This window comes from Hemitrygon akajei, chromosome 16, assembly GCF_048418815.1.
Source record: "Hemitrygon akajei chromosome 16, sHemAka1.3, whole genome shotgun sequence".
Lineage (NCBI taxonomy): Eukaryota > Metazoa > Chordata > Chondrichthyes > Myliobatiformes > Dasyatidae > Hemitrygon > Hemitrygon akajei.
In genome coordinates this window covers 38406554-38545733 of record NC_133139.1, presented here as the reverse complement: position 1 = coordinate 38545733, position 139180 = coordinate 38406554, and the positions used below count along the sequence as shown (strand labels likewise).

The following is a 139180-nucleotide window of genomic DNA, read 5'->3' as shown; positions in this document are numbered from 1 at the left end:
TATGACCATGAGACATTCTGATATGCATCAGCCAAACATTAGACAATGGGTTTATGTTTTTGGCCTGCATCAAACCAAGTAACAATGGACTTACTTGAACTATTGTAAGCAATTTCAAGGAAGCTTGCTGACCAGACTGACATTACCACTGTGCACATCAAACATGGTCACAGGCATAGCTGATCTATCAATAGTCGGGAGATTTGTGTTCTCAAAGAGTCAACCTTCACGACACTAATCCTGGGTGTCTGCCTCTCTCTCCTCAGAAACTTTTAGACCATCTGTGTGAATTAGTTTGTCCCAGCAAAGGTGTTTGACCTTCAGAGGTGTGTGCTCAATAACCATTTTGCTTCCACTGTAAATATGTACTTCAAAAGAACCATTTGGTCAGACACAAATCATAAAAGTAAATGATGCCTTTGATATTAAGCATATAAGAATGTGATGTCCTTTGAGTTTGGGAGACACTGCCAAGAGGATCTCCAAGAGAATATCTGTTTGTCATGCTGAATAAAGACTTACATATCCATCAATTTCTCAAGTTTCTGAAGAGACTTGGTGGCAGTCACACATTCCTGACAGTTTAGGAAAATGCAAGAACAGTGCAAGGAACCAGAAGAATCCTACTCCTTCTGTGTAAGGAAAGCTCATTCAGTCTACTCAACCCAAGCATCAGAGGATGAACCCAAGTCTCCATCTTTGCACCAAGAATCGTGATGCCCCTCGTGCAGTGGTGGGCTGTATCTATGAGAAACGTTGCTCATTTCCTCCACGACAGCCTTGGAACAGCTCAGCAAAACCTGAGTTACTTGATAACCACAGACAAGTCTTTGAGGTTTAGTTGCGGCTGCAGTGTTTGGTAGATTTTATTCATGACTCCTTTAGTGAGATAAGGACAAGTTTTGGACCACACTGAGCTTCCCTTGAGCGGATGTGGCTTCCTACAGAGAGTGCTCTTTATTTCCTTCCCAGCTTCTCTTTCTCGATGAGACCACCCCCCCACCCCCTTCATTCTCACAGTTGTCACCAGCCCTCCGTAATAAATTGTTCCAGCCATTGGATGGACAAGAAAGTTCCAGGGAACCAACCAGTCCAGTACTTAAAACTAGGCATGAATAAGAGAAATCCATCCATAAATATGCAGAGAGTAGATGAAACAATCCGATTTCTCACCAATAGGTAGATCATGATCCCATGAGGCAGAGCTAAATAAGATATAATTTAACTTTGTGTTAAAATAAGAAGTATGGCTTTCATAAACTGAGTTGCTGGGGTTAAATCAATGTTACACCCTAAGTGACATCACCATTCTTGGGGTGGCATAGGGGTGAAGCCAATAGAACAGCTCCCTGATTGCTCTGGTGATCCGGTTTCAATCTGAATTCCAGTGCTGTCTGTGTTCTTTCCATACCCATGTGGGTTTCACCTGGGTACTCTTGTTTCCTTGCACTTCCCAAAGATGAGCAGATTGGTAGAGGAATTGGCCACTATACATTGTCAATAGTGTGTGAGTGGTAGAATCTGGGAGAAAGTGAAGGGAATGTGGAGAATATTAAACAGGAGGAATATAAACACAAGAAATTCTGCAAGTGCTGGAAATCCAAAGCAACAAACACAAAATGCTGGAGGAACTCAGCAGATCAGGCAGCATCCATGGAAATCAATTAACGGTCGATGTTTTGGGCTGAGACTCTTCTTCAGCATTGGAAAGGAAGGGGGAAGACACCAGAGTAAAAAGATGGGGTGGGGATAAAGATAGCTAGAAGGTGACAGGTGAAACCAAGAGGGTGGGAAAGGTAAAGAGCTGGAGATAAAGGAGCATGATAGGAGAGAAGAATGGACCACAGGAGAAAGGGAAGGAGGAGGGGCACCAGGGGGAAATGAGAAGAAGTAAGAGTCCAGGGTGGGGAATAGAAGTAGTGGTGAGGGGGAGGGAATCTTTTTTTTTACCAAAAGGAGAAATCACTATTCATGCCATCAGGTTGGAGGCTACCCAGATGGAGTATAAGGTGTTGCTCCTGCACCCTGAGGGGGTCCTCATTGTGGCACAGAAGGAGGCCATGGAGGATAAATATAGGATTAGAATAAATGGATGTTTGATGATCAGCACAAAATTAATGGGCTGAAGGTCATGTATCTTTGCTATATCTCTCCATGGCTCTATAACTGTCCGTGTTGACCTGCAAACTATCATTTACATAGCAACACACACAAAAGGCTGCAGGAACTCAGCAGGTCAGGCAGCATCTATGGAAATGGATAAACTGTCAGTGTTTTGGGCCGAGACCCTTCTTCTGGACTCATGTAAAAGGGTCAACTCATTTACATAGTTGACTCCTAGGTGCCTGAGCAAATTGGTAACCAGAGCACCACCCACCTGACGTGTGTATGTTCAACTTGGCGAAATTTAAGAACAGTAAGTAGGAGAATAATGCGCATTGGGTGCCAATTTATTTTAACAAATTGCTGACTGTCAGCTGTCAGTTTGAAGGCTGTGAATTCAAGTCTCTCTTAATTGTTCAATGTAGTCCTGAGAGAATGTGAAATTGTTGGACATACGGTCTTTCACATGTTATATGAAAATAAGACCCATTGCCCTCTCAGGATGAACATTTAAAAGAAATCACATGATGTAGTTTCAGAGAAACAGGGAACTATCCTAGGTACCTAGGCCTATTTTTATCCTCCAACAACATCACCACAACCTGCTTCTTTTATGACTAACCTGCCGATATTACTTGGAACTGACTGCCGCATTTCTTTTCATTGTAATAGTGCCGGCACGTCAGTAAGTTCTGTATTTCTTTAAGTGCGAAATGTAAGCAAGAATACTCAGCTGGTCAGGCAGCATCTGTAGAGAGGGAAACAAATTCAGTGATTTTCTGTCTCACCTGGGAAATGTTGGACAGCTGGTCGCAGTAAAGGGTGAGGAATGGAAGGAGCAAAGGGGAATCAAGACAGAACTGTTGCTGGTGACAGAGAGAGGGTGGTGAAGGTTTCTTAATCACAGCTGCTGCAGCTGGAGGGGTATAAATAGAGCGAAGTGGGGAAAGGCTAGAGAGTACAATCAATGCTGAACTGTGAGCCACAGCTGCTGAGAATCTGACATAAAAGAGAATGCAGGAAATGCAGGTTGAAATTCTACAAAGAGAGAAAAAAAATACCTAAGTTAGTATAACTTTGTCAACTTGTTTTACCTCCTTTTTGTTAAAGTATGTCACTGTCTGTAAAGAATTTGTATGTTCTTCCCATGACCCCATGGGTTTCCTCCGGGTACTCTCATTTGCTCCCGCATTGCAAAGACATATGGTTAGGTTTAGTGTGTAGTGGGCATTCTACGTTGGCACCAGAAGCACGGGGACACCTGCGAGCTGCTCAGCACAATCCTCGCTCTTTTGATTTAACGCAAATAATGCATTTTGCCATGTTTTTTACGTAAGTGTGACAAATAAAGCTAATCTTTAATCTTTACTTTTAATGCAGACAACAATCAGTAAAGCATGCGTAGCTGAACAAATGGATGAGAACATCATTATGTAGCAAATGGCATCTGTTACTTAAAGGAGAATATCCATTCCCCTCCTCTTTCCCTCATCCATTTTCTCTCAACCTTGCCTGAGTGCAGCTCAAAGTTTAGTTATTATTGCATGAGCAGATATACCATGTATGCAATTATGGGCAAACTATTCGACAGTGTTGTTTTTCAGCTGAGTTTGATTGAGTTAACCCCAAAATCCAATCATGCCTCTTTGTAGCAAAGAGTCAGTGGACCACAGATCTGGAGATGGGGCTTAGATTATTATTCCACTTCTTCTCTCTCACTAAGCCTTTTTCCTTCCAGAGGGAAACAAATAAGGAATAAGGATAGTTTTTTATTGCCTGGATATTGATGTTAAACATAGACATCGATGACAAAGTAAACAAATATTTCCTTTTCCTAAGTACCCTTGGGAGAGTAACGGTGCACTGCTGCCTTGAACCACTGCAATCCTTCAGGTGATGCTACTCCCAGTGTTGGTGAATAGAAGATTCCAGAAATTGGAAACAGCGATGATGCAGAAACATTCAAACCTGGTTAATCTGATGTATCTCAAAGTCAATATAATAATAGTTATCCCCATCCCTCTCCCAGCTCATCATCTGTCCATATTTTAACTCTATCATCTGAAATCCATGAACTCTGTACAATCATATGTTGCATGATGCAGTTGGCATAACCAGTTAAATTACATTTATCATTTATCACTGATATAATTAATAAACAGTGATCACTTTTCAAAATTGATGAAAAACTTGTTCAGTGTATATCTTTTACAACCCTTTTCTTTCACCTGCTTTGTATTTTTCTTTGTTATTTCAGAGATGCTTTGCTTACTCTTTTATTCACTGTTATGTTGGATCTCAGTGTGTCCTATTGAGGTTCTCTAATATATAAAGTCTGAGTTCAGCAGATCATTCAACTCTTGGAGCCTGTTCTGTTGTGCATTTAGTTCATGAGTGATCTGCATCTTAAATGCCTGTCTCTATAATTCATAAATACCTTATACAAGAAAAATTATCACACCCCTGAAGAGATCTAAGTGAAGCCATTACAGAGGCAATATCTTGCTGCAAAATTCACATTTCACAGGTCAGGGAAAGTCTGTTGTTAGGTCACTATACTAGCATGAATGGAGCATTGGCTGATCAGCAGGAAGCAAGAAGTGGGAATAAAGGGAGCCTTTTCGGGTTGGCCACCTGTAACTAGTGGTATTCCACAGGGATTGGTGTTGGGGTCACTTAATTTTTCATTATATGTCAATGATTTGGATGATAGAATTGATGGCTTTGTGGCCAAGTTTGCAGCTGAGATGAAGTTGAGGGGCAGGTAGTTTTGAGGAAGTAGAGAGGCTACAGAAGGACTTAGACAGATTAGGAGAATGGGCAAAGAAGTGGCAGATGGAATAGTGTTGGGTAGTATATGGTCATGCACATTGGTAGATGAAATAAAAGTGTAAACTATTTTCTAGATCAAAAATCAAAAATCTGAGGTGCAAAGAGATTTGGGAATCCTGGTGCAGGATTCCCTAAAGTTTAATTTGCAAGTTGAGTCAGTAGTGAGGAAGGCAAATACAATATTACCATTTATTTCGAGGGATTAGAATAGGAAAGCAAGGATGTAACGTTGAGGCTTTATAAAACACTTGTGAAGCATTACTTGGAGAATTGTGAGCAGTTCTGCAGTTTAATCCATCCACCCACCATAATTCCACATCCCTTAATGCCCTAATATAATAATGATTCCAACTTCAAATTAATTCAAATAAACTTTTTTTTAAAAGAGTGGGTGAATTGCAAATTACCATAACACTTTATAGGAACAAATACTTCCTAATGTCAAACCTAAACAGATTCACTTTAAATTCAGTGCTGGAGTACAAGAAAGGTGGGAATATAAGAACTCTCATGTGGGGCAAACAGATACATGCCCTCTCCAAATTATTTATAATCCCATTAAGCATAAGTGTATCTATGTGCTTTACACACTTATCATCCCCCCACACACAAAAAAAAACATTCTTCTCTCCAGTTACTTACAGTAAATACAAGTGAGCGCCATTGCTGCTGTCGTAGCACAACAAATTCCAGGTCATCTAAGTCAGTGATAATAAATCTGATTCTGATTTTGATTTCCACTTTATCTTCAATATTCAGGAAAGCACAAGCCATGACTGTAAAACCCTCTTATCCCAGATATATTTCAGTGAATCTGCTTCCAAGACTAAATGATCTTTTTTTCTGGGATGATTCCCAAAATAGCATAGTTGCAGGCATGTTCTAACCAGAAATTGATTTAATACGACATCCACCCAGGGATGTAGTAGAATTTTAATTTGTTCAAAGTTCATAGTAACTTTATTATCATATAGTACCCATATCATACGTCACCATATAGTACCCTGAGATTCATTTCTTGGGGCCATTTATAGTAGATACAAAGAAACACAATAGAATCAATGAAAAATTACGCAAAAACAAACAACCAATGTGCAAAAGACAACAAATCATGCAAATACAAACAGATGATAATAATAGATAAAAAAGTAATAAATAATATTGAGAATATGAATTGTAGAGTCCTTAAAAGTGAGTCCATAGGTTATCGAATCACTTGCGACCTCAATGTAGCGGTGAGTGAAGTTATACACTCTGGTTCAGGAGCCTGATGATTGAGAGGTAATAATGGTCCTTAAATCTGATGGTGCGGCAACTAAGGCTTCTATACTACTTCCTGTTGATAGCAGCAAGAAGAGAGTACGGCCCCAATGGTGGGAGTCCTTGATGATAAATGCTGCTTTCCTGTGACAGCGCAATGATGGAGAGGGCTTTATCTGCGATGGAATCAGTTGTGCCCACTACCGTCTGTAAGCTTTATGTTCAAAGGCATTGGTGTTTCCATACCAGACTGTGATGCAACCAGTCAATATACTCTCCAGCACACATCTATAGAAGTTTTAGATAACATGCCATATCTTCGCAAACTTCTAAGAACGTAGAGTCAGTGTCATGCTTTCTTTGACATGGCACAAATGTGCTTGACCTGGGACAGATGCTCTGAAATGATAAAACTGAGTAATTTAAAGTTACAAACCCTCTCTACCTCCAATCCCCTGAAGAGGGCTGGCTCATGGACCTCTGGTTTCCTCCTCCTAAGTCAATAATCAGCTCTTTTGTGTTTTGTTAAATTTATATTATGCAGATATGCATGTATCTTCAGCTGATTTATCGATATTTGGGGTGGGGGGACATGTTTGTACTTGTCCCATCCCTGAGCATGCTCCTATTCCCACCATTTTGTGTTCCAGTCTCTTTACAATGAATGCTATCATTTCAATATCCACTTAATATGTGACTTCTACCATGCTCTATAAATTTCTCTCCAAAATTACTTGCTTCTTCTCACCTGTAATGAGGCAGAAATAGAGAGGCAGAGTTCCTTTCCCTGCATGGAAATTTAGAGCAAAGAGGTTTAAATTGAGGGAAGGGAGAAGTTTAAAGGAGATGTGTGAGGCAAATTCTCTTTTATAAACAAGAGAGTGGTAAGTACTGGAACACATTGTCAGGGATAGAGGTAGAGGTCAACGTAATAGAACCATTAGACCATACGACATAGGAGTGGAGTTAGGCCATTCGGCCCATTAATTCTGCTCCACATTCTATCATGGCTGATTTATTCAACCCCATTCTCCTGCCTTCTTCCCACAGCCTTTGACACCCTTACTAATCCAGAACCTATCAACCTCTACTTTAAATATATTCAATGACTTGGCCTCACAGGTTCATCACCCTGTGGCTAAAAATATTCCTCCTCATCTCTGTTCTAAAGGTATGTCCTTGTATTCTGGAACTGTTACCTCTGGTCCTAGACTCCCCCACTATAGAAAACATCCTTTCCATATCCACTCTACCTAGGCCTTTCAATATTCTATAGATTTCAATGAGATCCCTCCTCATTCTTCTCAAATCTAGCCAGTACAGGCCCAGAGCAATCAAATACTCCTCATACATTAACCGGGATATTTAAGACTTTTAGATAGGACGTAAGAAAAATGTAGGGTTATGGGCTGTGTAGGAGGGAAGGATTAGATAGATTGTAGAGTAGGTTTATATAGTTCACCATTGCATTGTGGCACAGACTGTGCTGTACAACTGTTGCACGTTCTCTGTATGATTATCCTAATCTCTCACCATTTAACTAGAAAGCTACCATCTCCTGGTTTTGAGATAGGTGAATAAAAATTAAGATTAGACATCTTATCACAACCACAAGTATCAAGTAGTAATACCTAAATCATCAACTTTAGTTTTGGTTGTGCCTATTTTCAGAGATACATATCGAAAAAGAAGGCAGCACACTTTTCGTTACATAAGGCTATTGGACAGAGACGGCCTTAGCTTACCTCTCATCTGAAGGATAGCACAACAATGCAGCATACCAGCAACAAAATACCAGACTATAAAGTGTGTTTGAGACCCAGAGAGAGTCTTGGATTGACTCAGTGCCAAGAGTGTTACAAGCAAAGAAAAAGATTTCCATCTTTTGATTATGATCGGCCCACCCCACTGTGAAAATAAAAGTACGGAAAACCTTTTGCGGGCTTTTAGTGAGACCACAGCTGAAGTACTGAGTACAGTTCTATTCTACTTGCATTAGTAAAGATCTTCTTGCGAGTTCATGAAGGTTCACAAAGCAGACTCCTGGGTTGGAAGGTTGTCGTATAAAGAAATATGAAATCAATCCAGGCAAATTTGCTATAAATTTTTAGAAGGAGCTGGATAAATAACTAGACGTGACAGACACAAGGGGTATGGAGCAAGAACAGGAATATGGTATTGAGGTGGTTGATCTGCCACAATCATAGTGAATAGCAGAGCCATCTCAGAGGAATGCATGGCTTATTTTTCCTCTGACTTTCCATGCCCCTACAGTCACAATGTAACGTGAACATTAATTGCAAAGATACTGGTGGTCAATAACAGGAAACACTGCGACTAAAAAAAGATCAAGAAAAAACATATCAAAGAATACTGATTTTGTTTAGTGGTATATATTTAACAAAGTTTATCATGACCAAAATCAACTGATGTAACTCATTTTCTTTAAATGCTTTTCAGTTATCAAGTTCTGCAATTGTGAACTATCTTTAAATAAGCATCTTGCTGAACATTAGACTAAAATATAACCATTTTAAAATATGAATTTGATGTTTTGTACTGAACTGTCATGATTAAAATCAAAACTCCAAGGGTTTCCAGGGCACTAGTAAAAAGGAAGAAACGCTCATGGGTTTACATTCTGTTCAAAACAATTTCTAACTTTTTCCATCATTCTCTACTAAACAGCCAGTGAACTACACCATGTGAAATATTGTTGACGTATGAAATCCTTTCGTGTTCTATTTTTATTGAGAATTAACCCAACAATTTGTTCCTAAACTATTGAAATCTCTCGGTGGTTATGAAAAAGATGCTTACGAAAGAGAAGTGCTGGAAACATTTAAAAGGTCAGGGAGCACCTGGCAAAAGAAAAACAGAGTTTAATGTTTTAGGTCGAGCAAAAGAAGAGAAACCAAGTTACTTTTCAAACACAGAGACAATGGGAGAGGGGTGGGTACGCAAGTTCGAGGAACAATACCTTATCTTTCTTTTGAGCACTTCAGCCTCAGAATCAGAATTAGGTTTAATATATTCTGGCATATTTTCTGAAGTTTGTTGTAATGTGGCAGCAGTACATGTAGTACATAATAATAGAAACTGTAAATTACAGTGTATATATATATATATATTAAAAGTTATATTAAATAAGTATAGTAGTGCAAAAAGAGGAAGAGGCAGTGAGGTAGTATTCATGGGTTCAATGTCCATTCAGAAATCTGATGGCAGAGGGGAAGAGCTACTCCTGAATCATTGAGTGTGTGCCTTCAGGCTCCTGTACCTCCTTCCTGATGGAAGCAATGAGAAGAGGGCACATCCTGGGTGATGGGGTCCTTAAAGACAGATGCCGCCTTTTTGAGGCATCATTTCTTGACAATGTCCTGGATGCTGGAGAGGCTAGTGCCCATGATGGAGCTGTCTGAGTTTACAACTTCCTGCAGCTTATTTTGATCCTGTACAGTGCCCCCCCCCATTACAAGAATCATCCCTTGTAATAATGATCAGTGAGGCACAGAATATCTGTTTTTACCGATAAGTGACATTGTCTCAACTAAAAGGCGCGTGGGTTCACAAACTAACTATCTGTGTGCAGCTCACTAGGATCTCTGACCCTCCATGAACAGTCAATGAAGAGAAAAGGTACTACCCGGGAAAGGAGTCTATGCTGACCAGCCGTTCCTCGTGGTCCCAATCTCCACTTGTCGTGGAGTCCTCCTTATCCGTGATGGTTGGTCTCTGGTTGCGGGAGAGTTATTGCCCCCACATATTTGGAGCTCCTGGTTCCTCATCAGTTGAAATGGTGGATCTCCAACCCATTGGCTCAAGGTCACCAGACCTACCTGGGTCACCTTATGACTGGTTCCAGTACAGGACTCCAACCAACATTCTTTCAAGATTCTGCCCACCCCAGCCTGGTGTATTTGTGCCTTTACACTCTGACTGGTCCAAATCAGTTAAATGAGGCGACCCAGACAGAGTCTAATGAGAATGCAGATCGCTTCTTTGGCAGGTCTGGCATTTTGCATAACAAGTAGCTACTCCTCTGAGAATGGTCTCAGGTTTAGCAGGTCTTTACCTGAAACTCTTTGTGTCCACATTCAACTGCTCTTATTTGATTATCTCAGAGCAAGAGACAGTTCAGACTCCACAACTGGTTTGTCTGCTTCCCCTGTCCTTGATTCATCAAATCCACTAACTGTAGTCTCTAGTTTCTTCTGGCCAATACTCCCTGCCCCCATACCAGACAGTGATGCAGCCAGTTAGAACGTTCTCCACAGCACATCTGTAAAAATTTATAAGTGTCTTTGGTGACAAACCTAACCTTGTCAAACTCCAAATGCAATATAGCTGCTGTCATGTCTTCTTTGTAACTGCATTGATATTTTGGGCCCAGGACAGATCCTCAGAGATATTCACATCCACACACTTGAAAGTGCTCACCCTGACAACTTCTGGTCCCTCTGTGAAGACTGGTGTGTGTTCCCTCATCTTACGCTTTATGAAGGCCACAATCAATTCTTTGTGCTTCCAGATCTTGAGAGCAAGGTTATTGCTGCAAGACCATTAAATTAGCTGATAAATTTTGCTCCTGTATGCCATCTCATCACCATCTGAAATTCTGCCAACAATAGTTATGTTTTCTAAACTTAATATCAAAATTTCCAACTTTAAGTACCTCATCATTCTGAATCAGAACTGACCCTCTATGATTTTGGCTCAAATTTTCTCTCTCCATTAGTGTGGGCTGCATACTCAACATGTCCGACATTCATAACACAGACAAAGTAGCATCTAACCTGCTTTCATTTTGTCCATCCATCCTTCCCATAGTTCAATACAACTGAAAGTTCATTTGATGTTGTCCTTTCCCAGTTCTGACAAAAGATTTTAGACCTGAAGCTTTAACTCTGTTCCCCTCTCTTCAGATGTTGCCTGACCTATTGAGTGTTTCCTGTATTTACCACATAATAGGCTGATGTACAAGTTAAGCTTTTGAAGGAAGTATGTATTAGATTGAACACTAGCTGTCATATAGAAATCAGTGAATTGAAACAAACAGGCCCTTTTTAGGTTGGAAGCATATAACTATTAAAGTATTTTCTGCTTTTATTTCAGATTTCTAGCAAGAAGTTCTTTCACCTATTTTGTACCATCAGCAAATTTGGAAACCTGACATTCTGAACTTTCCTGTCATTTCTTGATATCCTTTTAATAGTTCATCAGCCTCATTCTCTGCAGGTCCTACACTTACCTTAGCTGCCTTCTTTCTATTTATACATAGTAAGGAGTTGAGGGCCAAGAATCAGTTTTAGGATACTTTACTATTTATATCCTTCCAGCCTGGAAAAGACTCAATTATTTCAATTCACTGATTTCTATTTATGAACAAGAGAAAATCTGCAGATGCTGGAAATAGAAGGGTTTCGGCCTGAAATGTTGACTGTACTTTTTTTCCATAGATGCTGCCTGGCCTGCTGAGTTCCTCCAGCATTTTGTGTGTGTTAATCATTTACGAAAGCTGAATATAAACAAGCATGGTCAATGAAATGTAAAATTATGTTTGACTAATTTTCTCGAATTCTTGAGAACTCCAGAAAATTTGTCAAACATAATTTTACATCTCATTGACCGTGCTTGTTTATATTCAGCTTTCGTAAATGATTAACACACACAAAATGCTGGAGGAACTCATAAATGATTAGTTCATAAATGATTGTTCATAAGTGATTAGTTATCTTCTGTTTGCTTATTGGCTCAAGCATGTTGATAACTAATGTTAAACTAGCTGTCCTATAGTTCCATATCCTCTGTCTCACTGCCTTTTTGAACAGGAAATCAATTGGCCGTTTTCCAATCTTCTGGAATTCTTCCAGATTTAGCAAGTTTTGAAAAATTTCACTGAATGAGACCAGTATCTCTGCGGTTACTTCCGCTAAAAACCCTTGGGTGCAAGAAATTCAGTCATAGAGATTGGTTTGCCTTCAGCCTCGTGAGCTTCTATAATGCACCACCTCTTGGAATTGGGATATTTACAAGGTCCTTAGTGTTATTTGAAATGAGCCAACCTCTCATCTTAGGGATATAAACCATGTTCTCTCCAATGAAGACCAGAACAAAAAATGGATTTAAAAAACCTGCTGTTTTTAGATCGTGTTATTGCTTCACCTTGTTCTCTGAAGATTACACACTTACTTTAGCTGCCTTCTTCCTAATTATATATCCATAGCAACTCCTATTGTCTGTTATAATATTGCCATTAGTTTTCTCTCAAAGTTAGTTTTCTCCCTTCTCATGAATTTAAAAACATTCCAGCCTTCTAACCTACTACCAGCCTCTGCCATTTTGTATTCCCAGTTTTCATTTTCTGTCGCCTCCGCTTTCTCTTCTCTCCCTTACCCTCTTCTCCCTCACGCAACTTCCTGTCTTCCCATTATCTTTCCTTATCCTAACTTTCTCTAATCCTCTCTATAGCTACATCCTATTTCCTCCTGTCTGTCTCGGGAATTTGTCACCTCTCCCACCTCGCGCTCATGTCCTGCTGAACCACAGTAACAACTGCGGTGTTGATTCCCTGTGTGCAACATAATGAGTGATAAATAAATTCCAAGTAAGACGCACTGTGTCTGTGGCCAGTACTACAACAGGTCATTTCAGGCAATCAGCAGAAGTTGGTAAATTTTAAAGACCAGTTGCCCATCTTAAAGGCTGACTGGATGTTTACAGACATAAGCCACCAGGTGGCTCTGCTGAACACAACGCCAATTCCAGCCTAAAAATGTTTCAAAACTACAGAAAACGCCTCTCAGAAATTATTTGAAATACACTTTGCTACTTTACTTCAGATTCAGACGCTGATTCAGCGTGGTTTCTGTTCTGCTTTGAGCTTATCAGACATGACTGTCAGTATTGAATTGAATTGACTTTATTTCTTACATCCTTCACGTACATAAGGAGTAAAAACCTTCACGTTACATCTCTGTCTAAATGCGCAATGTGCAATGATAATAACAGTATGTGCAATCATAGTAAAACAGTAGTTACTGTTTGGGCAAGAGATACCAGCTGCAGAACTTAATTTGTCTCAGGTTAACAGGCAGCAGTTCATGTTAGATAGGTGCCATGGCGGGGATTAACTGGGACAGAATAATTGCAAGTCTCTTCGTAGTTTCCTTTGATCTGTATACAGAGGTGTTTAGATGGCTGAAGGAACCTCACCACAGAGACACGCCCTCCTGGCATCTCATTTTGCTAGCTGTGCACACATTCAAGCACATTCTATATTTGCATTTGTGGAGACAAGAATGACCTGAGTCCTGGCTCCTCAAATGCATTTTAAGAGAGTCACACAGTGATATCATTACAACAAACTTTCCAAAAGAACTAAAACTCAAAATTAGTGCATTGATAATACCTAATTACTTTAACCTTTTGGGTAGAGTATTCTTCTTAAGAAATGCAGTGTTCCAATCTCCTTCTAAATTCCAATTTCCAATTTGAATATACACTAATCACCAATTTCCAAAATCCTTATTTCTTTAGAGAATATGCAAATCTTGTATCTGGAATAAAGACTCCAACATTTCCCTCACCTTAACTCGGATTCCACATGGCCAGTGTTGAATGCAGACCTTGCTCTCTCTTTGTCCTGAAAAGAAATAAACTAAAACAAATGCAATGCAGAGATGAGATTAAACAAAACTCTATGTCTGCATGCTTCTTCCTCTTGAAGCTTTGCAAATAACTGAAGAAATTTGAACCAAATAATTAATACACAGTAAACACATATTCTAACGAACAAAGCAAAAGAATAGATGGGATGGGTGGAACCCCTCCCAACCCCAACTACACACGCACATACATATTCCGACAATTTCTTAAGGAGTCTACCTCTTAAAAGATCAAATGTCCTGAAAATTCATTTCACATCAAATAACACAATCTTAATCTCGGATTGATTCAAATGCCCTCCAAAGCAGATTTAGCATACACCATCCCAGCACCAATCCCTGCTGTTCAGGGCTGCTGTGGCCATGATGTTGCCTCTGTGGATCTAACATGGTTGCTGACCCTGACTTGTCCACGTAATTGTTGCAACATATTGATGCAATCATGAAGAAGTCTTGGCAGCAGCATGTATTTGAGGAGATTCGGTATGTCACCAAAATCTCCAGCAAATTACTAAAGAAGCACCATGGAGATCATTTTGACTCCTTACATCACTGCCTGGTTTGGAAGGAGGTACAGGATCCTGAAAAAATCCACACACAGTGCTTAAGGAACAGATTCCTCCCCTCTGCCATCAGATTGCTGAAAAGTTCATGAACCCATGAACACTATCCCGCTTTCCTCTTTCACAATATTTACTTCTAAATTGTAACTTACAGTATTTTTTTTTTACGTCTTGGTCAGTACTACTGCCACAAGCAACAAATTTAATGACATAATTGATCAGCCCTCCCTAGGTGCTGCCTTTACTAGTTTCATAATCTGGTCAGTGGTCAGTGTGGGTAGAGAAAATTCTGCTATGGTTTCTGCATTTTTTGAAGAATGACTCTCACACCCCCTCTACTTGTTCTGACACTGAAACCATGGCCACAGCTGTCACATATCACCTGCTCTGTTCTTCCATGTCTTGTACAGCGGTCCCTCGCTAAGTGCCTTGGGCAGTGGTAAACAAAACAAGTTCCCTGTATCTTTACAGCAGCTAATCTGCTACAGACAATTTATGACCCCTCTTCCCTCTCTTTTGGTCTATTTTCCTGCCCCATGGAAGTATTGTGGAGCAGGTTGATCTCACAGCTATCCCCAAGTCTAAGACCTCCTGGTGAGCTCAACTCAGCAATTCTTCAAGCATTTTCAGGAAGACTTGATCAGCCCTTCCTGGATTGCTCATCCTTGAGTATTCCTCATAGAGCAGTGTTTCTGCCCTGCAGAGTCCATGGCGGGTTCATGGTCCTTCTGAACCACTAACGTTATCATTCCCCCTCTACCAGTCGCTGCCTCACTTCTTTCTTAAAGTAGCATTATCCCTCCTCAGTGCTGTTATTCTCATTAGTTATCCATGCTCCATGGTGCATCCTTTGGTTATACTGTCCCACATATTTCTCAGACAATTAGTTCCAATAAATACGTGTATGTACTGCATACCTTTGGGGTGCATCTGTGGATGGTGATCACTTCTTCTAACTTACCCCAAAACCTTGCATTCTCACACGCAAGCCTAAGAGAAGGCAGTTTGGAAAGGATGTTCTGCTTTTCCCTGGAGTGTAGGATTTATGGATTGTGGTGACGAGTGTGAGTTGTTGGCAGGGAATATCAAGATCTGAGCCTGCCATTCCATAAGACCATAAAAACACACACGAAACACTGGAGGAACTCAGCAGGTCAGGCAGCATCTAGGGAAATGAATAAACAGGCGACGTTTCAGGCTGAGACCCTTATTCGAGACTGGAAAGGAAGGGAGGAGATGCCCAAGTAAAAAGGTGGGGAGAGGGGAAGGAAGATTAGCTGGAAGGTTATAGGTGAAGCCAGGTGGTTAGGAAAGGTAAAGGGCTGGAAAAGAAGGAATCTGATAGGAGAGGAGAGCAGACCAAAGGAGAAAGGGAAGACAGAGGGGCACTAGGGGGAGGTAATAGGCAGTTGAAGAGTAGAGATAAGAGGGGCAGAGTGGGGAATAGAAGAAGAGGGATGAGGGAAGGAAAAAAATTACCAGAAAGAAAAATTGATGCTTATACCATCAGGTTGGAGGCTACCTAAACAGAATATGAGTTGTTGCTCCTCCATCCTGAGAGTGGCCTCAACATGGCAAAAAAAGAGGCTATGGACCGACATGTCGGAACAGGAATAAGGATAGGAGGTAAAATGGTTGGCCACCAGGAAATATCACTTTGGCGGATGGAGTGGAGAGTCTCGACAAAGCAAATCCACAACTTATGTCGGGTCTCACCAACGTAGAGGCGGCTGCAACTGGAGCACCAGGTACAATAGGCAACCCCAGCAGATTCACGGGTGAAGTGATTCTACACGTGGAAGGACTGTTTGGGGCCTTGAATGGAGGTAAGGGTGGAGCTGAAGGGGGAGGTATAGCATTTCTAATGCTTGTAGGAATTTGCGCTATGAGAAACAAAAGGACAAGGGAATCATGAAGGGAGCAACCCCCGTGGAAAGCAGAGCGTGGAGGGGAAGGTAAAGGTGTGTTTGGTGGTGGGATCCTGTTAAAGCTGGCGGAAGTTGTGGAGAATGATGCAGAGGCTCATGCAGTGGCAGATGAGGGCAAGACATAGGAGCAGAATTAGGCCATTCAGCGCATTGAGTCTGCTCTGGTATTCCATCATGGCTGATTTATCATCCCTCTCAACCCCATTCTCCTGCCTTCTCCCCATAACCTTTGACATCCTGACTAATTAAAAACCTATCACCTCTGTTTTAAATATACTCAATGACTTGGCCTCCACAGCCACCTGCAGTAATGAATGCCACAGATTCACCACCACTGGCTAAAGAAATTTCTCCTCATCTGTGTCCTAAATGGACATCCCTTTATTCTGAGGCCACACTCTTTGGTTCTAGGTTCCTCCTCTATAGGAAAAATCCTCTCCATATCCACTCTACCTTGGCCTTTCTATATTCAAAAGGTTTCAATGAGATTCCTTCCATTCTTCCAATCTTTGGCGAGTACAGGCCTGAACTAAACTTTCACATCATCCTCCCCAGATCTCTGCCACGTTCTCTGAGTCTTTGTGATCCCATGGTCATTGCCCAAAGCAGATGCTTAGGCATGGGGTGCTATAACCGGCACACCAATCGTGAGTTGGAGAGCTTCGAGAGAGGAGACGGTGCACGGGTCCAGGAGCGAAGTTTAAAAGGAGAAAGCTTCGCGGGAACTCGGCAATAACCGGAGCACCAATCCTGTGTTGGAGAGCAGGGAAGGTTCAGGCATAAAAGGGAGACACTGCCTAGCGGAGCGGTCATCAACGGAGTTATCTGAGGCAGAGTGGTAGGGCTTTGGCTCATTCGGACTTCGGTGAGGTAGGTGGGTAAGAGGACTTTGTTTTTTCCTTGCACTTTTTTTGGAGGAATAGAGAGCATTTCTGTAGGGTTAGTACTTTGCTCTGGGTGTCAGATTTGGGAATCCTGGGAATCTTCCAGTCTCCCAGATGGCCACATCTGCGCCAGGTGCGCCAAGATGCAGCTTTTGAGAAACCGTGTTAGGGATCTGCAACTGCGGCTTGATGACCTATACTACAGTTTATTAGGGAAAGGGAGCAGGAGATAGATAGGAGCTACAAGGAATTAATCACCCCAAGGCTGCAGGAGTTAGATAAGTGGGTGACTGTCAGGGAAGGGAAGAGCTCAGACAGCAGAGAGCATCCCTGTGGCCATCCCCCTCAGTAATCATCATCTCATTTTGGATGCTGTTGGGGAGGGGGGGTGACCTGACAGAGGAAGACCACGGCGATCGGGTCTCTGGCACTGAGTCTGGTTCTGTGGTGCAGAAGGGAGAGAAGAAGATGAGGAATGCGGTAGTTATAGGGGATTCCATATTGAGGGGAACAGACAGGAGGTTCTGTCAGCCTGATAGAGATACCTACATGGTTTGTTGCCTCGCAGGTGCCAGGGTACGAGATGTCTTCGATAGGGTGCAGAGTATTCTGAAGGGAGAGGGTGAACAGCCAGAAGTCTTGGTACATGTTGGTACCAATGTCATCGGTAGAAAAAGGGAGGAGGTCCTGAAGAGAGAATTCAGGGAGTTCGGTAGGAAGCTGAAAAGCAGGACCTCCTGGGTAGTAATCTCAGGACTGTTGCCTGTGCCACGTGCTAATGTGTGCAAGAATAGCATGATCAGGCATATTAATGTGTGGCTGGGAGACTGGTGTAAGGGTTAGGGCTTCAGGTTCCTGGATCATTGGGGCCTCTTCTGGGGGAGGTGTAACCTGTACAAAAAGGATGGGTTACAACTGAGCCCAAAAGGGTCCAACATCCTAGCCGGCACATTTAATAGAGCTGTTAGGGAGGGTTTAAACAAATTTGGCACAGGAATGGGAACCGGAGTGATAGGGCTGAGGAAGGGGAAAACAGAAATAAATCAAAGATAGTGTGCAACAGAGATGATAGAAAGGACAGGCAGGATATGAGGCATAATTCCAGCCAGTGGGATGAGTTACAGAGAAATAGAGGCATGGTTCATTTAAAACAGAAAGCAGTAAATACTGGATTGAAAATGTTATATTTGACTCCATGCAGCATAAGGAAGAAAATGGATGATCTTGAAATTCAGCTACAGATTGGCAAGTATGACATTCTGACCATCTCTGAAACTTGGCTAAAGGATGGCTGCCATTGGGAGCTGAATGTCCAGGGAATTACGGTGTATCGGAAAGATAGGTTAGTAGGCAGAGGGGGGTGGTATGGCCCTGTATATAAGAAATAATATTAAATTATTAGAAAGGGATCACATAGGATTGGAAGGTATAGAGTCTCTATGGGTTGAGTTAAAAAATGGCAAGGGTAAAAGGACCCTAATGGCAGGTGTAAACAGGCCTCCAAAGAGCAGCCTGGATGTGAATTACAAATTACAGCAGGAAATAGAAAAGGCGTGTCAGAAGGGCAATGTCATGATAATCATTGGGGATTTTAACATGAAAGTGGATTGGGAAAATTAGGCCAGTACCGGACCTCAAGAGAGAGAATTTGTAGAATGTCTAAGAGATGGCTTTTTAAAGCAGCTTGTTGTTGAGCCCACTAGGGGATCGGCTGTGCTGGATTGAGGGTTGTGCAATGATCCGGAGGTGATAAGAGAGCTTAAGGTTAAGGAACCCTTGGGGAACAGTGATCACAATATGATCGAGTTCACTTTGAAATTTGAGAATAATTGAAATTCCAATGTGTCGGTATCTCAGTGGAATAAAGGAAATTACAAAGGCATGAGAGGGGAACTGGCCAAGGTTGACTGGAAAAAGACACCAGCAAGAAGGATAGCAGAGCACCAATGGCTGGAGTTTCTGCAAAAAATGAGGGAAGTGCAAGACAGATATATTCCAAATAGGAAGAAATTTTTGAATGGAAGAGGACACTACCATGGCTGACAAGTGAAGTCAAAACCAAAGTAAAAGCAATAGAGATGGTATACAAGGAAGCCAGAGCTAGTGGGGAGATAGAGGATTGGGAAGCTTTTAAAAACTTTCAGAAGGAAACTACAGTCATTAGGAAGGAAAAGATTAATTATAAAAGGAAGCCGGCAACTAATATCAAAAAAGATACTAAAAGCTTTTTTAAGTATATAGTAAAAGAGAGTTGAGGATAGATATTGGACCAATAGAAAATGACACTGGAGATATTGTAATGAGAGGCACAGAGATGGCAAAGGAACTGAATGCGTATTTTGCAATAGTTTTCACAGTGGAAGACATCTACAGTATACCGGACATTCAAGAGTGTCAAGGAAGTGAAGTTTGTTCAGTGAAAATTACGACTGATAAGGTGCTCAGGAAGCTTAATGGTCTGAGGATGGATGAATCTCCTGGACCTGATGGAATGCACCCTCAGGGTCTGAAGGAAGTCAGAGCCATTAACAATGATCTTTCAAGAATTGATAGACTCTGCCATTTTACCAGACGACCAGGGAAGCGGCCTGGTCGAGGGAAGTGCCTGGTGTGAAAAGTGCTAGTCTTTGGCTCGAGAGTCTTTGGCGAGGAGGCTGAGGGAGGAGACTATGCCACAATTGGAGAGGGTAAAGACATGACTGCTAAGCTGATTCAGTGTACTATGTGCATGATGTGGGAGGTCAGGGACACTGATGGTGCCCCCGGCTGCTACAGCTGTGGAAAGTGTGTCCAGATTCACCTTCTGAAGGAGCATATTGCAGCACTGAAGAAAGAACTAGATGACCTCAGGTTCATCCGTGAAAACGAAAGTTTTCTGGACAGGACCTACAGTGAGGTTGTTACACCGAGGATACTGGAAGAGAGAAAGGGGGCAACGATGAGGAAGGAAAGGACGCTTGATGTACAGGAGACCCCGGGGGATGTACCTCTCGTAAACAGGTTCACCCTCTTGGAAGCTGTCAGGACAGAAGATACTGCCAGTCTGAGAGGCGGACAGGTCTGCAAGCCGAAAATTGGTGCAGAAGCAGAGCCGAGGAGGCAGACATCAGGAAGAGCTGTGACAGTAGGGGACTCCATAGTAAGAGGTACGGAAAGGGGTTTCTGCGGTGTGTTGGATGGTGTGTTGCCTCTCTGGTGCTAGGATCCAGGACATCACGGACCGATTGCAGGGACTCCTCAAGGGTGAAGGTGAACAGCCGGAAGTGGTAGTGAATGTCGGCACAAATGACATCGGGAAGAAGAGGAAAGACATTCTGCAGCGGGACTTCAGAGAACTCGGAAGAAGGCTGAAAAGCAGGACCCCCAGGGTGGTTATCTCCGGTTTGTTTCCAGTTCCTTGTGCTGGAGAGGGCAGGAACAGGGAGATAATGGATCTGAATGTGTGGCTAAGGAACTGGTGCAGGAAGCAAGGATTTACATTCTTGTACCATTGGGATATGTTTTGGGGTAAGGATAAATTGTACAAAAGGGACAGGTTGCACCTTAATAGGCGGGGGACCAGCATTCTGGCAGACAGGTTTGCCACTGCAACATGGATGTGTTTAAACTAAGTAGTGGGGGGAGGGGATGAACTGGAAATATAAAGATGGAGTTAAAGGGAAAGTGAAAATAAGAAAAGTTAAAAAGGACAACAGAATCAATGGAGCAGAAAGCTCAAGAAGAAATCATACAGTATGGCCAAGTGAAACAGGAATTGATATGAAAGGTGAAGGGAGTAATGAATTAAACGTATTATATATGAAAGCACGAAGTATAAGGAATAAAGTAGATGAGCTTGAGGCTCAGTTGGAAATTGGCAAGTACGATGTTGTGGGAATAACAGAGACATGGATTCAAGTGGACAGGGCCTGGGAAATGAATATTCAAGGATATACGTCTTATCGAAAGGGCAGACTGACGGGCAGAGGGGGTGGGGTGGCTCTGTTGGTGACGAATGATATTCAGTCCTTTGCGAGAGGGGACATAGAATCTGGGGATGTAGAGTCAGTATGGATAGAACTGAGAAATTCTAAGGGTAAAAAGACCCTAATGGGAGTTATCTACAGGCCCCCAAACAGTAGTCTGGATGTAGGGTGTAAGTTGAATGAAGAGTTAAAATTGGCATGTCGCAAAGGTTGTCATGGGGGATTTCAACATGCAGGTAGACTGGGAGAATCAGAATGGTACTGGACCCCAAGAAAGGGAGTTTGTGGAGTGCCTCCGAGATGGATTCTTAGAACAGCTTGTACTGGAGCCTACCAGGGAGAAGGCAATTCTAGATTTAGTGTTGTGCAATGAACTGGATTTGATCAGAGACCTCAAGGTAAAGGAGCCATTAGGAGGTAGTGACTATAATATGATAAGTTTTAACCTACAATTTGAGAAGGAGAAGGGAAAATTGGATGTGTCAGTATTACAGTTGAACAAAGAGAACTATGAAGCTATGAGGGAGGAGCTGGCCAAAGTTCAATGGAACAATACCCTAGCAGGGAAGACAGTGGAACCACAATGGTAGGTATTTCTGGGAATAATGCAGAAGGTGCAGGATTGGTTCATTCCAAAGAGGAAGAAAGATCCTATGGGGAGGAAGGAGCGGCCATAGGTGATGAGGGAAGTAAAGGACAGTTTAAAAATAAAAGAGAAGAAGTATAACATAGCAAAGGCGAGCAGGAAGCCAGAGGACTGGGAAGCTTTTAAAGAGCAACAGAAGATAACAAAAAAGGCAATACGCAGAGAAAAAATAAGGTACGAAGGTAAACTAGCCAAGAATATAAAGGAGGATAGTAAAAGCTTCTTTAGGTATGTGAAAAGCAAAAAAATAGTTAAGACCAAAATTGGGCCATTGAAGACAGAAACAGGTGAATTTATTATGGGGGAAGAAAGGAAATGGCAGATGAGTTGAACAGGTACTTTGGATCTGTCTTCACTAGCGAAGACACAAACAATTTCCCAGATGTAATAGTGGCCAAAGGAACTAGGGTAATGGATGAACTGAAGAAAATTTATATTAGGCAAGAAACTGTGTTGGATAGGCTGTTGAGTCTGAAGTCTGATAAATCCCCAGGACCTGATGGTTTGCATCCCAGGGTACTTAAGGAGGTGGCTCTAGAAATCGTGGACACATTGGTAATCATTTTCCAATATTCTATAGATTCAGGATCAGTTCCTGCAGATTGGAGGGTGGCTAATGTTGTCCCACTTTTCAAGAAAGGAGGGAGAGAGAAAACAGGGAATTATAGACCAGTTAGCTTGACGTCAGTTGTGAGAAAGATGCTGGAGTCAATTATAAAAGAGGAAATTACGACACATTTGGATAGCAGTAGAAGGATCAGTCCAAGTCAGCATGGATTTACGAAGGGAAAATCATGCTTGACTAATCTTCTGGAGTTTTTTGAGGATATAACTATGAAAATGGACAAGGGAGAGCCAGTGGATGTAGTGTACCTGGACTTTCAGAAAACTTTTGATAAAGTCCCACTTAGGAGATTAGTGGGCAAAATTAGGGCACATGGTTTTGGGGGCAGAGTACTGACATGGATTGAAAATTGGCTGGCTGACAGGAAACAAAGAGTAGCGATTAACGGGTCCCTTTCGGAATGGCAGGCTGTGACCAGTGGGGTACCGCAAGGTTTGGTGCTGGGACCGCAGCTGTTTACAATATACATTAATGATTTAGATGAAGGGATTAAAAGTAACATTAGCAAATTTGTCGATGACACAAAGCTGGGTGGCAGTGTGAAATGTCAGGAGGATGTTATGAGAATGCAGGTTGACTAGGACAGGTTAGGTGAGTGGGCAAATGTATGGCAGATGCAGTTTAATGTGGATAAATGTGAGGTTATCCACTTTGGTGGCAAGAACAGGAAGGCAGATTACTATCTAAATGGAGTCAAGTTAGGAAAAGGGGAAGTACAACGAGATCTAGGTGTCCTTGTTCATCAGTCACTGAAAGTAAGCATGCAGGTACAGCAGGCAGTGAAGAAAGCTAATGGGATGCTGGCCTTTATAACAAGAGGAATTGAGTATAGGAGTAAAGAGGTCCTTCTGCAGCTGTACAGGGCCCTGGTGAGACCCCACCTGGAGTATTGTGTGCAGTTTTGGTCTCCAAATTTGAGGAAGGACATTCTTGCTATTGAGGGAGTGCAGCATAGGTTCACAAGGTTAATTCCCAGAATGGCGGGACTGTCATATGTTGAAAGATTGGAGCGACTGGGCTTGTATACACTGGAATTTAGAAAGATGAGAGGGGATCTGATTGAAACATATAAGATTATTAAGGGATTGGACACGGTGAAGGCAGGAAGCATGTTCCCGCTGATGGGTGAGTCCAGAACTAGAGGCCACAGTTTAAGAATAAGGGGTAGGCCATTTAGAACAGAGATACGGAAAAACTTTTTCACCCAGAGAGTGGTGGATATGTGGAATGCTTTGCCCCAGAAGGCAGTGGAGGCCAAGTCTCTGGATGCTTTCAAGAGAGAGTTAGATAGAGCTCTTATAGATAGCGGGGTCAAAGGATATGGGGAGAGGGCAGGAACGGGGTACTGATTGTGTATGATCAGCCATGATCACAGTGAATGGCAGTGCTGGCTAGAAGGGCCAAATGGCCTACTCCTGCACCTACTGTGTATTGTCTATTGACTGGAAAATTGCAAATGTTACTCTGCTATTTAAGGAGAGTGGGAGGCAGCAGTAAGGAAACTATAGACCTGTTAGCCTGACATCAGTGCTTGGGAAGTTGTTGGAATCGATAGTTTGGGATGAGATTACAGAGGATCTGGAGGCACCTGACAAGATAGGCCAAAGCCAGCATGATTTTCTAAAAGGAAAATCCTGCCTGACTAACCTACTGCAATTTTTTGAGGAAACTACAAGCAGGGTAGAGAAAGGAGATGCAGGAGATGTGGTGTACTTGGATTTTCAGAAGAACCCATGGAATTACAGGGAATTTACTAGCATGGGTGGAGCAATGGCTGATCAGCAGAAAACAGAGTGGGGATAAAGGGATCCTATTCTGGCTGGCTGTCAATTACAAGTGGAGTTCCACAGTGTTGGGACCGCTGCTTTTTACGATGTATGTCAATGATTTGGACTATAGGTTAATGGATTTGTGGCTAAATTTGCCGATGATACAAAGATAGGTGGAGAAGCAGGTAGTGTTGATGAAACAGAGAGCCTGCAGAGAGACTTAGATAGTTTAGAGGAATGGGCAAAGAAGTGACAAATGAAGTACAATGTTGGAAAGTGTATCGTCATGCACTTTGCTGGAAGAAATAAACAGGCAGACTATTATTTAGATGGGGAGAGAATTCAAAATGCAAAGATGCAAAGGGACTTGGGAGTCCTTGTGCAAGATACCCTAAAGGTGAACCTCCAGGTTGAGTCGGTGGTGAAGAAGGCAAATACAATGTTAGCATTTATTTCTAGAGGTATAGAATATAAGAGCAGGGATGTGTTGTTGAGGATCTATAAGGCACCCGTGAGACCACACAGAGTATTGGGTACAGTTTTGGGCTCCATAGTTTAGAAAGGATATACCGACATTGGAGAGAGTTCAGAGAAGATTCACGAGAATGATTCCAGGAATTAGAGGGTTACCGTATGAGGAACATCTGGCAGCTCTTGGGCTGTATTCCCTGGAGTTCAGGAGAATGAGGGCGGATCTCATAGAAACATTCTGAATTTTTTTAAAAGGCTTGAACAGATTAGATATGGCAAAGTTACTTCCCATGGTAGTGGAGTCTAAGACAAGAGGGCACGACTTCAGGGTTGAAGGACTTCCATTTAGAACAGAGATACGGAGAAATTACCTTAGTCAGAGGATGGTAAATCTGTGGAATTTGTTGTCATGAGTGACTTTGGAGACCAGGTCATTGGGTGCATTTAAGGCAGAGAAAGATGGGTTCTTGATTTTCCAGGGCATCAGAGGATATGGGGAGAAGGCAGGGGAGTGGGGATGACTGAAAGAATTGGATCAGACCATGATTGAATGGTGGAGCAGACTCAATGGGCCGAATGGCCCACTTCAGCTCCTGTATCTTATGGTCTTATAAAATGCTCATCCCCTTAGAGTGCTGAGGTCGGTGGCCACACAAAGGGTTAAAATATATTATAGACAAGCTCCCAAATACTGTGAGCATGACTAAGTCACTGGAGAAACTGGAGGATATGAAAGTCTTCATTCATCATTACAAGCAGACATTCTCTTAGAAACCCTCCCAAAACTCAAATACATTAAGATTTTATATTTCTGAAGACAATGGTAGGAGTAGGTGATCCAATGCAATTTCACAAACTACTATGACATCATTCACTTCTCTATTTTATGTTTGACAAAATGTTTGTTTGAAGTATATATTTACAGTGTGAGTACACTCAATTGATAAGACACATCTGAAGGTTTAAACACCTGTTCGGACAAACTAATGCACTGGTTCTAGGACTGAGAACCAGATGCCCAAGATTACTATTGTGAGGACTGACTCTCTGAATGTACAAATACCCCAGTTATTGATAGAAATATGCCTATGACTATACTTATTAAGCTAGGTGACAAAATTTATTCTGGTCTGAATACCCTCCTTGATCTTTGGAAGAAGGGTGCAAAGTATGCTGTATGTTTCCTCTTTGATGTAGAGCAATTAACATTGTGTTATGCTTGGCTAATACAATGAGAAAATCCCATGGTCACATCACTTTACAAACCATATCTCTTGAGCAGCTAGACCTTTGATGTGGGTTGGCAGCCTCTGCTTTGTATATGCCTTTTAATTTCAAAACTGATTGCTGCTTTTACTTTACATTTCAACAGGCTTATTTAGAAGACCGCTTGGTTCTTGCCTGTATTAATACCAGCTACAAAACAGTAAGATATAGGAGCAGAACTAGGCCATTTGATCCATCAAGTTTGCTCCACAATTTCATCATGGCTGATCCATTTCCCTCTCAGCCCCAATATCCTGACTTCTCCTCATATCTCTTCATGCCCTGACCAATGAAGAACCTATCAAACTCTGCCTTAAATATATCCAAGGACTTGGCCTTCACAGCTGCCTGTGGCAATGAATTCCACAAATTCACCACTCTTTGGCAAAAGGAATTCTTCTTCATTGCCGTTCTAAATCATAGGGTGAATTCTATCATATTATGATCACTTACCCTAAAGGTTCCTTTACCTTAAGCCCTCTAATCAATTCCAGTTCATTGCACAATACCATATCCAGAATAGCTGATCCTCTAGTGGGATCAACCACAAGCAGCTCTAAAAAGCCATTCATTCCAGAATGCTGGCATTCTAGAAATTCCCCTTCTTGGGATCCAGCATCAAACTGATTTTCTCAATCTACCTGCATATTGAAACCCTTCATGACTAACATAACATTGCTCTTTTGACATGCCTTTCTATATCCTGCTGCAATTTGTAGCCCATTTCTTTGCTGCTGTTCGGAGGCCTGTCCCATCAGGGTCCTTTTACCCTTGCAGTTTCTTAGCTCTACCCACAACAATTCTATACATTCCAATCCTATATCATCTCTTTCTAATTATTTGATTTCATTTTTTTAATCAACAAAGCCACACCACCCCCTCTATCTGCCTGTTATTTCGATACAATGGGTGTCAAGCTGCCAGCCATAAACTTCTTTCAGCCATGACTCAGTGATGCACACAACATCATACCTGGCAATTTCAAACTATGCTGCAAGTTCATCTATGTTATTCCGTATACTGTGTGCATTCAAATATAACACCTTCATCACTTTTTTTCAATTTTGTTCCTCTTTTACATTGCAACTCATCCTGTTGACCTCAATTGTGTCCCACCATCAGCCTCCCCTTGCTAGCAGTCTCACCAACGCTGCCTCTGTTTGTAAACCAACTGCCCTATCCTCAGCCCTATCACTCCGGTTCCCATCCCCATGACAAACCCTCCTGAAGAGCAAATCATCCTGCAAAGATATTGGTCCCCTTTAGATTCAGGTTTAACCTGTCCCTTTAGTACAGGCCATACATTCCCCAGAAGAGATCCCAATGATCCAGCAATTTGAAACCCTGCCTCCTGCATCAGTTGTTCAGCCAGACATTTATATGCCAACTGCTCCTATTCTTACCCTCACTGGCGCGTGGCACAGGCAGCAATCCAGAGCTTGCGATCCTGGTGGTCCCACTTTTCAGCTTTCTGCCTAGCTCCCTAAACTCTCTCTCCAGGACCTCCTCACCTTTCCTACCTATGTCATTGGTGCCAATACGTACCGAGATTTACAGCTGCTCACCTTCCTCCTTTAGAATGCTGTGGACCCAATCCAAGACACCCCTCTACACTGGCACTTGGGAGGCAACATACCATATGGGTATCTCTATTGCATCCACAGAATCTCGTCTCTATTCCTCTAACTCTGGAATCTCCTATCACTACTGCAGTCCTCTTCATGCTTCTTCTCTCTTCAGTGCCAGAGATCCGGTCGCTGCGGCACCCCCGGTAGGTTGACGCCCTCAACAGTAACTCCTACTCTACTTCATCCATAGCCCCTAAAAGGTCTCCCATACCTTACTAACGCAACCTTTCCCTAACACCTCCTTTTCCCAACCAATGTGCAACAAACTAGACATATTTATATAAAATACCCCTTCAGCTGGGTAGCCTCCAATCTGATGGCATGAACATTGACTTCTCTAACTTCCGTTAATGCCCCTCCTCCCCTTCTTACCCCATCCCTGACATATTTAGTTGTTTGCCTGTTCTCCATCTCCCTCTGGTGCTCCCCCACCTCCTTTCTTTCTCCTGAGGCCTCCCGTCCCATGATCCTTTCCCTTCTCCAGCTCTGTATCACTTTCGCCAATCACCTTTCCAGCTCTTAGCTTCATCCCACCCCCTCCGGTCTACTCCTATCATTTCGCATTTCCCCCTCCCCCCTCTACTTTCAAATCTCGTACTATCTTTCCTTTCGGTTAGTCCTGATGAAGGGTCTCGGCCCGAAACGTCGACATCGCTTCTCCCTATAGATGCAGCCTAGCCTGCTGTGTTCTACCAGCATTTTGTGTGTGTTGATATTTATATAAATATGATTTCTTAATTGACTATCAATTCTGCAATTTTTTTTTATTCTGTCATATTCTTCCAATCAGTAACCCTAGCTATTAACTTGCTGTAATATACATAGAACCTCAGTAACTTAAGTGGTGGAGTGAATAAAACCCGTGATCTGTAAAGGTCAAACATTTGAGGAGCACAAAGATTCTCGAAGATTTCTAAGAGTTGTCGGTGGGACAAAGTCGGGGTCGCGTGAACACGGGGATAGCTTTGTAAACAAGGACGCAAATTTAAAATCAAGGCCATCAAGATACATCAGAAAAAGCAGACAAAGAAAACTTGGTACAAGTTAGGATACTGATAACTAGTTTGGATCAACTCAAGCTTATGGAGGATGAAAGCTGGAAGTTCATCCAGAGAGAGATGCAACAGTGAACTGCAAGCTTAGAAAAAGTAGTCTGCACTAGACAGAAATGTGGCTGTACATTTGCATAGTGGGGAATTATATATAACACCGTCATTCAAATTGATATTTCCGCTAAATGAAGACTCCATTGACTTCATCGCAATGCGAAGAGTGGAGAAATTAGGAGGAGGGGAAAGAGACAAGGAAGAGGAAGAGAGAAAGGGCAAAGGAACAGAAGGGGAGTGGAGAGAGGGGAAAAAAGATACAAAGTAGGAGTATGTGAGAAAAGGGGTGGAAAGAGTAAGGAAAGAATAATACTAAGGGAAGAGGGAGGGGGAATGGAGAGTGGGGGTAGAGAAGGAAAAGGGAAGAGCAAGAGGAGAGAGCAGAAAGAGGAAAGAAAGTGTAGAGGGAAAGAGGGGGACCATGGGAGAGAAAGGGAGAACAGGAAGGGAGAAAAGATGACCAGAAAAAATGTAATGGAAAGAGGAAAAAGAGTGGAAGGAGGAGCACAGGAGGAATAGAGGGCAGGGAGGAAGTGAGAGCTGATTAATACTTTTGCAGATGCCACAAAAATAGTTGGTAGTGTAGAGGACAGTCAGGCTACAGAATTATTTTGATAGAGAGAACAGCAGTGAGGTCATGGACTATATACAATACAACACAGCAGTGAAGACATGGACCATTTATGGTTACAGAGGAGGAGGTCCTTGCTCTCTTAAGGCTCTTCTATCACTCTGTGATCAGCTGGGAATTTCAACGGAACAATATCAGTTGGAAGTGAATCCTGCAGTGTCAGTGTTAGGTGGGTCATTTTGGGAGGACAAATAAGGGAAGGACATATACCATGAATGAGAGGGTCCTAAAGAGTAAGAGCCGACGGGACATTGGTATACTTGTCCAAATATCCCAGAATGTGATTGCACAGATGAATAGGATGATGAAAAAGGTGATATGGGATACTGGCCTCCATTAGCCAGGACACATGATAAGAACAGGAATATCTTGGTACTTAATAAAACATTGGTTAGGCCACAGCTGGAATAGTTCTGATAACCACATTCACATGTACATGTACTGGAAGGTGTTCAGAGAAGATGCTATGGTATTGCCTCGGATGTAATGTTTCAAAGACCAGAGACGCAGGACTTAGTTTCCTTGGAGCAGCGGAAGCTGAAGGGGGACCTAATAGATGTACACAGAATTATTGAATTGAACTGAATTGACTTTATTATTTACATCCTTCATATACATGAGTAAAAAATCTTTACATTACGTCTCCATCTAATGTGCAATTTATGCTAATTTATAATAAATACTATTTACAACAGGACAGTCAATATAATATAGAAATACAGTTGTGTTAGCATGAATTAATCAGTCTGATGGCCTGGTGGAAAAAGCTGTCCCAGAGCCTGTTGGTCCTGGCTTTTATGCTGCAATACCATTTCCCGAACGGTAGCAGCTAGAACAGTTTGTGGTTGGGGTGACTTGGGTCCCCAATGATCCTTCAGGCCCTTTTTACATACCTATCTTTGTAAACGTCCTGAAGAGTGGGAAATTCACATCTACAGATGCACTGGGCTGTCCGCACCACTCTCTGTAGAGTCCTACAATTGAGATAAGTTCCCATACCAGGCAGTGATGCAGCCAGTCAGGATGCTCTCAATAGTGCCCCTGTAGAAAGTTCTTCGGATTTGGAGGCCCATACCAAACTTCTTCAACTGTCTGAGGTGAAAGAGGCACCGTTCTGCCTTTCTCGCCAGACAGCCGGTATGTACAGACCACGTGAACTCCTCGGTGATGTGTATGCTGAGGAACTTAAAGCTGTTCACCTTCTCAACCCCAGATCCACTTACGTCTATAGGGGTTAGCCTGTCTCCATTCCTCCTGTAGTCCACAACCAGTTCCTTTGTTATTGCGATATTGAGGCAGAGGTAGTTTTCTTGATACCACTGTGTCAGGGTGATGACTTCTTCTCTGTAGGCTAGATTAGGCCAATCAGTGTAGTGTCGTCAGCAAGTTAGCAGATTGGAGCTGTGGGTGGCAACACAGTCATGGGTATACAGAGAGTAAATTGTAACAAACCATGATTGTATAGGTGGCTAGAAAATTTTCCTGGTGGTAGAGGAATCTCAGACTAGAGGGCATAGGTTTAGGATGATAAATAAGAAGTTTATTGCCAGTATTTTCACCAAGAGCTTCATTGCAATCTGGAACAGCATCCCCAAGAATGTTGTGGAAATGGACATCCTCACATTTCTGAAGTATCTGGATAAGCAACAGACAATCTGCTGGAGGAACTCAGCGGATCAAGCAGCATCTGTGGAGAGAAAGGAATTGTCAACTGCTCGACCTGCTGATTATCACCCCAGGTTCCATCACGTACAAACCTCTTGAGTCTGGATGAAGAACTGAATCAAGGAGGATAGTAAGCTATGGATCAAGTGCTGGTAAATGGGATTAGTGTAAGTATGAACTTGACAGTTGGCATAGAACATCAAATCAAATCAAATTTAATTATCATTCAAACCACACATGGATACAGCCAAACAAGACAGTGTTCCTTAGTGCAAAACATACATTCAAAATAGCAAGAAAAAAAACACATTGTTACTCTATAAAACACAGGTATAGCCCAAGACCCTGAGCAACATGCAAATTGATGGTGTAGCTCCTAGCAATCCAGCTTGTCATTCCACTGATTCAACACTGGAGGGCAGCACTGACTGGAGAGGCCAGCCCCAGTCTGAGCATGGACACCACGCTATACCGCCTCTGGTGTCTCCTCTCCTAGACTGCAGCAGTGGGAAAGCCCAAGGCTTGAGGCCTAGTCCTCGCTACAGCCGAGGCCACACAGCTGCCTGTCGCCTGTCCAACCACCAAACAAGGGAAACAGGCCTGCGGCATCTTACATTATCAATGTCCAACGGGGCCTTGCAATCGCAAGAGAAACATCCATAACAGTCGCTCACGATTATGCTGCACACTGCTTTCGTGAACCATCTCCGATGCCTTTGAGTAGCAGGCAGCATGGTCTGCAACCAACTCAGCTCCTCCAAACCCAAACAAGAGATAATCTGCAGACGCTGGAAATCCGAGCAACACACACAAAATGCTGTAGGAACTCAGTAGGCCAGGCAGCATCTATCAAAAAAAGCACAGGTGACATTGGCAGGACTGGAGAAAAGTAGCTGAGTAGTAGATTTGAAAGTTGGGGGAAGCAGAGAGAGAAACACCAGGCGATAGGTGAAACTTGGAGGAGGAAGGATAAAGCAAAGAGCTGGGAAGTTGATTGATGAAAGAAACAGAAGGCCACGGAAGGGAGAGGAGCACCAGAGGAAGGCAATGGGCGGGCGAGGAAATAACATGAGAGAGGGAAAAGGGGGTGGGAAATGGCGAGGGGGAGGAGGGAGGCATTACTGGAAGTTTGAGAAATCGACGTTCATGCCATCAGGTTGGAGGCTACCCAAACAGAATATAGGGTACTGTATTGTTCCTCCAACCTGAGTGTGGCCTCATCACGACACTGGAAGAGTCCATGGATTGTCATATCGGAATGGGAATGGGAAAAGGAATTAAAATGGGTGGCCACTGGGAGAGCTCGCTTCTTCTGGCGGATGGAGCATAGGTGTTCGGCAAAGCAGTCTCCCAAACTACGTCGGTTCTCACCAATATACAGGAAGCCACACCAGGAGCACCGAACACAGTATATGACCCCAAAAGACTCACAGTTGAAGTGTTGCCTCACCTGGAAGGACTGTTTGGCCCCCTGAAGGGTAGTGAGGGAGGAGGTGTAGGGGCAGGTGTAGCACTTGTTCCGCTTGCAAGGATAAGTGCCAGAAGGGAGATCAGTGGGGAAGGACGAACGGACACGGGAGTTGCATAGGGAGCGATCCCTGCAGAAAGCAGAGTATGGGAGGGAGGGAAAGATGTGTTTGGTGATGGGATCCAGTTGGAGGTAGGGGAAGTTTCGGAGAATTACGTGCTGGTCGCGGAGGCTGGTGGGGTGGTAGGTGAGGACAAGAGGAACTCTATCCCTGGTAGAGTGGCAGGAGGATGGGGTAAGAGCAGATGTGCGTGACATGGAAGAGAACCCATTCCAGCCCATCCACCAGCTTTATCTTCTCCCGCTCTGTCCGCTGGCTCCTCCTTCTCCAGCCCCACTGCCAGCTTCGCCTTCTCCAACACAACTGTCGGCTTCTCCTTCTCCGACCTGTCCTACGACACCCCGGTTGGCTGCTCCAATCAATGAGCAGATCACTGATGTGGTAGACCTGCTATACCCATTGTTCATGGTGTCCAGTATAGTCCTACGATAAAATACACTTTTAAAAGTGCACTATTAGTTGGCCCCCGGAAGGCCACTGCATTCGAACATGCCACCACCTTACCAGAAGAACATGGTGTGCTGAAGGGGCTTGTTTCTATATTGAATATCTTCGTGAGCAACATCATCTTCCCAGGTGTTGATTAACACTCAGTTCATCCACTATGTTGGTCAGACTCCTTGCATTAAAGTAGGTGCAACTTCACCTCACATTCCTCTGTAGTGCCTTAAACCATCAATGTCTGTTCTGGTTACAGTAGTGGAGGAGATAATGGGGAGGGGGGTTGCAGAAAGTGGGGTTGGCGGGCAGGGGGAGAGGAGGGAATCTTGGAATGGGTATGGAACTGAATCATCACCAGCCAATGTCCATAGAGTGGAAGCTCTCTTCCTCTGCACAATGAGATGTTAACTATGGGTTAGGCACCAAAATTAGTAGTTGCGTTGCTATAATTTTGCTTAAGAGATGGATTGGTAGTTTTTTCCGTGATTATTTTTCCTCCTATCGGTGACGTCCCCAATCCTGGTACAGCTACAACCCTAGCGGCTGAAGAAGGACACAGAGAAAATCCGCCAAAGCTCCTACAAATCCCACAATCCGCTTTCGGCCGCACTGCTGTTGCGCAGAGCCGGTGCCGTGCTGCTAAGTATTAGGCCCCCTTCTCTCCTCGCTAACAGTCAGTCACTGTGCTTTGTTCGCTCTTTTAGGGGCGAGCTGGTGAAATAACTAAGCCGTTATGTTATTGTAATCAGTGCTATTTTAAAGAGACGGAGAGGAATCCCAGTAGAGATTCCGCTATGGCAGATCACAATAAGGTAACATTTCGACAGGAACAATGCTGCACCTGCAATGAATGGTTTAACCTGCAGAGCAGGGGCCGGGCCGGGCCGGGCCGGGGAGGGTGGGACGGAGTTGAGTGTGAAATAGACCTGTTCCAAGATGCACCCATTTTTATTCTGTAACACAAACGAATTTCAAAGCATTGACAATTCGTGGGCCTCATTGTAGCTTAACGTAAGAAGGGGGTTTAAATCATTTATTGTAGACACTGACAGACTTTTTAAGTAAGATAACCGATATTCAAAATGGGAGAGGAGATTATAAATAATTGGTTTAATGGATCGGTAAATTGTTCTAAGCATGGTTGAAATGGAGCAAGTGGTTTGGTGCATTGGTACTTATGAGATAGGATTTTGCACTGTGTATAATTTTAACTATCTTAAATCTGGTCTTTGAATTAAGTACGTAACAAGTTGTACCTCGGCGTCCTGGCTTTTAAACGTACCGGTTTGAAGAGTCTGGCTGAGTTCCCGTGTAACCCCTGAACAGTACACATGAAGACTTTACCGGGCGCCCTTGCAAGCCGGTCCGGTTTATAAATAGGATTTGCAACCTAATCAGAATTTCGCGACCAAAATGGTTAATGACCCATCTGAATTATAGAGACATTGCTCGGATTTATCAGTACTGCTCCCTTCATAACGCTGATACAGTATCTTATAAATGGAGTATTTCTGTCGCGGGAATATCTGAAGATGCTTGATTTAGCCCTTCCCAGAATTTGGAATTCTGTCAGCTGCCTTAGATGTGTGTGGGGGAAATATTATACGTAAAGAGAGAAAAAATTCCAGTTTTGTAAAAGGCTCATGCCCAGCCTGCATGTAAATAGCAAAATAGGCGCTGGTAGTATTAGTGGGTGAAAGGTGTGAATTATGGTCTGTTACTGCAGGCCCCAGATTAACTAGAGTTATGGGATTTGAGGGTGTGTTTTCTAAGGCAATTTCTAAACTGTTCACTGGCAATGAGAGGAATGGGCCTGAATATCAGGCGGAGAGGGAGAGAGAAGCTCTCTGCAGTGGAAACCAGAGAAGGCAAAATGTATGGTGATGAAATACAGAATGGGGAAAACAAAATTGTTGTAATCCCCTTTCAGAATCTGCAGTTAAATTATTTCTTCTGATCAAATATTGCTTGGAAGTAAGTACAAGCATTTAATTTTTTTAATCCCAGATTTTCAGTTTGTGGTTTGTTGTATCTCAAATACAGGGACATCTGGTAACCTAGGTAACATAACATTATGCCTCAATAAGATCATGTGTTCTTCCTTTGCTCAATTGGAGCAAGTAAATGAGGAGAACAATGTTCTCAACATTCAATGCCCATATTACCTGTAGCAGTTCAATCACCCAGTCCCACAAACCTGCTCTGCCTTTTAATAAAGGCTTGGGTGATATGTATGAAGAGACTGGTATGCAAAGCTTAGTAAAGCTATCCTGTTTTCAGTTTTAATTGTTACATTTGAGCAATGGAGAGAAATCTTACCCAACGTGGTATCTCAGTGGTGAGAATTAATACACTTCCCGAGCACAGATGGCGCACCCCACTCTTGACTTCTACATCAAGCAAAGTCGGAGAAATATTCTGTAGGTGATTACTTTAGGGAATACTTGATGAGTTTTGATATCATGTTGTTAAAATGTAGGTGAACCTAAACTTTTTGATCTTTGAATGGGTCATATAGTCCTTGTATCTGGTCCACCATTCAATCAGAGAATAGCTGCTTCTCCAACTCATTCATTTTGCTACCATTTATGTATTACCCTTTTTTCACTCATCTGTCCATATTTTTCCTGTGTCATCTGGGTGGAAGAAAATGTTATGGAGAGCAATGGACTCGTATAAGGCCTTAACAATGGAAAATGGAGAGGATTGCAATTGTGGAGAAGGGAATGCGTGGCTGGCTTATTCAAATGTTTACATTCAAAGCTGTTGTGAGAGCTTGCAGGCTCAGAATTTATTGTTCTTATTACTTATGTTGACTCTTGCTTTAATAATAATGTAGATAAAAATGTTGCTGTAGAGAACAAGTGAGCCCAATAGAGAAGTGTTAACTCGCTTCACCCATGGCATCCACCACAGATGAGATTGTCCAATGTCTGTGACAATAACCACAACTGAAGCATTTGGGATGTTTTTCACCCAGAGGTACTGTTATGATACCAGCCCCCTCCTTTGTGAGAATTGCAAGAGCCCTAGTGAAAGGGGGGTCAATGACCCGAGAGAGAGAGAGAGAGAGAGAGAGAGCAAGAGAGAGAGAGAGACAGGCTGAATGGACACAGGAAATGGAAAGACAGCGACGTGCTGGATACCGCATTCCACTGGGACAAAAGCTGGTGACTGGCATTGTTCTCAGGAGACACCTGGGAACTGCAGACGTGCCAACTCGCAGGGACATTGTAAAGCCCTCGGGCAAAGTGGGCTGGTTGAGAGAGAGATTGCATCACCTGCAACCTGATTGACACCTGAGAGCCCGTGAGGCAGTATAAAGGAGGGTCTGAAAGAGGACGACCCTCAGACGCACCAAGGAGACACCAAGAAGCACGATAACGCTTCCCGTGGGAACGGGAAGCCATTTTGAAATAAGCCACGTGCGTTAAATTCCGAATGCGGGGTTTGTGGCTGGAACCAACGGAAGATCGCTTTTAACTAACAACGGGGAAGATCGCTCCCCTGATTCCACGGATATTTCGGGCAAGTTTTTCCGTTTATCTCTCTCTCTCTCCAACACGTGAAACCAAAAGGGAAAAGCCTGCAGACTTCAGAGTGACTCTTTATATTTCCAATTGGACTCAGTATTATACCCTAGACAACGAAAGAGCTTATTTCTGAGTGATTATTAATGTACCTGCGTTTTAGATTGAGTATTGACGCATGTTATCTGAATGTTTGTATTAACCTTAATTTTTGTGCCCCTTTATTAATAAAACTTTTGAAAATAGTACCATTGGACTTCAACTGACATATCTATCTTTGCTGGTAAGTGAAACCAGTTACTGGTTTCATAACAAGTGGGGTTCTCGTCTCGGGATTTGACACCAAAAAGGGGGAGGTCAGTCAATCGGGATTGTAAGTCAAAAAAAAAAAATAATTTGGATCTGGTACGCAGGTAGCCAGACAGAAAAACCAGCAAAGATGGACGTGTGTGAATTTATGAAAAACGCGACTGTGGCGGCGCTAGAGGTGAGCACCAAATCAGACTTGTTAAATTTGGCGAAGGGGTTAGAGGTGGAAAACGAGCAGGATCAAGCTGAGAGGCAAAGTCAGCATGAAATTTGGATCAGAGAGTTAGCAGCAGCCGAGAGAGCGGCAGCGGGGAGAGAAAGAGAGAGGGAGGAGCTAAGGAGAGAGCGGTTTAATGTTAGTCGGGAGCTGAGAGTAGTACCTCCGTTCGAAGAGACGGATGTTGATAGTTATTTCATTACTATATACCAGAATCAGAAGTGGCAGGGGGAGCAGTGGGTCGCGTTGTTGCGAAGTGTGTTAGCAGGAGGGAGGACCCGCAGACCAGCGAGTGCGGTGGCCCCGCCCCTGGAGTACCAAAGCTTTCGCGCATGCGCGGTCACTCGCAGCCTGTCGGAAAAAGCGGCTGAGAAAGAGGACAGTTTAAATGAAGCCAGCGGTGATCTGGCCAAGATGTTTTTACCGACCCTGTACCATGAGGGTTCCGAGGGGGGTAAAACAGAAAGCAGTAAAGTAAAAGGGGGTAAGGGAGAGGAAATAGCCCTGCCCTTAGTGAAGAGAAAGGTCCTAGAGGTAGGAACTAAAGTTGAGAAACGGATAAAGTTGTTAAAATGTCCAGAGTTGGACATGGTTAATCTGTCTGGTTTGGCAGAATTGTTTGAAGAAGTTCAGAGTTCTAAAGGTGTTCTCGATGGTCCCGAGAGTGAAATGAGGGCAGTCTTAGAGAGGAAGGGTATCCTTGCTGTGGAGAAGTCAGCTGAAATGGCCGAGGAGGTTGTTTCAGCTCGCAGGGTTGCGCCTTCCCCAACGGGGGGCTGCCTAGAGAGTAACTGGAAGGATCGGGAGACGTTAGAATTTGAAAAAGGTACGGGTATTGAAAGCCTGGAAGGGGCCAATGTCCCGTTTGAGTGTGTCCAAGATGGGGGCGCACGTGGTGCTGAACCTGGTAACAGAGCTCAGAGGAAGTCTGAGGTGTTTGATTCAGGGGGACGGGGCGGCCGTCTTTGTGGATCAGATAGGGTTGGTTCAGTAGGAAAAGGGTTAACCTTGGTAACCGTGGGAAGTGTGAGTTCCACGGTGTTTGTATTCGAGAGTGGGGCCAAGGTTAATGCCGAATTTAAGGGGGGAATGAGGATTGTTATTGAAGGAAACGGAAAGTCTGTAGTTCCCAAGTCGAAGGAAGAAATGTTAAACCTGGCAGATCGCTCACAGAGTGAGTCGGGAAATAGCGGGGCCCCCCACTCTATTGTTACGCCAGGGTGGGGTGTGAAGAGGTTGCATTCGAAATGCTACCTGAAAGAGGAGTTGGAATTAAAAACAAATAGCCTGAAGGGTCTTGACAGTTTGGGGCATGGTGTTGAAAAAATAGCCCCGATGAACGAGGCGGGCGGGAGTTCACCACGCCAAATTACTCAAAGTCCCAACGGGGGGACTCGCCAGAAAAGAGGTGATGGTTAATGGGGATGCCATTTTTTTTAAACAGCAAAGCAGGTTTTACGGGTTGCGCTAAAGCCTGTGAATAATAAAGACAGACCTTTGGAGACCTGCCGGCGAAGTAAACCGACCGAAACGATTAGTATTCGCATAAACTTTTGTAGATGCACCTAAGCTAAGATCACACCTCCGCAGTTTTGTTGCTGAAAACAATAAATAAATAGGTGGTTATTGAATTGAAGTCTGATGCTACAAGACTTTAGTACGGTACGCAATGTTAAGATATTAATTAAAGGGACACTGTAATTGTTAACTGTTTAGATGCTGACTTGAATGTATAACTATTACTCTGTAGTGAAAAGAAAAGCTTCTGTATTGTATTAGATTCAAAATTTCTGTAAGACTGTACCACTCTGGGTTTTAACCGCTGGTAAAAACCTTTTTAAGAGGGGAGGTGTTATGATACCAGCCCCCTCCTTTGTGAGAATTGCAAGAGCCCTAGTGAAAGGGGGGTCAATGACCCGAGAGAGAGAGAGAGAGAGAGAGAGCAAGAGAGAGAGAGAGACAGGCTGAATGGACACAGGAAATGGAAAGACAGCGACGTGCTGGATACCGCATTCCACTGGGACAAAAGCTGGTGACTGGCATTGTTCTCAGGAGACACCTGGGAACTGCAGACGTGCCAACTCGCAGGGACATTGTAAAGCCCTCGGGCAAAGTGGGCTGGTTGAGAGAGAGATTGCATCACCTGCAACCTGATTGACACCTGAGAGCCCGTGAGGCAGTATAAAGGAGGGTCTGAAAGAGGACGACCCTCAGACGCACCAAGGAGACACCAAGAAGCACGATAACGCTTCCCGTGGGAACGGGAAGCCATTTTGAAATAAGCCACGTGCGTTAAATTCCGAATGCGGGGTTTGTGGCTGGAACCAACGGAAGATCGCTTTTAACTAACAACAGGGAAGATCGCTCCCCTGATTCCACGGATATTTCGGGCAAGTTTTTCCGTTTATCTCTCTCTCTCTCCAACACGTGAAACCAAAAGGGAAAAGCCTGCAGACTTCAGAGTGACTCTTTATATTTCCAATTGGACTCAGTATTATACCCTAGACAACGAAAGAGCTTATTTCTGAGTGATTATTAATGTACCTGCGTTTTAGATTGAGTATTGACGCATGTTATCTGAATGTTTGTATTAACCTTAATTTTTGTGCCCCTTTATTAATAAAACTTTTGAAAATAGTACCATTGGACTTCAACTGACATATCTATCTTTGCTGGTAAGTGAAACCAGTTACTGGTTTCATAACAGTACATTGTGGATATTATGATTTTATCTTCTCCTGAGATCCTTGTCATTTTACAACCCTTTCTTTAACTTTTTGATTGAGTTACTCATGGTCTCAAGAAATGCCTGGGCACAATGAGTACAGCAGAAATCTGTAGTTCCATCAGCAACTGAGCATCAGTGAACAGGTATTTAGTTTCTGTTGGATGACCAACTGGCCTCTGACCTTCAGGTTTGGCCTATTAAATGGTAATTCATGAACATTTCCAAAAATACCTAACTACTCATACTTGAACATCTTGAGCAGAATCTTAACCATCCAACATGTAGTTACAGGGGTTCAACCCTTTTTATGCCATAGACCCCAATCATGAACCAAGAGGTTTGTGGAATCCAGATTGGGAATCCCTGTGCTACAACAACATGATACCAATGTATATTGAGTAGTAGAAGTCCTTCTCTTTGATTTTTACCAAAGGGATTTCGCACCACCACCACATATCAGAAACAGGTATGCCTATTTTTGTGGATACAGTAAGTTCAACAAAGCATGATGCCTCAATCTTCAATTTAAATAGTTTCTCCTTTGCCACCTGACCTCAATGTGTGCCATCTATAAAATGGTCTGCAGTGATTCATAAGGACTTGTTCCATCAAACTGCCAAATCCCAAAACTCTACCATCTAGAAGGAAAAGATCAGCAGTTGCATCAGCGACTCCAAACTCCTTCAAGTCATCTGTTATCCTGAGTTTGAGATCTATTCTTGTTCCTTGCCCAGGTCTGCAGACATAGTAAATGTCACCATCCTTTAGCAGTTAGGGACAGACAATAAATGTTGACTTGCCAGTAACATCCCATTAAGCATTTGTTTATTTTCAAAATAAATGTAAACTTGGGTCTTCTAAGGCTTGAGCAATAGTTAAAGAGAAGTAAGTAGAGCACAGAATTAGTCCTATCAATTCATGACATCCATCAACCACTCATTTAAGTTCAGCCCACTTTTCTTTATTCTTCTCACATTTTCATCAACTCTTCCAAAGTTATGGAGGAATCATCGTTGTTCACTGCTGATTGACATGTGATAGATATTGTGAACATGAACTTCGCTACTGCCTACACACAGTCATTTGAATTTGTAAACTACATCTAGCAAGACAGTATTTGAATTATCAATGCCATTTTTCTCAACGCCTTTTGCCAACATTAAATTTAGCTTGGTCATGCAAACGCTGGTGTCCTACACAGCTGACAATATCAAAATAAAAACATAATGTCCATAGTTTTCTGACCACATGGAGTATTATATTTGTTATGAAACCAAGGTGATCAAATAAAGTCCATGTGAAGGACATCAGTACTGAGAAGATAAATCAGAAAGTTATGGGTGAGTGACAAATAGAAATAACAGTTAAAGTAGGGTAAACATTTCTCAGGTTCTAAGACTTTTCATGAAGGTGGTCTCTAATTCTTTGGAGAGATGTGAGCAACATGAGATTTCACCAGATTGCAATGTGTTTACAGTATTCATCAGCTCTAATTCAGCTACCTTTCATCTTCCTCAGGAATCTTTAAGAAAGATTATAACTACATTGGCTGTGAAAAATGAAGAGGTCCAGAACTTTATCTACGTGCTGAAGCGAACCCTGAAGAATGTTGAGGTAAAACTGAGCCTTTAAACTCCATCCATGATTGCCAGCCAATTGAGCTCTTCATAATATTTTTAACTTGTACCTGAATACTTCAGTTGCTGCATGATGGCTTTGTAATGATATATTATTCCTAGATGAGAAAATCGCCAGTAAGAGCTGGTTTTTATTTCAATTCCCCTTCTCTCCCCCCCCCCAATTTTGTGCTTTCCGCAGGGATCGCTGCCTATGCTAATCCCTTGTCCATTCGTTCCCCCCTCCACTGATCTCTCTCCTAGCAATTATCCTTGCAAGTGGAACAATTGCTACACCTGAGCCTACACCTCCAACCTCAATTTCTTGAACTTCTGGTAATGTCCTCCCTCTCCTTCACCATTCTCCATTCCTATTTCCCTCTCTCACCTAATCGCCTTAGCTGTGCATCACCTCCCTCTGGTGCTCCTCGCCTTTTTCTTCCATGGCCTTCTGTCCTCTCCTATCAAATTCCCCTTCTCCAGCCCTTTACCTCTTTCACCCATTGAATTCCCAACTCTTTACTTGATTCTTTCCCCCTCTTCTGGTTTCGCCTATCATCTACTACCTTGTAAACACAAAGTAACTCCTCTACATCGGCGAGACCCGACGCAGATTGGGGGACCGCTTCGTCGAGCACCTCCGCTCCATCCGCCACAACAGACAGGATCTCCCGGTTGCCACCCACTTCAACTCTGCTTCACATTCCCATTTGGATATGTCCATACATGGCCTCCAGCCATGATGAGGCCAAACTCGGGTTGGAGGAGCAACACCTCATATACTGCCTGGGTAACCTCCAGCCCCTTGGTATGAACATCGAATTCTCCAACTTCCGGTAATTCCCTCCCTCTCCCTTCCACCATTCCACTTTCACTCTGCCTCCTCTTCTAGCTGCCTATCACCTCTCTCATGATTCTGCCTTCTTCTACTTCCCGTAGTGCTTTCTCCTTAGATTCCTTCTTCACCTCTCCTGCCTATCCCCTCCCTGCTTCCCCTCCCCCCCACCCCTTGATCTTTTCTCTGATTGGTTTTTCACCTGGCATGTTCCACCCTCCCCCCCCCCCCAACTTCTTTATAGGGCCCCTGGCCCCTCCTTCAGTCCTGACGAAGAGTCTCGGCCCGAAACATTGACTGCTCATTTCAACGGATGCTGCCCGACCTGCTGAGTTCATCCAGCTTGTTTGTACCTACTACCTTGTATTTCTTCCTACCCTCCCTCCAGCTTCTTACTCTGAATTCTCATCGTTTTTTCTCCAGTCCTGATGAAGGGTCTTGGCCTGAAGTATCGACTTTTACTCTTTTCCATAGATGCTGCCTGGCCTTTTGAGTTCCTCCAGCATTTTGCATGTGTTACTTGGACTTCCAGCATCTGTTTTCCATTTCCATGTGTTTATTAGCACATCATACTTTTTTCCACCCCCTACATAACTATCATCCCTTGTGCTTTAAGGGATTCAGCTATACAGAATGGGTCAAAGTTGAGTTTATTGTCACATACACAGGTGCAATGCAAAACTTGCAGCATAGCATGAGATGTACAACATACTCAAGAAAAACAACAATGAACAACATAAATGATTCAGACTGGAGGTTGACCATTTGCATTCTTGAAGAATAGAGACTATGCAAATGAAGTTAGTCAGTTTAGAAATTGTCATTTTCGCCCGCTCACAGAATCTGAAATTATATCTGTCTAAACATTCACACTATAAATATCCTGAAACTGTTTTAAATTGTGTGGGAGAAATTCTACATGAATGATGTCCAAAACTAGTGATCATAAATGTAAGTGCTGATCATAAGTAAAGAACTTGGAAGAAATTTTATTACCCTGAGAATACAGTGTGGAGTTTATTGCCGCACATAGTACTTGAACACTTTGGGTGTGTACTAAGAAGCAGTATTATAATTACTCATTGTACAAATGATTAATTTAGTACTTTTCACCTTAATGACATTGCCACTTTGGCTTTGATTAATAATGTGATTTTTCTACTAGTACGACTAGCCTACCATTTTTCTTTCATGGAAGCACACTGTATTGAAATAACCCAAGATATATTTTCCTCAGTGGTTTTTGCGTTCCAAAATTTTGCTTAACGAAGCGTGTTCCAGGAATGCATCCCTTAATGAATTGAGGAAGAAAGGAATCAAAAGGACATGCTGACACAATAGACAATGGAAAGTACAAGGAGCCCGTGACACAGTTGTGCAGGAGGCTATGATTCAAAAGCAAAACTCCCAGCTTTCACAAAACCCGACACGTTCGCTTTTAGGTTACAGCCAACTACGAGGGAAGCCACATGACATGTTATAACAAAAAAGCAGCTTTTTATTTTTCCATTCCACAAATATCAACAGGGAGATGAGTAAGAAATAGCCCTTGTAATTAGTTTCTAAACAGTACACATTGTGTCCAGAACCATATGAACGAGACATACATAATTTGATCCCTCTGTTGCTAGTCCTTGTGTCCCTGAGCTTGAAACAGTTTGGAAAGGAAAACTGATTTGACCTCTTGCTCATTAATGTGGCCAGTGGTTGAGGACATGATGGGACTTTGTTGTTATGCTCATTTGATATCTAGATGCATATACAGTATGTAGAAAATCATGAAAATGAGTAATGAATCAGATTTGATATAGTGATAACTTTGTGGGATTTGCTTTGTGCTCGGACAGCCTCTTCCCATCATTCAGAATGAACGTATCTGAAAGAAACAAGGTTAGGCTTGTTAATATTCAGCTTTTTAATGTACACAGTTCATGAGTTTAGAAATGATCATTTCAATGCCAGAAGTGAAAATAATTTGTTAAAGTACACTTTCCTGAAAGTGTATTTGCATGTTTAATCGACCGAGATGAGTAAATTAATTTTGATGGTGGTCTCAAGCAGAAAGAGCAGAGTGCTAGCATTGCTGATGTTCAGCTTCCATGTACATTCTGGTGTAAAAGCCCACTGGTACAGGTCTTTGCAAATAAAACGGCACAGGCATTGTATGTTTCAGAAAAGCCGTAGAAACTCATTTACTGAACACAAAAAAACCCCTTTACATAATTACATCATCACATCAGACCAGTCTCTTAAACTGAAACCTCAACTCAATGTCAGGATTGTGAATTATGTACATTTCCACCAATTACCTTACCCCGCACTGGCAGTGTCCCGCAATATTCAATGTCAAGGTAGTAAATGGGCAGCTTTAGCAGTAGACTCATTGAATCGGAATACAACAACAAAGGTCCTTTTAACTTCATCTCTTAATTTACAGTAATCATAGAATCATGGCATAATATAAGAACAGATTTTACTCTTCCATTCCACAAATATTATCAGGAACAGAAGCTACAAATAGTTCTTGTGGTTAATGAATATATTTTCCCTACAATCTTTGTGGTTTGTCTTCCCCAAAGTCTCGCTCCAGGCCGCAGTGGGTGTGCTGCAATATTTTGCTTTGTGTCCAGTCTTGGCATAATGACTCTTCTGGAAAATGAGAAACAATGCCGACAACTATGAATAAAGCTACCACATAAAACTATTGGATATTATGTGCCAAGGTCTGTGAGGCTTTTGATATGATGGTAGCCATCTAGTCCAGTTTTAAACATCTCTCTGCCTGACTATCTTAGGCAATTGACACTATGCCACCCATCAGAACAGTTATTACAACTATACCTCTGTACATCTGTACTTTCTGTGCATTTCCCTTTCTGATGCTCATCCCCAATTTTTTGTTTGTGTAAAAATTTTCAAGCCAAAGAGCCTCTTAGAATAATTCTGAGATCTTTAACAACCACCTGGGATATATATACCTCTAAATTTCCCTCCTGCTCTGGATACCTTGAGAGGCAAATCAGTTTGCATCTCTACTTTCAACAATACTTAGCTACAGTCAGATGTACATTAGGTTCTAGGTGAGGCCATGACAGTGTTTCATGCTGACTTAATATCAACCATAATTTATGCTCTTTTCCTTTACCTATAGATCTAGTTGTCATGAATTGGATCATTTAAAAAAACTGTAATACAATAAAGCAGTATCAACGTGGTTTTATGACAGGGAATTATTTACTTGAGATGTTATGAGAATGTATTATAGGCAAAGTGTATTGGACTTTACAAAAAACGTGAAAAGTTTGCATATAAAGGTTACTTGATAAGGTCAGAACTTGTGGAATGAGGATGTGAATGACTGCTTTTAGTTAATCAGTCAGAGTTGGGATAAATGGGGCATTTTCAGGTTGACAAGCTAAAACTAGTGGGATATCACAGGGAGCCTTCGATACTTTTCATATTAAATTTTTTTCCCCCAATTTAGAGATGCAGCACATTAACTGGACCTTCTGGCCCAATGAGACAGTGTTGCCCATTTACACTCGCATGAGTAATTAATCTACTTAACCCTCGCATCCTTGGAATGTGGGAGGAAATCCACACACCTACAGTCTTTATTATGACTTAATGGAAGTCTGTTGTACATTATTGTAGCCCGCTTACTTACAGTTAGATTTTCTGATTCTGAAAGGATGGTGTAAAGCTGAGAGCAAAATGCAAAGATTCTTCATTTCCAAATCGCAACCATCTCTCTGTCTGTAAACCTTCCGCACAGTGAACATTTGTACCCCAGTGCTTTGAAGATTCTGGTTCCTACATCAAAGCAGCACCACTTCAAAAAAAATTGTACTTGACGGATTTGGTTGAAGAGGGAATGTTGCCATGGATACAAGAGAACCCAGCAGATGGAATAATAACAGCCCTTGAAATATGCATGTTTCACAACATAAGATGCTGGAGTGCGTCCTTACTTTAATTGATATCTAAATGATAACATCTTTGAGGAACCATCACAAACTCCTTTAGCCCCTGATAATCCTGTAATTTCAGTCTCTGAGGTGAACATATGAGCAGCCTTCAGGACAGTAAACCCACGAAAAGCAGTTGGCCCAGATGGGGTACCTGGCCAGGTATTAAAGACCAGTGCTGATCAACTGGCTGGAATGTTCACAGAGATCTTTAACCTCACACTTTGGTAATCTGAGGTACCCACCTGCTTCAAGCAGACTTCACATACCGATGCTCAAGAAGAACATGTTAACCTGCCTCAATGACTATCGTCTACTAACCCTTACATCCACAGTGATGCAGTGTTTTGAGGGATTAGTGATGAACCATATCAATTACTGCTTGAGGAGCAAACGGATCGACTCCAATATGCCTGCTGGCAAACAGGTCCACAGCAGATGCCAACTTATTGGCTCTTCACTCAACACTGGAATCTCTTTTGGAGGAAGTATGACCTGTTCCAAAAGGATGGGTTACACCTGAACCCGAAGGGGACCAATATCCTGGCGGGAAGGTTTAATAGAGCTGTTAGGGAGGGTTTGAGCTAATTTGGCAGGGGGATGGGAACCAGAATGATAGAGCGGAGGAGGGGGAAAACAGAAGTAAATCTAAGATAGTGAGCAGTAAAGATGTCAGGAAGGACAGGCAGGTGATGGGGCAAATTTGCAGCCATTGGGATGAGTTGCAGTGCAATAAAGTTGCAGTGTAATCAAAGCAAAAAGTACAAAATACTGGACTTAAGGTATTATACTTAAATGCGCGCAGCATAAGGAATAAGGTGGATGATCTTGTCGTACAGCTACAGATTAGCAGGTATGATGTTGTGGCTATCACTGAGACGTGGCTAAAGGATGCATATCTCTGGAAGCTGAACGTCCAAGGATACACCGTGTATCAGAAGGATAGGCAGGTAGACAGAGGGGGTGGTGTGACTTTATTGGTAAGAAATTATATTAAATCATTAGAAAGAGGTGACATACGATCGGAAGGTGCAGAATCTTAATGAATTGAGCTAAGAAATCGCAGGGGTAAAAGGACCCTGATGGCAGTTATATACAGTCCTCCCTACAGCTGCAGTGATGTGGACTACAAATTACAGCAGGAAATACTAAAGGCTTGCCAGAAGGGCAGTGTTATGATAATTGTGGGGGATTTTAACATGCGGGTGAATTGGGAATGGATTGGGAAAATCAGGTCGGCACTGGATCTCGAGAGAGAATTTGTAGAATGTCTACGAGATGGCTTTTTAAAACAGCTTGTTGTTGAGCCCACTAGGGGATCGGCTGTACTGGATTGAGTGTTGTGTAATGAACCAGAGGTGATTAGAGAGATTGTGGTGAAGGAACCCTTAGGAGGCAGTGATCATAACATAATTGAGTTCACTGTGAAATTTGAAAAACAGAAGCTGAAATCCGATGTGTCGGTATTTCAGTGGAGTAACGGAAATTACAGTGGCATGAGAGAGGAACTGGCCAAAGTTGACTGGAAAGGGACACTAGCAGGAAGGACAGCAGAGCAGCAGTGTTCTGGAGTTTATGTGAGAAGTGAGGAAGGTGAAAGACATATATTTCAAAAAAGAAGAAATTTTTGAATGGAAAAAGGATGCAACCGTGGCTGACAAGAGAAGTCAAAGCCAAAGTAAAAGCAAAGGAGAGGGCATACAAGGAAGTAAAAATTAGTGGGAAGACAGAGGATTGGGAAGTTTTTAAAAGCTTACAAAAGAAAACTAAGAAGGTCATTAAGAGGGAGAAGATGAACTATGAAAGGAAGCTAGCAAATAATATCAAAGAGGATACTAAAAGCTTTTTCAAGTATATAAAGAGTAAAAGACAGGTGAGAGTAGATATAGGACCGATAGAGAAATTGTAATAGGAGATAAGGAGATGGTGGAGGAACTGAATGAGTATTTTGCATCAGTCTTCACTGAGGACAACATCAGCAGTGTATTCTCAATACTCAAGGGTGTCAGAGAAGAGAAATGTGCGCAATCGCAATTACGACAGAGAAAGTACTCAAGAAGCTGAATAGTATAAGGGTAGATAAATCTCCCGGACCAGATGGAATGCACCCTTGTGTTCTGAAGGAAGTAACAGTGGAGATTGTGGAGGCATTAACAATGATCTTTCAAAAGTCAATAGATTCTGGCGTGGTTCCAGAGGACTGTAAGATTGCAAATGTCACTCCGCTATTTAAGAAGGGGGCAAGGAAGCAAAAAGGAAATTATAGACCTGTTGGCTTGACATCAGTGGTTGGGAAATTGTTGGAGTCGATTGTCAAGGATAGGTTACAGAGTACCTGGAGTATCTGGAGGCATATGACAAGATAGGCAGAACTCAGCATGGTTTCTTTAAAGGAAAATCCTGCCTGACAAACCTATTGCAATTTTTTGAGGAAATTACAAGTAGGCTAGACAAGGGAGATGCAGTGGATGTTGTGTACTTGGATTTTTAGAAGGCCTTTCACAAGGTGCCGCACATGAGGCTGCTAAACAAGATAAGAGCCCATGGAATTATGGGAAAGTTACATACGTGGATAGAGCGTTGGCTGATTGGCAGGAAACCGAGTAGGAATAAAGGGATCCCATTCTGGATGGCTGCCAGTTACCAGTGGTGCTCCACAGGGGTCCGTGTTGGGGCCGCTTCTTTTTATGTTGTATATCAACGATTTGGATTATGGGATAGATGGCTTTGTGGCTAAGTTTGCTGATGATACAAAGATAGGTGGAGGGGCCGGTAGTGCTGAGGAAACAGAGAGTCTGCAGAGAGACTTGGATAGATTGGGAGTTTGGGCAAAGAAGTGGCAAATGAAATACAATGTTGGAAAGTGTATGGTCATGCACTTTGGTGGAAGAAATAAACGGGCAGACTATTATTTAAATGAGAGAATTCAAAGTTCTGAGATGCAATAGGACTTGGGAGTCTTCGTGCAGGATACCCTTAAGGTCAACCTCCAGGTTGAGTCGGTGCTGAAGAAGGCAAATGCAATGTTGGCATTCATTTCTAGAGGAATAGAGTATAGGAGCAGGGATGTGATGTTGAGGCTCTATAAGGCACTGGTAAGACCTCACTTGGAGTACTGTGTGCAGTTTTGGGCTCCTTATTTAAAAAAGGATGGGCTGACGTTGGAGAGAGTTCAGAGAAGATTCACTGGAATGAGAGGGTTAACATATGAGGAACGTTTGACCGCTCTTGGACTGTACTCCTTGGAGTTTAGAAGAATGAGGGGGGACCTCATAGAAACATTTCGAATGTTGAACCTCATGGACAGAGTGGATGTGGCAAAGGTTTTCCCATGGTGGGGGAGTCTAGTACGAGAGGGCATGACTTAAGGATTGAAGGGCGCCCATTCAGAATAGAGATGCGAAGAAATTTTTTCAGCCAGCGGGTGGTGAATCTGTGGAATTTGTTGCCATGGGCAGCAGTGGAGGCCAAGTCATTGTGTGTATTTAAGGCAGAGATTGATAGGTATCTGAATAGCCATGGCGTCAAAGGTTATGGTGAGAAGGCGGGGGAGTGGGACAAAATGGGAGAATGGATCAGCTCATGATAAAATGGTGGAGCAGACTCGGTGGGCTGAATGTCTGACTTCTGCTCCTTTGTCTTATGGAATGTTTAGACAGCAAAAATGTATACGTTACGATTCACATTTATCGACTACAGCTCAGCATTCAATACCATCATCTCCTCAAAACTAATCAATAAGCATCAGGACCTTAGTCTCACTACTTTCTTGTGCAATAGTATCCTCTATCTTCTTAGTTGCAGACCCATGTCCATGATCTCCATCAGCGCTGGTGCACCACAAGGCTGTGTGCCTAGCCCCATGCTCTACTTGCTTTACTTTTATAACTGTGTGGCTAAGCACAGCTCCAATGCCATATTCAAGTTTGCTGGCAACACAACTGTCAAAGGCTGAATCAAAGGATTCAAGAACAGCTTCTTCCCCTCTGCCATCTGATTCCTAAATGGATATTGAATCCTTGGACACTACCTCACTTTTTTAAATATACAGTATTTCTGTTTTCAGCATATAGGAGTGAGATTGAAAATCTGGTTGAGTAGTGCCACAATAACAGCCTCTTATTCAATGTCAGCAAGACCAAGGAGCTGATTATTGATTTCAGAGGAAGGAATCTAGTGGTCCATGAGCCGGTCCTCATCAGAGGATCTGTCCTGGGCCCAGCACATAAGTGCAATTATGAAGAAAGCACAGCAACACCTCTACTTTCTCTGAAGTTTGTGAAGATTCTGCATAACATTCAAAACTTTGACCAGCTTCTGTAGATGTATTGTGGGGAGTATTCTGATTAACTACATCACGGCCTAGCATGGAAACACCAATGCCCTTGAATGGAAAATCCTACAAAAAGTAGTGCATATACCGCAATCCATCATTAGTAAAGCCCTCAATATCATTGAGCAGATCTACATGAAACATTGTCATAAGAAAGCAACATCCATCAACAGGGACCCCCACCAGACAGGACATGCTCCCTTCTTGCAGTTGACTTCAAAAAGAAGATACAGGAGCCTCAAGACTTTCACCACCAGGTTCAGGAATAGTTATTATCCCTCAACCATCAGGCTCTTGAACCAAAGGAGATAACTTCACCCAACTTCATCACTGAACTGTTCCCATAACCTATGAATGTTCTTTCAAGGTCTCTTCATCTTATGTTCTCAATATTATTGCATATTTATTTTTTATTACCACTTGCTTTTTTTATTTGTACCATTTATGTCTTCTGCACACTGGTTACACACCCAAGTTGGTGCAGTCTTTCATAGATTCTATTATGGATTTATTAAGTATGTCCACAAAAAGAATGATGACATATATGTACTTTGATAATAAATTTTTCTTTGAACTTTAAGATACCTCTGTTAGTACTGTCCTATAAGAAAGATACTTGCCTGAATGATAGGGACAAGGGTGGGGTGGGGGATGATGGCTCATGGGGAGACTGTGATGTCATTGGTAACTTTGTGTAAGGTAATGATTGTGCTTTCCACATTCAATTCACCTGAACTGTATGTGTGGCAGTAATGGTAATCTGAATTGATTCCATCCTTCTCAACTTAGACTCTGAGGAGATATTTAAAAGAAAAAGACTTGTGTCTAAACTTGCAGGCCAATATGTCATGCCTTCTGATTTGCTTCCCTTTTTCATGCCACCTTTTGTTTCACAGGATAATTCTGAACGAGCTCTCAGAGACCTGGAGGCAGAATATAGCTCACTGTATACTATTCTTGATGAGCTGAAGGAAGACATGGTGACAAAGATCAAACAAGAACGAGCCAGCAAGACCTACGAACTGCAGGTAGGTCTGTCATCTTGATGATAAATGGTTCAGCTAGGTAAGCAGGATCAGACAAACCACAGACAAAACAGTTTGTAGTATAGCTTCGTGATTAGACAAACCACAGCAAGCTATTAGAATGGTCACTTGCACCATTTGGGTATCTAGACCTGACACAGTCACACCAGCACTGCACAATGCAACATTAAATGACAAAAAAAGTTCTGGGTTTGGATTCTGCAGTCTGCAGGGATCACCATTAGGTTAGGAACCAATTCATGGACTGAACCTGTACCTTAAGTACCAGGCTGCCATCTCGTTCAAATGTGAAAAACCTTTGATTAGAATGTCCATTTGAAACACTGTCCATGCAGTGTTTCTTTATCTCAGGGTGCTGGGAAAATAATTATTGGGGCTGGGAAAGTGAGAATTTGATAATGTTTGACCTGAGCCACAGTTTACAAGAAGAGCTTGTATTTCTACTGCACTCTGGACAGGCTAGGCTTGTATCTCCTGTAGTTTAGAAGAATGAGATGGAACTTAACTGGTGCTTATAAAACCCTGAAAGGTCTCAACAAGATGGATGTTGTGAAAAGGCTGCCCCTTGTGAAAGAATCTAGAATGAGGGGTCATTCCTTGAAAATAATGGGTCGTCCATTTAAGATGATGGTGAGGCATTATTTTTCGCTCTGGTTTTTGAGACCTTCCTCAAAAGGTAATGAAAGATAGGGATTGTAGTCCAGCGTTGGAAACCTCCTCATGATATTTCAAGTACTCACTGGCTTCAGAGCTTTTTGGACATTTCTTACTTGGAATTATCATCAGCAAGAGTAAATGATGCACAGCCAAACACAATCTTAATGTGGACAAATTTGATATCTAACTTAAAAGATCTTCTGTTAAAATAGGAATGCTCTGTCTGTGTATGTACTGCTATTCTGTTGGTTGGTTGGTGGAGAAAGGGGTGGGGATGAGGATGAGGGGTGGGGATGAGGATGAGGGGTGGAGCTAGGGGTGGTGATGAGGGTTGGCGAGTGGCTGGGTTAAACAGTCAAAATGTAATTGGCAACTGGTTGTATTGAATGTATTGTTGTTGCAATAAAAATTAGTGATTTTTTTTAAAGGTAATGGAAGATGTGTCTGGATATTTTTTTAAATAGTGGAGGTAAATAGAGCCTGATTAAAGAGCGGAACGAATGCCTGAGGTTGGAAGGCAAGGCTGAGGTAGCAACCAGATCAGCTGTCATCTTGCTGAATAGCTGAGCAGCCAAATCCAACCCCTGATTCATAAACTACTCCTGAAATTAGGAGTATTTGGCCAATTTTTAAAAAACACAAATGAGACAAATGACCATTTGATTGATTGGGTGTTAGTAGGGCACTAGAAGTATTTCCCGAAGCATGGGTTTTTTTAACAGCCTCTTATCTCTGTGCAAACTTCACTTTAAAAGCTGCCACAAGCAGCAGTGTGGGGGAGCCTTTCAGATACAGTACAGTTTTGTTCTGCAACTTTAACCTCTAAAGAAAAAATGCATACGCTGAGCCAAACTAATGCCAAATAAAGAACTCTGTATTGATTGTAGACAATGGAAACTCAAATACACTTTGTCTCAATATTGTTGATTCCTTGGTGTGGTTTGAGTTCACAACAAGTAATGTTTTTTTTCTGGAACAATTAGAATTCAGTAATAATAATGTCTTAACCTGAGGGGGGGAAAAGGAGAAAATATAATGCAAATGTCTGGGACTGCAGTAATATGTCTGTAACACACAGCTGTACGGTATTACTGAATCATTAGCACACACAACTTAGAAATTACCTGACCACTACCTAGTTTACAAATAGAGACCTATACATGTAACTGTATTTCTTTAATCCAGAACACAGTGGTAAAATAAGCAGCACTGAACGATATCGTGTGGTTTTTTAGCAGTACTTGTATGTAATATCAGTTCAATGGTTCAACCAAGGCTGACTTGAACCAACAGCGATAGAAATTGATGCGATTTCTCTTGAACTATCAACTATTGATGACGAATCATGTTTCGTTTGTATCAGACTTCCAGACTCTGCAGTGTTTTTGATTTTTTTTTGACCACTTTTCTACATTCTTTTGCTCCTGTACTTCCAAGCTAAGTTGACTGAGTTTCATTAATCTGACACACTGGAATTCAATTACAAGATATGAAGACCATGTGGAACTCTGCTTGAAGGTCTATAATTCAGTAAAATGGCAGAATAAGATCTAAGAAACCTTTATTCTGAGCACTCCTTTTGTCTTTTCGACTGTGCATTGATGGCCTTGTCAGTTCACTTAAATCCTGACCAGTGGGTTTGTTTGATATTCTAAGTCAAACTTCATTGCTGATGCCACACTGATTATTTCACCTCTTTCCTTATCAGAACCAACTGACAGTCTGTGCCAAGGCTTTGGAAAGTTCAGAAGAACTTCTGGAGTTTGCAAACCAGACATTGGACAACACAAACTCTGATGGGTTAAACCAGGTATTTGCCCCCCTTACTTTTTTGCATAATTGATATGAACATCCCACGTCAGAAGTTTGTAAATAACATAAAAGCACGTGGTTTAGAGTAAATTCTCTTAGTGGAGCAAGTTAAGTGTCCTTTATCTTAAAATGGAAAAATAACTGGGCTTCAGAGCTATTTGTTTACTTTCTCAAGAATTAAATAATTTAGCAGGGGCTTTTTTTCAATTGACTAGCCATGGTTCATTAAATCTTCTGCTTGGTGCTGCTGTCCTCTGCTTCTCCTGATTATTGTTAGTGAGATGGATGCCTAATATACCTGCCCAGCTAACTAGATGTAGTGTTGAAATCATTGCATCATGTGGGATGTATGAGTGTCTTTTTAAAGATTTGCTTTATGGCCCTGAATTACCACGTTAATAGAATTAATTGACATAGCCAAGATTAGTCAACCCAAACACGAAACCTTCCTTGTCTGGTTAATTTTATTTCTCACTAAGAACTGCATTTAACACTGAGTCATCTGAATACTATTTCAACTAAGATTACTCAAAGTAAAATGTGGTGTTTCTCCCTCTTTCCACTAATTGCTTCTCCATTGTAATATAGGTTTCTTAGCTGTCAAACAATTGGCATTCAAGGAATCTGAGAGCAATTATTTTTTGTTTTTAAAAATGTCTCCAAAGGGGTGCCAAAAACCTTGAACTCTTTCACAAATTACACAGTTTTAACATGCTTAAATTTCAATTCAAGGAAGTTTAGAGTTGAGTCGGAAAGCAGAGAAAGGGAATGGGTTAAAGGGCAAGGAGAGGTAGTATTGTGAGCATTAGTACATCTATTTCTGGTGTTTAAGTAGATTTGTTAAGGCTTATGAACCAATTGACAGTTGATGCATTAATCAAAGATAAAGCAAGCCTTATCATTTGTGGATACAGTTGTGTGTGCACCCACAATTTTACAATTGGAAAATGATTTTACAGTGCAATATATTGTTTGAGTGCTTTAAGTGTTTTTTTTTAATTTTTAGATCTGGCTCCTGCAATATCATTGGCTGCTTGGTTGTGGTTTGTGGCTGGTTTATCTGACTGCAACATACACTTTTGCTTAACTGTGTTTGAATAATTGTGCCTATTTGCATGTTTGACCTTTTCTCTCTTCTCTTTTTTCTGCTTTGAAGGCTGCCAAACAGATTAAAGATAGGTATTGTAAAATACTTTTGCTTATGATCCATTTTATATTAATCTAACTTGAATTAAGAACTGCACATATCTTTTGCTTGCTTCAAGTACTTAATAAACCACCAATGGTTTTGCTTGTTCTGGAAGTTGGGACTGCTTAGTGTTGAGGGATTCTATTTTACAGCTTTAGTCCTGACTTCAGGATCAACAATTTATGTGCTTTCTTTGTTTAAGAAAATAATAATTTTCATGCATTTTACTGCATCATATAAGGAAGTAAAACTTTGCTGAATACACCTGACAATCAGAAGCTTTTAGGGCATTTTCCTGACCTAAAAATTTCAAACTTTCTGTCCTCTATTTTAATTAAGTAATTATGCATGGGGAGGGTTATTTCCAGTATATTACCCAGATTTTATATAAAACCTTGCCTTCCTGTGACCAGTTATGAATAAATTAATTTCATTTTCAAAATATTGTGGCCTCAAGACATGTTGAGCAAAACTTTAGGTTAAAGCATCTGCATTTTACTTATAATACTAGCTAAATAACCCAAATAGTGTGGAGCTGCTACAACCAAGCTTAAAATGCATCTTCTAATTCTTGCTTCGCTCACTTATAAAATAATTAAAGGCTCTTCACTTGTGTTGGAAGCTGTTGAATGTCTAAGGATTGCACTGTGGTGTATTCAGAAGTATTTTTCCCCACCCTATCATTTGTGAATACAACATAATTGAATAGGATTATTAACCTTTACTACCATTTAAGATGACCATTTCTGTGATATTGCTAATGAAAAGGAACTGTCCACACAAATCCCAATTGCTAAAAAGTGAAATTTGGCAAGGGGTGTTCCTGTATTCATCTTCCATTTATACATGTAGATGCACTATCTCAGAAAGATTCCTGGGCCCTTAACTTATACAGGTCACAATTGCATTCATAAAATCTAACGTAGCCAAAGAACCCATTTTTTTAAGGCAGGCATATTTAATAAATGATTAGCAAGGAAGATGTAGGCCATTCAACCCGCAAGAACTTTAACACCATTCAAATAGATCATGACTGTTAATTACATTGATCTATAGCCCTTAACATCCTTACCTAATAAGTTCTCAGTTGATCCCATGTTCAACAACTGTATGTAGACGAGGATTTTGAATTTCTCACCAACTATTCTGTTTCTCTCTTTCCCCCCCCCCCCCCCCCACCCCCAGGACAAATACTAACTTTAAATTATGTAAGAAATGAAAGTAGGTCATTGGGTCATTTTGTACTTTGCCATTCAGTAAATTATGACTGATATATACCTGAGCATGACGTTTCTGCATGAGCTCTGTCTCTTCATCCGCAAACTATCCAGATATTTCTCAATCTGCTCCTTGGATAGACTTGATGAGTGAGCCTCCATGGCCATTTTGGCTGGAGAACTCTAGAACTGAATAGCTAACACCACCTTTTAAGATTGTAATCCTTGGTTCTAGATTCCCCAGTCAATGGAAACCTCAACTTTCCAGTTAACCAGTCAAAATCCTAGAGAATTTTTCAACGAGATCTTATTCTTCTAACCTTGGAAGTTTGCCAAACGTCTCGTTGTGGGACAATCCAGAATATGGTTTAATATCACTGGCTCATATTGTGAAACTTGTTTTGTGGCAGCAGTACATTGTAGTACATAATAAAAACTATAAATTACAATAAGAAATATATGTTTAAAAAAAAGTAGCGGAAATAGAGAAAAAATAGTGTTATAGTGTTCAAGGGTTCATTGTCCATTCAGAAATCTAATAGTAGAGGGGGAAAAAGCTGTTCCTGAATGTGTGCCTTCTCAATGCTACCTCCCTGATGGTAGCAATGAGAAGAGGGCACATCCTGGGTGATGGGGGTCCTTAACGTCAGATGAAGGTGTTCTCAGGTTTGTGGAGACTGGTTCAAAGGTCCAATTTAATGTCAGAGGAATGTATACAATATGCGTCCTGAAATGCATTTGCAGAGTACTGCCCCAAAGAATGAACAACAGTTAAATATAACCACCCCAAAGTCCCCCCAGCTCCCCGCTCCGGCGCGTAAGTGGCAGCGAGCAACATTCCCCCCCCCCCCCCCCCCCCACCACCGGCAAAAAAAAAGCAAGCATCAGCCCTGCCACCCAGCACTTAAGCGTGAGAAAAGCAATAGCAAAGACACAGACTTGCAGTTACCCCAAAGACTTCACATTTCACCCGGTATTCAACATACCACAGGCTCTCTCTCTCCCTAATAAGGGAGAGGGAGGTGTCTCCATTTTCCCAGCAAGCGGGGAGATGTAAAAATCAACTTGCTGGTTTACAATGTTAAAAGTCCATTATGTCGCTTTTTCTGAGCTCTGTTCCCAAAGATCTCAAAGATCCCGGGCCTTTGGGCACACAGCTGTAGATTTTCCGACTTCCTCGATTTATCACGGGTCTTCTGCCATGTCACCAACCCTCAATTTGCCCATCTGCAGAGCACTGAGATCTTAGGCTTCCAAATCCGAGCCGGACTCTCAGGCCAAACCTTTGGCGTGCCAAACAACGGCCAGTCCTGAAACACTGAGAACGGGTCCCATTCCCACAAAGAACGAAGTCAGTGTGTAACTCCAGGTCATGGTCTTCAAAAGAACCCTGAAAGAGACAAAGTGAAGATATTAAAAGATGGAAATAGAGCCGTTTTCTAAGATGCAAGCAAAGGAGTCGCTGTTAATGCCATCTTAACTTCGCTCCGCCTCCTCCTCACATGACCTTACAACTTTCTGCAGTTTCTTCAATCCTGAGCAGTGGCCCCTCCATGCCAGACAGTGATGCAACCATTTAGAATGCTCTCCATGGTACATCTCTAGAAATTTTTGAATGTCTTTGATAACATACCAATTCTCCTCAAACTCCTAAAGTTATGCTTTCTTTGTAATTGCATCAATGTGCTGGACCAGGATAGATCTTCAGAGATGTTGACACCCAGGAACGTGAAGCTGCTCACCCTTTCCACTGCTGTGTGTTCCCCCGACTTCCTCTTCCTGAAGTTCACAATAAATTCCATGGCCTTACTGACATTGAGCACAAGGTGGTTGTTCCATTACCATGCAAACAGCTCATCTATCTCGCTCCTGTGTCATCAGCAAGTTGGTGTCCCAACTTTTCTCATGCTCTAGCTGCAGTATCATCAGGGCCCTTGGTAGTGGCAGTAGATGTACTTACACTTGCACTCAAGCCCTTCAACAGTAATTGCCATTGAATCATTTGCCTTCCTAAATTGCTGTTTCTGTAGATCAACTTACAATGGTTTGTGTATAAGGATATCCAGATCACTTCGGACATCCTCAACGCCATAGTGAAAGGAGTGAACATTGTGGGAGAGTGAGCAAATTCAGCCCAACACTCACCTCCGATCCTGAGGCCCTGCTTTTCCGGTCTATCTGGGCCAGTGTTTTAAATCATCCAATCTCTGGGTAGTACCACGCATTAGGTCCAGGCCCTTGTGGAACATTCAAGGACCTGTTGAGTTTTGGAGAATGACAAACAGTGCATCATTTGCACTTACAAGCTTTTCAAAGCCTTGTTTTGGACCTCAACAGAGGAAATAATTCTTCTCAATATACTTGGATCAAATCCTTCATTATCAACGGCCTTGACATTACATCATCTTTTGATGTCTACATTTAAAAGAAAATGAACTTGATCTCCACAACCCATTTGTCTTCTTAACTCATTAACCTGAATGTCATTTCTATAGCAACACTAAGAAAAATCTATAAAGTTGATTCCTATTAAAGCTTTATTTAAGAAACAGTTTATTTTGTTTTTCAATTTCATAAAAACGATTGAGAATTTCAATGAAATCACCTCTTAAATGTTCTAATTCTAAGGAATACAGTGCTTCTTAGAATAATCTCTCCTCACTAATGTAACTCTTGTATTCCAGATTAATATTTCAATAAATCCAAACAACACTTGTATACCTTTTATAATATGTCACAGCCAGAGATTTTCTGTAGTCCACGTATAGTTTTGTGGACCTACAAAGCAACTTCTACTCCATTGTTATGAATATAAATAGGCCAAGATTCAAGTAGTCTTTGGAATTTTTAAAACTTCATCTTCCAAGTGAAAAACTAAAACATAATCTATTCTATCCTTTCTAATATGGGAGACTTCCCATTCACTGACAGTAAAAAAAAATCTGTTTTCTGCAATGTGTCATCTCTCTCTCTCTCTCTCTCACCCCACACACACCCCTTACTTCAATCATTAACGTGGGCTAGATTGGTATTCAAGAAAATCAGTGACCAACCCAGTCTTCAGTCTAATTTTTGCCATCTTTATATTGATTTTAAGGCAGAGAGCGGAATTTTAAAGCTCAATATGTTTTAACAGAACCTTTATCACAGAGAATAGAACTATACTTGTTTCATTGTCTCCTTGTCCATTTGTTTTTCTGATTCCAGCCTTTATACCCTTTACAGTTTCCAAGAGATTGCTTGGTCCACTTTGAAACCTGTCTTCTACCAAATTATAAGAACATTGTAGAATTCCAAATGACAGGGAATCACTAAATGCCAACTATTCTTATTTGATCAATTTTACCTTCCATTTTTATCAGTATTTATACTTGCAGTAAGCTTTTCATGTTCCATATCTGTGCATTTTCACAAATGAGGCAATTTTAGAAATTGCTGTGGCAATTCAAATTAACAGTTTTTAGATTTGCAGCTGTTTTTCTTTGGTCATCTGTCATTAACAGGTGTTCATAGATATCTGACAATGTTAATAATATGTAAATTTAGTCAACCAAATAATACTCAACACCCAGTGTTGCAAGTATTCATGAGGGGTAAAAGGATATGGTGAAGTTGCAACAATATTTGCAGAGTTTTGCATAATGGTTTGAATGGTAGAGAGTGCATGATATATTGAACATGGGCTGTGGAAGCCAGGTACATAACATACCAAGTGGCCTATTCTCATACCTTATGCTCTGCCACCTCACTTTGAACTGTCTTTGAAGGCCTGTGGTTTTACGCAGAGCTAACAGATAACATTGAACTCAGAAACAATGCTTTTCAAAATAGTTTGGTCAGCAAATTGATTGTTGAATTGTCTACAGACGGGATTGCTGAATATGTCGTGTGTAATGTTAGTTCTTGGACTTGTTCCCTAGTGTTACTATGGCACCAGCTTTCAGGCTATCCTTAAAGGCCAAAGCCAGTGACAACATGAGTCATCTAATGGTCGACTTCTCCCAAGAACAAAAAGTCCTTCGTTCACTGAAGTTCTTGCCAGGTGAGAGTGAGGGTGATGCTTGTAGATTGCTGTGAAATGATGAGGTCGATAGTCTGAACAATTTGCTTGAATCATATTTATTTCTGATTTTTTTTTTTGTAAGCAAGTTTAAGTTGGGGGAAGGGGTGGAAGAGATTTAATAGGAACTTGAGGTGTAACTTTTTTCGGCGGTCAGTATATAGAATGAGTTACCCGAGGAAGGAAGTGAGGCAGCTGAGTTATTAATGATATTGAAAGGGTCTTGGGCAGGTACATGGACAGGGAATGTTTAGAAGGGTCCGAACCACATACTACAAGTGGGACTAGGTTGGATGGAAATCTCGGTTGGTATGCACCTGTTGAGCTGAAGGGTCTGTTTTCTGTCCCTGTGCAAAGTGAGGTCAGAATGTTAGACAGTGATCCCAACCCAAACCCAAGCTGCCACTGCTTTCTGTTGAGCAACATTAGAAATGACACAGGAATGGGGTCTTGGACAACAAAACTAAATTATCCCAGCATTACCAGTTTTGCACATGATGATGAGGAAGAAAATGAATCCTTAACCATGGGTTCATCTACAGGGTTCTTAACTGCATCTGTTCCATTTTGTGCACCCTCTTGTCATACTGAGAGCAGTAATAACTACTGGGTCTCCACCCACATAAGCAACGTATTGGGTATCAGTACTCCTTGTGACTACGCGGTTTCCTTCTCCCCAGTGCATTGATTTCCTCCCACACCCTGAAAACAGAGTGGTTGATAAGTTAATCGGCTGTTGTAAATTACCCCCAGTGTAAGTTACTGGCAGAAAAATCGAGGTGGAGTTGACAGCAGAGAGACAGTATTGCAGGGAAATAAAGTGGGCAAATTAGAGTGATGTGACTGTTCTAAGAGTTGGAATAGACTTGATGGACCAAATGGTAGCCTCCTAAGAAATGAGATGTATAACATGATAGGAGATGTTTGTTGGATCAAGTCCATAATTTCTGCCACCTCCAGTATGAAGCCCTTGAAATACATCCTTTCCACTTTCAAAGAGGCTGTTCCCTCCATAATTCCCTGACCCCCCTCCACAATTCCCTGACCCCCCTCCACAACACTGCCTCCTCTTGCTGTAGCATCTTCGTATGTAACTGAGAGAATGCAAAAGTTGCCTTTTTAAACCTCTTCCATTCCCACCACAGATAGATCTAAATACGCCTTCCAGATGAAGCAATGATTCATTTGAATCTATAGTTTGGTATGTGACATTCCCAGCTCAAATCAAGGAAGATTATATAACCACTCCATGGAATGCCTCGGCCCTTCAGTAAGGGTCAATTTCCCATCCCATTCACACTCCTCTCTTGCCATCCTACACTGTTTCAGTGACCCAAAATGAGCTCAGAAGAACACATTGTAGCCCTCAGGACTGAACATTTATTTACCTCACCAGCCTTTCCAGACTGTATCAGAGCTGGCTACTACCAATGAAAGATTCTCAGACTTTCAACATTAATCCCATTCATCTCTCCCTACGTATGCTGCTTGACCACTTGAATATTTTGTGTCTTATTTTGATTTTCAGTCAGGCAATTGTTACCCACACAATTTGGATTGACTTGTAAACTTTGGTCTACATACTGATTGAATTGTGGAAAAATTCATAAACTGGATTGTAAATGAGTTATCACCATAGAGTCAATGCACACAAAATGCAGCAGGCCAGGCAGCTGGAAGTAGTACAGTCTACGTTTCAGGTCGACACCCTCCATTTCTTCCTATAGATGCTGCCTGGCCTGCTGCATTCCACCTGCATTTTGTGTGTGTTGCTTGAATTTCCAGCATCTGCAGATTTCCTCGTGATCGCCATAGAGTTGACTAGTTAATGTACTCAAATGTCTTGGGAGAGTTTAGTTGTGAGCATGCCCAGTAAGGAATTGAAACCAAATGGATTCCAGGTAGAATTGTTGACCCCTGCAACCAGGTCATCAGAGGTCTTCAGTTGCCCTCCATATAGTTGGAGCTTGGAGGTTTCCTGCGATCCATCACCGCCCAGTGAACTGCACTACATCTGCACGTCCATTCATGAAGGAGTTGTGGAGATGATGGTCATGCGTGAGTTAGGACGGGCTAGTGACTCTCTGCCTCAGCCCCAGCAAGCTGTTTGATGGAGTTTGAGCATTCTTGCTGTGATTGTTGGATACCATTAAGTGAACCACTCCATATCTACATCCTAAAGATAGCTGGACTGGTAGGTTAATGATGCTCATAATGTGCAGGTGAGCGGTAAAATTAGTGCATGGGAGGAGGGGGGAGTAATGGTAATATTGGGAGAATAAGATGGGCTTAGTGTAACTAGCTGCTTGCTCGGACTTAGTGAGCTAAAGTCTATGACTTAACAGTGAAGTGCAGTGCTGATCAAGAATTCTTTTATTCATAATATCAGTGCATTCAGAGGAATGGTGGGGAAAACGTATTTCTAGCTTCTAGTTGTATCTTTATTCTCCAAAATCTCTCAATGAAACTGAAATTTGGTTTATCTTCCATTTTGCCATTTTTATTACCAGTGCCAAGTATTCCAGAAATTGATACGGCGGAGTGCCTGGTGGCAGACAACTGTGTGACTGTGGTCTGGCGAATGCCTGAGGAGGACACAAAAATCGATCATTACGTACTGGAATATCGCAAGACCAACTATGAAGGGGCCCCACGACTGAAGGAAGAGCACCCCTGGATGGTGAGGGAAGGCATTAAGGAGATGGAATTCACATTGTCAGGTAAGTGCAATCAAAAGTGATAGTGTAACTTCTCCTGTGCACATCATTGAATTTTCAATCTAGATTGTGAGCTCAGGTTCTGAATGGAGACTTACGCGGACTGAAGTTCTGGTGAAATCTTTCTTGGTGAAGATGGACAAGCCCTCTAACGTTTTTTTTTATAACTCTCATATTATGACTTGGTTAATATTGCCTTTTGAATTAGCCATTTGTAGATTTAACCCAGATTAAGAATTCAAGAACAAATTATGAAAGTGAGAGCAGGAACAGGTTATTATCACTGATGTATGTTGTGAAATTTGTTGTTTTGTAGTAGTAGTACAATGCAATACATAAAAATTACAATTGGAATGTATGAAAGATAAATAGTTCAAAACAAGACAGCCGAATGAAGGGTCTTGGCCCGATATGTCGACTGTACATTTTCCATAGATGCTGCATTGCCTGCGGAGTTCCCCCAGCATTTTGTGTGTGTGGCAAAATAGTGAGGTAGTGTTCATGGATTCAAAGGCTATTCAGAAATCTGATGGAAGAGGGGAAGAAGCTGTTCCTAAGTCATTGAGTGTGTATCTTCAGGCTTCTGTACCTCCCGCTTGATGGTAGTATTGAGAAGAAAGCATATCCTTTATGGTAAGGGTCCTTCATGAGCAATGCTGCCTTAAGGTATTGCCTTTTGATGTCCTCGATGGTGGGTAGGTTAGTGCCCTTGATGGAGACGGCTGAGTCTACAACCCTCTACAGCTTTTTCTGATCCTGTGCATTGGGGCCTCCATACTAGGCAGTGATAAAACCGGTCAGAATGCTCTCCATGGTAAATCTGTAGAAATTTGTTAGTCTTTGGTGCATATCAAATCCCCTCAAACTCATAATGTAATCTAGCTGCTATTGATGTAGGTCAGGGCAAGCATTGCTGTGCTATGCTTCAAATGAAATAGCCTTGTTTATCAGTTCAGTTAAATATTTAAAAGGAGGAATTTATTGAATTGATTTTATTTCTTACATCCTTCACATATGAGTAAAAATCTTAACATCACATCTCCATCTAAATGTGCAATCATAGTAATTTATAATAAATAGAACAGACAATGTAACAGAAATACACTCAAATCAGCGTGAGTTAATCAGTCTGATGGCCTGATGTCCTGGAGCCTGTTGGTCCTGGCTTTTCTGCTGCGGTACCGTTTCACAGATGATAGCAGCTGGAATGGGGTGACTCGGGTCCCCAATGATCCTACGGGCCCTTTTTTCACACCTGTCTTTGTAAATGTCCTGAATCATGGGAAGTTCACAACTACAGATGCACTGAGCTGTCTGCACCACTCTCTGCAGAGTCTTGCGATTAAGGGAGGTACAGTTCCCATAACAGACAGTGATGCAGCTAGTCAGGATGCTCTCAGGATGTGCCCTGTAGAAAGTTCTTAGGATTTGGAGGCCCCTACCAAACTTCCTCAAATGTCTTGAGGTGAAAGAGGCAATGTTGTGCCTTTTTCACCACACAGCTGGTGTGTACAGACAACATGAGGTCCTCAGTGATAAGGATGCTGAGGAACTTAAAACTATTTACCCTCTCAACCCCAGATCCATTGATGTCTATAGGGGTTAGCCTGTCTCCATTCCTCCTGTAATCCACAACCAGCTCCTTTGTTTTTGCGACATTGGGAAGAGGTTGTTTTCTTGACATCACTGTGTCAGGGTGATGACTTCTTCCCTGTAGACTACCTCATTATTGTTTGAGATTAGGCCAATCAATGTAGTGTCATCGGCAAATTTAGTTAGCAGATTAGAGTTGTGGGTGGCGATACAGTCATGGGTATACAGGGAGTAAAGGAGGGAACTTGGTACACAGCCCTGAGGGGCTCCTGTGTTGAGAGACGGAGGGGTGGAGGTGAGGGAGCCAATGCTTAACACCTGCCAGTGATCTGACACCAAGTCTAGCATCCATCTGCACAGGCGGGGTCGCCGAGGTCTCTGATCTTCCTGTTGAGCCTAGATGGAATGATAGTGTTGAATGTTGAATTGTCATCCAAGAACAGCATTCTCACTTCAGCAACCTTCTTCTCCAGGTGTGTAAGGACGGTATGTAGAGTTGTGGCTATTGCGTCGTCTGTCGGTTGGGTGTGTCGGTAGGCGAATTGTAGGGAGTCCACTTTGGGTGGTAGCATGCTAGTCCTTGATGTAGTCTTTGACCAGCCTCTCAAATCATTTGAGGTTCAAAGACTCTCAATTCATCAAATAGTGTTCTTGTGCTTGAAATAAAACTCTCATCCCTTTGTGTCACTTGACCCAGATTAACCTGTCATTCATGTTTGAGCCATAATGTGTACATACTAATTACTTATAAATTTATAAACATTAGGACCACACATTAGAAACAAGGTATTTTGATGTGATCATAGAAATTTAATATAGACTTGAAAATGGCTTTATACTTCAACACTATCATCCGCTCAAAATTAGTCAATAAGCTCCAAGAACTAGGCCTCAGTACTACCTTGTGCATTGGATCCTTGATTTCCTCATGTGCAGACCTCAGTCAATTCACATTGACAACGACATCTGCCCAATCACCATCAGTAAAGGTGCACCACAAGGCTGTGTGCTTGGCCCCCTGTTCTACCCACTTTATACTTATAACTGTGTGTCTAAGTATAAATCCAATGCCATATTTAAGTTTGCTGATGACGCCACTGTTGGGCAGATCAAAGGTGGTGATGCGTCAGCATATAGGAGGAAGATATAACATTTCAGAATCAATGTTATTACCACCACATTAATCATGAAATTTGTTAAGTTAGCAGAGCAGTTCAATGTAATACATAATATAGAAGAAAAATCAATCAATCAATTACAGCAAATGTATATTGAATAGAATAAAAATCGTGCAATAAACAGAAATAATATATATTTTAAAAGTGAGGTAGCGCCCACTGGTTCAGTGTCCATTTAGGAATCTGATGGCAGAGGGGAAGAAGCTGTTCCTGAATCGCTGAGTGTGTGCCTTCAGGCTTCTGTACCTCCTACCTGATGGTGACAGTGAGAAAAGGCCTTAGTAATGGATGCTGCCTTTCGGAGTCACCAACTCCTTGAAGATGTCCTGGGTACTTTATAGACTAGTACCCAAGATGGAGCCGACTAAATTTAAAACCCTCTGCAGCTCCTTTCGGTCCTGTGCAGTAGCCCCTCCATACCAGACAGTGATGCAACCTGTCAGAATGCTCTCTATGGTACATCTATAGAAGTTTTTGAGTGTATTTGTTGGCACGCCAGATCTCTTCAAACTACTAATGGAGTATAGTCGCTATCTTGCCTTCTTTATAACTGCATTAACATGCTCGGACCAGGTTAGGTCCTCAGAGATCTTGACACCCATAAGCTTGAAACTGCTCGCTCACTCCACTTCTGATCTCTCTATGAGGATTGGTATGTGTTCCTTCGTCTTACCCTTCCTGAAGTCCACAATCAGCTCTTTCGTCTTAGTTGACCTATACAGGAGGAGGAAGCTGGAGGTCCATGAGCCTCTCTTCTATTCCCCATTCTGGGCTCTTACCTTTACTTTCTGCCTATCACTGGACCCAAGTCCCTTCCTCCTCCTCTTTCTCGTATGGTCCACTCACCTGTCCTATCAGATTCCTTCCTCTCCAACCCTTTACTTTTCCTAACTAACTGGTTTCACCTATCCCCTTCTAGTTCTCCTACTTCCCCTCCCCACATCTTTTTATTCTGACATTTTCCCCCATTCTTTCCTGTCCTGATAAAGGGCCTCTGCCCAAAACATCGACTGTGTATTCGTTTTCATAGATACTGCCTAACCTGCTGAGTTCCTTCAGCATTTTGTGTGTGTTACTTTACCTCTCAGCTTGGATGTTACATCTCAATCTTGACACAAAGCTACCTCCGTCAAGGGCAAGTTCATCTCAGTGCTGGGGTAGGTCATTTAGGACAGAGTTAAGGAAAAACTTCTTCCCCCAGAGAGTTGTGGGGGTCTGGAATGCACTCCCTCGGAGGTAGTGGAGGCCAATTCTCTGGATGCTTTCAAGAAGGAGCTAGATAGGTATCTTATGGATAGGGGAATCAAGGGATATGGGGACAAGGCAGGAACCGGGGATTGATAGTAGATGATCAGCCATGATCTCAGAATGTCGGTGCAGGTTCGAACGGCCGAATGGTCTACTTCTGCACCTATTGTCTATTGTCTATAAAATGGAGTGTCTGCTGCACATTCCAGCTATTTTGGGTGACTATGTAGACCTGAGACGCTGTGCAGTACTTGTTTCATCTCTGCTGTAATAGGGACACTTCCATTTTGCATTAGGGAGAGTACATCGGGAGGAGTGTCCTCTTTTGTAAATTTTGCAGGTATTTTCTTTTCCAAGGGTAAATGAGACAATCCATCAGCATTTCCATGCTCAGCCATCCTCTTGAATTCAGTCTTGTAATTATGTCCTCCAAGAAATAGAGCCCATTTCTGCAATCATGCTGCTGTTAGTGGGACACTCTTCTGTGGTTTGAAATTGGATACTAGTGATTGATGATCAGTAACCAGGATAAACACTCTCCCATACAGATACCAGTTAAAATGTTTTACACTCTAACTGGACTCAAAGCCTCACTGTCAAACTGTGCAGAATTTTTCTCTGCAGCGTTAAGGGCTATTGGCAATGTTCCCTCTAATTTTTAGTAGTCAGTGTGTGCAGAAATCTTATGTTGTGCAAATTTTTTCCTGCGACAAAAGTATGTGCGCAGTGAATGCACACATGGCACAGTTTATGTAGATTTACAAAATATTTGACATAAAACTGCACAGAATAACAACAAAATAACATACATATTCTGTTAACTAGCTAACAGAAACATTTAGCTAAAAGATTATTTTCAAAAAGTATAATTATTAATTACTACATTATTTTAGATAACTAACCTTTTGTGCGCACATTAATTTCCTTTGTGCGCTAGTTGAAAAACGTGTGTGTACGTGCACAGCTTAGAGGAACATAGGTTGTGGGGCATTCACTTCCATCACTCATAACATGTGACATGACTGCAGCTTTACCATCACAGGCAAGCTTCACTGGACGATGTGGATCGTAATGTGTGAGTACAGTGTCAGACTTCACCACTTCCTTTACCTTTTTGATAGCCACCTCGTGCTGCTTTATCTTCCAGATCTGTTGTACTGAGCTCAAGGGGTGGAGCACGGTAGCTACGTTTGGCAAGAAACTGTTATAGAATTGACAAATCCTGAAATAGACTGCAACTGTGACACGACCTTTGGTCTTGTGCATCCTCCACTGTTTGAATATTCTTGTGTAATCATTGTGCGTTGATGGTGTGACCACTGTAAGTGGTGCCTGGTTTTAAAAAAATCTTACTTGTTGCATTGTGCTCCAAGCCCGTAATCTTCTAATCTTTTTAATACTGCTGTGAGAGTTTGGAGATGTGCCTTATCTCAATGATGTCATCCAGGTAACACTGAGTGCCTCAGCAGCCTTGCAGCACCTGGTCCATACCTTTCTGCTGGAGAGCTAATGCAGATGCTCCACCAAAATTAAGCTTATTATTGGTGATAATCCCTGTTATGAGTGTTTGTGGTGAAAAACACTTCACATTCTTCTTCCATCTCTATCGTAGGTCGGCCTCAGCTAAGACCACTTTGCTGAGGTGTTTCCCTCCAGAAAGGTTTGCGAAGTTATCCTCAATCTGGACAGAGGGTATAGATCAACTTTCAGTACTGGGTTGATGGTGACCTTAAATTCAGCACAGATCCTAACAGACCCTTTCTTCTTGGCTACTGGAACCACTGGCATTGTCTATGCACTCCACTCAACCTTAGAAAGAATTCCTTCAGCTTCCATGTGACCTAGCTCACTGGCTACTTTATCACAAATTGTATGAGGAAGTGGGCAGCATTGCAAAACTTGGGTGCGGCTCTTTCATTTGACACTATTTTACTCTTGCTAATATTTGTTTTCCAGTGCCATCCTTGAACACTGCTGTGGCATCCATCATCCAGTACCTTTCGTAATTTGCATTCAGTTGGCTTTATTGACAGGGATATAACATGCAAATGGTGGATGGATCTCCAGTCAAGTTGTAGTTGTCTCGGCCATTCACGTCCCCAAAATGCTAGTCCTCCTGTTTCACCACATACAAGCCCAATGTGGTTTGTTGGTTATTGTATCTCACTGCTACAAATGTTATTACCGTAGGAGTTACCTCTTCTCCATTATAGGCTTTTAGTTGAATATCTGCAGGCTTCAGTTTAGTATCTTTGAAATGCTGTTCAAACTCATTTTGTGGAACAACTGAAACGGCCGAACCAGTGTCCAATTCCATTTTAATTAAATTGCCATTTACTTGTGGTGTAAGCCATATTGCTTCTCTCTTGTTAGTTTTCACATTGTAAATCTCAAGGCTACATAGTCCTGTGCCATTCTCATCATTATCATATTTTACATCAACAACATGCAGATTAGTGCACTTCTTGAAACTGCGACTGACTTTTTATCTTTTTTTGTTCCTTGTACAGTATATTCATTCTTGTCTGCTCATCATGCTCTTTGTATGAGTCCGACTATATTGCTTTTTTGTCCCAAGTTTCACCTTTAAATCTGCATTCACCTTTTGTACTGCACCCATGCTGCAACAGTAACACAATCAGTTTTGTCAGGCCAGTTTCTGTATAGATATTACAGTTTTGTTCATGCTCACCTTCATTCCTGACTGCAACTTTATTTCATTTCTGTCTGCTGTTTTCATTGATACAACTATTCCAACTGCTCTTTTTAATTAGGAGCCATTTTCAGTTAGGAGCCATTTTGGAATGCTTTCTTCTAAAATTCCACAAACTGAACAATCTCTCAGTGCATCATTAAGCCCATTACCAAATGGACAATGCTCAGTCAATCTCTTCAATTTAGCCACATACATTGAAATGGACTCCCCATCTTTTTGATTCCACTTAGGAAACCTAAAGTGTTCAGCAATCAACAGTGGCTGTGGTTCTAAATGTTCCTGCAATAGTTTCATGATATCAACACAACTTATTTTGGCTGGTTTGGTTTCAGAAGTTAAATTTCAAAGCAAACTGCATACCTTTAAACCCAATTTACTTGTTTCTCATTGGCTATTTCTTTTGCTTTAAAAATGTTGCTCAGTCTGCTCCGTATATAAAATACAGTTATCTCTTTTGCAACCAAACGCATTTATCTTTCCGATGAAACTAGCCATTTCTGCTCTTTTTATTTCTGATCATTATCACTCAGTACTCACTGTTTATGAACCTCTGAATTTGTCAATTTTAAAACTCAACCATGTCTATCCCTTTTGTGAAGACATGCTGCTCTGAGAAAAGGAAACGTGCTTTTTAACTCTACTGTTTCTCGCTGAGTTAGTTTTTAGCTCTAATGTCTTGTTGCACTTCAAGTAGGTAGTCATCTCAGGTTCATTTTTTTTAAACTACAAAACATTAAAAACTAATCCAAAGGAAAATAAGGGAGCTGGAAGGTAAGTCATGTACTTCAATTCGTTTTTCTTTGTGAGGTGCACATATATATATGATGGCAGCATTATGACATATGCAGTTCATTTATTTTTATATATAACCCACAATGGATTATTTAAACAAAGGAATGCTTGATCAACCTATATAGTTACAATATTACTCTTAAACTACTAAAATATTAAATATACAGCAATAACTACTAGGTAATGCATTTTGGGAACAGTAAACAAGATTTTGGTACATGTCAGTAGGTCCCTGAAAATAGCTGCACTGGTGAATAAGGTGGTGAAGAATGAAATGCTTGCTTTCATTATATTGCTTATTGATTAGAGCTCAGATTTCAGTGGTGTAATTCCAAACAAATTTATCACCAAACTCCTAATCTTGGGACCCAACACCTCCCTTTGCAGCTGGATCCTTAACTTTCTGACCAACAGACTAGAAACGACGAGGACAGGTTACAATATCCACACAACAATTATTCTCAACGTTGTTGCCCTGTGAGGCTGCCTCCTCAGCCCTATACTCCTTAAGCACTCATGAGACAGGTTCTGCTCTAACTCCATCTACAAGTTTGCAGATGATCCCGCTGAGGTGGGCCGTATCTCAAATAACAATATGTTAGAGCACAGGAATGAAAAGGGAGCTTAGTACATGCTATCGTGACACAAACCTTTCTGTTGATGTCAGCAAAGCAAAAGAGTTGGTCATTGACCTGTGGGTTGGTGGGTGGGGGAAATTGCCAAGAGCTGCAGACATAGCTCAACATTTCAGGGGAAACTGCCTTCCCTCCATGGAGACCTCGTGCTGCCTTGGTGAAGTAACCAGCATAATGAATGACCCCACCTTCCACAGACATTCTCTCTTCCCCCCCCCCCCCGCCCCCCACAATCAGGCAATCGATACAAAAACCTTACACACAAAAAAGTGCTGGAGGGACTCAGCAGGTCAGTCAGCATCTATGAAGGGAAATAAACAGTTGTTATTTTGAGGTGAGGGCAGGTCAGGGCATTTGTCTCGACCTGAAACATAGTATGTTTATTTGACTGGGTAGATACTGCCTGACCTGCTGAGCTACTCCAGCATTTTATGCACATTGCTCGAGTTTTCCTGTACCTGCAGAATCTCTTGCATTTTGGATACAAAAGCCCAAAAGCACCTACCACCATCCTCGAGAACAGCTTTTATCTCTCTGTTGTAAGTCTATTGAATGGCTCCCTAGTATGATGAGATGGGCTTGTGACCTCACAATCTACCTTATTATGACCTCTCACCACCTTGTCTGCACTTTCTCTGCAGCTGTAACACTTTATTCTGCACTCTATTTACCTCAATGTACTGTTTCAATGAATTGATCGATATGAATGTTATAAAAGACAAGTTATTCACTGTACCTCTACACATGGCAATAATAGAAACATAAAAAACTTACAGCACAATACAGGCCCTTTGGGCCACAATGCTGTGCCAAACATGTACTTACTTTAGAAGTTAGCTAGGGTTACCCTTAGCTCTCTACTTTTCTAAGCTGCATGTACCTATCCAGGAATCTCTTAAAAGACCCTATCGTATCCGCCTCCACCACCGTCACAGGCAGCCCATTCCACACACTCACCACTCTGAGTTTTTTTTTAAAACTTACCCCTGACATCCCTTCTGTACCTGCTTCCAAGCACCTTAAAATGGTGCCCTCTCATGTTAGTCATTTCAGCCCTGGGAAAAAGCCTCTGATGATCCCACACAATCAATGCCTCTCATCATCTTAAACACCTCTGTCAGGTCACCTCTCATCCTCCATCACACCAAGGAGAAAGGGCCAAGTTCACTCAACCTATTCTCATAAGGCATGCTCCCTAATCTGGGTAACATCCTTGTAAATCTCCTCTGCACCTTTTCTATGGCTTCCACATCCTTCCTGTAGTGAGGCGATCAGAACTGAGCAGGGTCCTATATAGCTGTAACATTACCGCTCTGCTCCTAAACTCAATCCCACAGTTGATGAAGGCCAATGCTCCATAGGTCGCCTTAACCACACAGTCAACCTGCACAGCAGCTTTGAATGTCCAATGGACACAGAATTATAAATTAATATAACTCATGTTTGATTTCTTCTAAATCAGGCACACGTCCATTTTACATAATGTTATAATGACCCCGCGTAGCACTGATTTGCATAATGCTCCACCTCTGACGAACGCATCCTCCACGTTGACCAGGGTTTGAGTGTATAGTTATGTAGTGGTTAAAAATAGTTATGCAAACACTTGTACAGAATCCAATATGAGAAGCGTCTTTGCCCTTCCTATTTCCACTCTGTGCTGCCTACAATCACAGCTGATTTTTAAGGTGGGGAGGAGAGTGTGAAATCAATGATTTAGATCACAAATCATCTTCAACCCCTGATCGTCTGATAGACAGTGGCTGGTGTTCTGAAGTATTACCCAGTGTGTATGTGGATGTTTAAAAGGAATTAACCTCCTCTCAGATCCTGGTGTCCCTGGGCTTACCTCATGAATCACTGATCCTAAAGCGAAGCCCAGGCAGGCAGAGCTCTCCCAGGTCTGACAACAGGCTACAATTCAATTCAAAGGTACAATTTAATGTCAGAGAAATGTATACAATATACATCCTGAAATGCTTTTTCTTTGCAACCATCCACAAAAACAGAGGAGTGCCCCAAAGAATGAATGACTGTTAAATGTTAGAACCCCAAAGTCCCCCCCCCAGCTCCCCCTCCCACGCATAAGCAGCAGTGAGCACCGATCTTCCCCCACCCCCCACGGGCAACAAAACAGCACCAGCATCACTACCGAGCACTCAAGAGTCAGCAAAGACACAGACTTGCAGTTACTCCAAAGACTCTGCGTTCACCCGGTATTCGGCATACCACAGGTTCTCTCTCTCTCCCTAATCAGGGAGAAGGCGGTGTCTCCATTTTCCCAGCGAGTGAGGTGACGTAACAAACAACTCGCTGGTTTACGATGTTAGAAGTCCGTTACGTTGGTTTTTTTCAAGCTCTGTGCTTGAAGATCGCAAAGAGCCCGAGTCTCCAGGCACACAGTCGCAGATAACCCAACTCCCCCAACGACACACAGGTCTCCTGTCGTGACACCAACCCTCGATCCACCCGTCTGCAGAGCCCCAAGATCCCAGGCTTCCGAATTCGAGCCAGACTCTTAGGCCGAGCCTTTGGTGTGCCGAGCAACGTTGGCCAATCGTGGAATCCTGAGAGCGGGTCCCATTCCCGCAAAGTACCGTAGTCAGCATGTAAATCCAGGTCAGAGTCTTCAAAAGAACCCTGAAAGGGAAAAATAGAGACATTAGCGATGGAAATAGAGCTGTTTCCGTAGATGCAAGCAAAGGAGTCGCCGTTAGGCATCATTAACCCTCCTAAGATCTGCCAATTTAGGATAAAAGCCAGGATCAACAGGCTCTCCAGGACAGCTTCTTCCTCCAGGCCATCAGACTGATTAACATGTGCTGATTTGAGTGTATTCTATGTTACACTGACTGTTCTGTTTATTATAAATTACTATGATTGCACATTTAGACAGAGACGTAACATAAAGCTTTTTACTCCTCATGAACGTGAAGGATGTAAGAAATAAAGTCAATTCAATTCAAAAGGTTTAATGTGAGCAATGAGTTTGGAGCATATCTGAGAGGCGCTTTTCTCCCCACACCCTCTGAAGAAATAGTCTCACAACACTTCAAGAAACATTTAGATAATAGTCAAACCACCAAGGCATGGAACCCTAATGGGAAATTAGGATTAATGTAGATGGGTACAATGGGTGCATGTACGTAGTAGGCTGAAAGGTGTGTGTGAACAAGGAATTACTTTTATTTATTGGGTTATTCACCATGCTTGGCTTCCCTGCTAATAAAAATTGCACATAACCCACATAACTACTGTGTGTAGCTGTGGAGAATACAGTTGTGGAAAACTCTTTCTATTCAAAATGGCAGATGAGGAAATAAAACTGTACAGTATCCTAAAAAGCTTTCAGATACAGATTTTAAATAGTGGACTATGTCAAGTGTATTTATCACCTGTATTTTTACAATATTTTCTCTTCCAGGTTTGAAATTTGACACAAAATTCATCAACTTCCGGGTGAAAGCCTGTAACAAAGCTGTTGCTGGAGAGTTCTCGGAGCCAGTCACACTGGAGTCCAGTGGTTTGTGCAACTACTCATTATTACTTGCACTAATAAATGGGTTTTAATATTTGTAAAGGAATTGCTATCCTTGTCTTACTCTGGTGTTAGAGAGGCATTGCTTCCAGCTTTACCAAAGCTGAATTAGTCAAATGGAGCATTATTCCTGAAGGAACGTACCAAAATTCAGATTGCTGAAACTCCTCAAGTGATTGCTGCTTTGCTTATCTCTTCCCTGGTGCAGAGCACACATTTCTTTAAGTCTGTTATAGAATGTAATCATACTGTGAGGCTGAACTGTGCACACACTACAGGGAAGATGGAGCCACACTAGGGAAAAGGAAGATATTGTAGAGAATGCAGATATGGAGGGAGAGAAAAATTACTTAATTCAAAATACCAGCCTAGAAAATGTATGATAAGATGTCCTATTGAGTTTGCAGATACAGGTTTTGAATTGTGGGATGATTTTGGCACTAATTGCTTCTGAGGATTAAAGCCTTTTTTTTAATCTTTCTGCACAGCATTTAATTTTAATTTGGATGCTGCCACTGCTCATCAGAATTTGAAAGTGGAAGATCACAAAGTGGAATGGGATGCGTCGGGGGGAAAGGTGCAAGAAATCAAAGTTCGAGGAAAGGAAAATCGAAGTAGGACAGCTTCACCTGCCCATTCCCCTGCGAGGTACAAATCTCTATCAAAGGCAAATATTGCTGGGGAGTCTATCTATAATATTCAAACAGTGGAAAAACCATGTAGTCAAATGAATCATGATGCACTATGGCAAAAGAAAATTTAGATATTGTGATGTACAATACTGTACAAGTATCGTGTGTGTGTGTGTGTGTGTGTGTGTGTATATATATATATATATATATATATATATAATATAAAAGACTTTTGCACAGTACTGTGGCTAAGAAGGTTATTTGTCCCTATACCTTTAATCTAGTATTTTTTTTAATGGACCAACATTCTAGTACTGCTATCACAATAATTCTTTAATTTGCAAAAGGCTTTGTTTGATCAATTGGAATAACTTAATTATGTGTCTAGATATTATACTCGAGGGTGAGAATTCTTGAATGCAGGAAGTTTTTTTATTTCCCGTAAAACTTTCCAAGTTGCACTGATGTGGAAATGTGGAGCTGCTGCATGAAATTCCTTAAGTTTCAAAAGCCCTTATTTACAGTAGGTTGTCCTCACTTAAGACTTGTGTAAATTACTAGGAATAATTGGCCCACGAAGTGGTGGCAAAGTTGGTTTTCTATATTTTGTCACATACCAAAATTATATCAAATTCAATATATTTTGTCCCTCCTTTAGAAGTGTTTCCACTTTTGTCACCCTTACGTCTGCTGCGGTTATTAGCTAACAAAAGCTGGTTTATTTTGGCTGTAATGTTCTTTATTTTTTTATTAAGAAGCATCATTCAGTCACCAAAGAGATTACCATCTAGCCGGAGCAGCAGGGATCGATTCACTGCAGAATCGTACACCGTTTTAGGTCAGTACTTGAAATATTACACTTGATATTTTTTAGGACTAGATGGCTCTATCACTTAAGTGAAAACCAGCCTTGTCTATTCTTTTAAGCATGAGGACTGTTTCAAAAATCCAGTGAGAAAACCTAGTAAATATAATGAGAATTAAATGTACTGTGGAAATAGAAATCAAACTTTGGATTTTCTCATGTGAATTAGATTCCTTTAAATAAATTGGCCTAAAAGAAAAATACACAATTGAAAGAAATCTGCTTCCAGTTTGCATTTGGAAAAATTGCATTGATCTATGGAACATTTGAGAAGAAGGGTTTTGGCCGTACGTGTCTGATCAATGCAATCCACAAATCTTTCTCTGCATGCCATTGCACTTGAAAGGAAAATGTGTATTAACATTTGATGCAATATTTTATTTAAAGCTATTCCACTGGAATGAGTTCCACGTAGCTCCATATCTAAACTACGGAGTCATTTACGAGGCACCAACTTGTGGACTGGATTCTGCAGTATACCATTGTTTTTCCTGCTGGTTATTTATTTGTACCAAGTACTCTCAGGATATTACAATTCCTAGACAGTTGCAAGAAAAAGTTTGTGAATCCTTGGCAATTGCCTCATTTTCTGCATTAATTACTATAAAATGTGGCCCGATTTTTCATCTAAGTCACAATAATAGACAAATGCAGTCTGCCTCAACTAATAACACACAAGCAATCGTACTTCCTCTTGTAAATACTGAGTGTAGTCTAGGGTACTACCTGGGGTAGTAATGCCTTCGACAAAAACTATTTGGAGTCAAGTGTTCCAGTCAATGAGAGGAGACTGGAGATGTGGTTTGTAGAGGTGCCCTGCCCTACAAAGAAGACACACAAAGTCAGTTTACTGACAGAGCATGCCCTTCTCAAGAAAGATCTGTTTATGTGCACTTTGCCTCGATCAAAACAACTTTCCGAGGACCTTAGAAGAAGAATTGTAGAGGTGCATGATGCTGGAAAAGGCTACAAAAGCATTTCTAAAGACCTGAGCGTTCGGCAGTCCACAGTAAGAGAAATCGTCTGCAATGAAGGAAACTCAGTACTGTTGCTACTCTTTCTAGGAGTGGGCATTCTGCAAAGGTCACACCAAGACTACAACATGCAATGCTGAAGGAGGTGAAAAGGAACCGAAGGATAACAAAAAGACATGCAGAAATCTCTAGAACTTGCTAAAGTCTCTGTTCATGTGTCCGCTATAAGAAAAACACTGAAGAAGAATGGTGTTCGTGGAAGGACACCATGGAGGAATCCACTGCTCTCCCAAAACAAACATTGCTGCGTGTCTCAACTTTGCAAAAGACCACCTGGATGTTCTACAGTGTTTCTGGGACAACGATCTGTGGGCAGATAAGACAAAAGTTGAACTTTTTGGCAGAAATGCACGCCACTATGTTTGGAGGAAAAAGGGCACGGCACACCAACACCAAAACCTCATCCCAGCTGTGAAGCATGGTGGAAGGAGCATCATGGTTTGGGGCCGTTTTGCTGCCTCAGGGCCTGGACAGCTTGCAGTCGTTGCAGGAGCATTGAATTTCTAGTTTGGCTTTCCGTGCTCCAACAACTCCTACTGCAGGATCATGTATTTTGAATCTGTAGTACAGATCTGTAAATAACTAAATTCTAATTAAGATCCAAGATCTGTAGCTTATTAACCTATTAGTACAACTTGTGCAGTCTCAGACAACAGTGTTTCCAACTTGTGGAAACATTGCATTACAAACTGTTCTTGGAACCCTTGCATGGCCCCCGGAGTGTATACTTAACAATTCTCCCACAAACAGAAAGATGACCAGGGGGAATTTCTATAGTACAGATTTTTTTTTTGTGGTACGGCACTAGTCTGTAGTTGCTCATAATACAATGAAAATGCCTAAAAAAAAACTAATAATGTAACACATTTGAATTAAACCACAATGATGTTTTACAAACCTTAAAAATAACCCCTCTCTTCTACTTTCTAATCTCTCTACCTATAACCCTCACTGAGATTAAAAGGCTTTCAGAATGGAATCAGTTTCTTTCCCCATCTTCCCCACCACCCTCAACCATGCCCAACAGTGGATTTGTGTTTGACATCTTCAGGGCAAGTGGCCCACGTTATTGTGCTTGGAACTACCACAATTCGGGCATCTTGTGGTGGTCTATGTTGAAATGCTGTTTTAAATTAAAATTATTCACTTTTATTTCAATAGCAAGTGGCTATAATGTGGAGAGAAGTGGAATATGAAGTTAAACATGATGTTCAGCATTTGAGATTGTAATGGGAACTTTACAGAAGTAATCCTTTTTCTGATCTGATTTGTAATGGCAAACTGTGTTCTGCTTGCTTAGAGAATGTATACCATTAAACTTCAGATGATATGAGATGTGGCAGATGATTTTTTTTAATGGGTCAATAAGGATCGTTTAGTCATTATTCTCCTCCTTGTTCCTCACAGGAGATACTCTGATCGATGGTGGACAGCATTACTGGGAGGTTGTCTTTGAAAGGGACAGCAAGGCTTTTTTTGTAGGTGTAGCCTACAGGACTTTGGGCAAATTTGATCAATTGGGAAAGACGAATGCTTCCTGGTGCCTTCACCTCAATAACTGGTTGCAAGTCAGCTTCACTGCCAAGCACAACAACAAGGCCAAAGTCCTGGATATCTCAGTACCTGACAGAATTGGAGTTTATTGTAACTACAGTGAAGGTATTGGGAGTCCTCAATCTCCTGTACATTACTGCATAGTTATGTTAAAGCAAAGCAAACATTTCTATCTTGCCCATTACTTTGACAGATAAGGAATTTGTGTATTCAGCCTTGATTAAATAAAGTAAGTTCCAGTGTTATATTTACTCTGAGTAAACTACTCAATCTGAGTTAAATATTGCTAGCTGGTTGTTTGACCATTGTTAACAGAGCTAGAAATTGCCACTCTTCCTTGTTGGGATAGGAAAGCCTCCTTTGCAAACTGAAATGATAGTATATATTATAAATCTTATACCTTCTATGGTTTTTCAGAATAGTTGCATGAATCAGCAAATATTAATGTTAAGGTATTTGCTTTTTGCAAAGTGTTATAAACTAAAATGCAAAAGGTTCATGTTTAACTGCTGAATAACTTATTAATATCCACCAATCATTTTGAAGTTTTTAAAGGAACTGCATTCATTAAGCAACTTACTTTGTCACCCCTAACTCTTACTCTTCCTTTCTAGCTCTTTCCCTTGTCTAACTTCATAAATGCCTCTATGCCATTCTATCATCCACTGGTGGTGATGTAGAATTAATCATATTTTGTAACTGTCATTTTGTGGTTTAACGTGGACACTGATTTATGTCCCATGAGTTGATTAGGAGTGGATGGTTCAGGAATGGCATGGGGCTAGATGGTTTCTGTAAACTTAAAAGGGCAAACAAGGTATAACATCATTACAACACCAAAGGATGTTCTTCCATATCATCAAGTGCATTTGTATTTTAGCAAGGCACAAGAGACTGCAATGCTGGAATGTGGAGCAACAAACAACGTGCTGCATGAACTCAGTGGTTTGAGCAGCATGCGGGGGGGGGGGGGGGGGGAAGGAGTTTTTGACCTAGTAATTCAAAACTCAATCAGGGCCAAGTGTGCAGAAAAGAGATGGCCAGTATGAAGAGGAGTGTGTGAATAGGAACACAGTGATTGGTGGACTGAGGTGGAAAGGGAGGAGGAGGATGATAGATTGTCAGGTTGATGCACCATCAATAACTCACGCCGAGACTTAGGTAGTGAGATATCGGCTTTTATTGACTGAAGAACAACACTACATCCTGGGGAAAATGAGGGAGAGCAGCAGGCCACAGTCGCCTTTATACAGGGGTCTGTGGGAGGAGCCACAGGGGTAGTCAGCAGGGTCTTGGGAGGAGCCACAGGAGCAGTCAGACAGGTATATCTAGTTCACCACACAGGTGGGGGAGTGAAATTGGGAGACAGACAGGAAAAGGCTGATTGTGCTGGGTGGGAGAAGTGTGAAGGTAGAGACAGGTACATATAGGTTGTCAGTGTTGGAATCTGATAAGCAAGGAAGGTGATAATGGGAACCATTGGGAAAAAGTAAAGAACAGATGGAATCAGATCTGGATTTGGGGGTGGGGAAGCAGGGTGCAGGCCACAGGTGAGGATATGCTGATGAAAATGAGGGTGAGTTGAGAAAGGGATAAAAATAAGGGGTTAGATAGCGGTTTGGGTAGGGAACACTAAAGATGAGAGAGATCTGAAATTGGTAAATTCAATATTCGTGCCTTTTGGATTGTAAGCTACCCAGGCAAAATATGAGATGTTCCTCTTGTGAATTCTAACTCCCCAAGATCATGACCATAAGAGCAGAATTAAGTCATCTTATAGATCAGTTGTCAGTTGACTCTTGGTACTTGGCACTACCAAGTTCATTTCCCTTGTGCATATCCAATATCCCTTCGAAAATAATTATTCATTACTGCTTCCAATGTCCTTGTAGGCAGCAAGATTCGGATCATTATTTGACGAACTTTTTATAACATTAAGTTCTTTGTACATCCCTAATCCTTAATATTACTTCATAGAAAGGCAGTGCAACATTCCCTTAGTATCTACTATAATCCTAGAAAGAGATCTTGACTTGTGTCACTAACAAAGCTAAACTGATCTAGATCTATGTCAATGATCTGTGTTTAGAGATTTATATTTCCATTGGGTGTCACAGCTCTGTGTTTTGAGTCAATTACATTTTAGTCAACAATGAGCATTCAAACTAAATGCTTAAGTAACTGCAGGGATGGCCAAGTGTACTGTATGTTATTAAAGTGAGTTAATGAATAAAATGCACTCCAGATTTGCTAAGACTAGTCTTTCTCTAGATTAGAGACCAGGAATCGCTCTAGTATATTCCGTAACACACCCCATTTCCTCAGCTTTCTACTCCTGAATCTCAAATATTTCCTTTTTTGTACAAAGCTTAGTTCTTCTAAGACTTCTTTAGACTTTGCTACAGAAGTCCTTAAATATGAGACTCACTGCAATTTATGTCATTTAATCCTTAATTGTGTGTTGTTGTTGTTGTTGTTGTAGCAGTTTACTTTGGTGATTAAAGGGGATGGCATTTCCCTCTTGTCCAACTTCAAATGATCTGGCTCTTCTTGCTGATTCTCTTTCTCCATAGCTAGACCTACAGCTGGAACTAACAGTGCTGTAGTTTCTATTTGAGTATATGGTCTTGCTGCTTGTTGAATTTTTGCAGAATGGAAGTGTGCAATCACACCAAAATAAAAGTACACCATTGTTGTCAAGTTTTAAAAATGAGCCAGGCTTGAAATCTGGCAGATATTCAATTACTCCTGCCATATGTTCATATTTGGGGCTTTGTGGACTGCCACACTTGTAGTGTAAAACCCTCTATTCCCCACTTATCTGGATATGAAATGGCCTGTCTTGCTTTCTAGGCAATGAAACATGATCTTGTACCCCTCTTGATGAGAAATCTAAATGCTAAATATTGGAACAGTTTCCAATTGCCAATATTGTCCAAATCAGATGTAACATGGTCCGATCCAGTATACAGTCAGTGAAATATGCCCTTTCCCTTTCTACATCTGGAGTTCTGCACATATTTCCCTCTTCCAGAGCTTATTTCTTTATACGAGGGGTGATTGATAAGTTTGTGGCCTAAGATAGAAGGAGTCAATTTTAGAAAACCTAGCACATTTATTTTTCAGCATAGTCCCCTCCTACATTTACACACTTAGTCCAGCGGTCGTGGAACATATGGATCTTGGACCTCCAGAAAGTGTCCACAGATGGGTGATTGATAAGTTTGTGGCCTAAGGTAGAAGGAAATGAGTTATACCGCTCCCGTTACATGCACATGCAGTTCAACTCTTTATGCAGAAAGCTTGCAGTTATTAACTCATCAGGGGTGATTGATAAGTTTGTGGCCTAAGGTAGAAAGAGATGAGTTATTAACTTCAACTGTAAGTGCATGTAAAGAGAGCTATATCTCATCTCCTTCTACCTTAGGCCACGAACTTATCAATTACCCGTGCTGTGGACACTTTCTGGAGGTCACAGATCCATATGCTCCACGACCGCTGGACTAAGTGTGTAAATGTAGGGGGGGACTATGCTGAAAAATAAATGTGCTACGTTTTCTAAAATTGACTCCTTCTGCCTTAGGCCATGAACTTATCAATCACCCCTCATCTAATGTCCATAGGAGGAGTAAAGACCGGCATAGATCTGCCATAATCATGTTAAATGGCAGGACAGGATTAGGGAGCCTGATGACCCTTTCCTGCACCTAATGGGTTCTTGGTTGGAAGATGCTTTACTTGCCCATTCAACAGGTGGGTAACTTGCATAAACCCTTGTTGCATTTTGTTTAATTTTAATTGGAGGGAATAAAATCACACTGTAGTCTTATGTTGGCAAGTACACCAATTTCAATGAGTATTTTAGAAGTATGTTAATTGCTGCATTCTTTGCCTCTTCTCAAAGTTGACTGATCCCAAGGGTGAAGGTGGTAAAAATATGAGATTGAATTTGGTATCCTTTTCCTGGTATTGAGAAAATACAAGTAAGAAGATGTGTCAATAGAGGAGAGAAAAGATAAAGCCTCAAACAATGAAGAGAAAATTGTGGATCTGGTGTCAGGTTTTTGGAGGAGTAACATCAGTAATTTGAAATGAGGTACAAGGTTGTTGGTTTAAATGCTCCTTCGACAATCTGTAACCCTTTTCATTCTCATTGTTTCAGGTCATCTGTCATTCTACAATGCCAAAACTAAGCAGTTGATTCATTCTTTCAGGACAAAGTTCACACAGCCTGTCCTCCCTGCCTTCATGGTATGTGTGCTTTCCTGTCTTTCAATGTTTTTCTATAGTAAATGTTTCTCTAATTCCTCCTGAATATTTGCTCAAGCAAGTACACTAATTTGTGTATTTTGTACCTAACCTATTGCTGTATGGGAGTTGATGTTGTTGATCTGAAGACATGACCCAAATTAAAATCAAGAGACAAACTTTCCTGTAACTGAGGTCACTGCAACAGCTTTACAAAGAGCCCTGCAACAGCACCGCAGAAAATCGATCCACTTCAACCTGGTGACTATTACAGCAATGAAAGGAGTGCACCAGTTTGGATGCATTAAATGTGAATCTGTACAAATTAAGTACTTCCAAGTTTTGGCCTGAAATTCTCTGAACTGTCTTCTATTGCTGATCTACTCAGATTACCCTGACAAATTATTTCAAGCACTGGTGTTGGTATTGGAGCTGCTACTTCTCAGTAGCAGAGACCCAGATTCACTCGTGACCTCTGGTGCTGTCTGTGTGGAGTTTGAATATTCTCCCATGGCAGTGGGGGTTTCCTCCTGCATCCCAAAGCTGTGAGAGTCAAAAGGTTATTGGCCACTACAGATTGCCCCTGGTGATTGTCAGAATCTCAGAGGAGCTGATAGAATTGGGGAGAATGGGATTAGTGTAAATAGGTTTTTGATGGTTAGTGCAGGCCCGGTGGGCTAGAGGGCCAGCTTTCATGCTGTATCTCCCTCACTCTTTGTGTTTCTCTATTTTTGTATGTCTTTTCTGATTGGTAGTTTGATGTTACCTATCTCCTGCCTATCCCATCCTATTGAGTCATGTCATCTGCAAAAATTCACTGATTACGCAGTGAATAGTTGGGTGTATAAAGGGAGGATGAATGCAGGGCCCTGGTGGAGGACTTTGTCAAATGGTGCAAGCTGAATCATCTGCAGCTCAACATCAGTAAGACAGGAGATGGTGATGGACTTTAGGAAGACTAAGCCTGCACTGCTCCCTGTTACTATTGATGGTGAGGACCTACAAGTACCTGGGGGTGCACCTGGATGACAGACCTGCGTGGAGCACCAACACAGAGGCTGTGTACAAGAAGGGCCAGAGTTACCTCTACTTCCTGAGGGGACTGAGGTTCTTTGGAGTGTGCAGGCCTCTCCTTCACATGTTCTACCAGTCTGTTGTCGCCAGTACAATCTTCTCTGCGGTGATGTGCTGGGGCAATGGCATCAACACAGGTGAAGCCAACAGGCTCAATAAACTGATTAGAAAGACTGGCTCTGTTATAGGAGTCAGACTGAGCACAATGGAGGCTGTGGTAGAACAAAAGACCCTCTGGAAAATGCAATTCTGGATGATGTTTCTCACCCTCTGCATGCCACCTTGGCAAAACAGAGGAGACTTTTAAAAATAGACTAAGACAACTGCACTGCTCCAAAGAGTGCTATTTAAGGTGATTACTCTTGGCCATTAGGCTCTGTAATGAGTCAACCTATAGCCGAGGAAGTGATGGTCCCCTCCTGTTAGACTGTTTGAGGTAACTTTATTTGTTACTTCTCCTCTAATGTTTGTATATCTATACACTTGTAATGCTACTGTGACACTGTCATTTCCTTTGGGATCAATAAAGTATCTATTTATTTCTTACACTGTCTTGCGCACACAGAAACTTTAATGTGCATGCTCAGCATCCTGTTGCATTTTTGTACTAACTGTGCCCGTGTATTTTTCTCCTGTCCGCAGGTCTGGTGTGGTAGCTTTATCGTGCAAACTGGACTTCAGGTACCAAGTGCTGTCAAATCGCTGCAGAAACGCAACAGTGGTACCAGTAGTTCCAACGCTAGCTTAACCTAGAAATCCTCATTTAACTCCACCATACCTGTGCGAATCAAAGGCTGAATGTATGGTGAAACTTGCCTTGGTGGAAAATAAAGACTGGATTTGGATTCTGTAAACCTATGTAGGAAGTTGGCCTTCTTATATTTGGAGTTATTAAGTCTGGCACTCTTTGTAGGAATGGAAAATTGTGATTGGTCTTCCATTTCTAATGAGGATTATTACTGGGAAATTGATGCAAGATCTAAATTTTGAAATGTTTTTTAAAACATGACAAACTGGAGGTGCTTGTAACAATAATCATTGTGCAGAGTACTAGAGTTACATATAAATCTTCCTCTCAAAGGTAACAATATGTTAATATCTTCTGACCATAGGAAGCATCTTGTATGAACAAATTGTCAATTGGCCTAAATTTCTCTATACTCAGAAAAAGGGGAAGAGATCTTCACAGCTGGCACCCAAAATAAAATTATTTCAGCAAGTTCTGTAATGGTGCCTTTTGTTCATTTTAAAGTCAAGGTACTGAGAATGGCCACCTGGAAAAAGGGTTAAATTATTTTGTCAATGAGAAGTAATGAGTGTCACAGAAAAGCACCTTAAAGGAGTAAATTAAAGGCATTTTCTGCTTCTCCCAGCTGAATGTTACCTTACCTACATTAAGTTATATGTAACACATGAGTAGCTGCCTAGGATGAGTAACAAATCTTTTCTGTTTTGATCACTAAGGAAATTTTAGATCATTTTATCTCCTTGTTGCTTTATAGCTGGGAAAGCAAGATAGTTTACCCTTGAATGTCCTTCTGGCTATTGCTAATACACAGAACCAAACAGTGGATTGTATTGATTGTATAAAATGGAAGCTTCACAGTCAGTAGTTTAGTTAAAATACCTTACAAACTTGGCCATTAATGGTCATTATTCGCAGTCAAGATGAGCAGTAATGAGGCCTACTGAGGATTACTCTGCTCCTTCCTGTCCTCTTCTGTGCAAGATAATGACTGCTTCGTCCTTGGAAACTTTAAGCTCAGTTGCTGCTGGCTGCTTTTCACAACTGAAGCAAAATGTATTGCATTCTGTAAAATAGTTGGTTCGAGGTTAAAACGTAATATATGAATGGAGTAAGGGATACTTCCCGGGTTGTGGATCGTACACTACACATCACAGACCAGGAAACTTTATCTGAGGAAATGCATCCTACCCCCATGACAGCTGTTAAACATGCATAATAGTATCAAGGTCTTTTGGGCTTGCGGTCTTTTCATTTATGAACAAAAGATGGTCTCTGAATATGGAGCACTATTCTGGCAATGTAAAAATCTAATTGGGTTTTAACTTTTATTTCTAATTATATAATGTCACTTGTTGAATGCTGTAGTGATTTGAACTCTTGGCATATGCTTCTGGGTACCAGATCTCTGCAGATGGCCGAGTTGAGCCCCAGTTAGAGAAATGCACTTATTGGCTGTCTCAATACCTTTCACGAGCCCTCTGCATTTTACTACCTCTTTTGTTGGAACGGATGTTAGTGATGCACCTGTGCTGTGTGATTATGAATAGAAATCAGATTGTGTTGGGCCTGAACTCTTTGTCAGATCTATGCTCATATTGCTGTGCGTTTTCCCATTGATTCTTTAGCTGGGTTAACACGTGCACAGAGGTGAACTTGCTTTGAATGTGAAACAGATGACGATAGGCAATTCATGGCCCCTCTAACTTAATGGTAGTAAATGCATAAACAGAGGGCAATTGAGAGATGGAAAACCTCGTTTTGAGGATTTTGATGACTCTGCAAGTGATTTACAGGATTAAATTTAAGTGGCTAAATCTTCTAGAGGGAAATGGAAACCAGGCATAGAGATTTGAGTCTGGTCATCAGTATTATTTTTACTTGTAAAAACTCCATTTTGGATTTTGCTTCGCGTAATACATGGCTTTGAATGTCTGATTAATAGAATGTATATAAAAAGTTGGCATTTCACATGTTAAATGTTTCCTATTAAAAATAATTGCAGCAGGGTTTTTTTTTGTGGCTTATGTTTCTTTGAGATGTAGCACATAATAAATAATTATTCACAATGGTAACCAGCCTTGACTCCTGGTATAAGGTTCTTGGTGCGCTTGCTGATTTGACCTGAGTGTTGGGGACAAGAGTCTGCTTTGATCCCTCAGCAATTAAATACATAATGTGCACTGCATGAATAAAAGCTTGTTGGCTTTTTTTTTAAACTTATGGAGGATTATTCTTGCCTGAATCAGCACATTTTTTTAGACAAATAAGTTACTGTACATTGCAACACACAAAAAGCTGGAGGATCTCAGCAGGCCAGATAGCATTTATGGAAAAGAGTAAACAGTTAATGTTGAGGGTCAGGACACTTCATCAGGACTGGAAAGAAAGAGAAGTCAGAGTAAAAAGGTGTCGGGGGGGAGGGGGAGAAAGAAGTAGAAGGTGATGGGTGAAACTGGGGGACGGGTGAAGTAAAGAGCTGGAAACTTGATTGGTGAAAGAGATAAATGGCTGGAGAAGGGAGAATCTGATAGGAGACCATGGAAGAAAGGGGAGGAGCAGCAGAACCAGAGGGAGATGATGGGTAGGTAAGGAGATAAGGTGAGAGAGAAACAGGAATGATGAAGAGGAGGGAAATTACCAGAAGTTTCTGTACATTATTTTTCTGGAATGTATATGTTGATTAATTGCCTTCCATGGTACAACTGCAGACTGCAGTATATCTTCATACTTGTGTGTATAACACAGATGCCCTTGGTACATTCTCCCACTTATTTTCTTGCATTCTCTCACTTGCATTAACTTTCCTGATTCACTGGGAACAATTACAATAGCCAATTAAGCTATCAGTACCTCATTGAAATGGAAGAGGATACCAAAAGCATCTGGAGGAAACATATGTGATCATAGAGGGAAGGAGTATACTCTGCATAGATAGAGGCTAAGGGTCAGGATTGGAGCTGTGGGACAGCAACATTATGTACTGCATCACCTCGATACACAACTCTAGGGTTTACCTCATGGAGGAAACTGATCAATGTTGAGTGTAAGTATTTACGATTCTCCCTCACGGTCTCTCATCCAAATTGCTAAAATTTATTTGAAGTTCCTTCTTTTGGACCTTTCACATTCTGAAAGCTTCTTTCCTGTTGGTATCATTGCAAAGAGCTAATATTGGTATAAAATACATTTTTGTTGCTGCTATGTTGTGGCCTAATACAGTTTATAGTTTATTATATTGGATCCATGAGTTTCTATCTAAAAACCGGTAGACCTGAAGAAAGTTTATTCATTGACTCTTTGACTTGTTTCAGTTAAGTGAGAAATTGACAATACTTTGCAACTTCATTTTTGTTGCTTTGTCAGTCTGGTATGTTTACAAAATGCCCTCAATTCAGTCTATATTTTTGAACAGGCTTCTTGATTGCAGTTGTGAATCCTAAATCATAGTTACATCAGGAGGTTCCCAGATGAGTTTCTGAAAACTGACACTTGGGTAGATCGTTACCTTTTGTAGCTGCAGCTGGGAGCAATGGTTTGTAATGCACTGGTGCCACTCTAATACAGGAAAGGAAGTGTAAACCAATCTGATGTCTCAATGCCTGAATGATTTGTTGACTTTAAAATGTAGAAGAAAAGATGTTGCCTACTTTAATTGAGTAGTTAGGGGCACTAACACTTGTCGTTATCTAGCCTGAACTGAGTCACCTCAGCTGATAAGAACTGATCAGATGTTGATAAATCAGGATTGGGCAGCGAGGCACACATCTACAAAAACCACTTCAGTTTGTCAATGGGGCTTGAGAGTTAGAAGCAACATTCTAATGTTTTCAAATTAGTTTTCCTATTTGAAGGTTCTACTCCCCCACCACAACCTCCCAAGAGCCATGGCTCTACTTCCATTCGTATAGGTGAGTTATTTATCAGCTTCTGAATCAACATCCCTATGCCTCCCAATCCTATTGTTACCCTAAGAGACTATTCAGAGTAGGTTGGGAGAACTGGCCAAAAAAAACACCAGGCTTGTCATTCCTTCTGTTTGGGCAAATTCGTATCTTCCTTTCTGAGGCTTTTTTTTTGCAAATAGTCATAGTTGTACTGAATGAAAAGCAGGCCTTTAGGCCTAAATTGTCCACACTGACCAAGTAGCCTTCCTGATCTAGACCTATTTGGCCCAAACCCCTCTCTTTTTTTCCCCCTGTCCAAATGTCTTTTAAATATCATAACTATACCTGCCTCCACTGCTTTGGTATAGAAACATGGAAAATATACAGCATAATAAAGGCCCTTCAGCCCACAAAGCTGTGCCTAACATGTCCCTACTTTTGAACTACCTGGGCTTTACCCACAGCCCTCTATTTTTCTAAGCTCCATGTACCCATGCAGGAGTCTCTTAAAAGACTCTATCATATTCGCCTCCACCACCGCCGCCAGCAGCCCATGCCACACACTCACCACTCTCTGCGTAAGAAAAAAACTTACTCCTGACATCCCCTCTGTACCTACTTCCAAGCACCTTAAAACTATGCCCTCTCAGACTAGCCATTTCAGCCCTGGGGAAAAGCCTCTGACTATCCACACGATCAATGCCTCTCATTATCTTGCACTCCTCTATCAGGTCACCTCTCATCCTCTGTTGCTCCAAGGAGAAAAGGCTGAGTTCACTCAACCTATTCTCATAAGGCATGCTCCCCAATCCAGGCAATATCCTTGTAAATCTCCTCTGCACCCTTTCTATGTTTCCACATCCTTCCTATAGTGATGCGACCAGAAATGAGCACAGTACTCCAATTGGGGTCTGACCAGGGTCATATATAGCTGCAACATTACCTCTTGGCTCTTGAACTCAATCCCACGATTGATGAAGGCCAATGCACCGTATGCCTTCTTAACCACAGAGTCAACCTGCGTAGCAGCTTTGAGTGTCCTATGGACTCGGACCCCAAGATCCCTCTGATCCTCCACACTGCCAAAAGTCTTACTATTAATACCATATTCTGCCATCATATTTGACCTACCAAAATGAACCACCTCACACTTATCTAGGTTGAACTCCATCTGCCACTTCTCAGCCCAGTTTTGCATCCTAGCGATGTCTCATTGTAACCTCTGACAGCCCTCCACACTATCCACAACACCCCCAACCTTTATGTCATCAGCAAATTTACTAACCCATCCCTCCACTTCCTCATCCAGGTCATTTATAAAAATCACAAAGAGTAGGGGTCCCAGAACAGATCCCTGAGGCACACCACTGGTCACCAACCTCCATGCAGAATATGACCTGTCTACAACCACTCTTTGCCTTCTGTGGGCAAGCCAGTTCTAGATCCACAAAGCAATGTCTCCTTGGATCCCATATCTCTGTACTTTCTCAATAAGCCTTGCATGGGGTACCTTGTCAAATGCCTTGCTGAAATCCATATACACTACATCTATGGCTCTACCTTCATCAATGTGCTTAGTCACATCCACAAAAAACTCATAAGGCATGACCTGCCTTTGACAAAGCCATGCTGACTATTCCTAATCATATTATGCCTCTCCAAATGTTCATAAATCCTGCCTCTCAGGATCTTCTCCATAGTATGTTGTTCAATATACTCACTACCCTTCCACGAAGAAAATTGTTGCCTGTCAGGTGCCTTTTTAAATCATTCTCTCGCATTAAACCTATGACCACTAGTTTTGGTCTCCCCTACCATGGGAGAAAGAATATGGTTACTGCCTTTACCTCTGCCCCTCATGATTTTATAAATCTCTAAGATCAGACTAGCGTCCTATGGTTCGGGGGAGGGGGGATTTCCTAGCCTATACAGCCTCTCCTTAAAACTCAAACTCCCCCCCCCACCCCCGTTTTGGCAACATCATAAATCTTTTTTGCACCCTTTCCAGTTTAATGACATCCTCATTAATTTAATTACATTCTAACATTTTTTTCAATCACTTTGGAAGACTCCAGCTAAGATTTGTCTTGTGTCCATATACTTGTGTTTTTCCTTGTCTTAAATGTCTGTTTGAAGGAAAGTTGCATTAAAAAGATGATGAATAAGTTTTAAATGCCTGTCAACCACACCTGAATATACCATCATTTTAATTCACAAGGTTGTTTTGTGAACAAAATCTCCAGTCATTTTTTTTTACTGAAGTGCAAATCAAATCCTGAAATCTATCTTTAGTTTACTTGCAGAAGGTATTAGGAGAGAGGGGAAGAAAAGATTTGCTTTAAAATTAAAGGAGATCATGAACTCTATTGTTTTATGTAAATGCTAGTCATTTTCCAATTACTGGATGAGTAAATACAAATGGAGGATGCAAGGCAAGATAAGTAGGGCTTTCAGAGATTTGGAAGCAGCTGGAGTACCCTGACACTTTGCCAAGTCCTTGTAATTACCATTCATATTGTCTGTTTATGTCATTCTCTTGGAGGGAGTCGGGCTGCCTCTTCTATTATGTAATTTAGGCATTAAAGGGTAGTACTATATTTTTAACAACAGTATAATTTAATAGTCAATCTGCAAACACATTTCTTTGCCAAGCGTTGAACCACATGCTGTTGCACTTTAAGGAAATACAATTTTCCCACCAGCAGGACTAATATCCTAGCAGTACAATACATTTTTCAAAGCACAATCATTGTTAGAGCTGATACTTACCCCACAGCCTAATAGAAAGCCATTTTGGAGAATTCTGCTATGCCTATAACATTTTTAGCCATAATTTTTCTTTTATTCATTCTGTTCTTGTCGATGTTAAGTGCTCAGCGATGTTAGTGTATCTAAACAAAACTCCAGAAACTCCATGACTTTTACTGGAATTGTGTTGCAGATGCTGATAGCTCTCAGTAAGTCACCCAAATCACAACTCTTTGCAAAATAATGTATAGCAAGTATCAAAAGCATTGTGGTATAGTCTTAAAATTATCAGAGGCAGTTTTCACCACTTGCATTCCTTTGGTTTTTGAGACATTGGCCCTCCCCTACTACTATTCTGTCCTGCACACACCAGATTGCAAATATGCGGTGGTTCTAATATACTGAAGTGAAAGAATGATAATCTAGGCTCTTCCACAGTTTGAATGTGTTTTCATTGATAGCAGGACACATTGCAGGGAGGAATGGTTCCAACCTGTGTTATCCTCTTTACAAATAGTCTGTGCCAGATTCATTATGGACATACTTCTGTGCTGAATCATCCCACCAGAGTAAACGATCCAGCATTTGGATTAAATCTGCTACACAGCAATGGATTTGCCAACAAGCACGTGGCACATGATTTGCTGTCCACTGTGGTCAGGTTCCAGAGGTGAAACATGAGATCTGTTATTTAATTCCTCAAACCATCATTTGCCCCATTTTTTTTTTTTGCTTCTCTAGCAAGCGTGATTTGTTTTTTTAAAAAACGGCAAGTGAATCCGGGAGGCTAATCCACCACAGAGTTGAGGTATTCCTGGATTGGAAGTGCTACCCTCACTCGAGGGGGATACAAAAGGGCTCTTCAAGCACCTCAAGGCAGAGGTCTGGCAGATAACTCTCGGCCTAAGGAAAAAATGGTAGCTAGAAAGAATACTGAAGGCTCAACAATGCACTGAGAGTCAGAGGTTCTTTGGCATCTATTGTGGTCCAAACGCAAGGGCTTCTCAAGTGCCAAAGAACCCCTGATTAGAACCAAAGGAAGGAATACTTAAAAACAACCTCCACTCTGACTCTATCCATGGCCCTTGAGTTCATCCCACTGCAGTCCAACCAGTCAGATTTACCACCACTCCTGACTGACAAGTTGGAAAGGCCACATCAGAACTCAAAAACTACAATGCCTTAGAAGGAGACCATACCAGTCTGAAATCTTAGCTGATTTTCGATCACATCACAAATGGCATTGCCCACATCTGGGAAGAGGAGATCACAGGAAATCATGATTATCTTCAAGAAAGAGACAGTCTAATTGTGGTAACTGCAGATAGTTCTCAGTTTTGTCTGCTAAGGATAAAGTGATTGGCAGAATCTTACTCACTTGCTTCATCTCAGAGGCTAAGGAACTGCTCTCCAAAATATCATGTGGATTCCACCCAGCCGGAGGCATAGTGGACATGATCTTCACCATGGGACAACTCCATGAAAAATGCAGGGAGAAGTTGTAACCATAAATGGCCTTCAGCCTCTCTAATATTCAACTAGCTTTAGAAGTTCACCTCTGATGAATTTGGTCAATGCAAAAATACCATGATACTGATAAACAATAGAACTAATCTTAATGAAAATTTAAACACCTGCATCTTGACAAGTACTATACATCTAATCCCACTTCATGGTTGGCTTCCTTTGACCTATTGCTAGAGATTGATGTTGGTCAAATGTACTGAGCTACAGTGGAAAAACTTTTTTTTGTGTCATCCATACAGATAATTTCATCAAATCAGAGTATTTGAGGTAGTACAGGGGAACTGCAAGAACAGAATGCAGACAAAGTGTTAGAGTTGCTGAGAAAGTTCAGTGCTGGCAGACAATAGGGTGCATGGTCTTAAAGCAGAATGAGGTCAATAATGTATTCTATTGTACTAGGCGATTCTAAGATAGTCTTTTTACATCAATAAAAGCTGTCCTTAAGCTTGGCAGTATATGCTTTCAGGTTTATGTATCCTCTGCCTGATTGGAAGCTGGAGTGGAGAAAAAGCCTCCCTCCCCTTTCCTGATCTCACTGTCTCTGTCTCTAGAGACAGCTATCTACTGATGTCTATAACAAACCCATGGACTCACAGCTACCTGGACTATACCTCATCCCATCCTGATACTTGTAAAAATGCCATCCCCATCTCTCAAATCCTCTGTCTCTGCCACATCTGCTCTCAGGATGAGGCTTTTCACCCCAGAACGAAGGAGATGTCCTCCTTTTTCAAAGAAAGGGGCTTTCCTTCCTCCACCATCATTGCTGCCCTCAACTGCATCTCTTCCATTTCATGCACATCTGCTCTTACCCCATCCTCCCACTACCCTATCAGGGATAGGGTTTATCTTGTCCTCACCTATCACCACACCAGCCTTCGCATCCAGCACAGCATGATTTACCGAAACTTCCACCACCTCCAACGGGATCCCTCCACCAAGCACATCTTTCCCTCCCAACCCCTTCCCCCACACTTCCTGCTTTCTGCAGGGATCTCTGTAACTCCCTTTTCCATTCGTTCCTCACTACTGATTTCCCTCTCGGCACTTATTCTTGCAAGCGGAACAAATGCTACACCTGCCCCTACACCACCTCCCTCACTGCCATTCTGGACCCCAAACAGTCCTTCTAGGTGAGGTGACACTTCACCTGTGAGTCTGTTTGGGTCATATACCATGTCTAGTGTTCCCAACGTGGCCTCCTGTATATTAGTGAGACCCAACATAGATTGGGAGTCCTCTTCACTGAGCACCAACATTCTATCCGCTAGAAGAATCGGGATCTCCCAGTGTCCACCTATTTTAATTCCACTTCCCATTCCGATATGTCAATCCATGGCCTCCCCTACTGTCGCAAGGAGGCCACACTCAGGTTGGAGGATCCACACCTTGTATTCTGTCTGGCTAGCCTCCAACCTGATGGCATGAACATCGATTTCTCGAACTTCCGATAATCCCACCTCTTCACCATTCCCCATCTCCTTTTCCTTCTCTCACCTTATCTCCTTGTCTGCCCATTGCCTCCCTCTGGTGCTCCTCCCCCCTTTTCTTTCTTCCAGGGCGTTCTGTCCTCTCCTATCAGATTTCCCCATCTCTAGCCCTGAATCTCTTTCACCAATCAACCTCCCAGCTCTTTACTTCATTCCTCCCCCTCCCTGTTTCACCTATCACCTTGTGTTTCTCTCTCCCCTCTCCCCACCTTTTCAATCTACTCCTCATCTTTTTTTCCTCCAGCCTTTCTGAAGGGTCTCGGCCTGAAACACCGACTGTACTTTTTCCATAGATGTTGCCTGGCCTGCTGAGTCCCTCTAGCATTTTGTGTGTGTGTTGCTTGGATTTCCTGCATCTGCTTAAGGAGAGAGAATGTCCGGGATGGTTAGGGCCTTTGATTATGTTGTTGCAATGTTATGATATAAAAATCACACAAGGTGAATTGGGAGAAGGCACGTTACAGAACAGACTGAGAAGGGACTAGTGAGACAGTAATTACACCAAATGATGTTTGAGTAAAGCGTAACAAATGTGGTGCACTTCTATCCAGTGATATACCGTTGAGGTTCTGCCTCAGGCATGCATCCTGGCAAGAGTTGCCCTTTTGTTTCCCCAACTTTTACTCTCCCAAAGGTTTGACTATGAGTAAGGACAGGCTGAAAGCATTTCTAATTACCTGTTTGACCATGAACCTATGCTGAGCTAACAGAACGTAGAACAGCACAGCACAGGAAAAGGCTTTTCGGCCCAGAGTGTTGTGCCAAACCAATTAAATTAGCAATCAAATGGCTAACTTACCTCTTCCACTGACATAATAACCATATCCTTCCATTTTCCTCATGTTCATGTTCCTATCTAAACATCTCTTAGAAGTCCCTAATTATTTATCTACTACAATCCCAGGCACCCAAAAACTTGCCCCTCATCTCTTTTGCAATTATGTCCTCTCACCTTAAATGTAGTACTAGACATTTCAACTCCTGGAAAAAGTTTGTCTACTCCAGGGGCTTCCTAACCCGGGGTCCACAGACCCCACGGCTAATAGTAGGGGTCCATGGGATAAAAAAGGCTGGGAACCCCAGTCTACTCTATCTATGCCTATTATAATTTTATATATCTCAATCAGATCTCCCTGAGCCTCCACCACTCTGGACGCAAAATGACAACCTCTTGTTATAGCACATATCCTCTAATCCTGGCTAAACCTCTTTTTCACCCTCTCCAAAGCCTCAATATTATTCCTATAATGGGGCAGCCAGAAGTGAATCCAGGTGTGACCTAACTGAAGTTTTATAAAGCTGCAACATCCTGACTTGAATTCAATGCCTCAACTAATAAAGGCAAGCATGCCATATACCTTTTTGACCACCCTATCAACCTGTGTTCCCACTTTCAGAGACCCCAGTATCCCTTCGCTCATCACTGTTAAGGATCTTGCCTTTAGCAGTGTACTGTCTCTTTACATTTGACCTTCCAAGGTCCAACACTTCACACTCACCCAGGTTAAACTCCATTTGCTATTTCTCCATTCAGACCTGCAACTGATCTATATCCATTGTGTCCTTTGCCAGTCTTCTGTGCCATCCACAGCACCACCAATCTTGGTATCATCCGCAAACTTTCTAACCCACTCATCTAAATTTTCATCCAGGTCATTTACAAACAGCAGAGTTCTCAGCACAGATCCCTGTGGAACACCACTAACTACAGACCTCCAGCTTGAATAAGTTCCCTCAGCCACTACTCTTATTATGTGCAAGCCAGTTCTGAATCCAAACGGACAATTCATCATGATCTCATAAATCTTAATCTTCTAGATGAGCCTCTCATGATGGACCTTGTCAAATGCATTACTAAAATCCATATAGACAACATCCACAGCTTTAACTTCATCAATCACCCTTGTCAAAAAACTCAATCAATGCATGACTTGTCCCACACAAAGCTATGCTGGCTTTCCCTAATTAGGCAATGGTTTTCCAAATGTTCATAAATCTTATCTCTAAGAATTCTCTTAAGTAACTTCCCTATCACTGAAATGAAACTCACCAGAATATAGTTTCCAGGATTATTCCTGTTTCTCTTCTTGAATAATGGAACAACATTAGCCATTCTCCAGACCTCCAAGAACTCACCTGTGGCTAGAGAGGACATGATGATATTGATCAAGGCCCCAGCAATCTCTTCTTTTGATTCTCTCAATAACCTGGGGTATATCCAGCTTAATGCTCTTTAAGAGAGCCAACACTACTTCCTCCTTTACCTCAGTGCCCAAGGTATCAACACTGATCTCCCTGTCCTCCATGTCCTTCTCCTTGGTAAATAGCAATGCAAAGTACTCATTAAGGATCTCACTCCGATCTTCCACATCCAAGTAAGTGTTCCGCCCTTTATCCATGAGTGGTCCTACCCTCTCCCTAGTTATCCCCCTTCTCTTGAATGCCTTGGGATTTTTCTTTAATCCTCCTTGTCAAAGACTTCAGGTTCCGGAAATTGGAACTAGATGGGAGAATAGTTTAGCTCATGGTGGAGTGATGGAGCAGACTCGATGGTCCGAATGGCCTACTTCTGCTCCTTTGTCTTGTGATCTTGTGACTTTTCATGGCATTACTAAATACCTTGAGTTCTTTTCTGGCTTTTTTAAAAAATATTATCCTCAAGGTCTCTGATGAGTCTAGGTTCCTAAACTTTATATATTTTTTTCTTCTTGAATAAATTTGCCTCTTTTGACATCCAAGGTCCTTTTACCTCACCATTCTTGTCCTTTCTTCTGACTGAAACATACCTGTTCTATACTCTGTGCGTCCTACACATGTTGGATGTTGACTTGTCCAAAAACAACTGTTCCCAATTAACTCTCCCTACTTCCTGCCTAATGCTCTTGTAATTTGCCCTGCTCCAATGCAGTACTCTCACAAAGTTCATATTTATCCTTATCAATAGCTATCTTAAAGCTTTGAGTTGTGGTTACTGTTCCCCATCTGTTCACCCACTGAAAGGTTGGTCACCTGGCCAGGTTCATTACCCAACAACAGATCCAGTACAGTCCCTCCTCTTGTTGGACTATCAATGTATTGATTTAAAGAAACCCTCTTGGATGTACTTAACAGATTCTGCCCCATCTAAACCACTTAAACTAAGGTCCCAGTTTATATTAGGGAAGCTGAAGTCCTCAATGACAACAACCCGATTGCTTTTAAACCTTTCCTTAATCTGCCTGCATACCTGTTCCTCAATGTCCTGGTGGCTACTGGAGGGCCGGGGGGTGGGGGGGGGGGGTGCAGTGTCTGAAGTACACACTATCACAGAGTGATTCCAGCCTTGCTGTTTTTGAGTTCTACCCAGAGACCCAATGGACGAGCCCTCTATTACGTTCGCTTTGAATGCATTACTTAATTAATGGGACACCTGCCTCACTTTTACCTCCCACTCTATCTTTTCTAAAATATTGAAATCCTGGGATACTAAGCACCTATTCTTGTCACTCTCTCAAGCAAGTCTCTGTAATGGCCACAACATCATAGTTGCATGGACTGATCTGTTCTCTAAGTTCATCACCTTTACCTATAATACTCCAAGCAATAAAATACACACACTTCAAACTATCCGCCCCACCGTAGCTATTACTTTGCTCCTGGCTGTTTTTCCTGACCCTGACATCTATCTTCCTCTCTTCCCCTCCACTTTCTGATTTGGTGCTCTGGTTCCTATCCCCCCGTTAACCAATAAAGATAATAGCTCATATACATCAAAGTATAATATATTTTTTTAATTCCGTATTATTTCAGAAGACTTTATTTTCTTACAAAACAAATAATATGCTTGCAATTAAATAATTACATTAATTGGTATAACCAATACATATCCAGTAATTGCTTTAATAGCATTACTATTGTTGTTTTTAAAAGAACATCTGAAGTAGAATCATGCCACAGCAGCCTGAAGTTCTGTCTTTTGGCCAGTATTAATTATTCGTATGGCTCAATCCCACCCACACCCCATATTTAACAGGAATGCAAGGGAACTTCTCTCCCTTTGATTAAACTCTGACCATGTGGAGACTATTCATAGAAATAATACAGTTACAAACAGATTATTTCAAAGTATATTAATAGGTGAATAAATCACTAATATTCTAATATCAAAGTTATACAAGAGCATAATGTTTACCCAGTCCCTTCAGATCTATCACACAGCATTGCTGGTTACTCTGTACAGCTTTCTTATAAAGCTCATGTTACCTGAAATATGTTTAGACGACTGATTCAAACAGGGTACCACAGTATTTAAAAAGAGAAGGCTGCACTCTAGTGGTGGAGCTCAATCTTTTAAGACTTGCCCATTTTTAAATCTGATCTTTTCTCCTTTATACAACTTGTATTTTGAGTTGCCAATACATTATACAAAAGGAATTCAAAAACATTTGATCTATGAAGAATACTGAAAGCAGCTTACAAAGAACATTTGATTCTCATGTATTCTTAATTCACTTTCCTCTCCTAAGGGAATGGTCTTCAAATTTCCTTCCAGTTGCACTAACCTTTCACATTCTCCTCAGCCATGCAAAAAAACCTATTGAGCAAGACTTCAGAATACCAATTTTGACATTTTTTGTGCCAAAGCTAGATTTCCTTCCTCCACATTCCAGGACCCACATATTTCTTGAATAGATGTGCTCCATGTAAGGATTATTAACCTATTTTAATGGCAATTCAATCCCATTCCTGAGGGAATAGATCTATCTTAAACTAATAGGCAGTAAAAAAAATAATTTAGAGACCTGGTCATGTGTGTAGTAATATTTTTATGAAGAAAATAAACTTGATTTCTTAATTTAAGATCTTCCTCTCCTGCTTTTTACAGTCCAGGTTGGATAGTTCAATATTGAGTTCTGCTGTTTCAAGAAAAGCAGTCAAATGCCTATGTCTTCATCCCCAATTCTAACTATGCTCCCAATATTCAATTGCATTGGAAATTGCTTTTCACTTTTAAAAACTCAACGTTTGTAGCATATTTTTGTTCCTTTGTTCAAAATACCAAAGGCTAGTCAACATCACTTGTAACACTATGGTACATTAAAGTACATTAAATTGATTGGCACTTTACAAACAAAAATTTCTGTCAGGTTATTGTAGACCATTAATTGATTAATAGAAAAGGTAGTAGATTTTTACCAATTTCCTTGATTGTTTCCAATATTTTGTATCAGTGCAGTCCCAACCACCAACTAATACAATTTGGATGTTTTAGATATTGGAGTAAGGCTGGGATTTCAACGATGGAGTTGACAGCTCATGGGATCACAAGTCCCATTCTTCATTTGGCAAGTCTTAGAAATTCTCTGTTTAACTGAGCACCCCCCCTAGAGTAATTTCACTACACTTCACATTTTTTGCTTTAATATGTAATGGTTCTCATCTAAATTATTATTCATAACCATCTTTGAACTAGAAGTGCAATGAAAATAGCAATCAAACCATGTACATCATCAGGATCAAGATTTAAAATGTAGCTTTTGTGAAGAGGCTTAGTGTTGTTGAGTGAGAAGGACAGTTTTTGAAAGTCAAATGCAACATGCTCGGGCATGTCACAAGTATCACTCCAATTCCAGTCTTCACCGATGTTCCACAGGTTGACAAATAAACATGGATCTCAGCAGGAAGTCTCTCAGTCGTACATTGCTGCCCTTCTCTGCATCAACTTTAAATTCAGCTCCGCATTAATAGCTAATGGGGAAAATGGTTAAAAATAGTTAGTCCTGTAATTTTCTCCCTTAAAAGATTATGCACAACAATGAAACATATTGATATAGTATTAAGGAATGGACACTCTGTTTAAGACTACTTAGTAAATATGCTCTTTGAAATATGAATGCATTGCATTTTAAAAATCTTTTTTTTTAATTCTTTTTGGCATCCAGGCATTGTAGGCAAGGCCAGTGTTTATTGAAAAATCTAATTGTCCTCAGAAAGATGCTGGTGAGTGAGCAGTGTGAACTGCAACACTCTTCTGATGACAATCTTCCCACAATGCTGTTGGGTAGGCAGTGCTGACATTTTAGCTCTTCACTGAATAAGGGCCAACAAGCACCTCCAAGCCAGAATGGCGTGCAACTTGAAGGGAAACCTGTAGGTGGCAGTTCATTTCCCTTGTTCATTTAGGTTTGAGAGTTTTGGATTAATCTGGGCAAACAATAGCACTGTATTTTATGGAAGGCACATCTGATGTATCAAGTGGTGCAGGAAAAGCAGGCTGTATTATCTGGATGGTGACTAGCTTCTTGAGAGTTGTTGGCATTGTCAAGTAGAGAATATTTCAATACACTTAAATTGAGCCTTGTGGATGATGGAAGGAGTGTGCAAAGGCAAGTTTCTTATAGTCTCTAAGCTGCTCATAGCTTCAATATTTACATGGCTAGTCCAGTTGAATTTCTAGTCCATGGTTACCCTCAGGATATTGATTGTACTGGTTACAGGCAATTATGCCATGGTATGTCAAGGTCATGATTATCTCTGTTGCTAGAGAAGGTAATTTTCTAGCAGTTTTGTGATGTGAATGGGACTTGCCATTTGTCAGCCCATGCCCAAGTATTGTCTAGGTCTCACAGCTTACAAGCACGGACTGCTTCCATTGTTGATGATTTAAAATTTCTCAATTGTCAGTGTTTGTCCCCACTTCCGACTGTGTGTGAGGAAGGTAATTGTTGAAGCAGCTGAAGATGGCTGGGCCTAGGAAAGTGCTGCAGTGATATCCTGGGGTAGGGGTAATTGCCCTCCAACAACACAACCAGCACCTTTTGGGGAAGGGCCAATACATCACAGCACATCCCTCCTCAACATCAGAAATACCTTCACAAGGCTCTGCCTCAAGAAGGCTACACTTATCAAAGATCACTATCTTGCAGCTATCATTCAAGCAGGATATAGCTCACACCACCAGATTGAATTCTTGAACCAATCTGAACAACTTGAATCGCTGCTTTAGTATAGCAACACTGATTACTCTGCACTGCTATGAACTTTTTTTTGCTGTTCTATTTGCATTCTTTCCTGTATGGTTTAATTGATGTTTCTTGTGAATTTTGCATCTCTAATGGACTGTGATGCTACTGCAAGTAAGCTTTTCATTGTACCTGAGCACCTGTGTACTTAGAGCACTGCACAGCATAGAAACAGACCCTTCGACCCATCTATATCGTGCTGAATGTTTTTCTACCTAGTCCTATCTATCCACAGCTGGACCATACCCCTCTATTCCATGTACCTGCCCAAACATCTCTTAAATGATCTCATTGTACCTGCATCCACCAATGGCAATAAATTTGACTTTCAAGTGTATGCAAATTACAACCTGTTCAGAGAAAACCAGATTGGTACCAAGGGCCTCTGATATATATAAAAAAATAGTAAAAATAATTTCAGTCTTCTAGTCTCAACATCACAAGAGACAATGCACAAAGTGCTGGAGGGCAGGATGTCATGTGGTACAAGTGGTAATAATGATGACTTCCAAGGATGTTGGAGGTGTGCACTGCAATATCTGCAAACTCGCTGGATCTTACTGCACCGAAGCTGATCCTTTGACCCACCAAATCTATGGTAGCAAGCCCACATTTACAACGATTAAATGAATTCTTCACATTCTACCACTGCACTTATTTGGCCATTTACAGTGGTCACTATGCCAGCTCACACATCTTGTGGTGTCGTATTAAACCAGCGCACCTGGAGGAACCCCACGTAGTCTCAGGGAGAACTTTTCACACTCCATGCAGACAGCACTCTGACTTGGGACTGAACCTGGCTCGCTGGAGATGCAAGGCAACCACTCTACCACCTGTGCTATTGTGCCATCTATAACAATAGCACATTTGATTTGTGTTTCTATAACTACCATCCAAACAAAGTCTGCAATGCCTGTGCAGCAGGAAAATCGGCTTTTGTAAATTTAATCATCTTTGTCAGGTGAAATGGGAGGTCAATAGTCTTCCAGACACTGCCATCAATTTAACTTATTGGACAGAATGTCTTGAGGGATCTATTAACTTCATGCTCAGATTCTACAGCATATATCCCTAGCAGGAAAAAATCTGCACACTTGCCACATTAGTAGGTCTTGGTCAGATGTCAGCAGTCTGATAATAAATATTGTTTTCCAGTATCTTCAAGTTACCTAGCCTTTCTACTTACCCTGTGATAGTGCTGAAAGAGTGCGAGACTGAGAGGGGGTTGTTAGTTGCTGAGTTTTTGATTGTGCTGGCGGTGATTCTTTGGGTATTCCTTCAAAGAAACAAAATGAAAGTTTTAGGAAAATGGCACCTCCAAGCAGTCAGTGACTCTTTTCATTTCATGTACATGTATCTACAAGTGACTCTGAATATTTTTTTTATTTTTCCTTTGTTGTTACTTGCTCCACTGCTCCTGAAATTTTAATAAGATTTTAGGATAAGAATGGAATTGCACTATTTGACCTATCAAGTCTATTCTGCCAACCCATCATGGCTGTTATTTTCCCTTGTTACCTCATTCTCCTGCCTTCTCTCTGTAACCTCTGATGCCCTTATTAAGCAAGAGCCTACCAATCGCTACTTTAAATGGACCCACTGACTTGACCTCCACAGCCAAAAGTGACAATGAATTTCACAAGATTCACCACCCTCTAATTAAAGAAATTAATCCTCTCTGTTCAGAAGTGTTGTCCTTCTATTCTAAGGCTGTGCGCTCTGGCCCTAGACTCCCACTACAGGAAACATCCACTCCACATCCTAGGCCTTTCAGTAGTCAATAGATTTCAATAAGATCCCCTCTCATTTTTTAAAACTCCAGCAAGTACAAGCCCAAAGCCATCAAAATGCTCGTCAATGGCCTAGATCACAACTAATCCCATTTAGTTACAGGATGAAAAGATGAAAGTCAAGTTCACTGTTTCCAGTTTGCCCGAACATGCAATGAAACTCCGATAATCCACTATACCTATCGTTCAGAAATGCCGGTGGTTTGCCACTTGGCTCATCTTGAAATCCAATAGTCTGAAAAATTACTTCAGGTTTAGCACAACAAAAATGCTGAGTGCCAGAGTTTTATTTTATTCCCAGTTTTAGCTATCGTGGACTAACCCATCCTCAGAGTAGTGTGACACAGTGGAAAAGTTGTCAGAACTGCTGCGTTGCGGTGTCAGAGACCTAGGTTTCACTCATGACACCAGTTCTGTATGGAGTTTGTATGACTGCTTTCGCTCCGCATCTCAAGGACGAGTGGGTTGCTACATTAATTGGCTGTCATAAATTGTCCCCGTGTGTAGTGGGAAAAGTATCTCGAAACCTTTCCTATCCACGTACCTGTCCAAGTGACTTAATTTTTTTAATATTACCTGCCTCAACAACTTCCTCTAGAAGCTCATTCTATATACACAGTGTCCTCGGCATGAAATTGTTGCCATTCACAAAGGTCATGAGTCCCATGAAGGTCATGAGCCTGCCAGCCTCGCCCCACAACTCAGACTGGAGTTCCTTTATACTTCTAGAAACATAGAAAACCTACAGCACAATACAGGTCCCTTGACCCACAAAGCCGTGCTGAACATGTCCTTACCTACTTTCCCACTCTTTCCAGTTTAATGACATCAGCCCTAATAAGTATAACCAGACCTGTACACAATATTCCAGGTGCAACTTCACTAACATCCTCCGTCCTCTCAAAACAATCTAGCTCTTAAGTAAAATGTCTCCCGAAAGCACTTTTGTTTTAGCCTTAAATCTCCCCTCTAATTATCAACTTTTTTTGCAGTCCAAAGTTTCATGCATCTCATTTCTGTTTACAGAGATAAGAATTCTATCTGCACTTTTACCAGCCTTGTCATACCACATTAAAGGAACCCTTAATCTCCATATACCAGCATCGAAAACTGAATTATTTAAGTCAACGGGCAGATCCCAAAATTCAGGCCCATCTAAATCCCATTGCAAACGAAAAGCAAATCAAAAAGGCAATATTGTTAGTCCTCTGCCAATTAAATAGCTAAATCCAGCTCATCATCTAATATAGCAGGATCAAAGACTAAAGTACATCTCACAGAAAATCAGTTGAAGAGGAGTCATTTTCAAGAAGTTTACCGTCATGTTGCCCAGACATAAATGTTTTCAGCTTTAGGGAGAGGTTGGACAAACTTGGGCTGTAATTTCCTCCAGAGCATCTGAGCTGAGGGTGACCCAATAGAAGTTTGTACGATTATGAGGGATAGATAGGTTTTAAATGTCAAATACTAGAGGCCATAGGTTTAAGGCAAGAGGATGCAAGTTCAAAGAAGTGTGAGGAAAGTTTGTTGCTTCTCGTTTACAGAGTATGTGCCTGGAATACAGTGCCAGAGGATGCAGTAGAAACAGATCCAAAAGCAACATTTTAAAAGGCATTTAGACACAACCAGGCAGGGAATGGAGGAATCAGACCGCGTGCATTCAATGTGATTACCGTAATCAGTTTGGCAATATAGTTGCAGAGATATGGTGGGTTGCAGGCTGTGTTCCTGTGTTGTGTGTTTTACGTGCTAGAGCTTGGCCCTAGTCTCTTTGGTCTACGTGGGATAAATCAATGCTTAATCCATTCTCAAAAGTTATTTTCCACAGAGTTCAAAGAGCAACAATCAAAAGGAGAAATCCTGGCTGAAGCCGAATAATGCAAACCTTAAATGCTCCTACAGTCCCTGGGCATTTATTTCACTGTATGGTTGCCACCCACACTGTTTTTGTGCACTTTATGCAGTCCAGTGTAGGTCTGTAGTCTAGTATAGCTTTCTCTGTGTTTTTTTTTATTACGTAGTTCAGTCCAGTTTTTTGTACTGTGTCATGTAAACCATGGTCCTGAAAAACATTGTCTCATTTTTACTATGCACTGTACCAGCAGTTATGGTTGAAATGAGAATAAAAGTTGACTTGATTTGACTTGACCCACTCCCACACTATTATCCCTAGGCCAAAATTAACAAAAAGTCTCCAAGAAGATTCCTGACTAGCAGAAAAACAACCATTTTCCCACCTCCAATGTGTTATATAATTTACATATTAACTGATTCATCTCTAATGTTATTTTCAGCAGCATTGCGGGCACACAAATTTTCATTGCGCCTGTGCACATGACAAACTTGACTGTTTTTGTCTAAAGCATTGATTATATGTATTTGTTAATATTTCTATGATTCTGCCCCCCCCCCCACCAGTTACAGCATGCTCCTGAAAGTTAAATTTCAATTGCTGAAGACACTTGGACAAATCTCGTGGCTTTGCAATGATAATTATAGAGTGTTTATAAGAATCCAAGACCACCTTTGACTACACTAAAGATCCTCTTTGTGTTGCATTTTCCAGAGCAAACATAGTAGCTGCTATAATAACCATTCCTTTGCAAAGAAATCTACGAACCAAGCTCCAAATTCGAAGACCATTGTCATTAAACAGAAGCAAGAGATGTCCCCAATCACAGCAGAACTGCATGGGATGCAAAATCTCGGAATCTCTTTTAATTAGAAGATGAAACAAGAAAGCACAGGATCAGGCTCTTCGACCCATGATGCCAAAAGAAACTAATCTGATCTGCCTGCACAGAATCCATTTCTCTCCATTCCCTTTGTGTTCACATGTCTGTCTAAATGCCACATACTGCTATCATAGTATACAACTACAAGAACTTTGGACATTGTCATAAACCATTGTAAGCAAAATGGCTCAAAGTATGTATCTTAATGATTAGTGAAGCCATTAATCAGGGACTAATTGTGGTGAACTACATATGCCTGTCTGGACACGCCCCCTGCTGACTGCTCCTGTGGCTCCTCCCACAGACCCCTGTATAAAGGCGATTGAAGTCTGAGCCCGGCCTCTCTGTCTCCAGGATGTAGTACGGTGGTCAACCATTGCTTGTTCCTTCTTCCAGTCAATAAAAGCCGATATCTCACCTTTACGTCTCAGAGAGAGTTATTGATGGTGCATCACTAATTGCAGGCACAAGGAGCCAAGAATTTCCCTTGGCAATCCTGCATTGTAGTGCAGTACATCATAAAAATGTGATTGCATTGTTTATAACCATAGACTTTAAACTATGCACTTATATTTAGAATTAACTGGGGAGTTCTACTATATTCATCAATCCTCTCTAATTTACTTAGGAGCATTGATGCCTGTCCCGCCAGCTGGCCAACAGGAAAATATCTGTTCCTATCTGGTTCTAGCCCAATGAGTTGTAGAACATATTCATCTGCAGGTGATATTGTTCCTGACTCTATAAGCATTGTAGAAGCATTTAACCAGGTATAAAGTGCTATTTTGTTACTCTGGGTATGCCAATGTACAATTGCAGCACTAGTATGAAAGTTTTGTTTGCACAAACAGAACAAACGGATTAGAAGTAGACTAGAGCTATGGACAGATCACCCCATGCAAAGAACATTCTATGTGGCATTCAAGAGGGGAACAATTAGAAATGTGCCCCATCCCACCTCCCCCTGTAGGTTAGAACTTGTTATGTGCATTCCCAAATAGGGTTTGTCCCCTTCAAGCAAATATGTTCTTGCCAAATTGCTGTGGTTAAAATGTAACCAATTACAGTTGCTGATAATCTGATAACCGGCATGTTAATTAGTCTTAAAGTTCCAAGCAATTCTACACAATATCCAGTTTCTCCTATAATATAATTCTAAACCACCCACAAAGTTTCTTCTGTCCACCTTAAGGATAGCTTTATTATTATGCCATATAGTACTCACTTCACTATTTAACTGTTGAAAGATGAATCGCAGTTTTAGGTATACTAAACTTACTCCTTGGATTGTACTGAAAGAACTGGATCACATAAAATCAACATCCTGGCACTCAAGAACATCCTATTTTTGATCCTTGCCAGGTTAACTCTACCAAGCCAAGGCTGAGTGAGATTCAGAAGCAACAAACAATCCACTGAGAGAATTCAATGGGTCGAGAAGCAAAGAGAGGAAAAGTATTGTCAATGTTTTAGCTCAAAACAGAGTCCTGCTGAGGGGTCTCAGCTCTTTTCCACAGACGCTGCCTGGCCTGCTGAGTTCCTCCAGCATTTTGTGTGTGTTGCTCAGATTTCCAGCGTCTGCAGATTTTCTCGTTTGTCAAAAAGTTGCATCCTTCTTTCAGAAGAACTTTCGTTGTTCCAGACTCCACTAATCACACAGTCTCATGTCTCTCAAGTGAGAAGAGGAGTAGTAATTACTACAGCATACAAAGAAGCCTATTGGCCCATCAAGCCAATGCCAGCTCTTAGGAAACAATCTCCAACTCTTGCCCAGCCTTTCACTTCCCTGCAGTCCCACAACACACTCTCAGGTGCTTCCCATCAACTCCCCCTTGATTCTTTTACCACTTACAGGACCTTCATTGGAGGGAATTTATATTAGCCAGTCAACCTATTAACACATATTTGGGATGCAAAGGGAAACTGAAAAGCTTGGAGGAAGTTGAAGTGGAATGGTCATGGGTTCAACATGATATAAACTTCACACTGTCAGCACCTGAACTCAGGATCAAACCCAGATCCCTAGAACTACGAGGCAGCAGCACTGGCTGCTTCACCATTGCACTGCCTATGCCACGTGGTCGCAGGTTCCAAACTGTATCACCAGATAATAAGTACAATACATTAAATGCCATGTAGTCCAAGCTATGGCACCCATGACTAGATCTAGATGGGAATGAGTCTCGAGGATGAGGAACCAGATTAATGCTTTGTCCCAGTGAGAGGCAAAAGATGGGAGAAGACTGGAAAATTAAAATACAAATAGTGCTGGAAAAATCCATCAATGTGGTAAATAATAATTAACATGATAGTGCACTTTTGAAACTAGGAGAAAAATCCTACCAGCATCATTATCGAGATGCCCTACTTCTGGTTCTATAATTTTTGGAATCTTTGGCCTCTGTTTCGTTTGCTTAACTGAAAAAAAATGTGAAATGCAATCACTGAAAGAGCCACATCTTTCCTTGATAAGGATAGAGAAGAGTTCATGAGGGGACATTAAAATAAAAAGGTAGAAAGTTACCTGGAGTCTGTCAGCCTGAGAAAAAGCAGATGGGAAAACCACTTCAAGTGACATCTTTTCTCCACCCCTTCCCCACACACACTGCATCATTATCTCTTCTACTCTGGAATCACTCAGCTCAAATTTAGTATCCTTGCCCATTATCTGAGTCTCTTTACAATTAGAATTACATTTCTTGTTTCTCTTCTACTTTCTCAAATGCAAAGATGACCCTAGTCCTATTAACAAAATACAGATTACAAACCCATAATGCTAACCTGGTTCAGTTGATGTCTTGGCTGGTGATAGCTTCGATGTATGCAAATTCCTATGAATCAGTTCTCCACTTTCAGCATCTTCTTGCACATAACCTAAATATAGGAGTGACAGACAAACAAAAAGAACTTTTAGATGTTGCTGTAAGGTGAGTACAGTGACGTTGATGAGCAGATCCCAAACTCGGATGCCCCCTTTACAGCAAGTTCAGAAAAGATCAGGGGAGTAGGTAATTAAAATCTAAATCAACACACACACAAAACGCTGGGTTAATTATAAAATCTAACCCTTTTAATGGAAAACTTATTGGACTGTGTGAAGTCAACTGAAAGTAATGCTGCTTGTATCGATGAATGGTTCATTTGATCACCTTTCTGTCAGGCAGGCTGGGTTTAAAATTTACTTCTCTTTGATATTAAAATACAAAACTGCAAAAAAATACAGTAAAAATATAACAGTGTAAGCAGAACACATCTGTGAAACTCCATGGTTTGTAACAGCAATGTGAATGCCCCTAAACATTGCCCAATTGAAAGTAAAATCATGCAGTTTGTAAAAATAATGGTCAATTTGATCATCATTCTATCAGTCCAAGTCAACTGATATGGTTAGCATGTCGTTTCATATTATTATGCTGATTGGGCCAAATAACTCCACATATTATTGCTGTGTGTATTTACATGTTGTGGAATAAAGATGATTCATTTCAACCAAGTGTTTATAAAGGTACAGTAGATCCCATTGTTAACACTATCCTGCTAACAATTAGCTAAAAATTGGATTATACAGGCATCCTTGTTCAACGACTCAAAGGAATGCCTGGAAATCAGATGTCCCAAGAGATATCTATGACAGGACTCAAAACCTGTGGCAATAATTTCTGGTTATATGAACAAGGAGCAGGACTGGAGCAAACTCAGTGGTCTGAGTAATCCACACAGACTCTCGAATCCAGTCGCCATTTAAGAGCATAGATGATATGATTCCAGCCTTAAGACTGTATTACCTCCTATCCTCAATCACCTTTCATGATCCCTTGCTTACCAGAGGTTAATCCACTTTTACTCAACGATTCATGAATAGCTTCTTCCCCTCTGCCCTCAGATTTCTCAAGGAACATTAAACCCATGAACACTACCTCACTACTTTTTCTTTTTTGCACTACTTATTTAACTTAACTTTTTAAATATATACACTTCTTACTGTAATTTATAGTTTCTATTATATTATGTATTGCAATGTACGGCTGCCACATAACAAATTTCATGATGTATGCCAGTGATATTAAACTGAATTCTGATCTTTTAAGAAATATTCATAGACTCTGCCTCCACAGACCTATGAGGAAGAGACTCCCAAGACTCTCAGCCCTCTGATAGATAACCTCCATCTTAAATGGGCAAAAATTTTATTATTAAAAAAAGGGAGGTTTTGACCCCTCATTCTAGATTCTCATAAAAGATTTCTTCCTTACATCATTCTGAGGTGTCCAAGGATCTAATAGTGAGAAAATAGTTCAAACAGAAAAACAAGACTCCCCTTCATGGATGTGAGTGTTGAACCCAGATCAATCAAATATATTGTTTTAAACATAACACATCTGTCAAGAATAAAAGGACAAACATACTCAGATTCATTTCATAATCTTTTGGTATTTCTAAAGGCTTCAGCACTCCTTTGGTTTGTTGAATAAAAAAGTTGATGGTATCTTGTTTACTGGTGCACAAGATCTGAAAAACAAAAATAACTTGCATGATTGTACTGTAAATAACAATTGTACATCAGAAAGGTCATAGGCAGATCTTAATTGAAGAGCCTTTAACCCCATTGAGTAATTTTATTTTTCCCTCAAGTTGGGGTTGGGGTCAATACCAGAGGCTCCTTGTTCAGTAAAACCTCAGGTTTTAAAAGTTTTCCGTGTTTACAAATCCTCCACAGGATACTATAATCTAACCTGGCCCTACAAACCTTCCAGATGGCCCGAGTTTTCCCAATGCTGGTATCTTAATCATTTTCAAATGTTATCTACATTTAAGGCCTATGCCTTCAGCCAGGCAATCCATGAGCTCCATAATTCTTTCCCAAGCCTCACTAACACTCTCTCTCTCCTCTTCAAAGCCTACACCTGCAACTAAGATTTTGGCCATTTGCCCAAATACAGTGGATTCCATTTAATTGGGACACATAGGGTCCATTGCATTTTGGTCCAATTAAGTGGTTACCCCAATTAGCCAAGATTTAATGGAAATAGTTAAAAGTATAATTAAGAGAAGCTACTGTTTAACTGAGTAGCAAATTATGCACTTAGAGTTACAGAACAAATTAGAACACTGCTAGAGTACTATAAGACTGTATTAGTTCCTAATAGTTATCGATTGAAGAATTTATCCAGTGTACACTGCTGGGTGCTTTTGATTGGCTGTGAAATGAAAAGAATCAGTGCAGACACCTAATGCGCATATTGAATTCTCTTTATTGCCTTCTTGCATATAGTCAAAATTAAAAAACAACAATATTGTATTTTTTTAAAACATTGCTTTTTGAATTGGTGTCCTTTGGGCCTAATTAACAACATAACACAAGCACACACAACTAACATTACTTAAAAAAAAGCTGCTTGCTCTAACCACGTAGTGTCTAATAGCCACACAAGGGCACTCAATTGATGCTAGTTAGAAACTGTTCAACAGCGGTCTCCAGTCCCAATTAAGCAAAGGAAATCCTGACTCCCCCCCCCCCCACCAATTAGTTTTTGTTAAGAGCTGTCGTGAATAAACAACTGTCCTGAATAACCAACATCCCAATTAACCAGAATCCATTGTATATCCTCATGTGGCTCAGAACCAAAAGTTTGACGTGATACTCAAAATTACCTTGGAATGCTTGCAGTGAAGTAGATTATGGAGAAGTTGCCGTGCATCGACTTAAAACTAAAGCAATGACCAAATCACTTTACAAAATACATACTCATACTCCATTGTGTTGAATTCAATAATCAGAACTGGGAAAAGATGAGGCTCTCTGTTGGCCAGCCATGGATATTGCGTTTGAGCTGTCTATGTGATGTGCTAGCTAGGCCAGTACAATAAGAGCAAGCCGTTGCCCATGAAGCAGGCTTCCCTTCTCCACATAGCTGATGATTCCAAAAGAACAGCAGCATCACAGGAGTTGCCAATCTGCATTTAACTCAATGTAGGATTGCCTTAGGGACTCCAGCTCCGGATTTTTTCTTCTGGGTTTACTCCCAAAGATTTCCCTGTGAGTGGGTACAGCCACTAGGCAGAGCTGGAGATTTCTGTCTCCTAGATGAGCTGCCAACCATGACTGACGAGCCTCTTCTGCACAAAATGACTGGTTTTAAGGCTGCAATAACCCACCTTTGGGCAAAGACAATATTGTAAAAATTGTAGTGATTAAGAAAACTAAGTTAATTTAGCCAAGGTGTCTGCTTTATGGATGGGGATCCTTCCTGAGTATTGTTCCATAAATTATTCTTTCCCAATACCTCATTGCTTATTCTTAGAGCAAGATCTGATGTGTCATATTGGAAGTTAGTTCAGCCAAAGGCTGTATTATTCTCAAACCTAAAATTTCAGATTTGAATATCACTTATCAAGATGCTCACTCCTTGTCATTGTGGTGCCAAGTGATAATTTCTTCCTTTATACCTCAAATATTTCAAGACCAATTGGGATATTGCTACTGCTGCCCCATCTGTAGACTCAGACTTATTTCTACTCATTGATTCAAAGACACATTGGAAGTTACACCACCAGTTGAATGAATTTAAGAAGACAATTATTTGGAAGCTTACTTACCCCATCGTCAATTTCAATGACGTAGCCATCGTCCACACAGCTTATCCGGTAGTGCTTTACGACTGACTTGCTGAAATGTAACACATATTTATTGTTGTAATATTTCTAACATTCTTTGTCCATTTTCCTGTGCTGTTATCACATCAATGCAATTCTGAATTTATATTGACTCATCTCCTCAACTCCCTCTGGTTTCCCTTCCCACTGCAATTATCATAGTCAGGCCCTTCAGCCAACTCATCTATGCCAATTCTGTTCCCTATTCCCATCTACCATAGCCCTTTAAATCTCTTGCCTCTGATCTAAATCTCTCCCCTCTTGTTTCCAGCAAGCCAGAAAGCCCAGGTTTGACATTATGCAATCATGTGCTTCTGCCTTTGATGGATGCACTATCACAATGACAATGTTCCTGGCTATGGTGAGTTTCACATTGAAAAGTTAGGGAAAGGGTTCAGTTACAGTCTTTCAGATACTTTAAGTATTTATTCACATTGGGGTTAAACTTGCAACATTTTATAGACTTGTACACAGCTCCACAAGTTTCAGTTCTTCTGTCAACTTCAACTGGGTCTTACTTTCCATTTTGCTAGACACAGGTCATCTATTGGTTTGCCCCAGATGCACACCACCACCATTCAACAATAAGGTTTACGTTAAACCATGGTAAAATATGGAACATTTCCCATTTCTCAGGAGCCGCCATATGAAGACAGATACTGATGCTGAAACTCAGCTTCTTCTTCAATGCAACAGCACAGCCTCTGGCTGTTTGAAGGTCAAGACTGAATCCAACTCAAAACGCAGTTTATACACTTCAAGACCTGCACCAACATCAGCAGCCACATGAGAACACCAGAGGGATATCACTAAAAAATCTTTCAGATCCACTGGCAGTACAAGTGAACCAATAATGGTGTCACCTTCTGGGCTAGTACACCAAAGGCAAGGACTTAATGTACTCACTCAGCTCTCTTAGTAAGCCACATTGCTTAAATAGATAGATAGATAGATAGATAGATACTTCATTCATCCCCATGGGGAAATTCAACATTTTTTCCAATGTCCCATACACTTATTGTAGCTGATAGCTGATAGCAGATTCCTGGCATGTTATTCTGAGCTCTATCATGGAAGGAGATTATCAGTTGGTCAGAAGAAAGAGTCAAGAGATATTCTCAAAATCTCTTTGGTACCAAAAAAAAATACAACATTCCACTGACTTCCTGGCTCATGGCTATTCAAATGTGGAGAGCTAGCATTCAAACTAACATCAAGAATCTCATGCATCATCAGCAGAAGGGACACAGAACTTCGAACTACACACCCATGCATCCATCAGGCAATTCCTATCCCATGTGTGGTAAACTCTGAGGGCCACACATTGCACATGTCCTGTGGTAACCGAGACCAATCAAACTGTAGGCAAGGAAACTACAGTTTGAAAGCAAGATGATAAAATAATGGAAGTAAGACGGCTAGAACCTTAGGTGCCGCACACTAATTGATTTTAGTTTGTTGCAGTCTCTGGGCTATTATTATTCACAAAAAATAGCAGTTGATTTTCTCACACAATCTAAAAAGTGTTTAGTTGATTGCTAACATTAACTCGTTGCAATTTGCTTTGGATATTCAGAGGACAAATGAAGCACTAATCATAAACACAAGTAATTTGTTCCTTACTTATTGAATTCTTGTCGTGTTGTAATCGAGAAGTTCTTGTTATCAGTGTTGGGCCTCATTAACATGTTTCCAAATTCTACATTTTTCTCCAACATGGCCTCAGCCTCAACTCGTGAGACATTATAGAAGCAGCTGGAAGAGAAGGAGATACAGGTTTAAAAACAACTAAAATTGGATCTGTTGACATATTTGAGATATGTGATAAATGGTTAATGCCTACACAACTAACACAACTAATTCAGTTATCAGAGTTCACACTTTCATAATACGTAGGCCAATAAAGTAGTACCCAGAGATCTGCATACAAATATTCCTGGAAGCATAATGGAATCTTGGGCTCCTAGTTCAGATAACTAGATTTTCTCCAATCCCCAAATTCTCCAAACTAACATCCATTCCTGCATCACACAATCACAGAACTCCACAGAGTCAATTACCAGTTTTCGATAATCAAACTAACAAAGCAGTTGGGCACAATCATTAGGCTGACAAGGACTAAATGTTAGCAATTCACATAATTTTCCTTTGACATATTGAAAGTTAGTTCTTCAGCAAGTATAATATTGGATTGGAATTCAATATTCTTCTTACAGGATAATAGGCAACTTCAAAACTGAGGCGTTGAGTGATGTATCAAAGATTAATCATCATGAATGGAATAATGGGGTAGAAAGAAGTCAACACTGATGAAGAGGGCATAAAGAAAGGGAAGATGGACATACAATACAGAGGAAATTCATCCTTCGGTTTCCTTCCTGAACCCCAACTAACCCCACTTTCGCCCAACACCCAGAAAGGCACCTGAGCTGTTGATTTTCCACATCATCATAGACAGATTGTTCCAGCTCTGGAGTTGTTGGCCGTGAGCGTGCTGGTGGCAGTGGTGGTGGAGAAAACGTTGGCTTTGGCAGCCGCTTCATCTCCTTGTCAAGTACCTCCTGAAGGCTGCAAATCTGTCCAGGGAGGAAATCCAGTTTTGGAATTTCCAACTACAAGAAGAAAATGTACAACACAATATTCAGAACAAAACATATTCAACTACAAAAAGGTAAATATACTGCATGTCCTTGCCTATATACTTATAGAACATAGACAACCTACAGCATAGTACAGGCCCTTTGGCCTACAATGCTGTGCCAAACATGTACTTACTTTAGAAATTACCTAGGGTTACCCATAGCTCTCTATTTTTCTAAGCTCCAAGTACCTATCCAGAAGTCTCTTAAAAGACCCTATTGTATCTGCTTCCAACAACTTCGCCAGCAGCCCATTCCACGCACTCATCATTCTCTGCATAAAGAACTTACCCATGACATCTCCTCTGTACCTACTTCCAAGCACCTCAAATCTGTGCCCTCTCATGTTAGCCATTTCAGCCCTGGGAAAAAGCCTCTGACTATCTACACGATCAATGTCTCTCATCATCTTATATACCTCTATCAGGTCACCTCTCATCATCCGCCACTCCAAGGAGAAAAGGCCGAGTTCACTTAATCTCTTTTCATAAGGCATGCTCCCCAATCCTGGCAACATCCTTGTAAATCTCCTCTGCACCATTTCTGTCATTTCCACTTCCTTCCTGTAGTGAGGTGACCAGAACTGAGCACAGTACTCCAAGTGGGTCTGTCCAGGGTCCTATATAGCTGTAACATTACCTCTTGGCTCCTTAAATCAATGTCACAGTTGATGAAGGCCAATGCACCAACCAGAGTCAACCTGAGCAGCAGTTTTGAGTGTCCTATGGACTCATCCCCAAGATCCCTCTAATTCTCCACACTGCCAAGAGTCTTAACATTAATGCTATATTCTGCCATCATATTTGACCTACCAAAATGAACCATCTCACACTTATCTGGGTTGAACTCCATCTGCCACTTCTCAGCTCAGTTTTGAACCTATCAATGTCCCGCTGTAACTTCTGACAGCCCTCCACACTATCCACAACACCCACAACCTTTGTGTCATCAGCAAATTTACTAACCCACCCCTCCACTTCCTCATCCAGGTCATTTATAAAAATCACGAAGCGTGGGGGTCCCAGAACAGATCCCTGAGGCACACCACTGGTCACTGAACTCCATGCCAAATATGACCCATCTACAACCACTCTTTGCCTATTGTGGGCTCCCCAATTCTCGATCCACAAAGCAAGGTCCCCTTGGATCCCATGCCTCCTTATTTTCTCAATAAGCCTTGCATGGGGTACCTTATCAAATGCCTTGCTGAAATCTATATACACTGACTACATCTTCTGCTCTACTTTCATCAATGTGTTTAGTCACATCCTGAACAAATTCAATCAGGCGTCTAAGGCACAACCTGCCTTTGACAAAGCCATGCTGACTATTCCTAGTCATATTATACCTCTCCAAATGTTCATAAATCCTGCCTCTCAGTATCTTCTCCATCAACTTACCAACCATTGAAGTAAGACTCACTGGTCTATAATTTCCTGGGCTATCTCTACTCCCTTTCTTGAATAAGGGAACAACATCTGCAACCCTCCAATCCTCTGGAACCTCTCCCGTACTATTGATGATGCAAAGATTATTGCCAGAGGCTCAGCAATCTCCTCCCTCACCTCCCACAGTAGCCTGGGGTACATCTGGTCCAGTCCCGGAGACTTAACCAATTTGATGCTTTTCAAAAGCTCCAGCACATCCTCCTTCTTAATGTCTATATGCACAAGCTTTTCAGTCTGCTGTAAATCATCCCTACAATCTCCAAGATCCTTTTCCATAGTGAATACTGAAGTAAAGTATTCATTAAGTACATCTGCTATCTCCTCCAGTTACATACACACTTGATTGGTCCTATTCTCCCATGTCTTATCCTCTTGCTCTTTACATACTTGTAGAATGCCTTGGGGTTTTCCTTAATCCTGCTCACCAAGGCCTTCTCATGGCCCCTTCTGGCTCTCCTAATTTCATTCTTAAACTCCTTCCTGCTAGCCTTATAATTTTCTAGATCTCTATCATTACCTAGTTTTTTGAACCTTCCGTAAGCTTTTCTTTTCTTCTTCAATAGTTTTTCAACAGCCTTTGTACAGCCATGGTTCCTGTACCCTACCATCCTTTCCCTGCCTCATTGGAATGTACCTATGTAGAATGCCATGCAAATATTCCCTGAACAGTTGCCACATTTCTGCCGTACATTTCCCTGAGAACATCTGTTCCAAATTTATGCTTCCAAGTTCCTGCCTGATAACATCATATTTCCCCTTACTCCAATTAACTGCTTTCCTAACTTGTCTGTTCCTATCCCTCTCCAATGCTATGGTAAAGGAGATAGAATTGTGATCACTATCTCCAAAATGCTCTCCCACTGAGACCTGACACCTGACCAGGTTCATTTCCCAATACCAGATCAAGTACAGCCTCTCCTCTTGTAGGTTTATCTACATATTGTGTCAGAAAACCTTCCTGAACACACCTAACAAACTCCACCCCATCTAAACCCCTCGCTCTAGGGAGATGCCAATCAATATTTGGGAAATTAAAATCCCCCGCTACAACAACACTGTTATTATGACACCTTTCCAAAATATGTCTCCCTATCTGCTCTTCGATATCCCTGTTACTATTGGGTGGTCTATAAAAAACACCCAGTAGGGTTATTGACCCCTTCCTGTTTCTAACTTCAACCCACAGAGACTCAGTAGACAATCCCTTCATGTCTTGCTCCTTTTGTGCAGCTGGGTCACTATCTCTGATCAGCAGTGCCACACCCCCACCTCTTTTGCCTCCCTCCCTGTCCTTTCTGAAACATCTAAAACCTGGCACTCTAAGTAACCATTCCTGCCCCTGACCCATTCAGATCTCTGTAATAGCCACAACATCATAGTTCCAAGTACTGATCCACACTCTAAGCTTATCTGCTTTGTTCATGATGCTTCTTGCGTTAAAATAGTCACATCTCAAACCATCAGTCTGAGCGTATCCCTTCTCTATCACCTGCCCATCTTCTCTCTCACACTGTGTGGTGAACTACATATACCTGTCTGGACACGCCCCCCCACTGACTGCTCCTGTGGCTCCTCCTGTAGACCCCGGTATAAAGGCGATTGAGGCCTGAGCCCTGCCCTCAGTCTCCAAGATGTAGCATGGTGGTCAATTGCTGCTTGTTCTTTCTTCCAGTCAATAAAAGCCGATATAGATAGATAGATAGATAGATAGATAGATAGATAGATAGATAGATAGATAGATACTTTATTCATCCCCATGGGGAAATTCAACTTTTTTTCCAATGTCCCATACACTTGTTGTAGCAAAACTAATTACATACAATACTTAACTCAGTAAAAAAAATATGATATGCATCTAAATCACTATCTCAAAAAGCATTAATAATAGCTTTTAAAAAGTTCTTAAGTCCTGGCAGTAGAATTGTAAAGCCTAATGGCATTGGGGAGTATTGACCTCTTCATCCTGTCTGAGGAGCATTGCATCGATAGTAACCTGTCGCTGAAACTGCTTCTCTGTCTCTGGATGGTGCTATGTAGAGGATGTTCAGAGTTATCCATAATTGACCGTAGCCTACTCAGCGCCCTTCGCTCAGCTACCAATGTTAAACTCTCCAGTACTTTGCCCACAACAGAGCCCGCCTTCCTTACCAGCTTATTAAGACGTGAGGCGTCCCTCTTCTTAATGCTTCCTCCCCAACACGCCACCACAAAGAAGAGGGCGCTCTCCACAACTGACCTATAGAACATCTTCAGCATCTCACTACAGACATTGAATGACGCCAACCTTCTAAGGAAGTACAGTCGACTCTGTGCCTTCCTGCACAAGGCATCTGTGTTGGCAGTCCAGTCTAGCTTCTCGTCTAACTGTACTCCCAGATACTTGTAGGTCTTAACCTGCTCCACACATTCTCCATTAATGATCACTGGCTCCATATGAGGCCTAGATCTCCTAAAGTCCACCACCATCTCCTTGGTCTTGGTGATATTGAGACGCAGGTAGTTTGAGTTGCACCATATCACAAAGTCCTGTATCAGTTTCCTATACTCCTCCTCCTGTCCATTCCTGACACACCCCACTATGGCCGTGTCATCTCGCCTCACGTCTCAGAGAGTTATTGATGGTGCATCACACTGCCTACAAGCTTTCTTGATTTGTGAGCCAACAGCCCCTTCCTCTGACTTTTCAGTTGGTTTCCCACCCCCGAACAATTCTAGTTTAAATTCTCCCCAGTAGCCTTAGCATACCTCCCTGCCAGGAAATTGATCCCCTTCAGATTCAAGTGCAACCTATCCTTTTTGTGCAAGTCACGTCTGCCCCAAAAAAGGTCCCAATGATCCAGAAATCTGAATCCCTTCCCCCTGATCCAATCCCTCAGCCATGCATTTATCCTCCACTTCACTCTATTCCTATACTCACTGTCACGTGGCACAGGCAGTAATCTTGAGATTACTATCTTTGAGGTCCTGCTGCTCAACTTCCTTCCTAACTCCCTGTAATCTGTTTTCAGGACCTCCTCCCTTTTCCCACCTATGGCATTGGTATCAATATGTAACATGACCTCTGGCTGTTCACCTTCCCACTTCAAGATATCGTGGACACGATCAGAAACATCCCGGACCCTAGCACCTGGAAGGCAAGCTACCATCCATGTTTCTTTCCTGTGTTTACAGGATCACCTGTCTGACCCCCCACCAGCTATAGAGTCCCCTATCACTTCTTCCCTTCGCTACCCTTCTGAGCCACAGGGCCAGACTCTGTGCTGAAAGTGCAGCCACTGTTGCTTCCCCCAGTCAGGCCATTCCACCCCCCCCACCCAACAGTACTTATTGTTAATGTACTTGCTATAACTTATTCAAATTTAGGGTGAAGGTTGCTTTATTCCTGTGGCATTGCTTACAGATTGACTAATAGTACCATTTCCCTTCCAACTGTCTCAAGAAGAAAAGTCACAATCTCTTAAAATCTATGTAACTGTTCCTACTTGCAAGCTGCTGGCTCAGGTCAAGATCAGTAATTTGTCCCTTTATCTAATAAAAACTGATTAGCATCCTTCCATAACACTGAAGTGTGACAGCCATCTTCTTAGTTCAAGAAAAGGTTACTTTTCCTCTGGATCAAACTTTGCTTGCTCCAATTCCACCTACTTGCCTAATTTTCAATCAATGTATTACACCAAACTAAGTGTTCACTTAGAGTAGAGAAAAATATAAAGGCTTTTCTGAATGCAACCCATGATATACAAAATGTTTACTAGGCAATCATACAGCTGATTAGGTAGAGCAAAGATTTTTTTCTACCATTCTTTTAAGATAACTAAAGCAGAGAGTGAAGTGACAACAGAACTGATAATACCTTCGTAACTGTGTGAATATAGCCTTTCCATTGCTCTCGAGCCTCTGAACTATATGCCTATGGAGAAAGCAAAACAAACTTAAGTAACTTTTTACATGATTGCTGACTAATTTTGTGAGTCATCTTTCCACATTTCCCCTCCAGATAGGAAAGGGTCATAGAGCATCTCAATATTTACACAGTTAAGCCTTGCCTCAATAACCAGAAACATTGTGTTTTCAGAAAATCTGGAAACTATGAGGAAGTTTTCTTTTTACATTACCCTAGTTTTACTTTTAGCAAAACAGAAATAACTTCTCTAGCACTGCTGTCTCAAAGCTCCAGCAACCCAGGTCAATACCCATTTCTGATGCTGTCTGTAGTTTGCATGTTTTCCTGGTGACCAGGTGGGTTTTCCCCAAGGAGGTCCTTTATCCCACTCCCAGCCTAATCCTTCTCTCTTTGCCCTCCTATGTTTCCAACAGAGTCCAGTGCAATCTCAAATAATATCATCAATCTGGATTCAATACAGTACTGGCATTCAATATCAAATTCACTAATTTCAGATAACCAGCCTATCCTGTTTGTGTCAGAACTGGTCTGTTCAGATCAAAGGTCATGCAACCCCTATAAACAGATCGGTTATGACTACCAGGCTTATCTACTTCTCTTAGACAGCACCATTGATATTTGTGTCACCTAGACAATCTTAGTCTTCGTTTCTTCTCTTTCAGGATTAGTTAAGTGAGAAAATCTGTCTTTTAGACTACTTCATTTGAAAGGACTCATGGGTCCACGGATGATGAAAAGAGGACAGGCATTTCAAATCCAGGTGAGTATGGCAAGATGGGGAACAGTTGGTAGAGATGGAAAAATGAACAGGGAGACTGTCTTTGTTCTCTTCACTCCCCCCATATTTTAAAATAGTTTTTTTTTTAATTACTTTCCTCATTTCCAATTTAACAAGAAAACAAGAAAATTTATTTTCCCTTCTCTCCGCAAAACCTACCTGCTGTACTTCGTATTGCCTCTAATTTTTTTTTATGGCAAGACCACTGATTACGATAAACAATAAACATTTACTTGGGGTTGAAACCAATAGGGCAAAAGTCATGAAACATAGCACAGGGCCATTCTGTTACCTCAAACTTGGTTTCTCCAGTTTTCAGCTTCAGTATAAAGAAATATTGTTGGGTATTATTGTGGCTCGTATCGTTTTCCACAGACACAAAGTTCTCAAGACTGAGTTTCTCAATGTACTGAAAAAAAAACCAGAAATTAGAAATTATAAATGAGTTTGCAAAGACAATGCAACTTTTCCCCCACATTACTGGGAATAAAAGCACAAAATATGCTATTGTTTTCAGGAGCATGGGCAGCTTCACTTCACTGTGTCAGAGATCATTGATCATAGAACATAGAAAACTTACAGCACATCACAGGTCCTTCAGCCCACAACATTGTGCTGACCATGTAACCTACTCTAGAAGCTGCCTCAAATTACCCTACCACATAGCTCTGTAAGTTCCATGTACCGATCTAATGTATGTATCTGCCTCTACCACCTTCACTGGCAGTGCATTCTACGCAGCCACCACTCTCTGTGTGAAAAACTTACCCCTGACATCCCCCTTGTACCTACTTCCAAGCACCTTAAAACTATGAACCCCTTGTGTTAGCCATTTCAGCCCTGGGAAAAGCCTCTGGCTATCTGCATGATCCATGCCTCTCATCATCTTATGCACCTCTATCAAGTCACCTCTCATTCTCCATTACTTCAAGGAGAAACGGTCAAGTTCACTCAACCTATTCTCATAAGGCATGCTCTCCAATTCAGGCAACATCCTCTGCACTCTCTCTACAGCATCCACATCCTTCCTGTAGAGAGGTGACCAGAACTGAACACAGTACTCCAAGTGGGTTCTATTCTTGCCGCTGTCTGTAAGGAGTTTGTATATTCCCCCCATGATCATGTGGGTCTCTTCCCACATGTCATAGGCATACGGCTAGGATTAGTGAGTTGTGGACATGTTGTGTTGGTGCCAGGATCAGGCTATCCCCATCACATCCTCCAAGAGGACCACAACCTTGTGGTTTGGAGGCTTGCATGCCTCAAATGACCCAGGGAGCTATGCTGGCTGGAGTTGGGGCTTTATGCTTTGGCTCTTGGCAAACAGGTCAAAGGGTAGAGGCCAGACTAAGAGTGGTCCACCGGTCCTCCTGGTTTGGGAGTTCAGCTCAGGGCTAACAACACTGACTGGTAAAACAAAATTGTTACAGAAATAACAATAAAGAATCCTTCTGCATTTGGGTGCAACAGTATTCCTGAGTCTCCACTCGGAAGGTGCATGACTTACAGTAGTGAAAACTGAGAGGAAGCTACTGACATGATGAAAGAGCCCTGAACACTGCCAGAGGTGAAGGACTTTCATTGCTGCCCTAAACGCAGGGAGCATAATGGGCAGTAGGTTATTGGCACATCAAAACAGAGTAATGTACATGTAATAAATAAAACTAACCTTTAATCCTTAGGGAAAACCATGAGGGACTTCAAGTTATGGTGCTCTTGGGCTCCACTAAGGGAAGTCAAATTAGAGGACCAACACAAACATGAGATGCTGAACATGTTTAGCTGAGTGGAGGTGAACTCAGCTCAGAACTTTGTACAATACCTTCATGAGCTAGCACAATCACCAGCTCATATAGTACTTTTCCAGTCTTGATAGGATTTCCTACCGTGATCTCATCTTCTGAGAGTGACTCAAGTCGAGAAAGATAGAACTGGGTGGAGTTCACCCACTCACCAAATCCTGAAACAAATTCTGGAGGAATGGCCACTTGGCAATGTGTCAGAGGAAATGATAGAGACAGAACTGACTGAACTGAAGCAAGCTAGGAAATCTTAGGTTCCAAGTGCACTTAAACATTCCAACACATTCAAAATCTTACAATGCCATCCATTAATCCCAGAAACATGTCTATACTTCTGTATTTCCTTGTTAGGCCCCTAATTCTGGTCACCACATTACAGGAAGGATGTGGAAGCATTTCAGAGGGTGCAGGAGATTAATCAGTATGCAGCCTGGACCAGCGGGCATGTATTATGAAGATAGGTGGAGCAATTTAGGACTTTTCATTTTCGAGTAGAGTAGATGAGTGCAGATGAGAAGAGGCACAGATTGAGTGGATAGCCAGAGACTTCTCAACACACCGCCCCCCCCCAGGACAGAAATAGCTACTACAAGGGAGCAAAATTTTAAGGAAACTATAACAGTACATGAGAGGCATGTTGTTTTTTTTAAATACAGAGAGTGGTGGGTGCGTGGAAAGCTCTGCCAGGGGTGGTGATAGAGGGAGATACAACCGGTGCATTTAATGAACTCTTAGACAGGCATATGGATGATAGGAAAATGGAGGGCTATGTAGAAGGGAAGGGTTAAAAATATAGAAAATAGGTGCAGGAGTAGGCCATTCGGCCCTTCGAGCCTGCACCGCCAGTCAGTATGATCCTGACTGATCACCCAGCTCAGAACCCTGTACCTGCTTTCTCTCCATACCCCCTGATCCCTTTAGCCACAAGGGCCATATCTAACTCCCTCTTAAATATAGCCAGTGAACTGGCCTCAACTGTTTCCTGTGGCAGAGAATTCCACAGATTCACCACTCTCTGTGTGAAGAAGTTTTCCTCAAAGGCTTCCCCTTTATCCGTAAACTGTGACCCCTCGTTCTGGATTCCCCCAACATCAGGAACAATCTTCCTGCGTCTAGCCTGTCCAATCCCTTTAGAATTTTATATGTTTCAATAAGATCCCCCCCTCAATCTTCTAAATTGCAGCGAGTATAAGCCTAGTCGATCCAGTCTTTCTTCATATGAAAGTCCTGCCATCCCAGGAATCAATCTGGTGAACCTTCTTTGTACTCCCTCTATGGCAAGAATGTCTTAGATTGATCTTAGAGTAGGTCAAAAGGTTGCTACAGCATAGTGACCTGAATGGCATGTATTGTGCTGTAACATTTTATCTTCCATGTTCTAAGCAGCAAATAGAAGCCAGGAGTTTCAGAGTTCACCCATTTTGTTTCACAGATCACACTGGGAATGTATTGGGGTAGCAGCATCTAGCACATAGTGCAAACAGGATCGATTCCATAACTCTTGGAAACAGGACTATCCAGTTAATGCTGCTGTGTCACAGCTTCAGAACCCCATTTTCAGCTGCGACCTTGGACGTTGCTTGTACGGAGCTCGTACTCAAGTACTGTGTTGTATCCTTTAGATGGTCTGGTTTCCTCCCACATCCCAAAGATCATGCTGGTCGGCATGTTACTTGACCACTGCAATTTACCCCAACTGCAGGCGGATAGAAATAGCAGCGCTGGGGAGAAGATGGGGTGGCACGTGCAAGAGTGCAGATTACAGAAGGAATGGGATTGCTGGGACTGAATGAGAAACAGTATAGATTCAATATACTGAAGTCTCCCTTCTATACTTTGAAAGGTGAAATATGGTGAACAATCCAACAAAATCCCAACTCTATGCACTTGGAGGTTCAAATCAGATGAAATCTCTGAATGCTTGCATCTATTCAAGCCCATTTTCTACAGCACTACCCGTTAGAGTCATTGCCGTAATATAAATTATATTCCACGTCATACCTTTTAAAACACTGCTGCCTCGCAGGCCCTGAACAAAAATTGCTGTAAATGGATTGGAACAACGGCTCTATTCAAAGAGAAGAGCTTCATTTATGAAACAGACATCACTGCCAAAGGTTTTCTTTCACCCCAAGATAAGAACTGTTTGAAGTCAGGTGGCAGGTGGGTGGGATACCGTCACACCTTGACTTGCAGGGTTTGCAGGCCATTACTTCTACAAAGCAAAACCTAACATGAATGGCTGTGATGCAAAAGTCCTAAATGAGCTCTTACCCTTTGAAAGTATGCACACTTTGAAAGGGAGAATAAAACTACATCTGTGCAAATCTCTGCAGCATCTGATGACCCTGTGATCTCTGTATTGGAGGCTGACGTCAGGACACCTTTCAAGAGGGTGAGCCCTCACAAAGCATCAGGCCCTGAAGGTTTACCTGGTGAGGCTCTGAGAATCTGTGCCAACCAACCAGATATCTTCAGTCTTCCACTGCTGAAGTTGAAGGTTCCCGCCTGCCTCAAAAGAGCAATAATCATACCAGTGCCCAAAAGCGGGGTGAGCTGCCTCAACAACTATCACCCAGTGGCATTCACATCTACTGTGTTGACGTGCTTTGAGAGGTCGGCCAGAATCAACTCCTGCCTAAGGACATGGACCTGTTGTAACTGGTCTACCACCACATTAGGTCGATAGTGCACACAATCTCACTGTTTCTCCATTCAGCTTTGGATCACCTGGCCAGTAGTAATACCTATATCAGGCTGCTGTTTAGTGACAACAGCTCAGCATTCAACACAATCATACCCTCAGTTCTAATCAATGAGTTCCAAAACCTGGGCCTCTGTGCCTCCCTCTGCAACAGAATCCTTGACTTCCTCACCAGGAGAGCACAGTCTGTGTGGATCGGAAAAAACATTTCTTCTTCATTGACAGTCAACACTGGCAGAGCTCAAGGATGCATGCTTAGCTCACTGCTCTACTCTCTACACCCTTGATTCTGTGGCTAGGCACAGCTCAAATGCCATCTATAAACTTGCTCACGGCTCAACTATTGGCAGAATTTCATGTGATAAGGAGGCATACAGGAGCAAGGTAGATCTGCTGGTTGAGTGATGTCACAGCCACAACGTTGCACTCAACATCAGTAAGACCAAGGAAATAATTGTGAACTTTCAGAAGGGGAACCTACACCAGCCCTCATCAAGGGATCAGAAATGGAAAGCATCCAGAATGCTTCCAAAAGGCAGTGCCTCAAAAAGGTGGCATCCATCATTAAGGACCCACATCACCCAGGACATGCTGTCTTCTTGTTGCTACCATTAAGGTGGAGATACAAGAGCCTGAGGAGACACTCAACTTTTCAGCTTCTTCCCCTCTGCCATCAGATTTGTGAATGCACAACAAACCCATTTACCTTAGTCCTTTCCCCTCTCTTTTGAACTACTTTAATTCAATTTTCTTTTTTATAAATATTTAGCATTTATTACTATGTATTACAATGTACTGCTGTTGCAAAACAAATTTCACTACATAAATTTCATTACCATTGATACTAAACCTGATTCTGGACTCTTCTCCAATTTAGCCTGATTAAATTGTACTAATCTTCCTGAGTGTTGTTCTTAACAAAACCAACTTGTAGACTTGGTGTATTAGGAATCTAACAAGAAAATACAAAAGGATCAACATGTTTCTGGGATTAATAGATGGGCTCAAATGTGTTGGAACAGTTGAATTGTAGTTATCTTTACAACTTCCTTTCTAAGACCAACACAGTGTCTTGAGCAATTATAATCAAATGGCGAATAAAATGATAACCAGTCCAGGAGGAAGGTAAGATAGATACTGGTTAGCCTCCAACTTGGCAAGTCTGTAAAGATTCCTTACTTCCACACCCCCTCCCAGCCATCTCTCACCTTCTCACTGCAACCACAGAAGGGGAAACCAAACAGTGCCAGGGTTCACTGAGACTTCTACAAAATGAGCACTGCAGGCAGTAGCTTGCCGAAACACACAGTGACTTACCGTTGGATCACGGCTGGTCATCTGGAAGAACAGCTCGTTCCCTCTCAGCACAGTCCAGTACTTCTTGTATTTCTGCCAAAAGAAATTGCACATTAAAGAGAGGCACAATTTATTCTCCTTTAAGTTCGTCCCCCGCCCCCACATTTCTCTCCTCAGCGTTCCTTGGTCATTTGATCCTCCTGACCAAAAACAAGTGGTTTAGGCCACTAGAATCACCATGGAAACTGAAATTATTTTTGGTCAAACATGTTGCTGAAATACAAGAACCATCTTCCATCCATCTTAATCTGCTTCAAATGGGTCAATACTTGGACTTATTATCCAGTTTTCTATCCGCTTCCACTGAAAGGGTCGGTTCTTCTGAAGTGTGGGCCATAGTTGCTAATCAACCTTTAATACTTTCATCCAAAGAGGGCATGAGTGAGCCAGAGATACTTATGGGACAGAAAATTCTTCACAGTATTCACTTTGGCAGAATATGTCAAATAATAATAAGAGTGGAATACCCATTTGAATTTATTTAATTCTTGGGTGCCACAGTCAGTTATGGCACCCCAACCACACCACCTCAATTGATGTCAGCCATCTCAGATAATGTTCAATCACTGGGTGTTAGTCGGCCTGTATGGTGCACTACCGCACTACACATTGCTGTATCATCCAAATCAGCAAGGATTAGAAAGAGAAATCTAGCTCCCAACCTGATCTCAGATCTCTATTTTACCAAAAGGTGGACAAATAAACTCATTTGGTAAAAAAATGTTAGAGCTGCTCGCTCAGATTATATTTTTAAAAAAACAATAATCTTAGACCTCTTTGTGGTGTGCTTGTCCACTGTTCGTGAGGAACCATAGTCTACCTCTCTTAAAAGAGACATTTGGACAAGCTCTAAAATAGGCAAGGTATAGGAAAATCAGATCCAGGGTGTGGTGACAAATGGGATCAGTGGTGATCGCAAGGTCAGCATGGATGTGGTGATCTGTAGTGACTGTTTCTGTGCTGTACTTTAGGATGCTCATACATTTAAGGGGAGAAAGTTCCTCTCAGGAAGTTATCCAGAAAATTAAAATAGGGATTAATATATTGGCTTTAAACATATGCTTTCTAATCAAGAGAAGGCCATTTGGATCCTTATCCCTCCTGTCATACAATAAGATGATGACTGATGAGAATGCAAACTCAACACCACATTCCACAGTAACCTCTCACCCCTTTGTTTATCAAGAATCCATCTACCTCAACCTAAAATACACCCACATCAGTGAGGAAGATGCTTAATCCCAGGAAAAACATCTCTTCTCAGTCTTAAGAGAATGACTCCTTCGTTTTAAGCGGTGATCCCTACTTCTAGATTCTCCCGCTATAGGAAACATACTCTCCTTACCCATCTTCTCATATCCCCCTCACTTTTCTCAACTCCAGTGTATCTCCTGTCTTAAGATAACCCAAGCATTGCAGATATATCCAGTAAACCTTTTAAAAACAGCTTCTAATACATTAGTTTTCTTTAGATACAATCAACACAATGCAAAAAACCAAAGTCACACAAGTGCCTTTAAAACTTGGAAGTGTGCTACAGTTAAAGAATCTGAGTTACACCTTACAGAAACAGGCCCTTCAGCCCAATTGATCCATGTTGACCAAGGTGTCTTCCTGTGTTAGTTCCATTTGCCTGCATTTGGTCCACATCACTCTAAACTAGGGGTCCCCAACCATGGAGCAATACCATTAAGCAAGGGGTCTGTGGACTCCACGTTGGGAAATCCTGCTCTAAACCTACCCTGGGGAAAAGATGGATTTTCTACTCTGTCCATGTATGGCTTTGTAAACTTCTGCAATGTCCCCTACATATTTCCTTCCATCCCAGACCGTCCAGTCAATCCTTGTGGCTCAAGCCCTCCAATCTCAGTAACACACTTGTGAATTTTTTTCTGCACCCTCTTTAGCTTAATTCGGTATTCAATTCCCCTTGCAATAAACAACAACATTCTGTTTTGCTTTCTCAAATACTTGTGGTACCTGCATACTAAACTTTTTAGGATTCTCTGTCAAAGATCTGTTCTCCCTCATGCTTCAAACAATAAATAAATATATAACCTCAGGCCTGTCAGCAACATTCATGAATAAATGAGAAAGATATCCCTTCCAGTAAAAATACACACAGGATTCTGATCATATGTGATCACTCATGAACAACATTTAAACCATTTCCATTGTGTTTCAGTCAAGGAGGGAATGGTTATATTGGCCACTCAATTTCTAGTTCTAATTGTGGTGATTATTTGGTTACTGCATACTATTGAATTTGTTTTTGGTTAGAAATAGTTAACTTGTTTTTAAAATTTAAAAGGAGTTTGAACCCAATGCAAATCCTGTGGTTATGCTAGTAGTCCACTGAATGGCAGAAATCAATTGTATTTGTCTGCAGTTTTTTCCTGCTTGCCTTGGCAGTAGCTATTTAAGATATTAAAGTGGAGAGTTACCAGGTTGTTGCCGGGACTGAGTTACGGGGAGAGGTTGAGCAGGTTGGAACTGTCTTCAGGAGAATGTAAAGAAATGCATTTATTTGTATAACTCTTTTCAAACGCAAGGCAGTTCAAAGTGCTTTACATAGAACAAGATATAATAATCAAACATCAAAGTTCAGCCGTTATAAAAGAGAATAAAATCACACAAAAATAGATATGATAAATAAGTTATAAAAAAGGAATAAAAGTTACAGTGCAGGAGATTCTAATTAAAAGCTACAGTGAAAAAAGTTTTAAGCCTTGATTTAAAAGAACTTCAAGTTGGGGAAGAGTTCAGAGACTACAGGAGAATGAGGGGGAAACTTAAAGGTGTACAGAACCATGAGGGGCATGCAAAGAGTCAATGCACAGTGTTTTCCCCCAGGGATAGGGAATCAAAACCCTAGAGGGCAAGGGTTTATAGTAAGAGATGAAAGATTTAACAGCAACCCAAGTGGCAACCTTTTCCCACCTAGGATTGAATTGCCAGAGCAAGTGGTTGAGGCAAGTACATTAACAACATTTAAAAGGCACCTGGACAGATAACATGGACAGGAAAGGTTTACAGGGCTATGGGAATCTTAGTTGGTATGGACCAAAGGGGCCAAAGGACCCATTTCCGATCTCTGTAACTCTATAGAGATGGGAAGGGGTGGGTATAGCTGGAGAATGGAACTGGTGACTTCTACTAGTAAGAAATAAAAAGGCCAGCAGGCACAGAAAGACCAACAACTGCGGGTCCCTTTCCAAAGTCATACAACATGCCATCTGTATTGCTGCTCATTCATCATTGCTGGGTGAAATGCTGCAATTCCTTCCTGAATAGCTAGAATTCCTTCCTGAATAGCACTACTGAATTACTTTCAGCGGTAGGACTCCAGTGGTTCAAGACGACAATGTACTACCACCAAAAACAACAATTCCGCTTAGGCAATAAAATGTAGTCTGACCGGCAACACCTAGATCCCGAAAATGAACAATTGGTTCTTCCAGTCCGTCCATCAACATGAACCCATGCAGGTAAGCAAGGTATTTGGCAAGCTAAATGTTTCACACCCAAAGGCGTCCATGTCTCATAATGATAGACGGATAATTTGCAGAAGCTAAAGTCATCTTTTCCAACTGAAGTCAATAATCAAAAATGCTGCAACGTGCTCAGCATTTCTCTCAGGAGAGAGTGAAAGTAAGGAATACATTGAGATGATTTTTGATTTAGGGAATTGAAAAGTCAGCTTTACTTTCAGTACATATACTGTGTAACCTGATGAATGATTCCAACATTTGATTTTATTTCTGATTTTCACCATCAGTGTATTGTATTTTTGCCTTCATCACAAGACACTGGTGGTGAACTACTTACTGTAAACATGCAATAATTCATTAGCTTTCCAAATCTGCCAATCTTGCTGTCTGATATCAGCATTGGGTGCTGATGGAGCAAATTTACCAAGGCTGGATACAGACAAGTCCCTGTACATTAGCCATCAATATGTTCCCAGTCTCACCATTGTTCTAATGTGACATTCCTCTCAGACCAGTTATCCTGTTCCATGTCAGAAGAATTCTGCATCGGTTTTTTTATTGCACTCAGATTTTTTTAATGATATTCAAGTGTTACTTCAGAACTAAATAGAGGCTACTTGAAGATTCCAGTCACATACTTCCTTCCTGACCAGCACACTGCAAAGATTACCATCCTATCAGTACTGGTAATTTGAATTCAGATTCCAAGCATAAAGCTTTTAATGAGGACCAGAGAGTGATCAAAAAGGTATTGAAATACATGCTACATAAAGGCAGGTTATTGCTTTGTATGCATGTGTGGACAGATATATTCAAGTACATTTGGTTGTATCTATGCCAATGTATCATACGTACTGACATCAGGAAGTAAAATGTACTTACAGTAACTGAGCTGTTCCAACACAAATATCCTCACTTCTGGCCAAGTGTCAACTTATGTCAAAAATGATGTCAATCCAGATAATTCTATGACACATCTTATAAAAGGTAAACAAGGAATCTTTGATCAAACTGATTTCTGGTATCTGAAGATTAAGTTACAAGGAAGGAGACTTTTTAAAAAATGAAGAGACTGAGTGGAATTTTTTATACAAGCACAAGACTTTTTTTATAATATTGATAAAATATTTGGTAAGATTGCTTCACTTACTGTACACCACTGAGACTGTATACTACTGTACTCTAAACTCTGCTTCTCAACCAGGTCTGGATTTAAATCACAGATTTTGTCAATATAATCCAGACCGACATCCAATTGGTGTACTAAGGAAGTTCTGCAGTTATAGAAAAAGACAGAAATACCCAAATCTTTGGAGAACTAAACTTTTTTAGAATTGAAAGCTGGCTATTTATCCTTTTTTTGTGAACTTCTTATTCAAATACTACAACTAACCTTACAAAAACATTTATAACAGCATTAACAGGTCAATATCTTGACAGTATTGGTCGAACCTCTACTATATCAGTCACTTAGTGTCCGAAAGTGCAGTTCTGACAGTCTTGGATCTGAAACATTAACTTTTTTTTCCTCTTTCCACTGATGTTGCCTGAGCTACTGTGTTAAGCTTTTTCAGATTTTAATTACAGTTTTCTTTGGTTTTTAATGCATGTGAATTGTCATTGAAGGGAAAATAATTGAAGAGGATTTAATTTTGGATGGTGCGAGTATAATTCTGGAAGTTTTGGAATGAAAAGGGAAATGCAAGTGGGATTTAGGATTTTCTTCAGTCAACTAAAATCAGCAAAACCCATATCCAATATAATCTCAAGAGCAATTACCACCCCAACCCACTTCTACATTAAAAGGATTAAATTCTTAAAAATTCTTCCCAATGCCATCTACTGTCAACCATAAGACCATAAGACACAGGAGCAGAATTAGGCCATTTGGCCCATCAAGTCTGCACTGTCATTTCATCATGGCTGACCCAATTTTCCTCTCAGACCTAATTTCCTGCCCTCTCCCCATATCCCTTCATACCCTGACCAATCAAGAACCTATCAACCTCTGCCTTAAATATAAATAAAGACTTATCCTCCAAAGTTGTCTGTAACAAAGAATTCCATAGATTCACCACTCACTGGCTAAAGAAATTCCTCTTCACCTCTGTTCTAAAAGGACACCCCTCTATTCTGAGGCTGTGTCCTCTGGTCTTAGACTCTCCCACCATAGGAAGCATCCACTCTATCAAGGCCTTTCATCATTCATAAAGTTTCAATTAGGTCAGTGAATTCCAGTGAATACAGCCCCAGAGCCATCAAACGCTCTTCATATGACAAGCCATTCGAGCTTGGAATAATTTTTGTGAACCTCTTCTGAACCCTCTCCAGTTTCAGCACATCTTTCAAAGATAAGGGGTGCAAAACTGCTCATAATACTCCAATCGAGGCCTCGCCAGTGCTTGATAAAGTCTCACCATTACATCCTTGCTTTTATATTCTAGTCCTTCTGAAATGAATATTAACATTGCATTCAGCTTCCTTACCGCAGACACAACCTGCAAATTAACCTTTAGGGAATCCTGCACAGGACGCCCAAGTGCCTCTGCACCTCAGTTCACTGCAGTTTCTGTCCACTTAGAAAATAGTCAAGCCTTTCATTTCTTCTACCAAAGTGCATGACCAGACACTTCCCAACACTGCATTCCACCTGCCCATTCTCTTAATCTGTCCAAGTAGCTTCTCTACTTCTTCAAAACTACCTACCCCTCCACCTATCTTAATAGGAAAGGTAAAAAAAAATAGGGAAAAAGGAATTGGTGTTAAATTCATCCAAGATATGGTGGTATTATTAACATTTAATTCAGCCCATGACCAGGGCATTCCAAGAATTTGGGGAAAAATACTGAGACAGTCATAACAAATAAAAAGATGGATTGCTCAAAGATGTTGAATATGCACAAACAGCCAAGTTACAGTCATTAGGTCAGTGTGACACAGACGAATGAATCACACCTGCAATCTTTGCTGAATCAGTTGATACTAATTATTACACTGATACTTGTGTTCAGGACTTTGAACTTTCAGTCCACTCTTCTGATCACTTTCCATATTTCGATTTATGCAGAAATCAGAATAGGCCAAGGTCATAGTCTGGACATACCTTTCAAGACATACCTGGACACACCCCTCTCATGTCAACTTAGCAGGCAACAGCGCACCACTTAAAAATGATCGTAGCAAGATCACCACTTCCTGGTTTCCCACCAAGATGGACATTACTCTGAGTTAGAGATTGCCAGTGGATCAGTCTGTGGATCAAAATCCTGGGATTCCTTTCACTAACTCCTGTCTAAGATGCTGGTTAAAAAAAAGGGACCAAGTAAAGACAACACACACAAAATGCTGGTGGAACACAGCAGGCCAGACAGCATCTATAAGGAGAAGCACTGTCGACGTTTCAGGCCGAGACCCTTCATCAGGACCAACTAAAGACGATGTCTTCGATGATCAACAAAACTAGGAGAAGGAAAGTCTGTTTCTTATTATGGACAGGACCACCTGACAGCAATGTGGTATGAATGTTGATTTCATATTGTCAGCTCCAGACTGAAAGATTCACATCCTTCTTGAGGATGACCATGGATAAATGATTGTGAGAGCTACCAGGAAACACCCACATTTATACGATAGAGGAAACCATTTCAGATTCAGATTCAGATTATTGTCATTTAGAAATCACAAATGCAATGCAGTTAAAAAATGAGACAACGTTCCTCCAGAATGATATCACAAAAGCATATGACAAAACAGACTACACCAGAAAATCCACGTAACGTTTGGCAATCCCCAATCCAGAGTCCGGAGAGGCTGCTGCATATTATTATTGCGCTACCATCTTAGCTCGTTCCCCGGAAAGGAGCTCCAAATCAACCAGACAAACAAGACCAAAACCTAAAGCTACAAGACCTGCACAAAACCACATAGTTACAACAGTGCAAACAATAGCATAATTGATAAAAAACACACTATGGGCACAGTAAAAATAGTCCAAAGATGTTAAAGGACTATAAGTTCAAAAGAAATCACCACACAGTTTCCACAAGTCCCGAGGGTCCCGACAGACTCGCCATCCCACGCCGACAGCAGAAGGGAATTCCCCCGCTATGGACTTTCACGGCGCCGCCCGACTCAGCCTCGCAGACGCAGCACACAATGAAAGCTCCGTCGAACCCAGCCTCACAGACGCAGCACACACCGAAAGCAACCTGACCGCAGCGGACTCCGAGTCCGTCGAACCTCCGAGCCGATGACCATCCCCTCCGGCACAGCTTCTCCGAGCACCATCCTCTGCCAAGTGTATTAAGACGGCTCCGCCAATGGCCATCGGCAATGTGAACCCGAGGACTGGCGGCCTGTTCTTCCCAGCAGAGTCCCGGACCTCACAGCAGCAGCAGCAATGAAGAAGGTCTTCCTGGAGATTTCCCGATGTTCCTCTGTGCTCCCATGTCCGTTTTCAATCAATTATGATTACACACAGCACCCCACTTCACAAATAACAGATAATCAGCTCCAGAGTGGCCGCTGCAAGCTGCGTCGCGCCGCCATCTTGGAAATTTTTCCTGATTTGCTGAAACTAGTAAAAGTAATTAATCCCAAGCTGTTTCCAAGAGTTTCTGCAATGATGCCTCAGTCCGTGCAGTAACCTGTGCATTGGAGCTAACTGCTCTCAGACAAGTGTCTGTGGCAATCAGCACTGCTCACAACATAAAGCATTGCCAGGTCATACATGTAGAGAAAGAAGGCTAAATTTAACTCATGTAGTTACTACCTCATTGTCCTTCCTCATCAGCAAACTGATGGAAGACAGTAGGGATAATGTTTCAATTCAATAATCTGGAAAATAACCCGTATTCTTCTGTGTAACCCAGTTAACCTCTATCATATGGGTCATTGCCAAGTTACCATTTGATAATAGAGTGGGATGAATCATCCTGATGGACACCAGTTCTATTTGTTCCAGTTTCCCATGCTTGCAGGAACACTTGCACTACACCATGGAACACGAGTTGCACAGAACGCCTTAAAACACGTTAATGTTAATTCATGTTACACAAGTTGAATATCATTTAAAATGAATTATGTAATAACACAAAACAAAAAAGATCAATAAATCATTAGCAATATTTCTCTGCTATTGTGGAAAGTTACTAAACAGAGACATTTAGAATTAGTGGGGGGAAAACCTAAGGTTTCACATGCTATGATCTGGTTGAGACATTTAGAATCAGTGGGAAAAACATAAGGTTTGACGAGCTATGATCTGGTTCTTGCCTGCATCACGCAGCATGGACACCAGGACACTGCAAGCTGTGCAGTGCAGAAAGTTAATGTTGCAACAGCCAAATCGATCCCAACCGGCCTTAGTGAATTGGCAGCTTCAAAGTTTTACCTGATTTCTGTCCTTCAAGCAACCAGTGAGTCAGTTTGAACAACAGTATCACTGTAATAAGTAAATGGGAATCCTTCCAAAATAAGAAAAGGATTGGCACAGAAAACTAAAATCTTGAGCGGATCATTGAGCAAGGAAAGAGAAAGCAGCAATTCAGCAAGTTGGGGAGGAAAGGACAAACATAACAGCAGGTGGAACAAATAGTACAGAGATCAGGGGGGAGATGAGCAAGAGGAGAGAGAAGGAATGCTCATAGAATTTGAAATAAAATGTTGTCACGGGAGATCATTGGGGCCACTAACAACAATACACAGCCAAATCAGAAGCAAAGGATGAATATAAATGCAACATTTAGGGATTTAGTGTGTTGACAATGGAAGACTGATACAGCAAAAGGGGCCTATGCTTAATTTTCTTTCTGAAATGCTGTTATGATAACATTTTTTAAATGGTTCATTAGTCTGGTTGCCTACTCTTCTCCATCCAACTCATTCTATATTTGGCCTTACTCCTAATTATACACTTATTCCAGTTCAATTTACATTGCCAGTAACCACTACACACTGAGTCAAATTTTTTTGCCTTTTCTTACACTAAGGGGTAATTCACAGCGGCCAATTACTCTACAAGAACATCCTTGGGATGTGGTTGGAAATCAAAGTACCTAGGGGAAACTATGCAGTCACAAGGAGAACGTGCAAACTCCACACAGACAGCACCAGAAGTCAAGATCAGATCCGTGTCACAGGAGTAAGACCACTGTTCTATAATGCCACTGTTATCTTTTCTCATAATTGAGGGAAAGTGGTGTTACAACGTTTACATCAATGGGTCAATAATGGAGAGTTCCAATTTCAAATCCCGCTATACCAGCTATGGCAAACATTAGGGCTCTGGCCCACCAATAAATGTCTTTGACTTTCAAATGGTCCAACGAGCCAATGGTACCCAGATTCCAAGAACATCCCCCACCCCCAAAGTTAAGAAAGACGTTCTCATTGCATTTAAAATAAGCACCTGGAGACTGAAGGAATCAGAGAAACCTGGACTTTTTTTTAACCAGGAAAGGAGTCGTCTGAGATATGGCTAAGATTGTAAGTAGAATACTTTTAAATTTTTTTCTATTTGAAATAAGTTGTTTAAGGAGTTGAATGTCATTTTATGAGCGAAACAAAAACAACGGCGTTTGAACTGTCGAATAGTTTACTAAATAGAGGCAAAAAGCCCAGAGAACACCACGGACTTTGATCTCGTTAGCTGCAGTGTGTTAGCAAGCTTAAATGTTTGTGTTCTTTCAGCTGACTTGCCAGGCAACAAACCAAGCACGGAGCCAAGCATCAGGGCAGATCTCACCCTCAACAATCGAGTTTCCAGCGGAGGATTTACGGTAACCTTTCCTGTCTTAAAGCTTCCTAAACCACCCACAAATAAAAATCCTGGCAAAAACTTGGCATCAGAAAGCTAAATGGACGAGAGAACACCGAAGTTGCAATATACTTTCAAAAGCGCCAGATCTTTTAGAAGATTGTCTTATGTGTATTAATACAGACATAAAAATCATCGTGGGATAAAAACGCGATACAGGCATTATAAGGGATGGAAAAGATGTGCATTTACCTGGCTTTTTATCTCTAGTTTTTCTAAATAACTGCTGTAGTAACCTGGGTCATGGAAAACTCTGTGCCTCACTGGTCTCGGCGAAGACATGCTGGATGAGTTAGTGGAAGCAGCCAATCTTCTCGAAGCTGAAGGGACTGTTGAGTGAATGCCTGCTGCAGGAAGAGTGAACTTTATTAAATGTTCATCGTTGCCGCATAAATTAAGTGAATCAAGGTGAGCCCCGCCCCTTCTTAACATTGATTGGATCAGGGGAATTTGCGAGGCTGCTGCCAAAATAATTCTGTCATTACACGGATTATTGATCCTTCTCTGTAAACGAATACTAAATTCACGTGAATAGATTACAGAATTGCAAGATCGCGGAAATGTTACAGCACGTAAGGCCAATACTGACTCCAGATAAGGAAAATTCCTGTCCTGTCCTTCCTCAATAGCCCTGCCAAAAAAGTAAAAATACATATTCAGCTCCATTTTCAATGCCACGTATGTATTGGTCTCTATTATAACCATACGTTATGGGAAAAAAGATCTTCCTGCCACTTCTGATAATTCTGCTAATCAGCCTCACTCTCTGCCTCTTCGATCTTTGCTCTTCCGATAATATGGATATTTTGAAAGTCAAAGTCGAGTTTATTGTTATATGCACAAGTGCATTTGAATTCACAGGTGCAATTAAAAACCTACTTGCAGCAACATCATAGCCCCTTATCACCAACTAATCGGCTTTCACAGCCTTCACAAGAAAAACACATAATTTCACCGCACCTTTCCACATCACGTTCCTTCTGCTGTGTTCCCACTCACTCGCTCACTCAACTTGTCTTTTTCTCCTTAAAGCCTCTTTGTATCTTGTCCATACTGTCAATTCCAGCTAGGTTAGTATCTTTGTACATTTGGTCTCCTCAGCTAAGTTATTGATATAGACTGTGAAAACTTTAGTCCCATCAGTCACTGCCTGCCAAGGTGACAACAAACCATCATTCCCTTTCTTTGCTTTCTGTCCAGTTATTTACAATCCCCAGTTCCATGTGCTCTAATGTTAATCATCCTCTGGTGTGGGGCTTTATGAAACACCTTCCAAATCCA

The 139180-nt window shown here is 41.5% G+C and overlaps 2 protein-coding genes across 6 annotated transcripts; one reads left to right on the top strand and one right to left on the bottom strand.

The window, feature by feature from the left end:
* Positions 1-33665: 33665 nt before the first annotated feature.
* fsd1 (fibronectin type III and SPRY domain containing 1) lies at positions 33666-106706 on the top strand. Of its 4 annotated transcripts, none has more exons than XM_073068734.1 (14): positions 33666-33851; positions 41342-41437; positions 51472-51603; positions 53987-54088; positions 55247-55269; positions 60417-60538; positions 63067-63276; positions 74860-74958; positions 75462-75621; positions 76361-76443; positions 78912-79163; positions 83221-83309; positions 85023-85061; positions 106138-106704. In XM_073068734.1, the coding sequence occupies exons 1-14, from the start codon at positions 33834-33836 to the stop codon at positions 106294-106296; spliced, it is 1584 nt and encodes a 527-aa protein (XP_072924835.1). In that variant the 5' UTR covers positions 33666-33833; the 3' UTR covers positions 106297-106704. The 4 variants fall into 4 exon arrangements, with proteins under 4 accessions (XP_072924835.1, XP_072924836.1, XP_072924837.1 ...); XM_073068736.1 differs by lacking the exon at positions 33666-33851 and adding an exon at positions 33988-34050 and having other exon boundaries at positions 106138-106705; XM_073068735.1 differs by lacking the exon at positions 106138-106704 and having other exon boundaries at positions 85023-87200.
* On the bottom strand, positions 98523-138280 carry LOC140739991 (signal-transducing adaptor protein 1-like). Of its 2 annotated transcripts, XM_073068739.1 has the most exons (12): positions 138092-138280; positions 127553-127624; positions 122022-122138; positions 120901-120957; positions 115385-115572; positions 114584-114715; positions 112904-112973; positions 110713-110815; positions 109088-109180; positions 108650-108724; positions 102968-103057; positions 98523-100504 (listed from the first exon to the last, which is right to left on the bottom strand). In XM_073068739.1, the coding sequence occupies exons 1-12, from the start codon at positions 138179-138181 to the stop codon at positions 100446-100448; spliced, it is 1146 nt and encodes a 381-aa protein (XP_072924840.1). In that variant the 5' UTR covers positions 138182-138280; the 3' UTR covers positions 98523-100445. The 2 variants fall into 2 exon arrangements, with proteins under 2 accessions (XP_072924840.1, XP_072924841.1); XM_073068740.1 differs by lacking the exon at positions 108650-108724 and having other exon boundaries at positions 138092-138279.
* Between the last annotated feature and the right edge of the window lie 900 nt (positions 138281-139180).

Coding starts and splice junctions, on each gene's coding strand:
- fsd1 (XM_073068734.1), top strand. Junction 79,164..83,220: donor TTATTGTAACTACAGTGAAG/GTATTGGGAGTC, acceptor TCATTGTTTCAG/GTCATCTGTCATTCTACAAT. Junction 83,310..85,022: donor CTGTCCTCCCTGCCTTCATG/GTATGTGTGCTT, acceptor TCCTGTCCGCAG/GTCTGGTGTGGTAGCTTTAT.
- LOC140739991 (XM_073068739.1), bottom strand. CDS start 138,181: ATGTCTTCGCCGAGACCAGTGAGGCACAGAGTTTTCCATGACCCAGGT. Junction 127,625..138,091: donor AACTAGAGATAAAAAGCCAG/GTAAATGCACAT, acceptor TTCTTTTGGCAG/AAATACAAGAAGTACTGGAC. Junction 109,181..110,712: donor AGATTATGAAATGAATCTGA/GTATGTTTGTCC, acceptor TCCTATATTTAG/GTTATGTGCAAGAAGATGCT.